Raw genomic sequence first — 144,179 nt, 5'->3', positions numbered from 1 at the left:
TGTGTGTTTTGTTTTGTTTTTTAGTACAGTTTTTAGCACTTGTTATCATTGGTGGATTTGTTTTTTGGTTTGGTTGCTCTGTTCTTTCTTTTTTTTTATTACTTGTTAATTTTCTTTTAATTTTTAATACTTATTTTTTATTATTTTAATAACTTTATTTTGTTTTATTTCCTTTCTTCCTTCCTCCCTCCCTCCCTCCTTCTCTCTCTCTCTCTTTCTCTCTCCCTTTCTTTCTTTCTTTCTTTCTTTCTTTCTTTCTTTCTTTCTTTCTTTCTTTCTTTCTTTTTCTTTCTTTCTTTCTTTCTTTCTTTCTTTCTTTTTCTTTCTCCCTTTATCCTGAGCTGTGTGTACGACAGGGTCTTGGTGCTCTGGCCAGGTGTAAGGCCTGTGCCTCTGAGGTGGGAGAGTTGAGTTCAGGACATTGGTCCACCAGAGACCTCCCAGCTCCACGTAATATCAAACAGCGAAAATCTCCCAGAGACCTCCATCTCAACGCCAAGACCCACCTCCACTCAACGACCAGCAAGCTACAGTACTGGACACCCGATGCCAAACAACTAGCAAGACAGGAACACAACCCCCCACTAGCAGAAAGGCTGCCTAAAATCATAATAAGGTCACAGACACCCCAAAACACACCACCGGACACGGACCTGCCCACCAGAAAGACAAGATCCAGCCTCATCCACCAGAACACAGGCACTAGTCCCCTCCATCAGGAAGTCTACACAACCCACTGAACCAACCTTACCCCTGGGGGCAGACACCAAAAACAACGAGAACTACGAACCTGCAGCCTGCGAAAAGGAGACCCAAAACACAGTAAGTGAAGCAACATGAGAAGACAGAGAAACACAGAGCAGATGAAGGAGCAAGGTAAAAACCCACCAGACCAAACAAATGAAGAGGAAATAGGCAGTCTACCTGAAAAAGAATTCAGAGTAATGATAGTAAAGGTATCCAAAATCTTGGAAATAGAATGGAGAAAACACAAGAAATGTTTAACAAGGACCTAGAAGAACTAAAGAGCAAACAAACAATGATGAACAACACAAAAAATGAAATTAAAAAATCTCTAGAAGAAATCAATAGCAGAATAACGGAGGCAGAAGAATGGATACGTGACCTGGAAGATAAAAGAGTGGAAATAACTACTGCAGAGCAGATAAAGAAAAAAGAATGAAAAGAATTGAGGACAGTCTCAGAGACCTCTGGGACAACATTAAACATACCAACATTCAAATTATAGGGGTCCGAGAAGAAGAAGAGAAAAAGAAAGGGACTGAGAAAATATTTGAAGAGATTATACTAAAAAAACTTCCCTAACATAGGAAAGGAAATAGTTAATCAAGTCCAGGCAGCACAGACAGTCCCATACAGGATAAATCCAAGGAGAAACACGCCAAGACACATATTACTCAAACTATCAAAAATTAAATACAAAGAAAAAATATTAAAAGCAGCAAGGGAAAAACAACAAATAACATACAAGGGAATCCCCATAAGGTTAACATCTGATATTTCATCAGAAACTCTGCAAACCAGAAGGGAGTGGCAGGACATATTTAAAGTGATGAAAGGCAAAAACTTACAACCAAGATTACTCTACCCAGCAAGGATCTCATTCAGATTCAACAGAGAAATTAAAACCTTTACAGACAAGCAAAAGCTAAGAGAATTCAGCACCACCAAACCAGCTTTACAACAAATGCTAAAGGAACTTCTCTAGGCAGGAAACACAAGAGCAGGAAAAGACCTACGACAACGAACCCAAAACAATTAAGAAAATAGTCATAGGGAGAGGGGAGAGAGCAGAAGGAAGAAGAACTACTATCCTGCAGCCTGTGAAACAAAAACCACATTCACAGAAAGACAGACAAGATGAAAAGGCAGAGGACTATGTACCAGATGAAGGAAAAAGATAAAACCCCAGAAAAACAACTAAAGGAAGTGGAGATAGGCAACCTTCCAGAAAAAGAATTCAGAATAATGATAGTGAAGATGAACCAGAACCTCGGAAAAAGAATGGAGGCAAAGATCGAGAAGATGCAAGAAATGTTTAACAAAGACCTAGAAGAATTAAAGGACAAACAAACAGAGATGAATAATACAATAACTGAAATGAAAACTACACTAGAAGGAATCAATAGCAGAATAACTGAGGCAGAAGAACAGATAAGTGACCTGGAAGACAGAATGGTGGAATTCACTGCTGCAGAACAGAATAAAGAAAAAAGAATGAAAAGAAATGAAGACAGCCTAAGAGACCTCTGGGACAACATTAAACGCAACAACATTCGCATTATAGGGGTCCCAGAAGGAGAAGAGAGAGAGAAAGGACCCGAGAAAATATTTGAAGAGATTATAGTCGAAAAATTCCCAAACATGGGACAGGAAATAGCCATCCAAGTCCAGGAAGCACAGAGAGTCCCATACAGGATAAACCCAAGGAGAAACACGCCAAGACACATAGTAATAAAATTGGCAAAAATTAAAGGCAAAGAAAAATTATTGAAAGCAGCAAGGGAAAAATGACAAATAACATACAAGGGAACTCCCATAAGGTTAACAGCTGATTACTCAGCAGAAACTCTACAAGCCAGAAGGGAGTGGCATGACATACTTAAAGTGATGAAAGGGAAGAAACTACAACCAAGATTACTCTACCCGGCAAGGATCTCATTCAGATTCGATGGAAAAATCAAAAGCTTTACACACAAGCAAAGGCTGAGAATTCAGCACCACCAAACCAGCTCTACAAAAAATGCTAAAGGAACTTCTCTAAGTGGGAAACACAAGAGAAGAAAAGGACCTACAAAAATAAACCCAAAACAATTAAGAATATGGTCATAGGAACATACATATCGATAATTACCTTAAATGTGAATGGATTAAATGCTCCAACCAAAAGACCCAGGCTTGTTGAATGGATACAAAAAGAAGACCCATATATATGCTGGCTACAAGAGACCCACTTCAGACCTAGGGACACATACAGACTGAAAGTGAGGGGATGGAAAAAGATATTCCATGCAAATGGAAATCAAAAGAAAGCTGGAGTAGCAATACTCATATCAGATAAAATCGACTTTAAAGAATGTTACAAGAGACAAGGAAGGACACTACATAATGATCAAAGGATCAATCGAGGAAGAAGATATAACAATTATAAATATATATGCACCCAACATAGGAGCACCTCAATACATAAGGTAACTGCTAACAGCTTTAAAAGAGGAAATCGACAGTAACACAATAATAGTGGGGGATTTTAACACCTCACTTACACCAATGGACAGATCATCCAAAATGAAAATAAATAAGGAAACAGAAGCTTTAAATGACACAACAGACCAGATAGATTTAATTGATATTTATAGGACATTCCATCCAAAAACAGCACATTACACTTTCTTCTCAAGTGCGCGCAAAACATTCTCCAGGATAGATCACATCTTGGATCACAAATCAAGCCTCAGTAAATTTAAGAAAACTGAAATCATATCAAGCATCTTTTCTGACCACAACGCTATAAGATTAGGTATGAATTACAGGGAAAAAAAATGTAAAAAACACAATCACATGGAGGCTAAACAATACGTTACTAAATAACCAAGAGCTCACTGAAGAAATCAAAGAGGAAATTAAAAAATACCTACAGACAAATGACAATGAAAACACAACGATCCAAAACGTATGCGATGCAGCAAAAGCAGTTGTAAGAGGGAAGTTTACAACTATACAAGCCTACCTCAAGAAACAAGAAACATCTCAAATAAACAATCTAACCTTACACCTAAAGGAACTAGAGAAAGAAGAAGAAACAAAACCCAAAGTTAGCAGAAGGAAAGAAATCATAAAGATCAGAGCAGAAATAAATGAAACAGAAACAAAGAAAACAATAGCAAAGATCAATAAAACTAAAAGCTGGTTCTTTGAGAAGATAAACAAAATTGAGAAACCATTAGCCAGACTCATCAAGAAAGAGGGAGAGGGCTCAAATCAATAAAATTAGAAATGAAAAAGGAGAAGTTACAACAGACACCGCAGAAATACAAAGCATCATGAGAGACTACTACAAGCAACTCTATGCCAATAAAATGGACAACCTGGAAGAAATGGACAAATTCTTAGAAAGGTATAACCTTCCAAGACTGAACCAGAAAGAAATAGAAAATATGAACAGACCAATCACAAGTAATGAAATTGAAACTGTGATTAAAAATCTTCCAACAAACAAAAGTCCAGGACCAGATGGCTTCACAGGTGAATTCTATCAAACATTTAGAGAAGAGCTAACACCCATCCTTCTCAAACTCTTCCAGAAAACTGCACAGGAAGGAACACTCCCAAACTCATTCTATGAGGCCACCATCACCCTGATACCAAAACCAGACAAAGATACTACAAAAAAAGAAAATTACACACCAATATCACTGATGAATATAGATGCAAAAATCCTCAACAAAATACTAGCAAACAGAATCCAACAACACATGAAAAGGATCATACACCACGATCAAGTGGGGTTTATCCCAGGGATGCAAGGATTCTTCAATATACGCAAATCAATCAATGTGATACACCATATTAACAAATTGAAGAAGAAAAACGATATGATCGTCTCAATAGATGCAGAAAAAGCTTCTGACAAAATTCAACACCCATTTATGATAAAAACTCTCCTGAAGGTGGGCATAGAGGGAACCTATCTCAACATGATAAAGGCCATATAAAACAAACCCACAGCAAACATCATTCTCAATGGCGAAAAACTTAAAGCATTTCCTCTAAGATCAGGAAAAAGACAAGGATGTCCACTCTCACCACTATTATTCAACATAGTTTTGGAAGTCCTAGCCACAGCAATCAGAGAAGAAAAAGAAATAAGAGGAATACAAATTAGAAAAGAAGAAGTAAAAATGTCACTGTTTGCAGATGACATGATACTATACATAGAGAATACTAAAGATGCCACCAGAAAACTACTAGAGCTAATCAATGAATTTGGCAAAGTGGCAGGATACAAAATTAATGCACAGAAATCTCTTGCATTCCTATACACTAATGATGAAAAATCTGAAAGAGAAATTCAGGAAACACTCCCATTTACCATTGCAACATAAAGAATAAAATACCTAGGAATAAACCTACCTAGGGAGACAAAAGACTTGTATGCAGAAAACTATAAGACATTGATGAAAGAAATTAAAGATGATACCAACAGATGGAGAGATATACCATGTCCTTGGGTTGGAAGAATCAATATTGTGAAAATGACTATACTACCCAAAGCAATCTACAGATTCAATGCAATCCCTATCAAATTACCAATGGCATTTTTTACGGAACTAGAACAAAAAATCTTAAAAACTGTATGGAGACACAAAAGACCCCCAATAGCCAAAGCAGTCTTGAGGGAAAAAAACGGAGCTGGAGGAATCAGACTCCCTGACTTCAGACTATACTACAAAGCTACAGTCATCACGACAGTTTGGTACTGGCACAAAAACAGAAATATAGATCAATGGAACAGGATAGAAAGCCCAGTGATAAACCCATGCACATATGCTCACCCTATTTTTGATAAAGGAGGCAAGAATATACAATGGAGAAAAGACAGCCTCTTTAATAAGCGGTGCTGGGAAAACTGGACAGCTACATGTAAAAGAATGAAATTAGAACACTCCCTAACACCATACACAAAAATAAACTGAAAATGGATTAAAGACCTAAAGGTAAGGCCAGACACTATCAAACTCTTAGAGGAAAACATAGGCAGAACACTCTATGACATAAATCACAGCAAGATCCTTTTTGACCCACCTCATAGAGAAATGGAAATAAAAACAAAAATAAACAAATGGTACCTAATGAAACTTAAAAGCTTTTGCACAGCAAAGGGCACCATAAACAAGACCAAAAGACAGCCCTCAGAATGGGAGAAAATATTTGCAAATGAAGCAACTGACAAAGGATTACTCTCCAAAATTTACAAGCAGCTCATGCAGCTCAATATCAAAAAAACAAACAACCCAATTCAAAAACGGGCAGAAGACCTAAATAGACATTTCTCCAAAGAAGATATACAGATTGCCAACAAACACGTGAAAGAATGCTCAACATCATTAATCATTAGAGAAATGCAAATCAAAACTACAATGAGGTATCACCTCACACCAGTCAGAATGGCCATCATCAAAAAATCTACAAACAATAAATGCTGGAGAGGGTGTGGAGAAAAGGGAACCCTCCTGCACTGTTGGTGGGAATGTAAATTGATACAGCCACTATGGAGAACAGTATGGAGGTTCCTTAAAAAAGTAAAACTAGAACTACCATACGACCCAGCAATCCCACTGCTGGGCATATACCCTGAGAAAACCATAATTCAAAAAGAGTCACGTACCACAATGTTCATTGCAGCTCTATTTACAATAGCCAGGACATGGAAGCAACCTAAGTGTCCACTGACAGATGAATGCATAAAGAAGATGTGGCACATATATACAATGGAATATTACTCGGCCATAAAAAGAAACGAAATTGAGTTATTTGTAGTGGGGTGGATGGACCTAGAGTCTGTCATACAGAGTGAAGTAAGTCAGAAAGAGAAAAACCATATACCGTATGCTAACATATATATGGAATCTTAAAAAAAAAAGGTTATGAAGAACCTAGGGGCAGGATGGGAATAAAGATGCAGACCTACTAGAGAATGGACTTGAGGACACGGGGAGGGGGAAGGGTAAGCTGGGACAAAGTGAGAGAGTGGCATGGACATATATACACTACCAAATGTAAAATAGACAGCTAGTGGGAAGCAGCCCCATAGCACAGGGAGATCAGCTCGGTGCTTTGTGACCACCTAGAGGGGTGGGATAGAGAGGGTGGGAGGGAGGGAGAGGCAAGAGGGAAGAGATATGGGCATATATGTATATGTATAGCTGATTCACTTGGTTATAAAGCAGAAACTGGGGGCTTCCCTGGTGGCGCAGTGGTTGAGAATCTGCCTGCCAATGAAGGGGACACAGGTTCGAGCCCTGGTCTGGGAAGATCCCACATGCCGCGGAGCAACTGGGCCCGTGAGCCACAACTACTGAGCCTGCGCGTCTGGAGCCTGTGCTCCGCAACAAGAGAGGCCGCGATAGTGAGAGGCCCGCGATAGTGAGAGGCCCGCGCACCGCGATGAAGAGTGGCCCCCGCTCTCCGCAACTAGAGAAAGCCCTCGCACAGAAACGAAGACCCAACACAGCTAAAAATAAATAAATAAAAAAATTAAAGCAGAAACTAACACACCATTGTAAAGCAATTATACTCCAATAAAGATGTCAAAAAACACAAAACAAAACAAACAAACAAAAAATAAGATGCAGTATATTTATACAATGGAATATTATTCAGCCATAAAAAAGAATAAAATAATGCCATTTGCAGCAACATGGATGGGCCTAGAGATTATCATACTAAGTGAAGTAAGACAGAGAAAGACAAATATCATATAATATTGCTTATATGTGGAATATATAAAAAAAAAGATATACATGAACTCATTTACAAAACAGAAAGAGACTCCCAGACATAGAAAACAAACTTACGGTTACCAAACGGGATACGGGGGAAGGGATAAATTAAGAGGCTAGGATTAACATATACACATTACTATATATAAAATATATAGCCAATGAGGACCTGAATCACTGTGCTGTACCCCTGAAAATAACATAACATTGTAAATCAACTCTACTTCAATAAAAAATTAATTAATTAAAAAATGCAAAAAAATAATAATAATAAGATGCAGCAGAACCTGCTGTTGAGGCCTCCCATGCTGGAAGAGCTAAAGCACAGCCATAAATAATTCTAGAACAGGCCCTTCTGAGGAGGGCAGAGATGTTTTACAGTGGAAGTGAGTTTTGAGGTGGGACTCAAAGATGGGAGGACTCCATACAGTGGGGCGGAAAAACAAGAGCATCCTCAGAGGCAGGGACTGAAGTGCAGCTTGTGACCAGATGGTGGTGGGTCCTTGAACTCCACACCTGGAAGTCTGAATGCTATTCCATAAGCAAAGGAAAGTCCGTGAAGTACGAGTGACACCCTCTGACGATGTTCTTGTGGCAATATGCAAAGTAGACTGAGTGAGATAGGGAACACCCAAGGTATGATTGCAGTCATCGAGCTGCAAAGGCGAGGCCAATGGACAGGATGGAGTTTTCTCTCAGAAGACACTTGCTGATTTGAGTGCAAGGAGGGGTCGAACACTCTGCCAAGACTATGCCACCTACAGAAATAAAAAGACAGAGAAAGAGCCCAGGTAGCCCCAAGAAATCATTCTAAAGAGAAAAAGAGCCGTCCCTATGCCGGTGGGAAAGTTCTATCAGCAGAGAAAAATGGGGGCCTGCAGTTCTCCTTTATTGCCTTCATATTCTCAGCTAAAGAACCATTAAACGCAGAAAAGAAAAAACATTAAATCCAAAATGAAGAAGAATGAGCTACTCCAGTGAGCTACTCTAGTATATGCATGTCGGTTTGGAGAACCAAAACCTACTCTAGTTTAACTCTTTTTTCAAACAGCAGACTGGATGGCTCTTCTTTGGTAGGACCATGCCTTTCCTTACAGCAAACTCTTTGCTAATCTTCTCTTGCTTCCTGCTTGGATTTTAATCATGGCAGTTCTTCATACGCACACTTACTGCCACACTGGTTTCCCTGCAACCCCACTGTCATTTAGCAGTAACCATGTCCTCATATTTTGATCAAATTATTTCCGTTGAAAAACGAGGCAGTTCAATAGGACCATAGTCAGGGTCTTTATTATGCCATTTCTTTACAAGAATCCTCCTGTCAGTGTTTGTTTACTGTTTAAAATCACTTATAAGGAGCCATGGGCACCAAGGGTGAAACCCATAGTGTGTCCCTGAGGGGCTGTAAGGGGAGCTGATGAGAGAAGAAAGGAAAAAAGTGCAATTCTGGGGGGCCCAGGAGTGTCGTCCCAGGTCAGAGTCAGCCATGCATGCACCCCTCCTCCCAGACTCTCTGCTTGTCACCCGAGGGCTGACTGTTCCAAGGCCATCACTCGCATTGACCCTTCAGTCCCAGGAAGAATCCCACAGAGTGAAAAGAGTGGTGGAGAGAAGTAGAGGAGGTCTCAGGAGCACGGAGGCCGGAGCAGATTGAGGTTGGGAGAGGGGACCGGGTGAGGAGGAAGGCTGGCCTGGGAATGTACACAGCAGGGGAGACCCAGGAAAGGCCCAAGATTAAAACCTGCCCTTGATACACCTTGACAAGGGGCCCCAGAGTTGATATCATGCACTCTAAGTGGTCAGGGACCTGCTTTTCTACCACAGAATGGTGCCCAGATCTCAGCTTCACCATTCACTGTGCACCATTCACACTGCCAGACGGGGCCTTTGGCCACATGGGATTCACCCCCAGCAGAAAGAATTGAACTTCAGTACATGAGCATCATTTATTCAGCCTGGTCAGGCAAACGTATCACTGGTGGTTCCAGAAGCTCATTAAAAACAGCGCTTCCATTTCAGCCTTGACAGATAACATTATCATGTATGTTAATATCACAGGTGAAAGTCCATAGAGAGTGCCTTTGTCTTTTTTTTTTAAAGAATCAATTTTCTTCATTTATTTATTTTTGGTTGCGGTGGGTCTTCATTGCTGCACACAGGCGTTCTCTAGTTGCGCTGAGCAGGCGCTACCCTTCATTGCGGTGCGCAGGCTTCTCATTGCAGTGGCTGCCCTTGTTGCAGAGCATGGGCTCTAGGCACCCTCCCATATCCTTGACCAGCCCTTGGCTGCAGGTGAGCAAGAAGGAGAAAGCAGACGACTCTACTGATTCATAGTTGTCTATTGGCAGAAGGTCAAGGGGAGAGGGATCAGATAGGACTGGAGTGACCCTGAAAAAACATTTACGAGAAGAGAGGCATGTTGCAATCTGTAATGGGAATTGCATTGTTTAATGGAAATTGGCAAGACTTATATTGCCAGACGTCCAAGTGTTCAGTTTTGAATTATGTTGAGATAGCTCTCCTTAAATCTTTGTTTAAAGGTTTCCTAATCTTGTACCCCCACCTCTCTTTCAACACAGTAGATAAATGCTAAATAGACAAGCTTCCCAGTTAGCCTCAGTAGACAGAGGAAAACAAAGCTGTCAGGTCATCTAAGATGCAGAGAGGAAACTGAAATGTCCACATGCACAGGCAGCACTCAGTGCCCACACAGTGCCCACGAGGGGCCCCGGGTTCCAGGGAACTCAGCAATACCGATGCTCTTCTCCTCCTCCAGGACTGGTAAGCACATCTTTGAGGACTATTTTCATGGAAACATCTTCTTCCACATTCTTCTTCTTGCAGCAATATTTGTTCCTTTATCTGTAAAACAGGGCCCAGGACCTTCAGGGGCTCAATGCCTCCAAAATTCTAGCTGATCTTGACCCTTCCTTCTTATTGAGCTGTCAGTCCCTAGCCATTTCTTCTGTGTCTTCCTAAGAACCCCACACCGCCCCAATGCAAAGCAAGAAACATTCAACTTAGTGGGAGAGCTATTAAGAGAGTTAAGGAGACCTATGTGGGAAAAAAGTAAGTAGACACTATCGGAAAGGGCATGCCAGGTGTCCAAGTGCTGGGTCTGGGCCTCTTCCTGGCTTCCAGATGGATGCCAAGCTGACCTCAGAGGCACAGACCTGGGACAGACAAAAGCAAGAATGAAAAAGAATGCCACCGTTTGACCATCTTCCCAGAGTCTTTCATCTCACCATAGTCTTAATAACCATCTGGTCCAAAATATTACCTTAAAAATGTGTTGAAAATATGCCACTTTTGGCACATATATACAATGGAATATTACTCAGCCATAAAAAGAAATGAAATGGAGGTATTTGTAATGAGGTGGATGGAGTTAGAGTCTGTCATACAGAGTGAAGTAAGTCAGAAAGAGAAAAACAAATACAGTATGCTAACACATATATATGGAATCTAAGGGGAAAAAAAAAGGCCATGAAGAACCTAGTGGCAAGACGGGAATAAAGACACAGACCTACTAGAGAATGGACTTCAGGATATGGGGAGGGGGAGGGGTGAGATGTGACAGGGTGAGAGAGTGTCATGGACATATATACACTACCAAATGTAAAATAGATAGCTAGTGGGAAGCAGCCGCATAGCACAGGGAGATCAGCTCGGTGCTTTGTGACCACCTAGAGGGGTGGGATGGGGAGGGTGGGAGGGAGGGAGATGCAAGAGGGAAGAGATATGGGAACATATGTATATGTATAACTGATTCACTTTGTTATAAAGCAGAAACTAACACACCATTGTAAAGCAATTATACTTCAATAAAGATGTTTAAAAAAAAATATGCCACTTTCAAAAAATCATGCAACTGCCACTGTGGAAAATAATATGCTGGTTCCTCAAAATATTGAACATAAAATTACCATATGATACAGCAATTCCACTCCTGCATATATACCCACAAGAATTGAAAGCAGGGACTCGAACAGATATTTTTACACCCATGTTCATAGCAGCATTATTTGAAACAGCCAAAAGGTAGAAATAACCCAAATGTCCATCGACAGATGAATGAATAAACAAATGAACGGAAAAACAAAATGTGGCATACACATACGATGGAATATTATTCAGCCTTAAAAGGGAAGTGATTTCTAATATATGTTATAACATGGATGAATCTTGAAGACATTATGCTAAGTGAAATAAGCCAAACACAAAAGGACAAATATGGTATGATTTCACTAATATGAGGTACCTAAATGTCTTAGTCCATTCAGGCTGCTATAACAAAAATACCACAGACTGGGTGGTTTATAAACAACAGAAACTTATTTCTTACAGTTCTGGAGGCTGGGAAGTCCAAGATTAAGATGCTGGTTAATTTGGTGTCTGGTGAGAGCTCGATTTCTGATTCACAGACTGCCTTCTTCCCACTGTGTTCCCACATGGCAGAAGGGGCAAGGGAGCTCTCTAGGGTCTCTTTTATAAGGGCACTAATTCCAATCATGAGAGCTGTACCCTCATGACCTAATCACCTCCCAAAAGTTCCACCTCCAAATACCATCACATTGGGGATTAGGTTTCAACATATGAATTTTTGCCGGGACACAAACATGGTGGTTGCCAGAGGCTGTGGGGAGGGAGGAATGGGGAGTAACTGTGTAATGGGGACAGAGTTTCAGTTTGGTAAGATGAAAAGAGTTCTGGAGATGGATGGTGGTAATGGTTGCACAACAATGTGAATGTACTTAATACCAGTGAACTGTACACTTAAAATGGTTAAGACGGTAAATTTTATGTTATGTGTATCTTACCACGATTAAAAATAGAAAATAAAAAAGAAACCCCTGATGACCCCCCATCTTCCTCCAGCTACCCCCATTCCCCAACTCTGCACAATTCCAATTCCTCTCTTTTGACATTGTGTCACATTTACATTTTACCCCACCATTTGACCAAAACCACTCTGATGACGTCAGTGGTGATGTCACTTTTCCGTCCTCATCTTGCTAGACTTAGCAGTATTTGATACAGGTAATTACCCTACTCCCTTCCACACTTTTCTTCAGGTCCTCTGGGTTTCTCCCTACCCCACTGGGCACTCCCTCTCAGCCTCCTGTGCTGTGTGTCTCCAACACAGCTATCCGTTGGCAGAGTCGAGCCCAGCTTCAGTCCTTGATCTCTGACTACACGCTATTTCTGTCTACACTCACTCCTGAGGAATCTCATCCACTCTTACAGTTTAAATGCCACTTATAAACTAATGATTCACAAAGTATATTCCTCTCACGTTGAGCTTCTCACCTCAACTCCATTCTCACGTTTCCAATACTCTACCAGACAGCTCCTCTCAAATGTTGGATCTTAAACTGGAAAATCAAAAAGCAAACTCCTGGAATATTATTCAGCCATAAAAAAAGAATGAAATCTTACCATTTGTGACAACATGGATGGACCTGGGGGTTACGACGCTAAGTGAAATAAATCAAACAGAGAAAGACAAATACCATATAATTTCACTTATACATGGAATCTAGAAAACAAAACAAATGAACAAACAAAACAAAACAGAAACGGACTCATAGATACAGAGAACAAACTGGTGGTTGCCAGAGGGGACAGGGGGAGGGCGCAAAATAGGTAAAAGGGATTAAGAGGTACAAACCTCCAGCTATAAAATAAATAAGTCACAGGGATGTAATGTACAGCAGAGGGAATATAGTCAATAATATTGCAATAACTCTGTATGGGGACAGACGGTAACTAAACTTGTCATGGTGATCACTTCATAATGTATAAAAATATCAAATCACTATTGTACACCTGACACTAATATAATATTGTATCTGTTATAATTCAATTTTTAAAAAGCAAATTTCTGATCCCTGCCCCCCCAAAAAAACCCAGTGCCCCCTGGATCTTCTTTTCCTCAGTGAAAATCAACTTCTTTCAGTTGCTTAGCCCAAATCTCATCTACCTTTGATGACCCTCTTCTCCTCCATTCCAAATCGATCTGTCAGCAAACCTTGTTGTACCTGCCTTTAAAGTAAATCCAGAATGTAGACACTTCTCATCACCTCCATCACTATCAGGCCAGTGCAAACCACCGCAAACTGCCACCCTCCCTCCCTGAATCATTACAGGAGCCTCTTCCCTCTTCTCTCCGCTTCTGCCCTTGCATTAGGTGCCCCTCCCCAAATCTAATCACAACATCACCGCCTGAATAATCGTTTTAAAGCTTAAATGAAATCACGTCACTCCTTTGTTTAAAATCCCTCGATGCCTTTCCCTCTCAAAACCCTTAAAATGACCCAAATACTTAGCACAGCCTTAAGTCTCTCACCACCTGCACCACCGCCACCCAGCCCGCGGCCTCCTCGGCCAGGAATCATCCCAGCTCCACCCACACTAGGTGTCCAGCTCCTGTCTCAGGAGGCCTTCACAGGCTGTCCCCTTGGCTTGGAATGTGCTCCCCCACGACTCCTGCTGGCTCCATCCCTCACCCCTTCAGACCTCTACTCAGGCTACCTTCACAGCCAGCTTTTCCTGACCACTTTGTGTAAGGCTGTCAGCTCCCTCCCTCCTCATTGCCCCACCTCCTTTCAGTCTTCTCTGCTCTGTGTGTGTTTCCAGGGCACTGATCACTTTCTCTCATTTGATACATTTTAACTTGTTTATTTGTTTATTTTCATTCCCCCACCCCTCACTGAACATAAGCTCCAAGCAAGCCAGGACGTTTTCCCTGTTTTATTCACTGCCTGATGCCCAATGCTGAGACCCAGAGGAGGGCCTCAACAGATATTTGTTCAACAAATGCATGAATACATCATGACTCTCTTCACTTTTTCTCTTTCTTTATATCTCTTCTTTCCTATAATTGCCATTGCTTTTTATTTTTGCTCTATCTATAAGGATGGCTCCAGTGTTACTTTCTCTGCCTCAGATTTTACAGTCCATTTGTCACTCATTACTTCTAGTGAGTTTTGTTTTAATTTGCCCCATTGTGGATTTTTTTATTTCCAAGAACACATCCTTGTTCTCCTACTGTTCCTTTTTCATAATTGCCTACACTTGTGCTTAATCAAAGCAATAGCTCCTAAACACCTTCTGAGACCACAGACAAGAATTGTGTAGAGGCGCTTCTGTTTTCTACATTAACTATTTGGGTCGGGGTCCTTTGATTACCTGGCTAGACCCCTCCTTATGCACTGCTGGCTCATAGAGCCACCCAGCGGTTCTTTGTGGCCCATCCACATTAGTGAACAGAGGCCTTGATTGATCACTTGAAGCCAGAAATCAGACATCAGGCTCCAAGTTCTTTCTCCCACTGGGAGCTTCCCCACTGGGGCCTCACTGCCCACCTGTCTGACGCTGGGGTAAAACAGATGGTCTTTTAACTCCCTTTCCAGATTCTGCAGTTGGTGAGTCCATGAGCAACATACTTAACAGCATCTGATAGCTACTGGATAATTTTCTTACCACCAAGGTAATTATCAAGGTAATTCCACTTCCTCATCATCACCATCACACAACATTTATAAGGGGCCTTGCCAAGCATGGTGTGGAAATCAGAGTTTCAAAAAATAAAAATGATGCTTATTGAGTGCCACTGCATCCAAAGTTTCAGGTTTGTTAAGAGATACAATCCTTGTTCCTATGAAGCTTAAATACTCATTGTGTAGTGTTCCAGTTACCCACATCTGTGGACCAAACAAATCAAAACTCAGTGGGTAAAAACAAAAACCACTTTATTATATCCCCCAGTTTCTTGGCTCAGAGATCTGGCAGTTTGGCTGGGTGATTCTTCTGTTCTACATGGAATAGCAGAGGTCACTTGGTGGTTTTCAGGTGGCAGGTGACTCTTGACAGGACCAAGCTGGTTTCACTCACACATCTAGCAACTTGGAAGAGATGGGGGAAAGCTCAGCTGGGACTGTCAGCCAGAGCTCCTTCACATGCCCTCTCCAGCATAGCTGTCTCACAGTAACTGGACTTCCCAAATGGTGCCTGAGGATTCCAGAGTGGGTGTTCTGGTAAACAAGGCAGAATGCATGGCCTTTTATGACCTAGTCTCAGAGTCACATAGCATCACTTCTGTCATATATTACTGTTCATAGCAGCCCACTCAGATTCAAGGAAAAGGGACACAGTCACCATCTCTCAATGAGAAGAATGTCAAAGAATTTACAGCTATCTTTTAAAATCTCCACAGGAAGCAATAATACACAGAAAGGAAACTCTTTAAAAGAACTATCTTAAAACGGAACTTCTTAAAGACAACTAGACCTATACAGGAATGTTTATAGCAGTTCTATTCATGTTCACTAACAACTGGAAATAATCCAATGTCCTTCAGTGGTTGAATGGATAAACAAACTGCGGTACACCCACAGGATGGAATACTACTTAGCACTAAAAGACACACATTACTGATACATACAACAACTTGGATGAATCTCAAAGGTAATACGCTGAGTAAAGAAAGCCAGTCTCAAAGTTTACGTACTCTGTGAATCCATTTATATGACATTCTCAAAATGATAAAATTTATAGTGACAGAGGACAGTTCATGGGTACCAGGAGCGAGGGTGAAGGGATGGTGTGCCTGTAAAGAACCAGCACCAGGGAGTTTCTGGAGTGATGAACGATTCTGCATCCTGATTGTGGTGAATGTATACATGTATTAAAACTCATAGAACTGTACACCGCCCAAAAAAGTCACATTTACTGTATGTTAATTTTTTAAATAAAATAAAATAACTTTGAGCCAAGTAACAATTAACTTGTTCTGGACTTAAAACGTTAACACCGAAGGAATTCTGAAAAGGAGACTGATCACTTGTGCAAGGAATGTGTGTGCTGGGGAAGGGGCGCAATCCTGTCTCATGCTCTCTGCCCCCTCACCAAGGGCTCACTCTAGTCATGCTGACCTGAGTCAGCCATGTCCTGCCATGTCCGACAGGCATAGAGGCAGAGGCACAGAAAGATTCAGGAACCTGCGGAAGTCATAGGCCAAGTCGGCAGCTCTGGTTGCCAGTAACCTCCTGCTTACCAGAGCCCCTCACCGCCACATGAGCACTAACAGCCAGCAGAGGGACACCAGCCAAAACTCCTCCACAACCCTCCCCAAGTTTCATTTTTCTGCAATTAAAACATTTGTCAAAGAGGATTTAATCCTGGTGTTGTAAAGTGCTATGTCAAACAGATTTGGTTCAATATTTTTAAACGTTCTGCAAAATGGCTATTCCCAATAGTAATTCAACTAAGTTACCATGGCTTTAAACAAAAACAGCAACTAAAAAGATCATATTTTGATGTACCAGGAAAAATCATTTTGAACCACAGTCATGAATTCCCTTGCAAAAAAAAAAAATTAAGTCCAACTGTAAAAGAGCTCCCTAAAATGAAGCCTCAGAAAATCTATAAGTCAGAGGAGGAACAAATGCAAAGGAAAGCAGATCTATGGTATTAATATGAAACTGTGGACAAGAGTGGTTTTTTGGGAAATCCTCAACTCGTTTCACCTCCATTTCTATCCACCACACTTTGCTTGTATTTCCCCTGTGGATAAGGAGTAGTCTGAAAAATAGTGCTTATGGTAAATTCAAACTGTAAAGTAGATAGGTAGTTCCACAAGTCAACATGTATGTGTAAGCAGGATAAGTTCATTGATGTGAAAGAGCATTTGCTAAATATTAGAACAAATTGTGGGCTGAGGAGGTGCAGGGAAGAGATGGGGAAGCAATGCGTAATGTTAGCGGGGAGCATGGGGGGCCGGGAGGAGAACATGGCGGCAGGGAAACATGGCAACAGGGAGAACGTGTCCGGTGCAGAACATGGCAGGAGGCCCCACAAACACGCAGGAAGCCACGTGCCATTTCCCTGACCCACTCAACCTGGTGGCCCAGACTCTTGGACATCATGCCCTGACTACACCCAGATGAGAAGATGTACATCTCCCACCAGCCACCAAAAATGGACCACTCCACCTTCGGTTTCCCCAAGGGCCACCCTTGCTACCTTCCCTCCCTGGGAGCTCCCCAAAGCACTCACATTACCACTGCATCTGTGAGGTGATAGGTTGGGCCTTTTCCTTGGCCTCGTTACCAAAGGTATAATTAAGAATCTCCTATAGGTTTTTTTGTTTACCCAATACATACAATGTAGCATTCAGGGGCGTGGGGGGTATGGGGAGACAGGAAAAGGCACCAAGAGGGTCATATTGTGATGATGGGAGGCACAATCAAGAAGAACATTTAGCCCTCACTGTGGTTCCAGGCCCAGATAACATAAGCCTACAGGTAAAATAACTCCTACAGGAATCAAAAGGATAAAACAGAACAAACCAGTGTCCTGAGAGGTTTTATCTTTTTCTTTTTGGCTGTGTAGCACAGCATGTGGGATCTTAGCTCCCCCACCCGGGATGGAACCCATGCCCCCTGCATTGGAAGCCGGAGTCTTACCCACTGGACTGCCAGGGAAGTCCCAGTTTGTCCATTTTTTCTGGGAGGTTTTAATGTATCTATTTTAATATACATTTTTAACAGATCAAATACATAAAAATGAAGATGAAAAGGATCAAAATAATGTATATAATCAGTCCTTGGTTCAGAAGCATTCACGTTACTTTTTGCCATCTATTTCAGAATAGTACTTTAGAGGAGCTAACAATTAGTCATGTTATCAATTCTAAATCTTCATAATAAAACTCACCTCTCTGCTCAGCCTGCCTATGACATCTCCTGGAGAGACACACAGCAATAGCTCAATAGTATCCAGTAAAATCTACACCGGGAGGCAATGAAGTACACAGACCCTAGGATGGAGCTGAATGCACCTGGGTCCAGCCCTGTCACTAACAGCGCGACCTTGGGCATCTCTCCCTACTTTAGTCCTATTTAAAATGTGGAAATGACAGTCTAAGCCTCAAAATGTTATGGAGCCAACTGAATGAAAGCTTATAGTAAGTGTGTTATTAAATACATACATAGAGTTTAAGTCTATCCACACTGGGAATAACTGAAATATTTACCCCCTTTGGGGACTATGTTATAGGTAAAAGCCAAACTTACTCCTTGTAAATTCATAAGTATGAAATGCTGTACACGTAAAATGTTTATGAGAGTGTCCAATAAATAGTATATGCACAGTAAATGTTAGCGAATAGTCACTAATGATCTGGGGCTTAAAAACACTACTAAAAAAGAAACAATTCAAAAGAAATGGTTAGTTTGCAAGATTTGTAACTTTAAGGTTATAAGTGAGGGGGCATCAAAAGGGAAGTAGAAGAAGTCTTAACACTCAGAAAATTACAGAGAATAATTCTTACTCTGTATCACTCGGGAGCTTTAGCATGCATGTAAGAGAAAGCTCACCTCAACTTGGCTCAAAAACAATTAAAACACATAACCGGAGGTCCAAGAGTTAAGACAGCTCCGGAACTGGTTGACCCAGGGACTCTCTGATGCCATGAAGTTCTAAGTTTCTATCTTTCTGCCACAGAGTTAGCTCCATCTCCTCCTCATGACTGCAGTCTGGTTGCCTGTAAAAACTAAAACTACAGGCTTCTTCATTCTCGCCTAAAGGAGGGCGCACTATTCCAACAAACACTTCTGGTCTCCTGCCCCAAAGAGCGTGGCCAAGCGAGAGCTAGCGTCAATCCACAGCAAGAACTGGAATGGGTCCTCAGCTTCACCCCAAGTGGTAGAAAACAGAAAAGGGGGAAAATTCAAGAGATAATGTGGGCAATAATAAATGCCGAATAGTTAACCACTGGGTCTGCTGTCTCCCTGAGTGGGTTTTTCAGGATGCAAACAATGGATAGCTAATTAACTGTGTCCATTACACACATCTGCTGATTCTTTGAGACACATTCACCACATCCAAGGGGACAAATTTTGCCCAGAGGATGGTCAGTGAGCTATTCTGTCAGAAACCATTTGTTGATCTATTTAAATATCCACAGAGATTAACTGGCTTCTCATGTGATCCCTTTTAGTCCAGTGTTTCTGTGCTGGGTACCATGAAAATCCAGTTTGATTGTTCCATTGGGCTCAAAATGGAGATATGGCCCAGAAGGCCATGGACTTGCTCTGCCTGAGACTGATATGGGGTCAGGAGGCCCAGTGCTGACCCAGGCCCGGGCTGCACTCCATCCTTTGTACTTCCTCAAATTAGCAGTCCTGATTTCATAAATTACACAGTTTTCTCAGTTCATCCAAAATTCTGACAAAACATTTTTTTTCCAAGCCTGGTTTATTTCCAAAGGTGAAAAAGTCTAAATTATAAAACACTGCCAACGTCTCAACAAAAGTAAACAAGGGAGAATTAGGTGAAAAATCATGGAAGTTTATAAAAACTCCTACACAGAATGAAGAATCCCCAAGGGCAATTTGTCTGGTTTAAATTAATAACTTATGCTATGATTAAAACACCATTTGTATGAATCCTTCAGTGACTCCACATAATGAGAAAGGTCAAAGCTTGACCGCATGCGTTGTATGGTTTGGGGCCCTGCTCACATTCTTTAATTTGGAACAAGAGGTCTCCTAACTTTGCCTGGATGCTGTGTGCTATCAGCACAGAAGCATGTACCTCCTGGATTCTCAGGAACCTCTAACTCCACTTCTAGCCTGGAGTGATAATAGCTATGGCCCCTGCACCTTTTTATTTAAAATTCACAAAAACAATATAAATATCTGCAAGATATAAAGAGCTGAAGATAGAGTGAGGTATTTCTTAAATGACAGGCAGAATCACTCAGATAATCAGGGCTTAGAGAAAACATTAATTTAAACCAAAAGCATTTACTACTCTCTTGGGAACAATGAAGGGTCATTGTCACATCTGTTTAGTGGCATCTGTTTACCTTTTCAATCACTGCACTCAGTGGCCCTCAGAGAAGAGTTTTACAGCTTCTCAAGATTGTGTTTTCTGGCATCCATCCAGGAGATCACAAGGTTACTTTGTTTCCACCTTAGTAACAGGGTGAATAATGTTAACAGATTTTTTCTGTTGTTGAGCTATCCTTGCATGCCTTCATCAGAATGCACTATTCTTTCTTTAAGAATATTGTTTGGGGACTTCCTTCGCAGTCCAGTGGTTAAAGACTTTGCCTTCCAGTGCAGGGGATGTGGGTTCAATCCCTGGTTGGGGAGCTAAGATCCCACATGCCTTGTAGCCAAAAAACCAAAACACAAAATGAAAGCAATATTGTAACAAGTTTGATAAAGACTTTAAAAATGGTCCATGTTATAAAAAAAAAAAACAACATTGTTTGATTTGTTAACATTTCAACTGAGATTTTGCATCTTTGTTTATGAGTGAGATTTTCCTTTTAATGCTGTTCTTTAGTCTACTGTAGGATCAGGATTATGTTCACTGTTTAGAAAAAGATGAGGACTGTTTCATTTTTTTTCTGTATTCTGGAACAGATTAAACTACAGAAATTATCCATCCCTTGAAAGATAGTGACTATTTTAGCAGTATATTTTGGAACACTTTTTCAATTTCTTCCATTATTTGGGGGGAATTTTTGGACCCTTCTTGAATCAAATTTAGAAATTTAGTTTCCCAGAATTTGTTCTTTTCATCTAGATTGTTTAAAAGCTTTTATAAAGGATTTCTTCTTTTTATTTTTTTTTATTATTATTTTTTCATTTTTTTTGGCCATGCCGCACGGCTTGCAGGAGAAGCACACAGTCCTAACCACTAAACCACCAAGGAATTCCCATGGATTTCTTCTTTTTAAAATACCTTAACTTGGGACTTCCCTGGTGGTCCAGTGGTTAAGACTCTGTCCTCCCAATGCCGGGGACCCGAGTTCAATCCCTAGTCAGGGAACTAGATCCCACATGCCACATGCCGCAACTAAGACCTGGAACAGCCAAATAAATAAATAAATAAATATTAAAATACCTCACCTTTCATGAATCACACTGAGTTTCTCATTCTTCAGTGCTAATATTATTGGTTTTCTCTTTTTCTCTTGACTACTGTCAAGAGGTTGGCCTATTTTGGTATTTTCAAAGAATCATCTTTTTTCTTTCATTTCTGAATCTTCATTAATTTGTGTGTTTTTGTTGCTTAATGAGTCCTTCCTACTACTGTATTTTGTTAAATTTGTTTTTTTTTATTTTATTTTACTTTATTTTTTTACCTCCTTGACTTTTCGCCTTATTTTTTCTTGTCTAATAAATACATTTAAAGGCAGGGGGACTTCCCTGGCAGTCTAGTGGTTAGGACTCCACACTTCCACTGCAGGGGGCATGGGTTCGATCCCTGGTCAGGGAACTAAGATCCCACATGCCGTGTAGCATGGCCAAAATAAATAAATACATACATACATTAATAAAAACTAAAAATAAAGGCAGGAACACTCTTCTGAGTTACATTTAGACACAACATGTCATGCTGTTGGTAGCTTTCACTTTTAAATACTCTGTACTTTCTAATTGATATTCTCTATAGTCAAGAGTTGTTTAGAGGTGTGGCCAGGATGGCAGAGTAGAAAAACCCTGAGTTCACCTCCTACAAGCACACTAAAAATCACAACTGTTTACAGAGCTACTATTTATGAGAACAATCTGAAGACTAGCAGAAAAGATTTTCCACAATTAAAGATATAAAGAAGGAATTACAACTAGAAGAGTAAAGGGGGCAGAGATGTGGTATAGTCAAGAATCATACCCCTGGGTGGGTGACCCACATACGGGAGGTAATCACAATTGCACAGGTTCTCCCCAAGTAGCAAAGAGTCTAAGCCTCACTTCAGGTTCCCCAAGCCTGGGGCTCCTGCACCAGCAATACGAGCCCCCAGAATGTCTGGATTTGAAGACCTGCAGGGCTTGTATATGAGAGAGCCAGAGTGCTATAGGAAACAGAGACTTTGCTCCCAAAGGGCACACACAAAAATCTCACACACCAAATCCCAGTGCAGAGGCAGTAATTTAAAAGGTGCCTGGGTCAGATCCACTTGCTGATCTTGGAGAGCCTCTCAGAGAGGCAGGAAACAACTGAGACACCCCCTGTGAATACATGGTGGCAGCCATTTGGGGGAACTTATTCTACCACAAGGATACTCGTGTTGACAAGGGCCATTTTGGAGTCTTCTCTCTAGCCTATTAGCACCAGAGGGCCAGCACCAGTCCCAGAATCCCCAGGCCAAGCAGCCAGCCTCTCAGGGACCTGGCCCCTTCTACCAGTGGGCCAGCACCAGCCCTGGGATCCCACAGCACTGCAGCTAGCCACCCCAAGACCTGGTCCCATTCACCAGCAGGCCAGCACTAGCCTGGGGCTCCCCAAGCCCCACAGCCAACCACCCTGGGACAAGGACCCTCCCACCAGTGGACCAGCATCAGCCCCAGGATCCCCCTGGCCCTGCAGCAAGCCACCCTGGGACCTAGCCCTGTCCATCAGTGGGCCAGCAGCCACCACATGAGACAAGGCCTGGCAAGCAACCGAGCCAGGGGCCAGCCCTGCCTACCAGTACACCAACAGTAGTTGGCCCCACCATAACAGAAGGGACACAGCCCACACAGGGGAACTGCTAGAGAATACGGCTCTGGTGACCAGACTGTAGTATGCTGCTGAGCCCCATAAGAAGTCTCCTAAATAAGGCCACTTCTCCAAGATCAGGAAATATAACCAACCCACCTAATATACAATAATAAACCCAGGGAATTAGGCAAAATGAGGCAACAGAGGAATATGCTCCAAAGGAAAGAACAAGATAAAACCTCAGAAGAAGAACTATGGGAAGTGGAGATAAGAAATCTACCCAAAAAGAGTTCAAGGTAATGATCATAAAGATGCCCAACAAACTTGGGAGAAGAGTGGATGAACACAGAGAGAAGTTTAACAAAGAGTTAGAAAATAGAAGGAAGATACATATATACAATGGAATACTACTCAGCCATAAAAAAGAATGGAATAATGCCATTTGCTGCAACATGGATGCAACTAGAGATTAGCATACTAAGTGAAGTAAGTCAGAAAGAGAAAGACAAATAGCATATGATATCACTTTATGTGGAATCTAAAATACGGCACAACAACTACTGAAGCCCGCGCACCTAGAGCCGCAACAAGAGAAGCCACCGCAATGAGAAGCCCACGCACCGCAACGAAGAGTAGCCCCTGCTCGCCGCAACTAGAGAAAGCCCGTGCGCAGCAACGAAGACCGAACGCAGCCAAAAATAAATAAATAAATTTGTTAAAAAATAATAAAATATGGCACAAATGAACTTATTTACAGAACAGAAACAGATTCATAGACACAGAGAACAGACTTGTGGTTGCCAAGGGGGAAGAAGGGAGGAAAGAGGGATGGACTCAGAGTTTGGGGTTGGAAGATGCAAACTACTACATTTAGAATGGATAAACAACAAGGTCCTAATGTACAGCACAGGGAACTATACTCAGTATCCTGTATCCTCAGTATCCATAAACCATAATGGAAAAGAATATAAAAAAGAACGTCTCTATGTGTATAACTGATTCACTTTGCTGTACAGTGGAGATTGGCACAACATTGTAAATCAACTATACTTCAATAAAAAAAAAGAAAGAAGAACCAAAGAGAGCTGATGAATATAATAACTGAAATCAAAAATACACAAGAAGGTATTAAGTAGGTTAGATGATACAGAGATCAGCAAACTGGAAAACAGAGTAGTGGAAATCACTCAAGCAGAACAGAAAAAAGAAAAAGGAATTTTAGAAAATGAAGATCATTTAGGAGACCTCTGGGACAACATCAAGCATACTAATATTCACATTATAGGGGTCCCAGAAGGAGAAGAGAGAGAGAAAGAGGCAGAGAACTTATCTGAAGAAATAATAGCTAAAAAATCCCAAAACCTGGGAAAGAGAACAGACAACCAGGTCCAGGAAACACAGAGAGTCCCAAACAAGGTGAACCCAAAGGGGTCCTCACCAACACACATTACAATTAAAATGGCAAAAATTAAAGATAAAGAGAGAAGCTTAAAAGTAGCAAGAGAAAAGCAACTAGTTACATACACAGGAATTCCCATAAAACTGTCCCCTGACTTTTCAGCAGAAACGTTGCAGGCCAGAAGGGAGTGCCACAATACATTCAAAGTGATGAAAGAAACAACCTACAACCAAGGATACTCTACCCAGCAAGGCTTTCATTCAGATTTGAAGGAGAAAGAAAGAGTTTTACAGACAAGAAGAAAACTAAAAGAGCTCAACACCACTAAAGCAGCTTAACAAGAAATGTTAAAGGGACTTCTCTAAGTGGAAAAGAGAAGCCCACAACTAAAAATATAAAAATTACAAAAGAACAAATTTTATTGGTAAAGGCAAACATAGGGTAACCTTAATAGTTAGTAGGAAGGTTAAAAGGCAAAGTAGTAAGATTATCTACATAATAATTAAGGGACATACAAAACCCAGAAATGAACCCATACTTATATGGTCAATTAATCTATGACACAGGAGCAAGAATATACAATGGGGAAAAGACAGCCTCTTCAATAAATGGTGTTGGGAAAACTGGACAGCCACATGCAGAAAAAACCGAAGTGGACTGCTTTCTCACACCATCTACAAAAATAAACTCAAAATGAATTAAAGACTCAAATGTAAGATCTGAAACCATAAAACTTCTAGAAGAAAACGTAGGTAGTACACTCTGTGACACTGGTCTTAGTAATATTTTTTTTTGGATATGTCTCCTCAGGTAAGGGAAACAAAAGGAAAAATAAACAAATTGGACCATATGAAACCTTTGAATAGCGACATTTTATCAACAACAAAATGTGCTGATAAAGAACATGGCACTGGAAAAGAACATGCGTGTATCTTGTTTATTAAATATTATAGTACCTCAATAATATTAATTATATTATTCAAACTATTTGATTTCTTACATATTTGTTGTCACTATTCTGGCAATTTTCTGAAAGATGTGCAAAAACACTCATGATTAATGCATCTTAATAGGTTTTTTAACTTTTGCCATGTGAACAATGGCCCCGATAATTATAAAAATGCAAAAAAAGTTAAGTAAGATGGATTTATAGATGGATAGTAGAAAGATGGATAAGTTTTAATAAAGCAAATACAGCAAAATGTTCATTGTAGACTCTAGATGGTTTATATACAGGTGTTCACTGTATAATTCTTTCAACTTTTCTGTTTGAACATTTTCATAATAAAATGTTCAAAAGAAACAAAATTTTAAAACCAACTTCACGAATGTGTGCTTTAAGAATGGCCACCAGCTAAAGTCCTCAAAGCAAGTTAACTTGTCTTCATCACCCACAGATATTACAGAATGAAATTGATGCAAGGAAATGTAACATCACTGTCTTGCATATAAACACTCAAATTTAAAATCTAGCTAGAATAATATCAGCAATTAACACTTATTTAATGTCTACTCTGTGCCAGAACATGTATTATCTCACTTTTATCTTCACTGTCGTGAGGTAATAACTAATATCACCATTTTATAGGTGAGAAAACTGAGGATCATAAAAGTGAAGGAGGTTTTCTAAGTCTGGACAGCCTATCAGTGGCAGAGCCAGGATTCACACTCAGATCCATGTGACTCTGTGACTAGCATCGTTCAGCCATAGACTCTGCAGACCTACTGTGTCAATACAGCAGCCACTAGCTACAAGCAGCTGCTGAGCACCAGAAATGGAGTAAGTCTGAATTGACATGTGCTCAGAGTATAAAAGACACACCAGCTTTCTAAGACTTGGAACAGAAAAAAGAAAATAAAATATTTCTGATCATTTTTAATGTTATGTGTTGAAATAATATTTTGTATATATTGGGTTAAACAAAACGTTATTTTTTATTTATTTATTTTTTTTTAGTAAATTTATTTTATTTATTTATTTTTGGCTGCATAGGATCTTCGTTGCTATGCGCGGGCTTTCTCTAGTTGCAGTGAGCGGGGGCTACTCTTCGCTGCAGTGCGCGGGCTTCTCATTGCAGTGGCTTAGGCACATGGGCTTCAGTAGTTGTGGTAGGTGGGCTCAGTAGTTGTGGCTCACAGGCTCTAGAGCGCAGGCTCAGTAGCTGTGGCACACGGGCTTAGTTGCTCCGCCGCACGTGGGATCTTCCCAGACCAGGGCTCGAACCCGTGTCCCCTGCATTGGCAGGAGGATTCATAACCACTGCACCACCAGGGAAGCCCCAAAAACATATATTTTAAATTAATTTTAACTACTAGAAATTTTTAATTGTATATGTAGCTCACATTAAATTTCTACTGGACAGTGCTAGTCTAGACCTATCTGACTCTGAAATGAATTGTTTTGTGTTCCTTTCCTCTAATTTAAGTCAATAGCCTCCTTGTGACAAAAATAATACAAAAGGAGGTAGTGAAAAGAATCACCTTCAGAGCACGTTGTGCCAGCCTGAACCCCAAGGAAGGGGGACAGTGTTGTCATATGAGGGACAGTGGAGGCAAGCATGTTTGGACTGGCAGGCAGATGACATGGAAGGACTTGTTTTACCTACAGGAGGGGTTCTCGTGTGAAGATCAAATAGACCAGCATACATGAGGCAGCTCCTACATTACAAAACATCATCCAGCGTGGAATTTGCTGGTTACTGAATGCCTGCTACATGCAAGCTTCTCTAATCTTGGCTGGATTCACAGAGGCTCACAGTTGTTTAGTAACATTGACTTTCCCTCCCTGCTCATCACCACCTCCACTGTACTGAAGTGTGAAAAGAGGAAAGAGTAGAACCCCAGAGCACATAAGATAAGGCAATGCCTCCATTGATACATCTGGCCCCTTGGCTCCGGAGCCCCAGCACACTGTGCCCCGTCTCAGAAATCTGAGCTCAGAAATCTGAGGCCAACACTGGAACAGAGGACACATGAAGGGAAGTAACAGCCTTAGGTATATTGGTGCCAGATTGTGAATTTCTTTGGAGTCGATCCTGAAGGAAATAGGAAACCACTGAAGGTGCAGCAATGAGAGGCAAATTAACATCGGATGGCAAGAGGGACAGCGTCATGGAATTTAATTGAAAAAGACTGAAAACTTTGTTAGTTTTCCAGGAGTGTGTGCCAAATGTGACACTTTAGCAAGACAAGAGACTGCTGCACACCACCAGAAAGGGCCTCCGGTGAGACTGCTAAATCCTTCCTCTAGATGTTGAATTTCACCATAACCCCATTTCTAACATCCTTTCCATTTCTAAAATTCCCTGGCCCTCTCATGCTGTAATGTCGTGGTTGTTTTCTGTTCATTTTTCCTCATGTTTCTGAAGAGGAACAAATGATAGAATATTTACTGATTATATGTAAGCCACAGAATATACACACAAGGTGAGTATATTTTAATTAAAATGACCATCTAAATGCACAACAAATATTTCTGTTCCAATTATCCAAACTACATCCTCTGTCATATAGAAAATAGCATTACTTCCATTCTATGTTTCAAATTAAATGAAATTGTCCAAGATATTGCGGCTGTCGCGGTTGTCATGCTAAACAAAATTGGGTATTTTTTAATCTCTTTTTTTTTAATTGAAGCACAGTTGCTTTACAATGCCATGTTAGTTTCAGGTGTGGAGCACAGTGATTCAGTTATTTTGGGTTGGCCAAAAAGTTCATTCGGGTTTTTCGGAAACATCTTATGGAAACATCTTACATACATATATATTCTCTTTCAGATTCTTTTCTGTTATAGGTTATTACAAAACATTGAGTATAGTTCCCTGTGCTATACAAAAACTAAGTTGGCTTTAATGAAATAAAACAGCTAAGACTGGAATGATGGTACATGTCACGTCCTCTAACCTAAGTCCTTGAAACCATCCCAATTAAGTTGCCAAAGTGGTTTTCCAGACTTGTAGATTGTCATCTTTATCACTAATTCCTCACCACCACATTCATGGTAGAAGGCATTCACGGGGTGTAAGGAGTTCTGCCGGGTGCCTTTCATAATGACTTTCCAACACAACTCTGAAAAGTGGGTCTTAATGGGCCCTCGTTGCACCGATAGGAAAACTCAAGTTCAGAGACTTCTGCCCCGCCTAAAATGGCATCTCTCCAGATCCCATGCCACCTCTTAAGACCTCCACATAGACACCCACATATCAAGAGTTTTCACACGCCCCTACCTCACCCTGAATTCTCTCAAGACTAAAAGCACTCTGCTCCTTCCACCGTTCCCCACGATTCTGAATCCTTTCTTGATCCCAGTCATCTTCCAGTGAGCTTTCCCCACTCACATCCCACCCTCCACACCAATTTCTACTATTCTTGATCTAACTGGCATCCACTCCATATCTTTACCCAATTTACTGACAAGAACAAGGAGCAGAACGCAAGGCAGCACAGCACGTGTACTCAGCTGTGCAGTGTGGAATTCCTAGGTTCCAGGGTCAGTTCTGCCACCTACTAACGCTGTGATTAGAATCACGTTACAGAAAACAGCCAGGCCTCAGTTTCCCCACTTGTAAAGTAGAAAATTCTCTGTGCTCCCTCCCAGAAAAGTGGGGATACAGGAAGGGTTCAACTAAGAAAAAAAGCCAAATAGGGCAGAGGCAAGAAGTGACCTTGTCTGGAGAGAAGACAAGTTCAAATTCCAGTGCACTACAGGAAAGGTAGTATAGTATAGTGTTAAAAACATAGACTCTCAAGCCAACACCCTGGGTTCAACACCTATGGCTGCCTTGGTTTCCTCTTCTGTTTAACAAGGAGAATAAGAGTATCCACCTCACTTAAAGAAGCTGTCTCATGGATCCTGACCAGGAGCCCCATTAAGACGATACCCAACATTTTGCAGATAATTTGTTAGCAGAGGAGGTACCTATAGTTCAAACACAAGCTTCAGTACTTGGGAAGGCTTGCTTCTTAAGGATTCATTTATCTATCACTCAAAAAATATGTGTTGAGCACCTGCAATGTGCCAGACATTATTCTAAGCCAATGCACAAAACATGCCTAAACTCATGCAGTTTACATCCCAGGAAGAATAAGCAGTAGATAACAAATATGCAAATCACACAGTGTGCCACACGGGATAAGTAAGTACTATAGTGTAAGAAACAGAGCAGCACAAAGGGAGTGGGGAGATAAGTTGAGTATTAAGGAGAGTCAAGCTAGACCTCATCGAAAAAATAACATCTGAGCTAAAGTTTGAAGGAGAACATCTGGGAAGGAATATTCCAGCCAGAGTTACCCTGCAGTGTGAATGTTCTCGATAGGTATGTGCCTGATGCCCCAGAGGAATAGCAAGGAGGCCATGGAGGACAGATTGGAACGAGGGAGGGATAGAAGGCCAGAGAGATACGGGTGCCAGACTGTGCAGGGACCTAAGGACAACTGGACGAATTTTAGCCTCTGCTCTCAGTGAGCTGAGAGGCACTGCAGGATTTTGAACAGAAGAGGGCCTTGAGCACTCTGACATTTTAAAAGGATCATTCCAGTTGCTCCATTGAGAGTAGGCTACAATACAGCAAGGGTGAAGGAGGGGAATCTGTTTAGAAGGTCTTAGAATAATCCTTAGGAATGACGTAGCAGTCAGTGTCTTGGACTAAGTGACAGCAGAGAAGGAGGTAAGTGGTTGGATTCTGGACTTTTGTTTTGCATTTTTTTTATTGTGGTAAAATACCATACCATAAAATTTACCATCTTAACCTTTTTAAGTGTACAGTTCAGTGGTATTAAAAACATTCAAATAAAATATTGTTGTGCAACTATCACCACCATCTATTCCCAAACTCTTTTCATCTTGCAAAACTGAAATTTGGACATCTTTTTAAAGTGAAGAGAACCAGACTTCCTGACAGATGGCAGATATTTGATCAGATATTATAAGCATATCTTTTTTGAACAGAACATGGCCCAGGAAGTCAACTACTGGGCTGTGGAAATTACTTTCGCTACATTGATCTGCTGAAGATGTTTCTACAGGGAACCCAGGGGCTGCAAGTTTAGTTTTTTTTACCTTTGTCTACATCCAACACCACCCCATTATCCAGAAGGTCATGAAAGATTTCCCTTACACATTGGTGGAAATCAGCTGGGAGTTTAAGCAGGGTTAGGATATCAACAGATGCTCAAATTGTCACCAAAGGAGTTTGAAAGGCTGGAAGCCTTCTGCTAGGTCCAGGGGTCATAGCTGGTGCATGGACAGATAGGGATACTGAAGCAAAAACGCATCTTTGCAACTAGGGCTGCAGTGACTGGGGCCAGGCCTGGGGCTGAGGGAAGATCACTTTTCCCCAAAGCACTGCACCCTCTGGATAGGGTGCTATGGCCTGGAATAGGCATCCATAACTACCAGCTCCCAGGGTTCTCAAGAACTCACCGTGCATCAGCAGCCCCTGGGTCTTCCACTCCATCCTGGCCCTAGCTCACCCTCTGCTTAGGTATGAATACCCCAAAATATCGTGATAGTTTGGAGCCAATGTAAGTCCCAAAGGACTAATCCAAGGGTTGGCAACACTTTTCTGTAAAGGGCCAGAGAGTAAATATTTTAGGCTTTGTGGCATCTGTCACAACTTCTCAGCTCTGCTGTTGTAGGTCAGAAGCAGCTAGAGTCAATATGTAAGCAAATGAGCATGGTTGTGTCCCAACAAAGTTTCATTTGTGGACACTGAAATTTTAATTTTGTATAGCTTTCATATGTCTCAAAATATTATTTTCTTTTGATTTTTCTTCCAACCATTTATAAATATAAAAACCATTCCTGCCTTTCTGGCCAAACAAAAACAGACAGTAGGTGGACTGGCCCACCAGCCATAGTTTGAGGACCTCTGGACTAAATCATGTGTCTTAGAAGAGCCCTCATGGCCACCAGGACAGTCCTGAGTGCCAGGCCTCACTGCCCAGTGCCCCAGCTGGCTGCAGTGGAAGGGAGGCCCCTGCCCCCTGCCCCCTCAGGAGCAGCCCAGCTGGGCACCAAGGTCTGAGGTCATGCTCAGCGTGGCCATCTTTCTGCAGTGGCACCAGCTCAGTCAGATGTGCCAAGGACAGGTCTGCTGCTAACTCAGAGACGCCGCACAAGTGACAACAAGGCACCTGCTCTTCATGACACTTCCCTGCCATCTGCTGGAAAACTGTTATAATGATAAACAGATCCACCCAGACTATGAATTAGAATAGTGCTCACTTGAAGTTTTGAAATGATCATTTGCTCAATTTAAGCAGTGGCCCTGGGTTTGGGAAATATAGAAGGGGAAGCAACTAACTCACAGGAGTCCCAGAGATGTCACACAAACAACAAAAAGATCTCTCTTCCACAACTTCCTAGAATTTGGGGGAGGGGAGGCGGAAGGAAGGAGGGAAGAAGGAGATCTCATCTCTGTTCTCATCCAGTCTCTGAAGGATTCACCTATGCTGAAGGTGTTCTACAAACAGAAAGCCTTTCTCAGGTAAATGGGAGTCCCACCAACTTGCCTCAAGAGACCCTGGAGAGACAGAGAGGGGAAGAGGTCATCAGCACCTGCCCACTCGAGCATGTGGCATGACAGCCCTTCTAAGCCACAGTCAGTCCACACAGCACTGTGGTTCTATTAATTCTGAAAGGACTCAGAGCTGCGAGCCAGAACTTGAGTGAGGCTCAGCTTTTCCACTATGACCTTGGGCCAACAACTGGTCTCCTCCTGCCTTGGTTTCTCTGTTCCTTTGATGAGAACACAAGATGTTGCTACGCCATAGAGGTTGTGTGACAGTGAAATGAACACCTTTTGCACAGCATTACAATTAGAATGTGCAATCCCCTGACCAAAAGGCTGGAGTGAGAACAGGAGGTGAAAGAAAAAGGGCTGGTTCTACTCATGTGAAGTATAATAGGAAAACCATGAAACACTAGAAGATAGTCGATAACACGGCTCCAGGCTTTCAGGACTTAGCAACAAATCCCCAGGTGTCAAAATGAAAAAGGAAAAGGGTCAGAGAATGAGATCATGGGATATTTGCAAAGACTGTAAGGTCCACCATCTCCAATTTAAAACCAAAACCTTTGCTATTTACCCTAGGGAAGCAGGGAAAAAAGAAACAGGGGGTGATCTGTTTCTCCCTGCCCCCAAGTCTCCCGACGTTTCCAGCACTCCCAGCCAGGTTGAGAATCCAGTTCACGAGTTCCCACAGCAAAACAGGTGTGGGCATGGCGAAGGCTTGGGAAGCCTAAGGTGCACGTCAGCTGGAACTCAGAGGACCTGGGACGCAAAGAGCCCCTTGTCAGGCTAGGAGTCGGGGTCGAGCATGAAGTGCAAACATCAGACCCAGATCTGGTTACGAAACTGTCCAAGGAAGAGCCAGCGGATCCCAGTGTTATGACAGCTGCACAGGGGCAGTTCAGCACCAGGACGCCTGTGCAGAAACAATGGGTCCTTTGTGGGCGCAAGGTGGGCGTGGGGAGTGCAGTGTGGGGGTCGGGGGGCTCTTCAGCACGCTCTAGGGCCCCCGGAGGGGAATGCTGCATGGGAAGGGCTGAGTATTATGGCTAACCCAACCCTGTGTCCCCCATGAACTGACAAGGTCCTCGATCAGCTTTAAAAACCAGTTTCCATCTTCTCATCTCATGACTAAACTTCCATGTGGAAGCTTCTAGCCGGGAACAAGAGGTATCTCTGGGAAGGCATGCTGTGGAGACTGCCTTCTTCAAGCACAGAAGGGCACCTGGCATAACACCTCTGGCACAGAAAACACAGGCCAATGTTCGAATCCATTCTGACCCAAATTAGGAAGGCAGGACCCCCCCCCCCGGCTCACCCACCAGCAATTTCTACAACTTCCTCAGAAGGCTCCAGAGCGGGACTCTCAGGCCCTCCTCCCCTTCCCTTCGCCACGCTCCCATCCTTCCCACAGGAGTCCCATGAGCGGGTCCACAAGGCACAGCGCCCTTGTCCTCCGTGCAGGCACGGCTCTCCTCAGGGAGTGGGCGCTGTGCCCGGTGCTGCTCACCGAAGCCACAGGCACAGAATCCTCTCCACCCCACGCCCCACCACAATCGGAGCTCAGACTGTAGCTTTTAGCGGAGGTTTCCTGAAGACCTGGGGGTGAACTAAGGGAAGTGTAACAGAGGATAATTTAGAAACAGGCCCCAGATCTGTCTTAAGAAGCCCCTAACTGACTAGCTGTTTACCTCACTGGAGACAAGCATGGCATAGCCAGAAGTGACCACCTACCAGTATTAGTAAGGCCTCCATCTGACACTTTTATGGAATATTTCTCAATTTGTTCAGAACTCAGATATTTGGGTTTTTATTTACTGAATCTGCTCAGAGACCCCAACACATCCCAAGTCCCACGTCCCACCCTAGGATCCACTATTTCTCAGAATGATTGACAACAAAGACCCATTCCCTTTAAGAGAAAGTCCCTCCACTCAAGAAGTGGTCAGGTCTTGGGGTCTTCACCTGACAACACCCCATGAGGCACAGAGGATGGAGTACAGATGTGGATGACGATGCTGGCCTGCCACCCCTCTTCTCTGCAGTGTTCCTTCTGGCCCGAGGCCCTTTCTCTTCCCCAGACAGGTAGGCACAGACTCACCCGATGCTTTGGGGAAAGGGAGTCACTGTGGAATCAGAAAATAAAGAAGATACATCTTTACTTTCTCATTTCAAAAAGTACCATCGGGGCTTCCCTGGTGGCACAGTGGTTGAGAATCTGCCTGCCAATGCAGGGGACACGGGTTCGAGCCCTGGTCTGGGAAGATCCCACATGCCGCGGAGCAACTGGGCCCGTGAGCCACAACTACTGAGCCTGCGCGTCTGGAGCCTGTGCTCTGCAACAAGAGAGGCCGCGATAATGAGAGGCCCGCGCACCGCGATGAAGAGTGGCCCCCGCATGCCGCAACTAGAGAAAGCCCTCGCACAGAAACGAAGACCCAACACAGCCAAAAATAAATAAATAAATAAATAAATAATAAAAATAAAGGAATTCCTTTAAAAAAAAAAAAAAAGTACCATCTAGGTGTGAGACCAAAGACTTTAAAGGTGATGAAATAGAAAAATACAGAGGTTTGTCATCCACCACCACTACCGTCCTCATTCACAACATACCAATATATGTGAAGTGAGAAGCTAATATATATCATCTAATGCATTTGTCAGTGTGTCTCTGTATGTGTGTCTCTGTGTGTCTGTGTGTGTAAGTGTGTGTGCACCCTCCAAGCTGGGTAGAGGAAGCAACTGTTGGGGGAGGAAGCATGGGGCTTAGGCCCAGCACCAAGGCCATGCTCCCTCCCCCTCCCTCCTCAGGCTGAGTACATTCAGGTTGGGGGATGGACAAACAGTGGACTCTACCTTGAAGTCTGAGAGTCTGATCTAGAATTGAGACCAGGCAACAACCTGGAACACACAGCAGCGAGCCTCTTTGAAAGGCCTGTGTCTCAGGGAGTAGTGGGTCTGGGTGTACCTAAGCACCAGAGGACCCATAACAGCCCCACCTGTCCCCCACCTGAAAGGCATGGGAGGGCATCCCTAAGTTCCCAACGGCCCAAGTGGGACCTGGAAGTTAAATAACCCAGGTGGATCTACTCCGTCTTGAAACTGGCATGTGGGAAACTGCATCAAAGGAAAACACTTGGACAGTCTCCAGTAAGGCCCTGCCTAGAGATTCTGCTACTATCTCAGCAGATCTCTGTCCCAGGGAGCCCAGGGATCACAGATGCCACTCCTGGAGCCCTCCCTGGTCCTTCTGCAGATGGCCCCAGAGGACATGAAACATACACTGGGAATAGGCAGAGGTCAGCAGAGGCCCAGGAAAGACTAAGGCCTTAGAAGGGGACAGTCGCCCCATGCTACCAGGTATGCAGTGGTATCCAGCCCTGTTCTCCCTACCTAGGATCAACCCAAGGGTGAGGTAAGCGGGAGCCAGCCAGTTTTAAACCTAAAATGGCTGAGCCATCACTAACTCAGCAGAATTAACCAAGAAGTGGTTGACTTATCTCTATCAGGCATAAAATGGAAAGAAATTAGACTGGAATTATGGAAAATATTGTTACATTTCTTTCCTACCCACATCTAACTGGGAGCTCTGAACCACTACAAAGGCATTTCCCTCAATCTGCGAGTCTGTTTAACCAACACCCTCAGTCTCCACCTAGGGTCTGCATCAGGTGGAATCCACCTCCCCTGCCGCTCCCCACCGCCCGACCCCACCTGCGGTCCGGTTGTCACACCAGTATGATGAAAGTCCAAAGGAAGGGGAGAAAACAAGCTCCACTGGTTCCACTTGATTGTAACATATGCTGTTGCATTTTAAAAGGATTCCTTCAGGATGGAATGATCCCGTTTGGAGTGGAAGTCAGTAAACTTCAGATTATAAACAAAGACCAAGCCTTCCAAACTTTTCAACGATTTTGCAGCGTAAAGCCCGGTGCAGTCAGGAAAGAGCGTGCCCGCACTGCCCCCTGCTGGAAGCTTCCAGCAGCGACGCGCCTCGGTCCGACGCGGGCGCTCATGCAGCGGTCAGCGAGCGCTCAGAGCCTGCCTGGCGTCCGCGCTTCCACTACTAACATATCTGTCTTCATAAAACACTCGCTAGGCAGCCTTGCAAGTCACATTGCTCGTAATTCTTGTAAATCACTGCGTGACAGACGCTGACTTGGGCGCAGCGAGCTCCCCTAGGACCCTCCACAGGGCCTACGGACCACGAGATGCCCAGAGGGCAGACCAACCCGCCAACTGTGGGCCCCAAATCTGAGCCCAGAGGCTGCTCAAGGAGGTGACGTGTGTCCCTATGTGGCGACACGTGGTCTACTGCTGCTGGGGTCTCCTGTGGCTGTCCCCTCTGCCATCCACTGGCATATGAGTAGAAGAGCCTTCCATGGCAGAGGAAGGTGTCCGATGTGGCTTCTGAGCCCCAGGAAGTCTTTGCGACCAGCTTACCGAGGGGATCCAAAATCTCTAAGTGGTCAGGAGTACCTCTGAGGGACCTCCGGAGGGGAGGGGCAGTAGCTGAAGTTGCCCAACAAAAGAGAATAGTGTAAAATTATCCTAATCAGGAAAAAAGTAAATAAATAAATGAAACCCTTTAGAACACCACGCACCATTAAATTTCAAATTTGAAACATCCTATATGTCCAACAGTGTGGGATTCGTTATGTTACAATTAATAATATCCATTTAACTGAGGGGACAATTTTTATTTACTATTATGACAACTTTGTGCCTTTAAAATGCATCCAAAAAACCCCAGAAATGTTCACGGTGATTTTCTCTGATAGAATTAGTAACAAATTCTTCCTCTTTTTATTTTTCTGTATTCTTATATTACAAGTTGTATTGTTCTTATCCCAAAACATCTTTTCTTTAAAAAAGAAAGAACATCTGGAAACAAGAGAGGATATATGAAAGAACAAGTTTCCCAAGAAGACAAGCAGTCTAGAGTGCTTGACCGTCTATCTGCTTCCAAAAGAAGTGTCAGGCGACCCCATGAGGGCTGCTTTGGCAGCAGTGGCACAGAAGTGCTAGGGGCTCAGACCTGATGTGATCACTTCCTCAAAACAGGACCGAATTCTGTCTGCTGTGGAAAGGGCTGTGCGTGAGAAGAGGATAGCAAATACCTGAAAGGAGAGCCTGAGAAGTGGCAGAGCCTGAAAGGGGATGTACAGGGGACAGGGAGTCTAGCGGTCAGAGGTATGAACCTGGGCCTGGACCATGGGGGCTGGTGGCTCCACTTCCTGCCTTTGGGGCCATAGACAAGCTCATCACCATGGCTCCCCTGACTAACCCCTCTCTCAGGAGGGTAATAACGGTTACCTCCCTCCTAAAGCTGTGGAGAGGATACACAAATCGACACTCATAGAGCACTTGGAAGAGGGTCCACACACAGAGCAAGCACCCAGAAAGTGTTAGATGACTGTGTTTATTTGCAGGCACCTCTGAGGAACTTTGGAACAAGCTGGGGGTGTGCCATTTAAGAAAAGCAGGGACTTCCCTGGTGGCACAGTGGTTAAGAATCCGCCTGCCAGGAAGATCCCACATGCCGCGCAGCAACTAAGCCCGTGTGCCACAACTACTGAGCCTGCACTCTAGAGGCTGCAAGCCACAACTACTGAGCTCGCGTGCCACAACTACTGAAGACCTCATGCCTAGAGCCCGTGCTCTGCAACAAAAGAAGCCACTGCAATGAGAAGCCCGTGCGCCGCAACAAAGAGTAGCCCCTGCTTGCTGCAACTAGAAAAAGCCCACGCGCAGCAACAAAGACCCAACGCAGCCAAAAAATAAATAAATAAATAAATTTATAAAAAAAAAAGAAAAGAAAAGCATTAGCCTCTGCTGTGTCCTTTAGGTGCATCACAGAAGTTGCGGCTTGCCTTTGCCTTCGCAACTTCTGTGATGGCAAATCTGTATACACTGGTAACGAAAAAAAAAAATTTTTTACTCTTTTTTGTTATTGCAGTAAAATATACATAACATAAAATTTACCATTTTAACCATTTTTAGATATACAGCTCAGTGGCATGAAATACATTCACACTGTTGTGCAACCATCAGCACTATCCGTCTCCAGAATTGTTTCATCATCCCAAACCAAAACTCTGTACCCATTGAACAATAACTTCCCACTCTCCCCTCCCTGCAGCTACTGGCAACCACCATTCAAATTTCTGTCTCTATGAATTTGACTACACCAGGTACCTCACGCAAGTGGAATCATACAATATTTATCCTTCTGTGACTGGCTATTTCACTTAGCATAATGTCTTCAAGGTTTTTATCTATGTTGCAGCAGGTATTAGAATTCCTTCCTGTTTAAGGCTGAATAATATTCCATTGCAGGTATATAAACATTTTGTTTATCCATTCATCTGTGGATGGACATTTGGGTTGTTTCTCCTTTTGGCAATCGTGAATAATGCTGCTATAAACATTGATATTCAAATGTCTGTTCAAGTCCATGCTTTGATTCTTTTGGGTATATACCCAGAGGTGGAACTGCTATATTGAATTTTTTGAGGAGCTGCCATACTGTTTCCACAGTGGCAGTGCCATTTTACATTCCCACCAACAGTGCACAAGGGTTCCAATTTCTCCACATCCTCACCAAAACACTTGAGATAAATATATATATAATGGCCATCCTATTGGATGTGAATTAATATCTCAATGTGGTTTTGATTTTAATTTCCCTAATGATTAGTGATGTGCACATCTTTTATGTGCTTATTGGCCATCTGTATACCATCTTCGGAGAAATGTCTATTCAAGTCCTTTGCCCATTTTAATAGAAATGTTTTATGAAGGCTAATTTATTAGTTTTTAATGATTAGTGGGTTTTGTGTCCTACATAAGAAAACTTTGCCTATTCCAAAATCACAAAAATAATCTCCTGTGTAATCTTCTAGAGGTTTATGGTCCTAGTTTGTATTTTTAGGGCTATGATTCATCTTAATTTTTGTGTATGTAGTAAGATAGGGGTTGAGTTTCTTTTTTTGCAGTATGATTAGTCAGTGTTTGAATGCTACTTGTTAGACCTTCTTTTCCAATTGGGTTGGTTTGGTACCTTTGTAGAAAACCAACTGACTGTGTGAGTCTGTTTCTTGACTCTCTATTCTGTCTCACTGGTTTGCCTATTCTTGTGCCAACAGCACTGTCCTTATTACTTAGTTTATAATAATTCTTGAAATCAGGTTAGGTAAGTTCTCTAACTTTGTTCCTCTTTTTAAAGATTGTTTTAGCTATTCTATATTCTTTGCCGTTCTCTATAAATTTTAGAATCAGCTGTCTATGTCTAAAAAAGTCTTGCTGGGACTTCCAATGAGTCTATAAATCCATTTCAGGAGAAATGCCACCTTAAATGAATCTTATAATCCATAAACATCATATACCTCTCCACTTATTTAGGTCTGCCTTAATTTTTCTGAGCAATATTTTGCAGCTTTTAGCATAGAGATCTTGTTTGTATTTTGTTAAATTTCTTCCTAGATACTTGATGTTTTTGACACTATTATGGAAAGTAATTTTATTTCATTTTCTAATTCTTCATTGCCATTATGTATGAATACAATTAATTATTTATTGACTGTGTCCTGTGACCATACAAAATTCAAGTATTTTTCTAGTGGTTTTATTTTTATATTCCATAGGATTTTCTACATACACAACCATGACAGTGACTAATGACAGTTTCACCACTTTTTTTCCAATCTGTATGCTTTGGCTACTCTGGGGGTTAGAATGAAGATGGGAGGCATTGGGATTACTGAACAAATATTCATGTATTCCCTTACTAAATATTCTTTGAGAATCTGCTACATGTATGACACTGCTCAGTAATAAGGAAGGTTCACAGATGCACTGGGTCAAGATCTTGCTCTCGTAGTCAAGAGGAGACATGTATATAACTATTGCTAATGCAGCATAGAAAGGTGTGAGGATCATAAACTGCATACTGACAGCGCTGTGGGAGGTCTAAGGGAGAGAGACTAGTTCTAGGACCACTGGGTAACATGAAACCCTTACACACACAGACAGTCTTATGTTTTCAAAAAGTGAAACGTTACTACCAGAATTAACCTTTGCAGCTCCACGGCATAGGCAAAATCGTTGTCATTATTTGAGTCATTTAAAGTGATCTCCCCAAAGTCGCAGAAGGATGGGTTTGTGCCAGGTGTGTGATTTTTATATTTGTACACTTTCCACCATGGGGCCAAAGATGGCCCTTGGAAGTTATTTAATGATAAAAAAAATCTTTAGGCTGGAAAGGAACTTTGACAAACGTCTTCTCTAATTTAGCGCTGCTATTCTGGAAGGACTGCTTGCCCTCTTGGGGCATGGACAAGTTAGGGGCCAGCTAATTCTGCCCTTCTGAGTTTCTGAAGCACTTTCAACACGAAGAAGAGAAGCGAAGTCCCTCACTCTCCAGTGCTCCTGGAGTGGATTTTAACAGCCACCTGAGCTAGCATCTTCTTCCTGTTCAGAAATCCATTATTCTTTTCCTGGAAACTATATGAATTTACCAATTCATGCTATAAAGTCCATGTCTTTTTCTTTTCCCATCAGGGCCCTAGGATCTTCATTTTGATGTTCCCTCCAAAACAAGGTGGGCAAACCCGAATCTCTTTGATCCCTTCCAAAACTAACACTTAAGCTTCAAGCAGGCTGGCTCCTCCTCCAGCCCACCCCCACCACCAACAACAACCACCCCCCCACCCCAGGACTGCTGCTAAAATAAACAGCCCAGAACTCATCCAGGACTTCCCAGGACAGAAAAGGGAAGGAAAAAGAAATTTTAAAGTTACTGTGCCCTCTGGTGGTCATAAGTGAAACCAAAGACACCAAAATATCTATTAAATTTCCCAAAAGTATTTGAGTTACAATTAATCATAATATTTGCTTATAATTTTACAAAATAAAGTATATCTTTGCCACACTCTCTTTTTTTAATTTATTTCTTTATTTGCCAAATGCTTTCTTAATTATAGTATTGTTTGTACATATTGATCTGTTTTTCTTGATCAGATTTTTTAGTGAGTTGTGTTTTTTGAGGTTTATAATTTTCAGCTTTTGTGTTTTCTAATTTATTTCTCCTTTTATTAATATTATTTTTGTCTTATACGTCTCTAAGTCACCCTTTCCAAGAAATGTAAATTGAATGGTTTTTTTTCTTTATTGATAAAACACTTTCTGTGAATTTTCTTTTGAGTATTGCTTTGATAAATATTACAGAATTTTATATGTAGTGTTGTCATTTAATAAATAGTATGTTGCTATATTCTTTAGTTTCCCACTTTAGCCAATTATTATTTAAGAAAGAATTGAGCAAGTTTTAAGTGGTACAATTTTGTGATAACTATAGAAACATTCATTGTTAGTAGTTTGGCTAAATTGGGAAAGGGGTTATTGCCTGTAAGACTTTATTTTTTATAATGTATTGATTCCCTTCATATCATAATGAATTATATTACTTTGTAAAGATTTCAAACTCTGGAAAGGCTCTAGGCTCTATCAATTAATTCTATTTTATTGTTTTGTAATCTATACCTACCTTTTGACAATATAAACTGATAATGGTAAATTCAAGTTCCTAAAGAGCATAGTTTGTCAAATATTCTTTAACTCTAAATGTTATGTCTTTATGTCAACTATAACAAAATTCATAGTTTTTTTTTTCAATTTATTTATTTATTTATGGCTGTGTTGGGTCTTCGTTTCTGTGCAAGGGCTTTCTCTAGTTGTGGCAAGCGGGGGCCACTCTTCATTGCAGTGCGCGGGCCTCTCACTATCGCGGCCTCTCTTATTGCGGAGCACAGGCTCCAGACGCGCAGGCTCAGTAATTGTGGCTCACGGGCCCAGTTGCTCCGCAGCACGTGGGATCTTCCCAGACCAGGGCTCGAACCCGTGTCCCCTGCATTGGCAGGCAGATTCTCAACCACTGCGCCACCAGGGAAGCCCCCATAGTTTTTAAAACAGTGTATTTAATATTGATAGTAATTTTTGTTAAATGCTGCATATATATATATATATATAGACACTTGTTGTTGACCAAAAAAGTGCTTTTTAATATTCATATTAATACCAGTGCCTCTGTTCATATTTGATAAAGCCTTTCCAGGTTAGTTTGTTCCAGGTGCAGTCAATGCACTCCCATGAAGACAGCCCAGTGAGTTGGAAGGAATAAGGGCGCTTGGAGTCAGACCTGGGCAGAATCCCAGATTGCCCACTTAATAGTTGTGAGACCCTGGGCATGAGACAGACACCTCTTTAAGGTGGAGGTAATGGCAATGCCTGCTACATCAGATTGTTGTTTGGATTAAATTTTATGTAATAAACATAAATGTCTGCACAAACACATCTATTCCTAAGAGCATCAGACTTGGAACTGTTCCCAAGTCCATTCTTGGGCACTTCTGTGTATTCACTATGATTTAGTATTTATCAGGTACCTAAAATGCACAATGAATTGTATTTTTTAGACAAACCAACATTTAGGAACCTATCCTGGAAATCCAGAAGAAGAAAAAAAACTCACATATTGTGGAATGATGGAGAGCGAAGAGTGGAGGAGGCAGAGTCATTAAATAGTTAGGAGTAAAACTAGGAGGGCAACTGTTTGACAGAACATGGGAGGGGAGAGGGAATTCTTCACCCTCAGAGGACACATACTGTAGACTCGGGCAATCCAAGCCCAACTTTTTATTCTTCCTTGTCTGTTTGTCTTTAGATGAGTGAATGTATGCCCATCTGCTTCCATCTTTTACTATGGTTAAGCAGGAAGACAACCCAGTTTTGATGCTATGGTTGTCATCCTAAAACAGTATTGGCCTCATTTTAAACGCATCTAAAACTAGCAATAAACACACCAAACTTTATTTGCTCTTTACGGAAGTGCTAAGACTTTAATGATTTGGGGCTTCTCTCAGCCCACTTTCCCATCCCTTCCTATTCTTTTACTACTCAGTCTGTGATCATAAATGCTGGTTTAAAATGATACTGTCTTCTCTCCCTGTGTGTGTGTGTGTGTGTGTGTGTGTGTGTGTGTTTGTGGTGTTGTATCCATTTCTCTTGGTCCATCAGATTTGTTAGTAATATATCCTCTCTCCTATTGGGGGTTACTGATTTCTTTTAATCCCACATTCCTTCAAGTAGTTTTGAAGAGTTTTTACCTCCCAATAAGACAGATGGTTCTGCTTCGCTGTTTTCTGTTGGGTTCCCCAGAAAGTACACCCCGAGACAAAGACTTGAGGGCAAGTCCTTTGGGAAGCACAATCAGGCAGTAGGAAAATGAACCAGAGACGGAAGGAAAAAATCAATCCAGTGTGCAGGAAAGGGTGGGTTACCACTGTGGGCAAGTGGGGCGCAAGGCCACTGGGGCCCTCTGAGAGAACATGGAACACACTTCAGAACTGCCCTGCTGAGAAGGGGGCAAGATGAGCTATTTCTCCATGAATTCCTATTCCTCACTGGTTGAGGTGGCTCCTGAAAGCATTAATCCCCTTGAGGCCTGCCACACTCAGAGGGCCAGGCAAATTCCTGTGGCCAAAGAAAGTCCTCAGGCAAGGAACTCAAGTTTTTGAGGTGACAGCCCTCCACAAATGGAAACATTGTCCACTGAAGCTTAAGCTGAGCTCAGGAGAGATGAGAGGGGCACCAATAGCATCTGCTAAACATGTTTATTTTATAAAGTCCCACAAAGAGCGTCAGGGGCTCTGCCAACTGAATGTATCTGAGAGTGACTGCATCACAGTGCTGCTTCACAGGCATCTTTGGAGCCTCTGCCATGAGAACCACTTCCCGTGAAGACCTCCAGGTATGTAAATACGAACGAGGTCCCAAAATTATAGCAACTTCTCCTTTAGTTGTAGAAAGATTACAGAAAAATATTGTGTCACTAATTTATCAGCAAGCACTTTTAAGTGGAAAATATTTTCCAATTAAATATTTTAAAGTTTTATCACTGAGGACAGTTCTAAAAATGTTATTCAGAAAAACATAGGAAAATAGTGCCCAGCAGCTTGTTTTATGGGTTAAAAACAACTCATTTCAGCTCCTAGTGCAATACATTTTATTTTTAAAGCATTCTAGTTAATAAACTGGTAGGTTCAAACTCAACTACTGGGAAAGTCATAAATAAAAGTTTACCAACATTTGAAATGCTAAGACTACAGTATTTTTTAAAAGTTGGAACTTTTAAACAGTTGGAAGGATTTCAGAAATAAAAAGGGCAAAAGCACAAAAAGTAATGTGTTAGTATGTGCCCACTGACATATTTGCATATATTTAAACTTTTAAAATGACAAATATGTTCCAAAATGCCATAACATAAATCATCTCCTCAGTTAAAGTCCATTTTCATAGTGCTCTGAAAACAGCAGTCTTTGAAAATGTGAAGCATCAGTTCAGCATTCACCCTATAATTTATCTTTTCTCTTTTTAAGTAAACATTGAGACTTCTGTCTTCAGAAACTTCATAACCATCAAGGTAAACTTGAGTGCCTGAAAAATACTCTGCACTTGGAGGTACCTGGTTCCCATAATGAAAAGACGCACTCAACTCAATTCTATTAGATTTGAATATTTGGAAAGATACTCTTGTTGCCAAACTATGTGCCACCATCCCCTCCACTGGAATTACATAAATGTACGTAGCACTAAGATGGAAATTTCTAAAAGAAAACAAGTCTACAAAGCTGTTCTTCAGTCCTGAGGAACTTAGATAGTGGCAAAACACACAAGACATTTTTTAAAGTTCCAGAGTCTAGACAGATACATGTGTGGCCTCCAATAAAAGGCTGCCACAGGTCATGATCAGAGTCTTTCAAGATAGTGGTTCTATGCTGGGTTTAATCTCCACTGTATTTAGAAGAACTCTAATATTTGTTATAAACCCTCATTAAAAGTGAGATAACTTCAGGTCTGAAACTGACCAGTTCTATTCTGTTGTATTCTCACAAATGAAACACACTGAAATATAAGGAAGGAAACTTTAGTTGAAATGTATCTGCTAAATATAAAATGACACTTTACTGGTAATAATCTCTTGTCTTGGGAGAAGAATTTTTTTTTTTTTTTTAATTTTTGGCTGCGTTGGGTCTTCGTTGCTGCACGCAGGTTTTCTCTAGTTGCGGCGAGTGGGGACCACTCTTCATTGTGGTGTGCGGGCTTCTCATTGCGGTGGCCTCTCCCGTTGCAGAGCACGGGCTCTAGGCACACAGGCCTCAGTAGTTGTGGCTCGCAGGCCCCAGAGCACAGGCTCAGCAGTTGTGGCGCACCAGCCCAGTTGCTCTGCAGCATGTGGGATCCTCCCGGACCAGGGCTCGAACCCGCATCCCCTGCATTGGCAGGAGGATTCTTACTTACTTACTTACTTACTTACTTATTTATTTTTGGCTGTGTTGGGTCTTCGTTTCTGTGTGAGGGCTTTCTCCAGTTGCGGCGAGCGGGGGCCACTCTGAATCGCGGTGCACGGGCCTCTCACTGTTGCGGCCTCTCCCGTTGCGGAGCACAGGCTCCAGACGCACAGGCTCAGTAGTTGTGGCTCATGGGCTTAGTTGCTCCACGGCATGTGGGCTCTTCCCAGACCAGGGCTCGAACCTGTGTCCCCTGCATTGGCAGGCAGATTCGTAACCACTGCGCCACCAGGGAAGCCCGGCAGGAGGATTCTTAACCACTGCGCCACCAGGGAAGCCCCGAGAAGAATGATTTTTATCTTCAAGTGCAAAGACTCATGGGTTTCAGATTCAGCTTTTAAGGTCATTGCAAATTAGGCCAATTGCAAAGCTGGGGGAATAGTCAACAAAACCACCCTCACTTCTGACATCAATTTCAAGTTTGGGGGTCTCCCCAAACCACCTTCAGCTTTGATAACTTGCTAGAAAGACTCACAGAACTCACTGAAAGCTGTTGTGCTCAGGGTTATGGTTTTTTACAGGGAAAGGATAGAGACTAAAATCAGCCACAGGAAGAAGCTCATAGGGCAGAGTTGGGGGAAAGCACCAAAAATGGAGCTTCTGGTTGTCCTCTCGCCATGGAGTCAGGTCAGCAATGCTTGCCAAATATTAATGTGTGATCATATGCACAGAGTATTGCCAACCAGGGAAGCTCCCTAGAGCCTTGGTGTCCAGAGTGTTTACTGGGCTCCATCACATAGACATGATTAATCACGCATGTGGCTGGACTTAGTCTCCAGTCTCCATCACCACTGGAGGTCGACTAGTAGATACCACATGACCCAAAGCCCCCACCCTACATCACACTGCTACTACCTGGAGTGTCACATCCCAACCTAAGACTATCTAACGTGGCAGCCTGCACCCTAAATCACATTTTTAGACTATCCAGTATGACCCAAGGCCCCGGATGAAGATACTCCTATCAAGCATGACATTCCAAGGGCCGAGAGATCACCTCCCAGAAACCAAAGACAAATGTCAGACCTCTTTTGGGCAAGGGTAAATGATTTACTACACACTAAAATCAGTTGTATGATTACTACAATTGTGTTTTTTATATTTCAAAAAATGTGTCTGACTAATCCAAAACACTTTTGAAGCTTGTAAGGCCTTTACAACCATCAACTGTATTTTTTACATACTTTAAAATAAAAATCATTACTCTTTTTTTTTACTTCAGTTATACCAAATAAAAATAAAGCTAATTTTTAAGTTTTGCTTGGAAAGGAAAATGAATAAGAAGGAAAAAAGACAGTGAGGCAGACAGTTTGTATGTCCCTACATTTATCTTACATTTTAATATTATCATTACCAACAGATTTTTTTTTTTTCTCTAAAATAAGGAAATGCCACAAATAGGAGGAATTTAAGGAGACACAACATCTATGTGTAATGTGGGATCCTGGACTGGATCCAGGAACAGAAAATGAACAGTAGGGGGAAAACTGATGAAATTCAAATAAGGTCAGTCACTTACTGTTAAGTTGTACCATTGCATATTACACCAGTGTTAATTTCCTGGTTTTGACTCTCATATTATAATTCTGTGAGCTGTTAGTATTGGAAAAGCTGAGTGAAAGATGAATGTGAAAACTGTCTGTCTAGTTTTTGCAGCTTTTCTGTAAGTCTAAAATTATTTCAAAATAAAAAGTTAGAAGAAAAAGGTTTAAAATGATCTATCTCTGCTTATTCAAGGATTCTCTAAAACAATCATTTTAATCTTTTTGGAGGTTGACCAACTCTTTAATGAAAAGTATGTACTATCTGCCCTAAAAAGCCTCCAAGTCCACTTTTGCCATTTTGCCTGTTCACAGACCCACATGGAGCCCATCCATGGGCCCCAGATGAAGAACCCTGGCTCCAAAGACCACAGCTCAGGACTTGGGTGTGGTAGTAAGTAACATCCAACAAATAACCTGAGCAGGAACAACTTCTAGCTCCCACCTGCAGTCACATTCATGCTTGGGACTTCCTACAAAATGGGAGGCCTTCCTACAAAATAGGCTGTGCTCCCCCATGACATTTCCTCAGAAGGTCATTATGAAAGGACAACACTCACCCACACAACAAAAGGCACCTCCTCTTTCTGGGCCAAGCAGCCCCTCCATATATCCTAAAGGGACCTTAAGGCAGCCCCACTAAATGATACCAAACAGAATAATCAGCTCTGGGCATGAGAAGCTCAGCAGGAAATGATGGCTGGGCCCATAGCCCTGGAAATAGAAGCAAATATATACTAAGTGCGGGGCATCAGTCCCCACCCCCCAAACTTTCCTTCCCATCTTCTGGTTTATAAGCAACTCCCTCAAGATGCTAAATGAAGAAAGGCACAGCTAGTTACATGGTAGAAATAAATGGCAAGAATTTAAAAATAGCTGAAGCCTGCATAAATAGATCCCTTAAGGATAAATAATTTATATTTGAATAGTTGAGGGAATTTTGAGGTTACAAAAGCTAAGACGCATACACTAGGCATTATTAAGCCCAAATTATTAGTATCCTGAATTTATAAATCAGGTAAGAATAGTGAGATCAAACACAAGACATAATTGTGCAAAGAGACAGAAATAGCTGCAGAGAACAGGACTGGCTTGTCCAAGGAGAGGCCAAGATGACTTCCAGCCCTGAGAAATAGCTGGCAAGTCAAGAGACACTTGTAGGCTCTAGCCGAGGGATCAACAACCTTTCCAGAGAATTGCACTAAAGCACAGACCCCTTTCTTTCTGGTAGGTCCAGCTACTCGAGCATGGCCACTGAGCAGGAGGGGCCTGAAAGAAAGCCAGCTTTCTCCCAAGCACTGGCCTCCATGTTGGACATAGTACAATGGTTTTGAGGGATGGGAAGACTGGTTAGTTCAGTGAATGTACAGAGTAGTGGGATGGGATGGGGGTTCATAAACACAGTTCTTAAGAGATGACTAAAGGGGCTTGCATTCTGATGGGAGGAGTAAACACAGACTTTCAGGCATAATGGAAATTATTCTGTCTTCCAGGAGGGCAGATCCTCATTCTACCCACTCTAGATCCAAAGACTCTGTTGAGATTATGGCAGAAAATGAAGCCCTTGAGCATCATGCCATCTCATGCAAGCTTCTGGGGCAGCCCCTCCCTTCAAAGGAACCAAGAGTCCTTTCCAAGTCAGTAATTCACTTTAGAATTTACTGCAGAATTCTGCAGCTTTCATTCCACATTTAGGATTCAGTTACCTCATTTTTTCTTTTCCTGAGGAAAAAAACTGTGGAAGTCAAATGTACATTTTTAGGACTTTTTGAAACATATTAGCAAATGTCTAATCAGAATGACTGTCTCAATTTACACATGGATGAAAACGTCCATTTCCCTAGTCCCCATTGCAATATTTTGCCATTCACTAGCTAGGGAAAAATTTTCTTTGTTTCAATTAGCACTTTTAAAAAATTAGTGAGTCTAAGCACTTTTCCTTAATTCTATTTTTTGTGTGTGTGAGTTGCTATCCTTTGCCAAATTTCCATTGAAATATTTTCCTTCTCTTATTGATTTGTATGATCTCTTTAAATATGACAAATATTAATATTTTCCTAGCTTGTCATGTGTTAACTTCATTTAACGGTGTTTTTGACACAGAATTATTGGATTTTAATGCAATCAAATCCAGCAATCTTATTCTTTATTGTTTCTGCCTTTGTTACCATGGTTAGGAAAACCTTTCCTAGGCCAAAATTATTAAACCATACATTCTTCTGGGCCTTTTATGGATCTGGGTTTTACCTTTTACATGTAATCCACCTGGAGGCTATCTTGGCATAAGAGTTAGGTAAACATTTACCTTTATTTTTTTGCCAAATGGTTCGCCTTTTGTCATAACAAGTTATTGAATTATCTATCCTTCTGTGATGTTCTGAAATGCATGTGAAGTAAAGTATTAGTTCTTTGGCAATTTTTCAAATTGACATTCCTGACACCCTCGCCCAGCTCCCCTCCTTCCTGCTGAGTGTGTGTTAAGATGCAGGCAGTGGTTGAGGACTGGGCCCCACGTGGGATCTGGGTAAAGACTGCTAAGTGTCTGTCAAGGGAGGGGTGGGTGGGTCTCATCTGGGTCTCATCAACTCCATTCCTAACCGCTTTCTCCTCCACTTTCCATTCAATGTGTCCACTTTCCATTCAATGTGTCCACTTTCCTGAAACACCTTAAGATTTGTGAAATAGGTGACAACATTCCCCCTTTACAGTTACCTTCTCCCACCAAAGCTTTGTCTTCTACTTTCACAATGGGATCTGAAACGTCCTAACAACCACAGCTGATCCTGACCCCAACAGAACTGATAGGACTTCTAGGCGCATGGTGTTGTTTATCAGCAGGGGAAATGACTTCGGGCCCTGGGGTGACACACTCAGCCTTACTGACACAGCCTTGGGAGAGAAGGGAGCAGAGGTACTCGTACAGCACCACCCAATCAGGTGCAAGGACTGGCCCTTGCTTGGTGCCACCTGGGCTTTGAAAATTGTCTGTGGCTACTGTAAAAGGAAAGAAAGAGCAGTGACTGTGCCCGTCCCTTAACGCCCTACCCCTTTCTCTTTCTGACTCTGGAACAAATAATGAAGGAGGCACCACAGGGAGCCCTGCATTTGTGCTGAGGGGCCTTTCAGGAGTGGGGCCTTCAGGGCAGTTTCCCCTGCACACTCAGGGACTTCTCTGTGAGACAGCTGTTGGCCCAGGTTTTGAGGAAGAGCGTTCATTTTGCCTTCTCAACTAGACTGTCAGCTCCCTTTCTAGGAGAAGAGAGTGTATCTTATTGACATTTGTGTCCCCAAAACCCAGCACAGTACCTGACATTTCAAATGGGCTCAGGACATAAAGGTTCAACAAACTTAAGTACTGATGTGTTGTTGGTAATAGTAATAACAGACACTTAGGAATCAACTTATAACTTACACTTTGTACACTGTGTGAAATTAAATGTTTTGTTTTGTTTTGTTTAACAGGTGGCTTTGGTGTAGAGGACAAGGACATAGCAAGCGGAAACATTCCTTGTGAAACTCCTCATTCAGTAGGATAGACTAGTCTCTAAGTGGGAGCTCTGGAGCAGGGAGCCTGGAGAGAAGTACATTGAGGAGAGCTCCAGGACGAAGGAAAACAAAGGTGATGCAAGGGGGAGGAAGCCCAAGAAGCCTAAGCCCCCAGGAACTTTAATGCCAGTCTTCCCTGACCAAATTCCCTGTCAGAGGCCAGGATCCTATAAAAATGCATTTGAAGGTGGCTTGAGGCATTTAGAGAGCCTTTAACTCATGGATGCTCTAAATCAACCTTTGTCCCCTCCCAGCATCATACAACAGGGCCAAGGATTTGACTGCCTGTGCTTCAGTGGCTCTTCAGAGAAGCCCCATGAAAAACAGCTCTTGCCCCCTGAATTGAGCGATTTTCAGGGCTTACAATTTCTCAATGCTTCAGACACACAGTCAGTTAAGAAAAAAATCTAATTTATTACCCTAGAAAATACTGTTTTCTCTGCATAATTCATGGAGTACATACAGAACGATTTTTTTCTGGGTTCACTCACATACCTGCCTTTGCTCTGAAGCAACAGGATAGCGGGGTGGCCTGGCCTGGACCCTGGCCCCTTCAAGAAGCCTTCACCTGGCCCCTGTAGCTGTCACCTGAGCCTATCCTGGGCTCTCCACCAGGTAAGAAGCCTGTCCAGAATCCTGTAGCTAGTCAAATTGCTTGTTGGCTCCAGCCTGTTGTGATGGAGCCAACAAGCAAATTCAGGACAATTCCAAACCTGATCTCTTACCCATTATTTAGGGTGCAAATTCTTACTGACGGGATCGGTAGGGCATAACTCTCCTCTCCAAGCTCTCGAAATTTTCCTGTGGTGTTCCAAGTCCTCTTTTCCCACAGACTTCGCTTGAAATATTTGCTTCTTGTCTCAGAACTCTAATTACAAATTTAGTCTCTGCTCATGCAGCGGCTCAACGCAAAACCCCTAAACACCCGCGGGTTTATCAACTCATTTCTTCCCAACACTTTGCTTCAGAAACCTGGATTCCCCATTTCCTGGCTCAGCGGACGGCTTCATCAACCTGCCATCCCACGCCTGGCTAATCTGAGTGGCCTTTTGGTGCTCTCGGCCCCCGCCCTACATCCGCTAACAAGTCGGCGTCTCTGGCTCGGGGCCAAACAGGAGGGACCCGAGCGCCCAGCGCGCACCGGGACCCGCAGAGCCCGAGCGGCCGGTCGCATCACCGAACTACGTCTCCCACAGTGCTCGGGGAAGCCGGGGCCGCCGAGGCGCGGCCCATCCCCCGCTCAGGCTCACGCGGAGCCTCCTGGGAGTTGTAGTCCGGGCCGCTCGCGCCGGCGCTGCTGAGGGCTCGTTGTCGGCCTTTGTCTGTCTGCGGGCGCGCGCCGCTGCGGTGAGTGAGGCCGCCGGCCGGGTCCGTACGCCCGGGCGAGGCGGGGCCCCGCCTGCAGGCCGCGGTCCCCGAGCCCCCTGCGGCCCTGAGCAGGCCTGGCCAGCTTGGACTCCCCAGGGCAGCCAGCTGAGAGGGGAGAGGTCTGCGGCCCGCAGGAAAAGGTCCAGCTGGACCAGAGAAAGGGGTGCTGAGGCCCAGCGCGCAGAGCCGGCCCGGGGGGGTTTGGGGGTGGGGGCAGACCTGAGGCGGGAAGGGAGAGTCTGTCGGGAGGAGCAGGGGTCCCTCCGCCGCAGAGCACGGCCGGGTGTGGGGCAAGGCCCTGCACCCCGAGACGCGGGAGGGGGAGACCACAGGCAGGTGTGCCCCGGGGCCCGCAGGGAGGGTTTCAGAAGATGGACAGGAGAAAAGTGCAGTCTCTCTGAGGTGGGTGAAAGGGAGAAAGGACAAACTTCGTTGGGTGGGAGAATAGGAAAGGACAAAGTGGATTCAGGTGTGCAGAGAAAATAATCACCCCTCCCCCAGAATCTCCTAATCCTGAACTATCCCTCAGAAAGCAACTATCCTAGTCCTCTGCTGAGGACCTCTCAACTTTAGGCCTTAAATCTGTAGGTCATGTCAGAGACCCTTCACATTGGTTCTTTTATTTCCCCCAAGAGCACTTGATAATACAGTGTTATCAGACTATTTAGTAAGTGAGGATATTAGGGTCAGGCTGTTTGGTTACTTGCCCAGTGCCATTTAAGGGGAGAGAGAGGGTAATCCAAGTCTCTCATGGCCTAATTCTGAGCTCTTTTCCACAGGATATAATGGCCTTTCTCATAGGAAAAGCAATATTTTCTACTATAAAGTGACTTTCTCCAAAACCTTCAGGAAATTGATTCCTCAGACTTATGGAATCTAGGAGCTGAGTCCTTCCAAATAAAGAGTTTTAAATGCCTCTCCAGTCATCACAACATGTAGCAGAAAGGGCAGTTGTCAAGAAGACCAGGTGTTTGGGTTAACAAAGGATTTGTAGTATCACACTATTTTCATTAAATCAGGAGGCCAGCATTTCATGGGACATAGTAGAGGGAAACAAAAGTTATACATTGAACCACTGCATAAATAAAGTTGTAAGTATTCAGTAATTAGGGTCCTGAAATAAGAAGGAATATCCTTCCCAAAATACAAAAGGATAATATGGAACAAGAGGATTCCTAGGATCTGGAAGAATAGTAAGGTACTGGGTCAAGCTCTCTTCCATCTATTTCATTTTATAAGAATTCTAACCAGCTTTTTAGTGATGATGGAAGTAGAGATTGGTCTGGACATAGGCTGTGGATCCAAAAAGTCTTGGATTTGAGCCTTTGCCTCACTTGACCTCCTTACTGGCTCTGGGAATAGGGGCAAGTTACTACCCCTAATTGGTGGTGCCTGGGCTTGGTTTTGGAGAGTCTGAAGTAGGTCTTTCTTTTTTTCCAGAATTGCAAGTATTTCTACTTCCTCAGAACTGGTATTCTCATACCTTGAAGAGTCTGGAGCCTCCTAAGAAGTGCCCAAAAGGACATATGAAATCTCTTGTTCTGTCCTAATAACCTAGGGGGGACTGGAGAGGAGAGCTGGAGCCATTTTCAATCATAGAAACCAATCATGAAGGCTGAAATTTTTTTATATTCTGAATCCCTTTGGAGGCTCTGGCGGCTATAAAATAGCAGGCTGTTAGGTGGGGAAGGAATAGTAGACGATTCCAATCACATGCTAAGGCTAAGCTAAGGTACAAATAGGACGGACCATTATCTGGCACTGGCAAGAAGATCGATACTTTGTTTGCTTTATGTCTTCCCTGCTTTCCCACCTCCTGCTTCCTCCTGGACTCATTATATAAGTGGTCATGGTACCCTTTTGGCTCATTTTGCAGTTACATTGTAGGTGACTGACATACATCAAGCAATCAAGATTCATCATTCACTCATACCCCAAACTGGAGCGCCTGTTGACTTTATTCTCCTCACTTATCAATTCTCCTGTCCTTTCCTGTTTGTTTTTTGTTGTTCTGTTTTGTTTTTGTTTGTTTGTTTTCCCTCCCCAGGTACTCAAGAACAGCCCATGGAAGAATCATATGGAGAGGTGGTGATTAAGGTCATACAGCAGGAGTGGACATGTTTGGATTTCCAACAGCTACTCTGCTGGACTGTCATGGAAGATATGCCCAGAATGTAGCATTTTTCAGTGAGTCAGTTGATTGCTGGCATGCCCTCAACTCACAATAATCAGTGTCCCTGTTCTCAGCACTAGTCAACAGGCTGAGGATGCAGAGAAGACGTTCCTTTGGTGGAGCTCACCGTTTCTAGGGATTACAGGGAAAGCCTACAAACTGGAGTTAGAAATAGTAGAAACAGAACAGAACAGTCTTGATATGGAGGTAGTCTCTGAGAGAATGAATGAGCAGTTTTAAATCTCAGCACAATCATTGAATAACAAGTTGAAATCTCCCTAGGATGACTCCAAGAAAACTATTATTAGTGATGAATGGACCCAAATTTAAAGTGCAGTAGAAGGCTCATATGCAGGGCAATACTGGACAGTACTGTCAATATCTGCATAGGAAGTGTGAGAATAACTTCCAAACCAAAATAGACTTCAGTTCCACCATAGCTTAGCAGATTGAAATAGCATGGATTTTAAAGGGAAAAATTCCTTGGATCAGATTCTGTGATAGCCCTGACTCGATCTGTGGTATCAGACAAGTTATTTAACTTTCTTGAGCTGCCAGCCTCTTCATCTGTAAAATGGGACAATAAGCTCTATCTTGCAGGATGCAGGGATTAGAATTAATAGATGTAAAGTACCAAGGATTCTGCTACATATATTCTGATATCATGGACCTTACTCCACTGTTAGGAGAGCAGACTAGAGCAGAAGTTGATTTTCTCATGAAACTAATGAAACAAAGTCAGGATCTTTCCCTTACACTGGTCTCTTCAAGGCCTTGTCCCTACTTTTATTACTGTTTCTTAATGGAATCCGTCCAAAATTTTAAAGCTTTAGGCCCTACCCACAACCTGGATCCACACCTGTTTTGGTGTCAGAACTTGGTATGGCACTAAATTTGATCGTAAATAGTTTTTCTTAATTTTTCTGAGCCTGTTTTCGTATCTGTAAAATGGAAATAAACCATGTCTATACTCAATACTATTTGGGAGGCTAAATTAAACTAAATTTAGAGGCAGTACATTGCTATGGAGCATGCCTGAATCCCAAGTCTATGCTTACCTAGCTGCACAATCTTTGACAACCTCCCTATACTTTCACTTCCTTAACTGTAAGCAATAGACTGTTTTTCAGGATTAAATTATCTATGCAAAGTTTATAGTATAATATCTGCACATTATAAGACACTCAAAGCAATTTGTTTCTTTTTTCCCTGTTCTTTCTCACTCAGCATATTGGTGCCTCTTACATGACTTCCCTCTCATTTTACCAGATGTGATGACAGAAGCCCACCCACAAATATGATCACTTGAGGCCACAGGATCCTCAAGCTGGGATTTCCAGAATTCTTTCAGAAGAGAGAAGCTGGAACAAAAATCCCCAGATTCTAAGACACTACAGGAAGATTCACCTGGAGTGAGACAGAGGGTCTATGAGTGCCAGGAATGTGGAAAATCCTTCAGGCAAAAGGGTAGTCTAACGTTACATGAGAGAATCCACACTGGTCAGAAGCCCTTTGAGTGTACTCACTGTGGAAAAAGCTTTAGGGCCAAAGGCAATCTTGTTACACATCAACGAATACACACAGGAGAGAAGCCCTATCAGTGCAAGGAGTGTGGGAAAAGCTTTAGTCAACGAGGTAGTCTGGCCGTTCACGAAAGACTCCACACTGGACAGAAACCCTATGAGTGTGCTATCTGTCAGAGAAGCTTCAGGAATCAAAGTAACCTCGCTGTTCACAGAAGAGTTCATAGTGGTGAGAAGCCCTATAGATGTGATCAGTGTGGAAAAGCCTTCAGTCAGAAAGGAAGCTTAATTGTTCATATCAGAGTCCACACAGGCCTGAAACCCTATGCCTGCACACAATGCAGGAAGAGTTTCCACACCAGAGGGAACTGTATTCTGCATGGCAAAATCCACACAGGAGAGACACCCTATCTGTGTGGCCAGTGTGGGAAAAGCTTCACTCAGAGAGGGAGTCTGGCTGTGCACCAGCGAAGCTGCTCACAAAGGCTCACCCTATAACCACTCTCATCAAAGGAAGTTCTCTTTATGAATTAACAGCATAAAATCCCCTGAGATTAAACAACCTATTCAATTTTACGGAATGAATGGAGACTCCTTCAGAAAGACCATCATTGGGTAGAGCAAACTGACTTTTCTCCCTTCCCCCAAATGAATATGAAAAATAAATGTCTTGTTTATTATCGTTATCACGTATGATTCATAATTTGTCCACTTATTTTGACCTAATTTCCCAAGGTACCTCCATTAATCTAGTACACAATTGGAGATTTATGTAGCAAATACAGATTTTAAATTTGCAATTGACACCATCAGCCTGTTTAAAAAAGTCAGCCCCTTACCAATCCCAAGATTATTTTCTTCTCTACATATTCAAATTAATCTTGTTTTGCATTCAAGGCCACTGGGCAGAATTCATGAGGCAAATCTAATAATCCTCATATTGAATATTATCTGAATGGTAGTCTCAACAGCATATTCTAACAAATCACGCATGTTCATAGCAGAGGCCCTAGCCTTTCCTTACAAAAATAGGATCTTTTCCAAGCCTGGACTGTGGTTTACTTTAGTCTTCCACTCCTAACTGGGATAGAGATAACTTGCCTATAGCCAAAGAGCAGACAACTATCTACAATAGTTGACACAATGACTCTCACTCCCTTTTGGCAACAGTAGCAATATCTCAGAGTTAGAGTCACCTAGTAAGGGCATAAGTGTCCTCATTACTGAGCTCAAATTTGTAGTCAATTATGAAGTTCCAGTCCTCCAACAACACAATCCTCTTCCTCCTACACAGACACATGCATGCACACACAGAAGAAATTTGGAAAGTAATTGTTTTTTACCTCTAGTAGATGAGATTTGAGGAATAGTGGAGAGGAGAAGTTGGTTTTGAGAGGGAATTTCCAATTTTTTTAACTTTAGCCATCTCTAAATTTTCATTCTTAGCTTTTATGTAATTAAAATGATGAATGATGTAGATAGAGTGGTTTTCTTGATAAGATACCATTCCATTCTTCCTTTACTCTATAAGCTGTAGGCTCCTATAGACTATAGGCTCCCTCTAGTAGATCCTATAGGCTGTAGGCTCCTTAATCCAAGAAGCTTAACAGAAAATCTTGAGAGAGAGGTAAATTTTACCAAAGATCTTTGGGCATAGAAACACTTTAGAAACACTATGAGTTTGAATATTAATACAGTAATACTCCTAAAGATACCCTGATAATATTTTTTTTATAAATTTATTTATTAGTTTGTTCTTTAGTTTTGGCTGAGTTGGGTCTTCAATGCTGCACCCGGGCTTCCTCTAGTTGCAGCAAGTGGGGGTACTCGTTGTTGTGATATGTGGGCTTCTCATTGTGGTGGCTTCTCTTGTTGCGGAGCACGGGCTCTAGGCACGTGAGCTCAGTAGTTGTGGTTTGTGGGCTCTAGAGCGCAGGCTCAGTAGTTGTGGCACACGGGCTTAGTTGCTCCGCAGCATGTGGGATCTTCCCCGACCAGGGATTGAACCCATGTCCCCTGCATTGGCAGGTGGATTCTTAACCACTGCACCACCAGGGAAGCCCTACCCTGATAATATTTGAAGATGCATACCAGAATGTTCATATCATCCTCATTTATAATAGTCATAAACTGGAAATAACCCAAATGTCCAATAACAGACAAGGTAATAAACTGTGGTAGAGTCATATAATAAAATACAACTCAGCAATAAAAAATAACAACTGATACATGCAATAACCTGGATGAATTTCAAGATTTGTGTTGAGTGAAATAACCCAAACACACACACACACACACACACACACAAATATAGTACATAATTCCATTTATGTAACTTCACAGAACAGGAAAAACCAATCTGCGGTAAATGACGTCAAACAGTGGTTGCCTCTATGGAAGAGGCGGGAGGGGACTGACTTGAAAGAAGCACAAGGAAACTTTACAGAGAGAAAAAATGTTCTCTTCCTTTCTTCAGGTGGTAGATGCATGGGTCTATACAACTGTCAAAACTGATTGAACTCAACACTTAAAATCTATGCTTGTTATATGTAAAGTACATTTTATATATAAAGTATAGTATATGCAAAGTTTAAATAACAATGAGGTAGTTTTAAAATATTGCCCACAAGTTCTTTGACACTCATCATGTGTTCTATGTCACCTCCCCTTGAATCTGGGTAGGCTTGTGTCTGCTTCAAACAATGAAACATGGTAGAAGTGATGCTACATGACTTCCAAGAATAGGTCTAAAAAACACTTTAAAAGTCTGAAAAGTTTCTTCATGATTCTCAGGACACTTGCCCTGGAGAAAACCAGCTGCCAAGTAAAAAATCCAACTATCTCAAGGCCACTCTGCTGGACAAACAGCATGTAAGTGCTCCAGTTGACAGGTTCACCTGAGCTCCCAACAGATAGCATCAACTCTCAGCCATATGAGTGAACCATTGTAGATGCATAGCCCAGTAGAACCTTCAGATAACTGTAGCCCCAGATGACATCTGATGAAAACTATGAGAAACCCACAAGTTAGAACTGCCTTCCCAAATTCCTAACACACAAAATCATGAGAAAAGTTAAAGGTTATGACTTTATACTATTAAATTTTCAGGTTGCTTGCTACACAACAGTATTAGTTAAAATATATATACGTTTTAAGGATAAGCTATTTTCAAAAATAAATGAAAAATCTGGGGAGCAACTTGATATTAACTCTGAATAAATAAAAACAGGAAATTAGGATTTATGGTTCACAAGAAAGCTTAAGGTATAAAAATAAACATTCCCTTTGACAAAATAGGAGGCAAGGTATAGATTAGTTAAGCCGGATGCAATCCAAGTTACAAAATACAGTAGATGTGGGTCTCCATCAGTCCTGGACTATGAGAAATGTGTGTGTGTGCGTGTGCGTGTGTGTGTGTGTGTGTGTGTGTGTGTATCTTAGAATCCTGGTTCTGCAGAAAAGAATCCGTAAATAAAGAACAAATAGATCAGAAAATATTAAAGTATCTTTAAAATATAATTCCTATTTTCTATATGTATATTATTAAATTCTTTAAAGATTGTTCGCTGCTTATATTAAAATAATAACAAAAGAGAGTTCTGGTTCCAGATGGCAAGTAGGAAGGTCTGAAAACTCACTTCCTCCCATGGACACACAGAATCTACATCTACATATAGAACAATTTCTTGGGGGGTGGTGGGGTACCTAAAAACTAGCTGAGCAACTCCTACACACTGGGCAAATGAAAAAAACAATAACCAAAAAAACACACTGAAGCAGGTAGAAGAGGCTGAGACACAATCTCACCATAAATCCCCTGCCAGCAAGGCAACCCGCAATTGGGAGTGAACTCAAAACCCGGAGCTTCTCCCTGAGGAGTGAAGGGCTTGAAACCCCACATCAGTCACCCCAACATTTACGACCTGCACCTGAGAGACAAACCCCCTAAAACTTTCTAGCTTTGAAAACCCAATAGGGCTTGCATTCATGAGACCCACGAGGCTATAAGAAATGAGAAATTAAAAAAAAAAAAAAAAAGAAATGAGAAATGGCTCTTAAACGGCTCACATGCTCAGATTGATTCACACCCAGGGTCCAGCACAGAAGCAGCCAACTGAGAGGTGCCCAGATTTATGTGAAAGAGGCATATTTGCTTATGTTAAAGTGTCACCCTAAGGAGCAGGCATCTAACTTAATACACATATAGGAGCCTACTGGGGTGCTCTCAGGGATGGAAGCTGGCAGGTGCCATCTTTGTGCTCTCCCTCTGCCATGCTCCAGCTCACCGGTAACTCCTGAAAAGGAACGTATACCCTCCTCTGGAACACCAATTCTTCCAGCTGAGGCCCATGGGACAAATCTAGGTTGCCTGGTTCTGGTGACAAATGGGGCTTGCACTTCAGGGTCCCACGGGTCTCCAACCAAAGGAGAAAGATTTCTTAAGCAGCTACCACCCCCAGAGCACAAGAGGCAACAGACCAACGGGTACCCCAGTCTTTCTATGAAAGAGGCATATTAGCTTATCTTCATAGCTGTGGGCCTGAGTGGCAAACTTCTAATCTAAACACACATGTAAGGGCAAACTTTAATCCTCTCCAGAGACCTCAGAGGTCAGTCATTATTTTTATGCTCTCCCTCTGCCATAATCCACAGTGCCAGTGTCTTCTGGAGAGAAGCTTATACATGTGTCTGATACCCCAATTTATGTGGGTGCTACCCAGGGGACATTCCTTGATCACCTTGCTCTGGTGGCCAGCAGGGCTTTGTTCATGGGTCCCAGGTGACTGTAACAAATGGAGAGACAATTATTGGCCAGCTACCATCCCCAAAGCACTGCACAGAAAGCAGACTAAAAAACACACCCCAGTCTTTCTGTGAAAGAGGCCGATATGCTTGAGCTTCAGCCTGAGGTGCAGGTTTCTGTTTGGCACACATTCAAGGATGGAGGCCAAAGGACGCCATGTTTGTGCTCTACCTCTGCCCTGCTATAGGTTGCTGTATCTCCCAGAAAGGAACTTGTACATTCATCTAGCACTCCAACTTTTGAGGACTGTGCAAAGGGGACAACTCTAAATTGCCTGGCTATAATGGGCAGGCAGGCAGTCCCAAAGACTGTATATAGTTGTATACTTTAAAAGCTGCTGTCTAAGAGTCTAAACTTCTAATCAGCTTGCATGTAGGAGCTAACGGAGATCCTCCCATTGGGGAAAAACGGAAAGGTAATGTCACAATCCTCTACTAATGAGAGCAACTAAAAGTAAAGTCTGCTTAGAGAATCACAAAAGTTGGAGAAAAAACCAATAGCTAAGGCAGGGTTGAACAATAAAATGCACCTACTACACAAGGCCTTCAAGACTGGGAGAGATAGCTGTTTTATCTAATACATAGAAAGTAACACAGACACTCAAAGAAGGAGAGGAATATGTTCCAAATGAAAAAAAAAAAGATAAAACTTCAGAAAAAGTCCTTAATGAAATGGAGACAAGGGATTTACCTGATTAAGAGCTCAAAATAATGGTCATAAGGATATAAAGATGTTCACTGAACTTGAAAGAAGAACGGATAAACACAGTGAGAATTTCAACAGAGAGGTAAAAAAAACATAAAGTATCAAATAGAAGTTACAGAGCTAACGAACATAGTAATTGAACTAAAAAATACACTAGAGGGGTTCAACAGCAGACTAAATGAAGCAGAAGAAAGGATCAGTGAACTTGAAGACAGGACAATGCAACTCATCCAATCAGAGCAGGAAAAAAAAAAAAGAAAGAATAAAAGGGAAGATAGCTTAAGGGACTTATGAGACAACATCAAGTGAGCCAACATTCACACTGTAGGAGTCCTAGAAGGAGAAGAGAGAAAGAAAGGGGCAGAAAAATTATTTGAAGATACAATGGCTGAACACATTCCTAACCTAAGGAAGGAACAGATAACCATATTCAGGAAGTCCAGAGAGTTCCAAATAAGATGAACCAAAACAGACACACACAAAGATACATTAAAATTTAAATGTCAAAAGTTAAAGACAGGGAGAGAATCTTAAAAGCAGCAAGAACAAAATGACTTGGTACATACAAAGGACCCCCCATAATACTATGAGCAGATTTTTCAGCAGAGACTTTGAAGGCAGAAAGGAATGGCATAATATATTTAAAGTCTGGAAAAGAAACTGCCAACTGAGGATACCCTAATTTGCAATGTTGTCTTTCAGAATTGAGGAGCGATAAAGAGTTTTCCAGACAAGCAAAAGCTAAAGGAGTGCGTAACCACTGAACTGGCCTTACAAGAAATGTTAAAGGGACTTCTTTAAGCTAAAAAGAAAGGGTGCTAATTAGTACAGGAAAACATATGAAAGTATAAATCTCAATGATAAAGGTAAATATATAGTAAAATGTAGAATAATCAAATGCTGTCCATTAATCACTTAGAAAGCTAGTATAAAGGTTAAAAGACAAAAATAGCAAAAATAACTATAACTACAACAATTAGTTAAGAAATATAAAGATTTAAAAATTTAAATATGACATCAAAAACAAAATGGGGCTGGGGAGAGTAAAAATGCAGAGCTTCAGAATGCATTCAAACATAAATTGTTATCAACTTAGAACAGACTGTTATAAATAAAAGTTGTTATATATAAGCCTCATGGTAACCATAAAACAAAAACCTATAGTAGTACACAAAAGATAAATGAAAGGAATCTAAACATACCACTAAAGAAAATAATCAGATCACAAAGGAAGAGAGAAAGAGAAGAAAGAAAAACAAATTACAAAACAGCCAGAAAATAATTAACAAAATGGCAGTAAGTACATACTTATCATTAATTACTTTAAACACAAATGGACTAAATTTGCCAATGAAAAGACACAGAATGACTAAATGGATTTTTTTTAAAAAGACCTATGATATACTGCCAACAAGAGACTCACATCACACTGAAGATCAAAGGATAGAAAAAGATATTCCATGCAAATGGAAACCAAAAGAAAGCTGGGGTAGCTATATTATATAACACAAAACAGACTTGACTGTAATAAGAGACAAAGAAGGGCATTACATAGTGGTAAAGGGATCAATTCACAAGGCAATATAACATCTGTAAATATTTATGTACCCAACATAGGAGCACCTAAAATATATAAAGCAAATATTAACTGATCTAAAAGGAGAAAGAAACAGCAGTACAATAAGAGTAGGAAGCTTTACTATCCCACCATCATCAATGGAGAGGTCATCCAGACAGAAAATCAATAAGGAAGCATCAGCCTTAAATGACACATTAGACCAAATGAACTTAACAGACATATATAGACATATATAGAACATGCCATCCAACAGCAGCGAAATACACATTCTTCTCAAACGCACATGAAACTCTCCAGGACAGATCACATGTTAGACCACAAAACAAGTCCTAATAAATTGTAAAAGACTGAAATGTCAAGCATCTTTTCCAATCACAATGGTATGGAACAAAAACAAACAAAAAACTCAGCTACAAAAATAAAACTGGAAAATTCACAAATATCTCTTGATTAAACAACATCTACTGAGTGAAATCAACATCATTAATCATATTAACAAATAAAACATAAAAATTATAGGATCATCTCAGATGCAGAAAAAGCATTTGACAAAATTCAACATCCTTTTATGATAAAAACTCTACAAAGTGGGTATAGAGGGAACAGAGTTCAGCATAATAAAGACCATATATGAAAGTCCACAGTTAACATCATACTCAATGGTGAAGAACTGAAAGCTTTTCCTCTAAGATCAAGAACAAGACAAGGGTGCTCACTCTCACCACCCTTATTTAACATACTGGAAGTCCTAGCCAGAGAAATTAGGCAAGAAAAATAAATAACAGGCATCTAAATGTGAAAGGAAGGAAGAAAACTGTAACTACTTACAGATGACATAATATTATATGTAGAAAACCCTAAACACTCCACCAAAAAACGTTAGAATTAATTTAAAAATTCAGTAAAGTTGCAGGATACAAAATCAATATACAAAAAATCTGTTGCACTTCTGTACACTAATAATAAACTATCAGAGAAATTAAGAAAATAACCCATTTACAATTGCATAAAAAAAATACCAAGGAATAAATTTCACCAAGGTGGTGAAAAAACTATACCATGAAAACTATAACACTCTGATGAAAGAAACTGAAGACAACACAAATAAATGAAAAAATACATCATGCTCATAGACTGAAAGAATTAATATTGGTAAAAGAGCCATGTTACCCCAAGCAATGTACAGATTCAATGCAATCCCTATCAAAATTCCAATGGCATTTTTCACAAAAATAGTACAAACAATCCTAAAATCTATATTGAACCACAAAAGACCCCAACTAGCCAAAGCAATCTTGAGAAGAACACCAAAGCTGGAGGCACCACATTCTCTGATTTCAAACTATATTTTAAAGCTATAGTAATCAATGATATAGATGAAAATACTATACAATAAAAACAGACACATCAATCAATGGAACAGAATAGAGAATCCAGAAATAAACCCACACATGTGGTCAACTAATTTATGACAAAGGAGCCAGGAATAACATACAATGGGGATAAGAAAGTCTATTCAATAAATGCTGCTGGCAAACTGGACAACCACATGCAAAACAATAATACTGGACCGCTAGATTATACCACTCACAAAAATTCAAAATAGATGAAAGAATTGAACTTAAGACCTGAAATTATAAAATTCCTAGAAGAAAACATAGGTGGTAAGCTCCTGACATTGGTCCTGGGGATGATTTTTTTTGGATCTGACACCAAAAACAAAGGCAACAAAAGCAAAAATAAACAAGTGGGACTACATCAAAATAAAAAGTTTCTGCACAGCAAAGGAAACCATCAACAAAGTGAAAAGTCAACCTACTGAACAGGAAAAGATATTTTCAAACTATATATCTGATAAGGAGTTAATATCCAAAATATATAAAGAACTCATACAACTCAACAGCAAAAAAAAAAAAAATCCAACTTAAAAATGGGCAAAGGATCTGAATAGACATTTTCCCAGAAGACATACAGATGGCCAACAGGAACATGAAAAGGTGTTCAACATCACTAATCATCAGGGAAATGCAAATCAAAACCACAATGAGATATCACTTCACGCCTCTTAGAATGGCTATTATCAAAAAGGCAGGAAATAACAAGTGTTGACAAGCATGTGGAGAAAAGGGAACCCTCATACACTGTTGGTGGGAATGTAAATTGGTGCAACCACTAAGGAAAACAGTATGGAGATTCCTCAAAAAAATAAGAATGGAACTACCATATGATCCAGCTATTTCACGTTTGGTTATTTATCCAAAGAACATGAAAACACTAATTCAAAAAGATATATGCACCCCTATGTTCATCACAGCATTATATTACAATAGCCAAGATATGGAAAAAACCTAAGTTCCATCAACAGATGAATGGATGAAGATATGGTATATATGAACAATGGAATACTATTCAGTCATTTAAAAAAAGATGAAATCTTGCAATTTGCAACATGGATGGACCTTGAGAGTATTATGCTAGGTGAAATAAGCCAGACGAAGTAAGGCAAATACTATATAATTTCACTCATATTATGGAATATAGAAAATGAACAAACAAAAAAAACAAAACAAAACAAACAAAAATAAACATATAGATGCCAAGAACAGAGTAGTGGTTATCAGAGGGGAAGGAATGGGAGGAGAGGGCTAAATGGGTAAGGGAGGGGCAACTTGATGATGAAGATGGAAACTAAATTTTTGGTGGTGAGCATGCTGCAATGTACACAGAAGTGGAAATGTAATGTTGTATACATGAAATATACAGTGTTATAAACCAATATTACCTAAAAGAAATAAAAATATTTTTTCTCGAGAAAATCAGGTAAACATGAGTAAGGACTGGGTACTAAAAGATGCCAAAGTGTAAAGAAAGTAGAAATAGAACTACCATACAACAAAGGAACTCCACTTCTGGATATTTATCCAAGAAAAACAAAACCACTTACTTGAAAAGATATATGCATTCCTATGTTCACTGCAGCAGTATTTAAAATAGCCAAAATATGGAAACAACTTAAATGTCCATTAATAGATGAATGGATAAAGAAGATGTGATACACACACACACACACATATACACAATGGAATATTATTCAGCCATAAAAAAGAATCACGACTTGACATTTGTGACAACATGGATGAACCTAAAGAATATTATGCTAAATATAACAAGTCAGATAGAAGAAAAAAATTACCAAATGATTTCACTTATATATGGCATCTAAAACACAAAATAAATGAACAAACAAAACAAAACAGAAACAAACAAAAAAAACCTGGTGGTTGCCAGAGGGGAGAAAATTGGGGAGTGAGCAAAATAGATGAAGGGGATTGAGGGGTACAAACTTCCAGTTATAAAATAAATAAGCCATGGGAATGTAATGTACAGCATAGGAAATATAGTCAATAATATTGTAAAAACTTGTATACCTACAGACGATAATTAGACTTATCGTGATGATCAATCAAAATGTTTCTAGACAACCAGGGCACCTACCAGGCGCTGGTGGGGGACCAGACACATAAGGGGACAGGAGGAACCCCCAAGTGATCACCTAGGACGTGGGAGGAGGAAGGGGGAAGGGGAAATGGAGGCCAGACAGGACGGGTGCCCTTGAGGGGCGGCTGGGGGAGAGGAGGGGTTCCCACGCTAGGGAGGGGCCCACCCATGGTGAGAAGATCAGCGGGAATGAAAAGAGACCCTCGGGGGATAGGAGGATCCAGAACGGGCCAGCATTTCCCCTCCCACTCGGGGCCCAGGAGCCTGCTGAGGCACCATCTGGCAGCACCAAGCCTAGGCCCTGCCCCCCGCCTAAGTCCCGCCCCCCACGGCCAAGGCCTCTTCTGCCTTTTATTTTTTTTTGCTGTTGTGGTTCAGTTTTACCTTATTTCATTTATATTTTTATTTTTTCTAATAAATATTTTATATTTCTAACTTTATTTTTTACTCTTTGTTATTCTTCTGCTTTTTTGTTTGTTCCCTCCCTTTTTTTTTTCACACCATGTGGCTTGCAGGATCTTGGCTCCCAGGCCGGGGTTCACGTCTGAGCTCCTGTGGTGGGAGTGTTGAGTCCAAACCGCTGGACTAACAGAGAATCTCAGACCCCAGGGAATATTAACCGGAGTGAGGTCTCCCAGAGGTCCTCATCTCAGCACCAAGACCCAGGTTTACCTAACTGCCTGCAAACTACAGTGCTGGATGCCTCAGGCCAAACAACCTCTAAGACAGGAACACAGACCCACCCATAAAAAAAAAAAATTAAGATGACAAAAAAATATGTTACAAATGAAGGCGCAAGGTAAAAACTTATAAGACCAAATAAATGAAGAGGAAATAGGCAACCTACCTGAAAACGAATTCAGAGTAATGATAGTAAAGATGATCCAAAATCTCAGAAATAAAATGGAGGCACGGAGGGAGAAAATACAAGAAATGTTTGAGAAAGACCTAGAAGAACTAAAGAACAAACAAACAGTAATGAACAACACAAAAACTGAAATGAAAAATATTCTAGAAGTAATCAATAACAGACTAACTGAGGCAGAAGAACGAATAAGTAAGCTGGAAGACAGAATGGTGGAAATAACTTCCAAGGAGCAGAATTAAGAAAAAAGAATGAAAAGAATTGAGGACAGTCCCAGAGACCTCTGGGACAACATTAAATGCACAAACATTCAAATTATAGGGGTCACAAAAGAAAAGAAAGAGAAAGGACCTGAAAAAATATTTGAAGAGATTATAGTCAAAAACTTCCCTATCATGGGAAAGGAAACAGCCCCCCAAGTCCAGGAATCGCAGAGAGTCCCATACAGGATAAACCCTAGGAGAAACACACCAAGACACATATTAATCAAACTAACAAATTTAAATTCAAAGGAAAAATATTAAAAGCAGCAAGGAAAAAGTGACAAATAAGATACAAGGGAATCCGCATAAGGTTATCAGCTGATTTTTCAGCAGAAACTCTGCAGGACAGAGGGAGTGGCAGGATATATTTAAAGTGATGAAAGGGAAAAACCTGCAACCAAGATTACTCTATCCACTAAGGATCTCATTCAGATTTGACAAAGAAATACAGACAAGCGAAAGCTAAGAGAATTCAGCACCACCAACTCAGCCTTATAACAAATGCTAAAGGAACTTCTCTAGGCAGGAAACACAAGAGAAGAAAAAGACCCAAAAAAACAAACCTAAAACAATTAAGAAAATGGTAACAGGAACATACATATCGATAATCACCTTGAAAGTAAACAGATTAAATGCTCCAGGCAAAAGACACAGACTGGCTGAATGGATACAAAAACAAGACCTATATATATGCTGTCTACAAGAGACCCACTTCAGACCTAGGGACACATACAGACTGAAAGTGAGGAGATGGAAAAAGATATTCCATACAAATGGAAATCAAAAGAAAGCTGGAGTGGCAATAAAATAGACTTTAAAATAAAGAATGTTACAAGAGACAAGGAAGGACACTACATAATGATCAAGGGATCAATCCAAAAAAGAAGATATAACAATTATAAATACTTATGCACCCAACATAGGAGTACCTCAATATATAAGGCAAATGCTAGCTGCCATAAAAGGGGAAATCAACATTAACACAATAATAGTGGGGGAGGGGTTAACACCCCACTTATATCAATGGACAGATCATCAAGACAGAAAATAAATAAGGAAATACAAGCTTTAAATGAGACAATAGGCCACATAGATTTAACTGATATTAATAGGACATTCCACCTGAAAGTTGCAGAATACACTTTCTTCTCAAGTGCACACAGAACTATCTCCAAGATAGATCACATTTTGGGTCACAAATCAAGCATCAGAAAATTTAAGAAACGTGAAACCATATCAACCATCTTTTCCGACCACAACGCTATGAGATTAGAAATCAATTACAGGGAAAAAAAAACCTGTAAAAACACAAACACATGGAGGCTAAACAGTGCTGTGCGAAATAACCAAGAGATCACTGAAGAAATCAGAGGAAATAAAAAATACATAGAAACAAATGACACTGAAAACATGACGACCCAAAACCTATGGGACACAGCAAAAGCAGTTCTAAGAGGGAAGTTTAGAGCAATTCAATCTCACCTCAAGAAACAAGAAAAATCTCAAATAAAACATCTAACCTCATACCTAAAGCAACTAGAGAAAGAAGAACAAAGAAACCCCAAAGTTAGTAGAAGGAAAGAAATCATAAAGATCAGGGCAGAAATAAATGAACTACAAACGAAGAAAACAATAGCAAAGATCAATAAAACTAAAAGTTGGTTCTTTGAGAAGATAAACAAAATTGACAAACCTTTAGCCAGACTCATCAAGAAAAAAAGGGGGGCTTTCCTGGTGGCGCAGTGGTTGGGAGTCTGCCTGCCAATGTAGGGACACGGGTTCAAGCCCTGGTCTGGGAAGATCCCACGTGCCGCGGAGCAACTAGGCGCGTGAGCCACAATTACTGAGCCTGCGCATCTGGAGCCTGTGTGTTCCACAACAAGAGAGGCCGCGATAATGAGAGGCCCGCGCACCATGATGAAGATGCTTGCCACAACTGGAGAAAGCCCTCACACAGAAACAAAGACCCAACACACCCATAAATAGATAAATAAATTTAAAAAAGGAAAAGAAAAAAAAAAGGGAGAGGACTGAAATCAGTAAAATTAGAAATGAAAAAGAGGAAATTACAACTGACACCGCAGAAATACAAAGCATTATAAGAGACTACTACAAGCAACTATATGCCAATAAAATGAACAACCTGGAAGAAATGGACAAATTCTTGCAAAGGTACAACCATCCAAGACTGAACCAGGAAGAAACAGAAAATATAAGCAGACCACTCACAAGCAATGAAATTGAAAATGAAATTAAAAATATTCCAACAAACAAAAGTCCGGGACCAGATGGCTTCAGAGGTGAATTCTTTTTTTTTTTTTAATTTATTTTATTTATTCATTTTTTTGGGCTGCGTTGGGTCTTCGTTGCTGCGCGCGGGCTTTCTCTAGTTGAGGCAAGCAGGAGCTACTCTTCATTGCGGTGCGCGGGCTTCTCACTGTGGTGGCTTCTCTTGTTGCGGAGCACAGGCTCTAGGCACGCGGGCTTCAGTAGTTGTAGCACGCAGGCTCAGTAGTTGTGGCTCGCAGGCTCTAGAGCACAGGGTCAGTAGTTGTGGCACATGGGCTTAGCTGCTCCGCGGCAAGTGGGATCTTCCCAGACCAGGGCTTGAACCCATTTTCCCTGCATTGGCAGGCAGACTCTTAACCATTGCACCACCAGGGAAGCCCCAGAGGCGAATTCTATCAAACATTTAGAGAAGAGCTAACACCCATCCTTCTCAAACTCTTCCAAAAAATTTCAGATGGTGGAACACTCCCAAACTCGTTCTATGAGGCCACCATCACCCTAATACCAAAACCAGACAAAGATATCACAAAAAAAAGAAAATTACTGACCATTATCACTGATGAACATAGACTCAAAAATCCTCAACAAAATACTAGCAAACAGAATCCAACACATGGATCATACACCATGATCATGTGGGATTGATCCCAGGGATGCAAGGATTCTTCAATATACGCAAATCAATCAATGTGATATACCATATTAACAAATTAAAAACTAAAAACCGGGACTTCCCTGGTGGTTCAGTGGTTAAGACTCCGCACTCCCAATGCAGGGGGCCCAGGTCTGATCCCTGGTCAGGGAACTAAACCCCATATGCCCCAACTAAAACCCCACACAGCCAAATAAAAAATAAAATAAAACATTTTTTAAAAAAATAAATATAAAAAATAAAAACCATATGATCATCTCAATAGATGCAGAAAAAGCTTTTGACAAAATTCAACACCCATTTATGATAAAAACTCTCCAGAAAGTGGGCATAGAGGGAACCTACCTCAACATAATAAAGGCCATATATGACAAACCCACAGCAAACATTACTCTCAATTCTCAGGGAAAAAGTTAAAGCATTTCTACTAAGATCAGGAATAAGACAAGGATGTCCACTCTTGCACTATTATTCAACGTAGTTTTGGAAGTCCTAGCCATGGCAATCAGAGAAGAAAAAGAAATAAAAAGAATACAAATTGGAAAAGAACAAGTAAAACTGTCACTGTTTGCAGATGACATGACACTATACATAGAAAATCCTAAAGATGACACCAAAAAACTACTAGAGCTAATCAATGAATTTGGTAAAGTTGCAGGGTACAAAATTAATACCCAGAAGTCTCTTGCATTGGGACCTCCCTGGGGGGTCCAGTGGTTAAGAATCCACCATCCGGGCTTCCTTGGTGGCACAGTGGTTGAGAATCTGCCTGCCAATGCAGGGGACACAGGTTCGAGCCCTGGTCTGGGAAGATTCCACATGCCACAGAGCAACTGGGCCCGTGAGCCACAATTACTGAGCCTCCGCGTCTGAAACCTGTGCTCTGCAACAAGAGAGGCCGCGATAGTGAGAGGCCCACACACCACGATGAAGAGTGGCCCCCACTTGCCGCAACTAGAGAAAGCCCTCACACAGAAACAAAGACCCAACTCAGCCATAACTAAAAATAAATAAATAAATTTTAAAAAAATAAAAATAAAAAAGTTTAAAAAACATAAGAATCCACCGTCCAATGCAGGGGACACGGGTTCAATCCCTGGTTGGAGAACTAAGATCCCACATGCCACAGGGCACCTAAGCCTGCACGCTGCAACTACTGAGCCAGCGTGCCTCAACTAGAGAGCCCGTGTGCTGCAAATTACTGAGCCCATGTGCTCTGGAGCCTGCGCACCAAAAGAGAGAAGCCTGCGCGCTGCAACAAAGAGCCCATGTGCCACAATAAAGAGCCTGCACACTGCAACTAAGACCCGACACAGCCAAAAATAAATAAATAAATATATATATATATTAAAAAAGAGAAATCTCTTCTGTTCCTACACACTAACAATGATAGATCAGAAACAGAAATTAAGGAAACAATCCCATTTTCCACTGCAACAAAAAGAATAAAATACCTAGGAATAAACCTACCTAAGGAGGCAAAAGACCTGTACATGGAAAACTATAAAACACTGATGAAAGAAATCAAAGATGACACAAACAGATTTAGAGATATACCATGTTCTTGGATTGGAATAGTCAATACTGTGAAAATGACTATACTACCCAAAGCAATCTACAGATTCAATGCAGTCCCTACCAAATTACCAATGGCATTTTTCACAAAATTAGAACAAAAAATTTTACAATTTGTATGGAAACACAAAAGACCCCGAATAGCCAAAGCAATCTTGAGAAAGAAAAATGGAGCTGGGGGAATCAGGCTCCCCAGCTTCGGACTATACCACAAAGCTACAGTAATCAAGACAGTATGGTTCTGACACAAAAAAGAAATATAGGTCAATGGTACAGGATAGAAAGCCCAGAGATAAACCCATGCACCTATGGTCAATGGAGAAAAGACAGTCTCTTCAATAAGTGGTGCTGGGAAAATTGGACAGCTACATGTAAAAGAATGAAATTAGAATACTACCTAACACCATACACAAAAATAAACTCAAAATGGATTAAAGACCTAAATGTAAGACCGGATACTATAAAACTCTTAGAGGAAAACATAGAAAGAAAGCTCTTTGACAGAAATCACAGCAACATCTTTTTTGACCCACCTCCTAGGGTAATGGAAATAAAAACAAAAATAAACAAATGGGACCTAATGAAACTTAAAAGCTTTTGCACAGCAAAGGAAACCATAAACAAGACAAAAAGACAACCCTCAGAATGGGAGAAAATATTTGCAAACAAAGCAATGGACATAGGATTAATCTCCAAAATATACAAGCAGCTCATGCAGCTCAATATCAAAAAAAACAAACAACCCAATCAAAAAATGGGTGGAAGACCTAAATAGACATTTCTCCAAAGGAGACACACAGATGGCCAACAAACACATGAAAAGATACTCAACATCACTAATTATAAGAAAACTGCAGATCAAAACTACAATGAGGTATCACCTCACACCAGTTAGAATGGGCTTCATCAGAAAATCTACAAACAACAAATGCTGGAGAGGGTGTGGAGAAAAGGGAACCCTCTTGCACTGTTGGTGGGAATGTAAACTGATACAGCCACTATGGAGAACAGTATGGAGGTTCCTTAAAAAACTAAAAATAGAATTACCATATGATCCAGCAATCCCACTACTGGGCATATACCCAGAGAAAAGTACAATTCAAAAAGACACATGCACCCCAATGTTCATTGCAGCACTATTTACAATAGCCAGGTCATGGAAGCAACCTAAATGCCCATTGACAGACAGACAAATGGATAAAGAAGATGTGGTACATATATACAATGGAATACTACTCAGCCATAAAAAGGAACGAAATTGGGTCATTTGTTGAGACGTGGATTAATCTAGAGACTGTCATACAGAGTGAAGTAAGTCAGAAAGAGAAAAACAAATATCGTGTATTAACGCATATATGTGGAACCTAGAAAAATGGTACAGATGAACCAGTTTGTGGGGCAGAAATTGAGACACAGATGTAGAGAACAAACGTATGGACACCAAGGGGGGAAAGCCTTGGGGGGTGCGGGTGGTGGTGGGATGAACTGGGTGATTGGGATTGACATGTATACACTGATGTGTATAAAACTGATGACTAATAAGAACCTGCTGTATAAAAAAAATAGAAAAAAAGTATTTATTAAAAAAAAGAATTGTAATTCAGGATCTGCAACCATGGCAAGCCATGTGGAAAAAAATATATATATATATATCAACTCTATAGTGAGGTATCTCAAGATTATATTTCTAATCAGGACATTTCCACTGAACTCCCATGACAGTCACCTCGTCTCTCCACCAATAATCCCTAGAAACTCCTGATCTGTTCTTCATTCCTATAGTTTGCTTTTTGAGAATGTCATATAAATGGAATCATGCAGTATATAACCTTTCCACAGTGGCTTCTTTCATCCAATATAATGCCTTCGAGATTCTCCCAAGCTGCTGTGTGGATCAACAGTTCCTTCCTTTTTATTTATTTTTTAATATTTATTTATTTGGTTGTGCCAGGTCTTAGTTGTGGCATGCAAACTCTTAGTTGCAGCATGCATGTGGGATCTAGTTCCCTGACCAGGGATCAAACCTAGGCCCCCTGCATTGGGAGTGGGAAGTCTCAACCACTGCACCAGCAGGGAAGTCCCCTAGTTTCTTCCTTTTTAATGTACTTTTATATTGCATGGATTTACCAGTTTATAATTCACCTGTTGAAGGACATTTGGATTGTTTCCAGTTTTTTTACTACCGTAAATAAAGCTGCTACTAATACTGTTGCACAGGTTTTTATGTAAGTATAAATTTCTTTTTTCTAAGGCAGATACATAGGACTGGGGTTGCCATGCTTAACTTTATAAGAAAATTTTTTATATGTTATATTTTTATTGGAGTACAGCTGCTTTACAATATTGTGTTAGTTTATACTGTACAGACAAGTCAATCAGCTATACGTATACATACATCCCCTCTTTTTTGGATTTCCTTCTCATTTAGGTCACCACAGAGCATTGACTAGAGTTCCCTATGCTATACAGTAAGTTCTCATTAGTTATCTATTTTATACATAGTATCAATAGTGTATATATGTCAATCCCAATCTCCCCATTCATCCCACCCCCTTTTTTCCCCCTTGGTATCCATACCTATGTTCTCTACGTCTGTGTCTCTATTTCTGCTTTGTAAATAAGATTGTCTATACCAAATTTTTCAGATTCCACATATATGTGTTAATATACAATATCTGTTTTTCTCTTTCTGACTAATTGACAAATCATTTTCCAGAGTGACCATATCATCCTGCATTCCTATCAGCACCATAAGAGAGTTTCGGTTTCCCTGTATTCTCATCAGCACTCGGTATCATTAGCATTTTTTTTATGTTGGTTGTTCTCCTAATTGTGTAGTGGTCTCGTTATTTTAATTTCCATTTCCCTAATGGCTAATAACATTGAACAACTTTTCATGTACATGCTTACCACCTTTATATTCTCTTTGGTGAAAACTCCTTTGTATGAATATCTTTTACCCATTTTTAAATTGGGTTGCTTGGGTTTCATTTTGTTTTGTTCAGTTTGGAGTTTTTTGTTTGTTTGGGGGGGTTTCTGTTTTGTTTTTGGTTTGGGTTTTTTTTTTTTGGCCATGCCACACAGCTTGTGGGATCTTAGTTCCCCGACCAGGAATTGAACCTGCGCTGTTTGGCAGTGAAAGCGCAGGGTCCTAACCACTGGACCCCCAGGGAATTCCCTTGTTTTCTTCAGTTTTAAAATTCATTTTATATTCTACATATAAGCCCTTTGGCAGATATGTGATTTTCTCCCATCTATAGGTTGTCTTCTCATTTTTCTTGTCTAGAGCAAAAGTTAATTTGGATGAAGTGCAATTTATAAAATTTTTTCTTGCATGGATTGTGCTTTTGGTGTCATGTCTAAGAATTCTTTACCTAACCCAAAATCATGAAGATTTTCTCCTATACTTCCAGAATTTTTATAGTTTTGTGCTTTACACTCAGATCCATAATCCTTTCTAATTTATGTTTAAGATGTGAGGTTTAGGTCAAGGATTTTTTTTTTTTAATGAAATGTCCAACGGTTCCAATATCAATTGTTGAAAGGGCTATGCTTTCTGTAATGAATTGCTTTTGCACCTTTGTAAAAAAGAAATTAATTGGCTGTATTTGTGTGGATCTATTTCTAGGTTCTCTACTCTGTTCCACTGATCTGTGTTTCTATGTCTTCACCACAGTCTTAATTACTGCATCTTTAGAGTAACTCTTAAGTTGTATAATGTAAGTACTCCAAGTTTCTTCTTCTTCTTTTTTTTTTTTGAAAACTGTTTTAACAATTCTTACTTTGCCCTTTCATATAAATTTTAGGATCAACTTATCTACATCTACAAAACAAGCCTGCTAGAACTTTTTTTTTTTGTATTTTGTTAAATCTATAGATCATTTTCTGAAGAACTGACATCTTGATTATGTTGACTGTTCCCATCCACGACCATTTATTTAGGTCTTTTTTTCATTTCTTTCATCAGCATTTTGTAGGTCTCAGTGTACAGACCCTGTACATCTTTCTTAGATTTATACTTAAGAATTTTTTATTAATTTTTATTGGAGTATGGTTGCTTTACAATGTCGGGTTAGCCTGCACTACACAACAAAATGAATCAGCCATACACGTACAGATATCCCCTCCCTATACTTAAAAATTGTTTTGGGCTTCCCTGGTGGCGCAGTGGTTGAGAATCTGCCTGCCAATGCAGGGGACACGGGTTCGAGCCCTGGTCTGGGAAGATCCCACATGCCGCGGAGCAACTGGGCCCGTGAGCCACAACTATTGAGCCTGCGCATCTGGAGCTTGTGCTCCACAACAAGAGAGACCACGACAGTGAGAGGCCCGCGCACCGCAATGAAGAGTGGCCCCCGCTCGCCGCAACTAGAGAAAGCCCTCGCATAGAAACGAAGACCCAACACAGCCAAAAATAAATAAATAAATAATTAATTAATTAAAAATAAAAAAATTTTTAAAAAAATTGTTTTAAGCTGTTGTAAATTGTATTTTAAGTTCAGCTTTCAACTATATATTGCTAGTATACAGAAATTGAGATGACCTTTGTGTGTTGACTTTGTATCCTATAACCTTGTTAAACTCACTTATTATTTCTAGCAATTGTTTTGGTTTTTTCTTTTGTTTTTGCAGATTCCTTAGGATATTCTACATATTCAATCATATCATCTGCAAATAGGGACAGTTACATTCCTTCCTTTCCAATTTCCTTTTCTTGCTTTGTTGGACTGGTTAAAACTGCCAGTACTATGTTGATTAACTGTGGTGACAGCAGACATCCTTACCTTGTTTCAATCGTAGAAGGAAAGAACTAATTCTTTCACCATGAAGTATATTGCCAACTCTAGGGGGTTTGTAGTTGCCCTTTATTACCTTGAGACAGTTCCCTTCTCTTCCTAGTTTTCTGAAAACTTTTGTTACGACTGGATGTTATATTGTCAAGTGCTTTTTCTGCATCAATTGGTATGATCACGTGGTTTTTCCTCTTCAACCTTTAATCTTCTTTAATGTAGATTACATTGTCTGATTTTCAAATCTGGAACCAGCCTTAAATTCTTCGGATAAACCCCACTTGGTCACAGTGTATCATTCTTTCTATATTCTTCTGGATTTGATTTGCTAATATTCTGTTGAGGATATTTTGCTTCTATGCTCATGAGAAATATTGGTCAGTTTTTTTTTATTGTCCTGTCTTGTCTTAATTTGGATAAATGCCACACTTTTAAAATAGAAAAATCTTTGAAAAATACAGAATTATTTTAAAAATCCAATAATTACTATTACCATTTTGTAAGATTTTATTATTTTTCATATGCTAAATTAGGTTACCTCAAGAAGATAAGCCAGTACCCAGGCTATGTTCATGGTGCTTGACCACTTGCTTCCACTGAACTGTGTACATGATGTAGGTAATGGTAGAGCATGCTCTTCTGAGACTTTTAACCAACTCAGTCAGATACATTTTATATATTCATATGTACACACGTTATACATACATATATCTATGTGTGAATATATGTATATACATATATATTTATATAAATAAATATATACACACACACACACACACACCCAAAAAAAAAAGGACAATAATTATCCCTAACATGGCACCAGTTAACATTTACCTTAGGCTTACTATGAACCTGGCATTCAGTTAAGCATTTTAAAAGTTTCTCCTTTAAGCTAAGCCAAGAAAGGTGTTTTGCTTTCTTTTGTTTTGTTTTACCTACACAAGGTAGATACTTTGATATGCTACATAACTTGAAATGGTCTTACAAAGTAAACAGAAGTGAGCTACATTTTGCACCCTGACTTCAAAGCTTATGTTCCTAATTGCTGTCACACAGCTTTTAGATACTATTCTGTAACCTACTTTTTTCACTCAACATATCTACTCCATCTTTTTTACTGGCTGTATCGTATTCCAGTGGTTAACTGTATTTTCCAATATGGGCACAACAATGTCTCTCTTCTAACGTGCTCTTCTTGCAATGTGATTGTAACACTCCTCCCATGACGAAGTGTGGTTTGTGTTCCCTCCCCCTTTGAATTTGGGTCAGTTTGACTACAGAGGAAGTAACAGTTATTTCAAGGTTAGTTCACAACAGATAATATTGATTCTCTGCCTGATTCCCTTGGAATACTCTCTTGGAATCTTGGCCATCATGCCGTGAGGAAGCTTAAGCAGCCACATGAAAAGACCATGTGTAGGCATTCCTGCAAACAGCCTTAGCTGAGATCCCAGCCAATAGCATCTACCACCAAATTTGTGAAAACGTCTTGGTATCACTATCAACCAATTAAAAATATTATGTGAACCCCAAATGTGGGTCACAGATGTAACTTTAAATTTTCTAGCAGCCACATTAAAATCAATTTAAATAATGTAAATATATTTAACCCAACATATCCAAAATATATATATTTATATAAATAAATTTGACATGTAATCAGTCATTTAAAAACTGAGATATTAGTTTCTCTTTGTCATACTAAGTCTTTGAAATCTGGTATATGTTTTACAGTTACAGCACTTCTCAATTCAGACTAGCCTCTTTTCAGCTGCTCAATAGCCACTTCAGGCTACTGTGCTGTGGCTGCTTCAGATTATTCCACCAACTGTCAATTCCAGCCTAGAGTTTTCGCAGCAGAGACACAATCATAGAGTTATAAAGTTGTTCCTGCTATACTCTTTCTGAATTCTTTCCCCCCCCCCTACACACACACACACCATGCAGAATGTGGGATCTTAATTCCCCAACCAGGGATAAAATCCTACATTGGAAGGCAGAGTCTTAATCACTGGACCGCTGGGAAATGCCCTTTCTGAGTTCTTGATCCACAAAATCTATGGGCCTAACAAAATGATAACTAAGTTTGGGGTTGTTTATTATGCATCAATAGTAACTAGGATACCAGGCTATGAAAATCCTATAAACATTTCCCTACTTGGATCTTGGATGTTTTTTCCATCTCTTTCCAGGATTTTATTACAAACAATGCTATGATGAGCAATACAATCTCTTTAAGCTAGTCTAATTATTTCCTTAAATAGTTTGAGAGTGGTTTTTCTGGGTCAATGGGAACATACATTTAGTAGACTTTCATTCATATTGTGAAACTGGTATCCAAAGATTAACCAGTTTTCACACTAACAATAATGCACATATGCCCAACTGTGCTTCTTCTGATTTATTCTGGCCTTTTTCTAGGTTCTTGAGTTGAATGCTTAGTTCCTTTCTTTTCTATTCCTCTATAATATTGCTTTATTTTATATTTTAAACTACCAGTGATGTATTTTTATTGTAAAAGATTCAAATAATGTATAAACTATATAAAAGGGGTACCATTATTGAATGATTTGGCTTTTTTTTTCCCCACTTAATGTCTTAGACATCTTTCCCTGTCAGTTCATAAAGTTTAACTCATTAAATGTTAATTGATTAATTAAATGACTGCATGACAGCCCAAAGAATGTATGGGCTGTATTTTAAACATTGCCCTGGTGATAGATATTGCAGTGACTTCAACTTTTCATTACTATAATTATCTAAAGACCATTTTACTATTTATACAATTTTAGAAATAGAAATGTGAGGTCAAAGAGTAAAAGCTTTTTAAAAGTTGGTGTATATAGTAAAATTTATGCTTCTCACCATCACACCATTAATTCAGAATTCTTTCAACATGTAAGTGTGCCTGTTTTCTTGCACCTTCAAAAGCACCAAAGGGACTTCCTTGGTGGAGAATCTGCCTTCCAATCTGGGTTCGATCTCTGGTTGGGAAACTGAGTCCACATGCCATGGGGTTACTGAGGCCATGCCTCAACTAGAGAGCCCACGTGCTGCAAATTAGAGAGCCCATGCACTCTGGAGCCCGTGGGCCACAACTAGAGAGAGAAAACCTGCACGCCACAACTAGAGAGAAGCCCACACGCCACAATGAAAGATCCCACATGCTGCAACAAAGACCCGACACAGCCAAAAAAATATTTTTTTTTAAAAGCACCAAATATCTTATTAATTTTTGCCCAATAGGAAAAAAAAATTGTGATCATTTTAATTCATCTCTCTCTAAAGCCGGTCATCTCTTTTTAAATTTGACCATTTGGGGGTTGTTTTTGACAACTGTACAATCATATCCCACACAACTTCTCCCCTGAGATTTTTATATTTTTCTTATGGAGTTTTAAGAACTCTTTAGATATTCTAAGTATTATTTGTTACATACAATGGTGGAAATATTGTCTCCAAGTCTGGTTCTTTGTATTTTAACACTGTGAAGCCACTGGTCATACAAAATTTTTTAATATTTATGTGTTTTTTATGGCTTCTGAAGTTTCTAATTTAGAAAGACAACTATGTTAAATGATAGAAGATACATGAATGTATGCTTCATTAAATATTTCAAAAAACACAGCCAAAGTCAAAATTTCACTTCATCAAATCAATATCACAGTTTTCTCAAAGATAACAACTGTTTTGGCCTTTATTCTTCCAGATCTCTTTCTATATATATATGTGTGTGTGTGTGTGTGCGCATGAGCACATGCATGTGCACACATGTATATATTAACAAAAAATAGCTTCATTTTTTAAAATATAAATAAGACCATAATATATAAAAGCAACTTGCTTTTTTTAAAGTTTACTTACAACGTTGTGTTAGTTTCAGGTGTACAACATGATTCAGTCATCATATAAATACATATTCTTCTTCAGATTCTTTTCCATTATAGGTTATTACAAGATATTGAATATAGTTCATTGTGCTGTACAGTAGGTCCTTGTTGTTTATCTATTTTATATATAGTAGTGTGTATCTGCTAATCCCAAATTCCCAATTTATCTCCCCCCCATCCCCGCCTCAGCTATCCCCTTTGGTAACCATAGGTTTGTTTTCTATGCCTGTGAGTCTGTTTCTGTTTTGTAAATAAGTTCATTTGTATCATTCTTTTAGATTCCACAAATAAGTGATATCATATGATATTTGTCCTTCTCTTACTTCACTAAATATGATAATCTCTAGGTCCATCCATGTTGCTGTAAATGGCATTATTTCATTCTTTTTTATGGCTAATATTCCATCATATATATGTGTATCTATATACCACCTCTTCTTTATCCATTCATCAGTCAGTGGACACTTAAGTGGCTTCCATGTCTTGGCTATTATAAATAATACTGCAATGAACATTAGGGTGCATGTATCTTTTTAAATTAGGGACTGCTGGATCATATGGTATCTATTTTTAGTTTTTAAGGAGCCTCCATACTGTTCTCCATAGTGACTGTATCAATTTACATTCCCACCAACAGTGTAGGAGGGTTCCCTTTTCTCCACACCCTCTCCAGCATTTATTGTTTGTAGACTTCTTGATCATGGCCATTCTGACTGGTGTGAGGAGATACCTCATTGCAGTTTTGATTTGCATTTCTCTAATAATTAGCAATCCTGAGCATCTTTTCATGTGCCTATTGGCCATCTGAATGTCTTCTCTGGAGAAATGTCTATTTAGGTTTTCTGCCCATTTTTTGATTGGGACTTCATTTTTATTCTTTTTAATTGAGCTGTATGAGCTGTTTGTATATTATGGAAATTAAGCCCTTCTCAGTCACACTGTTTGCAAATATTTTCTCCTGGTCCACAGGTTGTCTTTTTGTTTTGTTTATGGTTTCCTTTGCTGTGCAAAGTTTGATTAGGTCCCATTTGTTTGTTTTTGCTGTTATTTCATTTTCCTCAGGAGACTGACCTAAGAAAACATTGCTATGACTTATGTCAGAGAATGTTTTGCCTATGTTCTCTTCTAGGAGTTTTATGGTGTCCTACATTTAAGTCTTTAAGCCATTTTGAATTTATTTTTGTGTATGGTGTGAGGGCATGTTCTAACTTCATTGATTTATTACATGCAGCTGTCCAGCTTTCCCAACACCACTTGCTGAAGAGACTGTCTTTTCTCCATTGTATATTCTCACCTCCTTTGTCGAAGATTAATTGCTCATAGGTGTCTGGGTTTATTTCTGTGCTCTCTATTCTGTTCCATTGAGCCATGTGTCTGTTTTTGTGCCAATACAATGCTGTTTTGAGTACTGTAGCTTTGTAGCATTGTCTGAAGTCTGGGAGGGTTAGGCCTCTAGCTTTGTTCTTTTTTCTCAGGATTGCTTTCACAATTCTGGGTCTTTTGTGGTTCCATGTAAATTTTAGGATTATCTGTTCTAGTTCTGTGAAAAATGTCATGGGTAATTTGATAGAGATCACAATAAATCTGTAGATTGCTTTGGGTAGTATGGCCATTTTTACAATATTAATTCTTTGCAATTTGCTTTTTTAACTTATCCAGGTATCATGGAGATATATCTATGGTTGTATATAGAGCTCTACCTCATTCTTTTCACTTGCTACATAATAGCATTTAGGTTCTTGCTACATTTAAGTTCTTCAAATATTTCACTAGTACAAACCATACTACAATGAACATCCTCACAAGTGAGAAGTTTTCCAGGATACAGGCTCACAGAATATATTCATTAAGTGTATAATTTATTGAATGTCTCCTCCTTGATGGTAAAAAAGGAATAAACTATCTCTGCATGATTTACCAAACGAACTACATTTGATGGCTCTTTCTTTGTTATGAATTTTCTTATGTTGTTTGAGGCTTGAATTCTGAGGAAAAGCCTTCCCACATTCATTACATTCATAAGGTTTTTCTCCTGTATGGATTTTCTGATGTTCAGCAAGGCCAGAGCTATGCCTGAAGAATTTCCCACATTTCTTACAGCGATAGGGCTTTTCTCCAGTAAGAATTCTCTGATGTTCAATAAGGGCTGAGCTCTTCCTAAAGGCTTTCCCACAGTCATTACATTGATGTAATGGGGTTTATTGATGGGGTTTATTTCCACTATGAGTCTTCTGATGTCCAGCAAAGGATGAGCTATACCTGAAAGATTTTCCACATTTACTACAGAGATAAGGTTTCTCTCCTGAATGCATTCTTTGAAGACTAAGAAGACTTGAGGTTTTCCTAAAGCATTTTCCACATTCATTACACTGATCCAGTTTCTCACCAGTATGTATTCTCTGATGGTACAAGACAGCTGAGTTATCCCGGAAAGTTTTCCCACATTCATTACATTTAAATGGCTTCTCTCCACTATGTATTTTCACATAATGAGCAAGGCCTGAATTCTGAGCAAAGGCTTTCCCACAATCATTGTATCTGTAGGGTTTCTAACCAGTATGAATTCTATGGTGACTTAAAAGAATAGAGTTATTTCTGAAAGTTTTCGACATTCATTGCATTTATGGAGTTTCTCTCTAGAATGAATTTTCTGATGATTAACAAATGTTGAGTGCTTCTTGAGGAAATTTCCCACATTTAACACATCTGAAACATTTCTTGCCTATGTAAATTTCATGATGACTTAAAAGGGATGAGCTGCTCATAAAGGCTATCCCACATTCTTTACATTTATGGGGTTTCTCACCAGTATGATTTCTCTGGTGGCTAATAAAGGAGGAATTATATTTGAAGACTTTCCCACATTCCTCGCATTTATAGTGTGCCTTCTCTATGCAACTTCTGCCTTCCCAATCCAGGCTTCTTTCCATCATGACACTTTTTGTTTGTTCTCCCAAATCAGATCTCTCAGAAGTATTTTGCTGTAGGGCTGACATCTTTGTTTCAAATATGTACTCCTGAACTGAAAAAAAATTTTTAAATTCAGATGTTCTCTATGTTGAAACACTGAAAATGAGAGCTGCACATGGATAAGAATAACGTTCTATTCTATACAACTAAAGGTTATGTAAAATTAATTCATCCCACTTGTGATTCTTGCTAAGAAAAGATGGCAAGACTAAAGATGGGAGAAGTAAATAGGATCTAAGGAAACAGAAGTTATAAATATTGTGTTTAAAGAATGCAAGGAGCATCTAAGAAGTTGGTAAGTTAGGAAGGTAGCACAGGAAACACCAAAAAAGAAAAAAAGATAAAAATTTGAGGATAAACACAACTTTGGGGAGAAAACCAAGTATCACAAAGCAAGCCAGGATTACTAGGACAGACTCCTATAAGGAGGTACATTTGAGAACATTGTAATATAACACTGTACATCTCCAAGAATTTGAGAATAACATTCCTCTGTGAGAATTTAGCAGAGAACCAACATTTAATGGCTCAGAGATAAAGATATACACACACACACACACACATATATTTATATTTTTATTTTTATATACATTTACATTTATTAGCCTGAAGAGAAATTCCATTCATCAGATACTAGAGCTAAAACTTATTTTTTTAATGCAAAATTGGAGGTGAAGTCTGCTAATAAACAGCCCAGACCCTTCAAATGGCCTTTGATGGGATATGTATTTAATGTGTAATGATTAAGCTAGAGAAAATGTCAAGATTCTGATTGTAAAGGTAAGTGGAGGCAAATCAGTCATATGAAGAGAAAGGCACTCATGGATTCATGTTCTGTGACAAAGGTGACTTTGCAGAGCAGCGGTGAAAAGGAGACTACATTGGCATATTGGGGGGAGGGAGGAGTAAACATGCACCCTATCTCATACCATGCACAAAAATCAATTCTAACAGGATGGCAAATCTAAATGTAAAAGACAAGCAATAAAATTTCTAAAAGTTAACACAGAAGAGTACCTTTATAAACTTGAGGAAAGGAAAGATTTATTAAACAGTACACAAAACACAATGACAAGAAAGGAGAAGATTAATAAAATAGAGCTCATTAAAATTAAAACCTCCTATTCATCAAAAGGCCACTATTAGTGAAAAGCAAACCACAGAGAGAAGGGCAATACCACATATATAATCAACAAAGAGTTTTTTTTTAATAGACACTCCATAAAAGATGACATATAATGGCCAATAAACATTTGAAATATCCTCCACCTCATTAGATATCAGGGATATGGATATTAAGACAAAATGAGGGACTTCCCTGGTGGCACAGTGGTTAAGAATCTGCCTGCCAACGCAGGGGACACGGGTTCAAGCCCGGGTCTGGGAAGATCCCACATGCTGTGAAGCAACTAAGCCCATGCACCACAACTACTGAGCCAGTGCTCTACAGCCCATGGGCCACAACTACTGAAGCCCGTGTGCCTAGAGCCCATGCTCTGCAACAAGAGAAGCCACCGCAATGAGAAGCCCGCACACCGCAACAAAGAGTAGCCCCAGCTCTCCGCAACTAGAGAAAGCCCGTGCGCAGCAACAAAGACCCAACACAGCCAGAAATAAATAAATAAATAAATAAATAAATAAAAGTAAAATAAAATTCTAAAAAAAAAAAAGACACTATGAGATACACGATACACCTAAAGAACAATTAACTTCAAAGGACTGATGATATTAAGTGTTGACAAGGATATGGAACAATGAGTACTCTCACACACTGATGATGGAAATATAAATAGGTACAAAACTTTGAAAAACTATTTGGCATTATGTACTAAAGTTGAATATATGCATATCCTATAAACTAGAAATCCCACCCCAAAAGAAATGTATCCACATATGAACCAAGCAATAACATATATGAAATGTTCATACCATTTGTAATTCTCAAAAGCTAGAAACATCCCAAATATCCATCCAAAATATGAGATAATGAAATACTCTATGGCAGTAGTTTTAAGAGCCTGGTCTCCAGATCAGTAACAACAGCATCAGCATCACCTAAGAACTTGTAGAGATTTTCAATCCACATTTCAGACCTAATGAATAAAAAGTGCCGAGGGTGGGGCCTAGCAATTATGTTTAAACATGCATTCTAATGATCCACAGGAAGGACAATGATGAAAATGAATGAATCTCACAAAATGTTACGCATAAAAAGCCACATCAAAAAAATATATAGTTCCATTCATATAAAGTTAAAAAAACAGGCCAAAATTAAATTACAGTGTTAGTTCAGGGGGAGGAGGAGAGTGTGGCTAATGATTGGAAGGGATCAGGTATGATTTAGTAGAGTACTGCCAGTGTTCTCTTTCTTGAGCTGAGTGCTGGTTACATGAATATTCATTTCAAAAATATCAATTTAGACCATATATACATAAAATCGACTCTTCTATATATGTGTTAAATTTTAAAAAGGTTTTAAGAAAGAAAAAGGAAGGTTAGCTTATGACTCTCTTAATACTTTGATCAGAGAAATCAAAATGCAAATTGCAAAATATCTAAAAAATAATGACAATAAAAACTACAATATAACCAAAACACTGCACAAACAGAAGTTTACAGCTTTAAACATTTATGTTACATAAATAAGAAGAAAAATCAATGAATTAATTAATGAATCAACTATAAAAGTTTAGAAAAAGTAAATAAACCTAAGGGGAAAAAAAGAAAAAGGAGTTAAAGATTAAAAAATAGAAAACAGTAACACTAGTAAATACATCTAAGAGTCTATAAAAAGTAAAACAGAGCTAATGAAGGGGGGAAAATGGGGAAAAAACAAATAAATAATGTAAGAAATCATAAGAAAGTAACCATGAATATACAGGATATATGTAGAATCATAAAAGTCTACTTTGTTCAATACTATGCAGATAAATTTGAGAACTTTATTACTGGATATTTTTTAGGAAAATGTAAATTACCAAAACTGTTTCAAGAGAGAGCAAAAATCTAGTTGGCCAAGTTACTATACAAGAGAGAATACTGCTAAAGAATTACCCCCCAATTCCTCTCCCCTGCTCCCTACCACAAAAAACAAGCTTTAAAAAAAACAAAAACAAACAAAAAAAACCCCAAACCTTCAGGGAACCAGTTATCATGTGAATTAAATTTTAACAAAGAATGAAAATAGGAAGGATCAAAAATTTTCACAAAAATTATTACAAAATTTAAATCAAAACTCAATGAAAATGGCCCAATGAAAAAGAAAAATATAAACAAATTTCTTGTAAGTATCAATGCAAAAACTTACATAAAACATTAGCAAAGAGTATCATCTACTGACATGTTAAAAGAATAATGTAATATGCCATGACCAAGTGGGGTTCTACTAAGAATGCCAAGTCATTAAGATAATTAAGAATAAAATTTACCATATTAACAACCAAAAGGGAAAAGACAGATGTCATCTCCATATATGTTGAAAAGGTATTTGATAAAATTCAATATCTATGCTGAATTTAAAAGAACAAAAATTTCTTAATAAAAGACGTGGATTAAATACTTCCTTGTATAATAACGTATATCTATCCCAACCCAGTACCAAAATTCAAACAGAAAGAATAAAGAATAAGAAAGACTGAGTTACTACTGCTACTCTATAAATCTACACAAGCATTTAGGGGGGAAATGTTCAACATAGTGAAAACAAATGGAATTACTGAAAAGCATTAAAACACACACACACACACACACACACACAAAATTCCAGTTATAAAATAAGTCATGGCAATGTAATGTACAGCATGGCAACTCTAGTTAATAACACTGTAGTGCATATTTGTAAGTTGCTAAGAGAGTAAACCTTACAACTTCTCATCACAAGAAAAAAAATTTTTGTAATTATGTATGGTGACAGATGTTAACTAGACATATTATGGTGATCATTTCCCAATATATACAAATATTAAACCATTACATTGTACACCTGAAACTAATATAATGTTATATGTCTATTATATTTCAATTTTAAAAAAGAATAGTTTAGAGGTCTAAAGGAAAAAAAAAAACAGTTTAAGCAAGATTATGCATCACTGGTATTTTCCATGAAACACAATTATAAAAGTTTCCCTGAAGATGATATAGGAAAAATGACAATTCACGTTTTAAAAGAAGGATACACATTTTAGGTGAGAGAAATATCCATGTTTAAAGATTTAGAAGTGAACGATGACATGGAGAAAGTGACATACATAAATTTATGCAAAGTATACACAGAAAAAAATGAGAGACAAGAGCAAATGATAAAATAGAAAAGAAATAAAAGAAGACCCGAGGGAAAGGGAAGAAAGTGCTTCCCTATCAGTTTCTTTGCCAAAAATAGTAATCACCTGATAGTCAGGAACATATGCTTATAACTGGAATCTGCCACTGCCCCACTGTATGATCAGGGATATGGATATTAAAACTAGAAAGGGGGGCTTCCCTGGCAGTGCAGTGATTGAGAATCTGCCTGCCAATGCAGGGGACACGGGTTTGAGCCCTGGTCTGGGAAGATCCCACGTGCCGCGGAGCAACTAGGCCCGTGAGCCACAACTACTGAGCCTGCGCGTCTGGAGCCTGTGCTCCACAACAAGAGAGGCCGCGATAGTGAGAGGCCCGCGCACTGCGACAAAGAGTGGCCCCCGCCTGCCGCAACTAGAGAAAGCCCTCGCACAGAAACGAAGACCCAACACAGCCAAAAATAAAAAAAAAAAAAATTTAATTAATTAATTCAAAAAAAAAAAACTAGGAAGGGTTAAACAGCCATTCGTCTAGCTAACCACAGGAGAATTTGGAAGACATTGAGAATGGACAGAAGGTAGAAACAAAGTGTAGCCTGACAAGTGCCTGAAAATGGGGAGGGAAACAACACATAAAGAGACTGATTTCAGGGTGAGAAGTCAGAGGCCTGAGGCCCTTGTGAAAGGAGCAAGAGTAGAAAGAATGACAAAAATGGCAAGCCATTTGACATGAGGATGACGTCAAAAAGAGGCAACTAGTGTCAACTGCCACAGCCCTTCTGCATGGACATGGACTCTCTAAGATGAGCCTTCTGAGCAAGAACTCCCTCCTCACTGTTCTGTGTGCTGAGCTCCAGGCTCACTCACCTGCATAGGTACCTGATGGAACCTCTTGTACTTCCATCCATGGCTCTTCCATCCAACTGGGTTATTAGCTTGGGTTTGGAAGAGAGAAGCCCTGTTCACAGAGAAAGAAAAGGAACATGACTGTGGTTATGAGCACAAGGAGTTATCCCAAATCTCAGTCTCAACTTGGGGGTCTACAAGGAGCATGGATATGTCAGGAAGGCCTAGAGGGTGATATCAAGGACATCCAAATCACAGTCATAGAAATGTAGGAGTGGAAGTCAGTTAGAAAACCAGGCCTCTTTGAGGACAGGAAACTCCTACTGTTGGTGGCAGATGAATGGTGACATGCAAAATTTAGAGAACTGGGCTAGACTGCACACAAAGCTGCCCATCTTAAACTCTGTATGGCTCTGACCTTTCTGAGTGAAAGGCGCATGAACTCCAGCCTCTAAGCCCATGGTAAAAACAAACAAACAAACAAAAACCTCCCATTTTAAGAGTTTAAGTACCCCCAAATCATTAACCCTGTGAAAATGCACAATTGCCCAGCAGATCAATTTTGAGTTAAAGAGAAAAAAATCCTTACCCACAAACACCAGATTGCCATAGTCCTCCAGGATCACATCCCTGTACAGGGCCCACTGAGCAGCACCCAGGTGTCTCCCTTCAATCTGGGTAAAGGCGACAGCCACATCCCCAAACGTCAGTGATCCCTGCAAAATCAAACCCAATTCCATTCACCCAGGAACCGTTGACTCCCTTGCCCCTGAGGTAGGGAGCCAGGAAGGTCTCACTGGAGAAGGAAGGCAAGACATTCAAAGTCAGCTTTTGATAGCTCAGATTGTTTATGAAGAGAAAAGTGGGACACAGTTAACGAAAGGACCAACGAGGAACGTATATGACATCCTCGGAAAGCAGACTTGCTTCAGAGGAACGAAATATTAAAAGATGAGAGGCTGGAAAGTGAAGTGATTCGTGACCCCTCACTTCAATCACACTGCCCTCCTCGTGTTCTTCCAATACGCCTATCATGCTCGTTCCTCCGGGCCTGGTGTTTGCTCATCCCTCACTTAGTAGGGATGAAGTGAAATTGCTTAAATGTCACTTCGTCAGAAAGTTCTTCTTTTCTCTTCTCCCATCTTCTACTACTTTCTATCCCATGACCCACTTTATTTTTTTTTCACAGGGTTTCTCACTGCCAGGCAGGAGAGGTTTAGATTTATGGTCAGTACACTCTATAATGAGAGCTCCAGGAGGTCAGGGACCACTTGGGTCACTGCTGTCTCCCCAGCCTAAAACACTGCTTGACACATGGGCATGTTCAAGGATGTGTCATTCAACAAATGAATAGAAACGCTGAAAGACATGCAAAATGATACTGGCTTTATCCTAGAATTTACAGTGATAAATATGTATTTGTTAATTGCCATTCATAGCAATAACAACCTAGTATGTACCAGGCACAGTGCTGAGCCCTAAGACATACAACATCTCTCTGTATTTCCACCAGAAATGTATAAAGTAAATCTATTTTACAGCTAAGAATACTAAGGCTCAGAGAGTTGAAAGAACTTGCTCAAGGTCACAGGCTGGTTGAGTATACAATATTAAAAAGGAGCTATAAAAAGTGGTAATGAGACTATGGAGCAAACTAGAAGAAATGGCTAGGGCATATTAAAAGGAAAAAATGGGTGAGCCTAAAAAATACACATGCAAAGGTGTTTCAAATGAAATAATTTGATTCGCTAGTGTGATAAGAATACGGGTAATCTTTAATTTTTAAAAATTTTTGTTACTCTTAGTTTGCATAATAAATACTCAACTATTTACTACTTCCTTCAAAATGTTCATTACCTCCTGTCAACTTCTCAAAGTCCTTCAAAACCCCGTTTTCTCCAGGATTAAGGCAAATTCCAACCTGGCATTCTAGACACTGAACGTTTCCAACTTTCTCTGGGGCTAGCTCATTCATGGTTCAGATGTAACGGCTTCACTCATGTTGCAGCGCCTTCCCCTAGTCACCCCAAACTCTCCAAATATGCAAATTTCATTTATTCTTCAGTAAGAACCATAATGATCACCACCACTACCACCTCCCCACCCTAAAGACTCCTCTGACTCCTGAAGGTCAAGAGAGCACTACCATGGCTGTGTCATGTGTATCATTCATGATTAACGTAAAGCCTGTTACATCTTTTTATGCTATGTGTCTGTTTTTCCATTTTCTGAGTTCGCAATGTCTTTGAGGCAACAGCTGTACCTTATTACAAAGTATGTTTCACTTTCTAGCACTCTAGAAAGCATGGGTACCAATAATCTATTTGGTGAATGATTCTGTAATGGGTAGAGAGGACATGAAGGGATGACAGTGGGGAGAGGGGCCCCTTCTCTGTAGAGCTACACCACTCCAGGAATGGCTCAGGCAGCTTGGTCCATACACTGGGCAGAGCATTTTCCAAGCAAGAGGCATAAACCCAACTTCACTTTGAAACAACAGCGATTTCTCAGGAAAAGGAAAAATCAAACTTGCCTGGATGTGGGTTCTTGGTAGTCTTGGGGCCGTCTGTCCCCTGAACTGTTCTCCCAGGCAAGGACAAAGAATCTTGACTAAGCCAACCTGGGAAGAAGAAAGGAAATGTGAGGAAGTCCCTCCATGTTCGGTACTAGCTAGAACTCGCTCTCTGCACGCTGAACGAGAACAGTCCGCCACACTCCCTACTCCCCACAAAGGTCGAGAGGTGAAGGTGGTTAAGGGCAGGAAGAAAGGGCACGGAACGCCTGCCTGGAGTCCGGCCTTGCAGCAAGCTCCAGGCCAAGCTCTGACCGTGAGTCAGTCAGGCACCTTCTCCAACACATGTGGAAAGTCTCGTCGGAGATTCAATCCCTGGGCCTCAGTGCAAGCCTTTAAACCTTCTGGGACAGCACGGCTCCTGGGGTTGGGGCCCCGCTCACATCTGCCCGCCCCTCCTAGCCCGCTCTTTCCTCAACCTGCCCCTCGGGGAAAGGAGGAGCGCACCAGGTCTTTGTGCCCCCGTCCGGCGGCAGCCGTTCCCGACCAAGCTGGGAGGGTTGGGCCAGAAAGCTGCGCGCGCTGAAGAGCCGTGACCACCCTCACTGTATTTACAGCCGAGACACAGGTGCAAGCCGGGCATGCCGGAGCCGCGCTCTACTCAAACGGAGGCGGGCAGGGCCGGAAACGGAAGTGACCGCGGAGGCCTCTGGGAAATGTAGTCTGGGATACAGTCCGGCGTCTCAGTTTCTTCATCCTGCATGCGCACGTTGGCATCACCTGGGGAGCTTGAAAAATTAATTGCGCCTTGGTCCCAACTCCACAGATTTTGCGTTAATGCTCTGGGTGTGGTCTTGGCATCGGGATTTTTTAAGCTCCCAAACGATTTTAATATTCAGCCAAGATTGGCACCCAGAAACTGATTGCTAGAATGATTTGGATCTGAAAAACATGTTTTAGGTTACTTTGGGGGACCTATTTATGGTTTGTTCATTTGTTTGTTTCCAAGTAATCCTGTTTTAATTTCAGACAAAGAAAAAGCATGTTAGAAAAGTATAGCACCCAGAACATTAAAAATTAGTTTCTCACCATTAACTGACACAGAAGATGGAACAAGATTGAATCAGTTTTAACAAATGTATTATTAAAATATTCTACTTATAAAATCCAGCAATTTGACAGCTTAGGAAGGAAAAATATATCTTTCATTCAATTAGGACTTTTTATTTAAAAGAAAATTCCTCTGAACGGAGCATTCATTCACCAACCTAACAATGATTAACCAATGCCCCAGTATGTGCCACTCACTGTTCTAGATGCTAAGGATAAAGCAGTTGTCAAGGACTCCCTCCTTCACCAAACTTTAGTCAGGATCCTGTGAATCCTCTTCTCCTCTAGACCTTGTCTTTGGCCTGGTGAATCCAATTTTAGTAAAGAATCCTGCTAAGCCAGTTCATCAGGAATTCCCGGGCTTCCCTGGTGGCGCAGTGGTTGAGAATCTGCCTGCTAATGCAGGGACACGGGTTCGAGCCCTGGTCTGGGAAGATCCCACATGCCGCGGAGCAACTAGGCCCGTGAGCCACAACTACTGAGCCTGCGCGTCTGGAGCCTGTGCTCTGCAAAAAGAGAGGCCGCGATAGTGAGAGGCCCGCGCACCGCGATGAAGAGTGGCCCCCGTTTGCCACAACTAGAGAAAGCCCTCGCACAGAAACGAAGACCCAACACAGCCAAAAATAAATAAATTAATTAAAAATAAAATAAAATAAAATAACAAATGTTCAAGTACAATTGGTGTCTAAAAAAAAAAAAGAATTCCCCCACCATTGGTATCTAATCAAGTTCCTTTCTACCTCCCCTTGATACCTAACCGATTTCTTAGTAATTTTCCATTTACTCCCTCACCCTGCCAGTTGGCTATAAATCCCCACTTGTCCCTGTTGTACTGGGGGTAAGTTCAAGCTCTCTCCCTATTGCAGTAGGCTTGAATAAAGTCTTCTTTGCAGGTTTCAACGAGTGTCAGAATAATTTCTCTTTAACACAGTGAAAAAATAATGTTCCTCCCCTCAAAGACCTTACATTCAAATAGGGGGCAGGAAGACAGAGATTAAACAAACGCAAGGTAAGGAGTTGGGAGGAGGATTCTTATCCAATACAGAGCTGTATGAACTGCCCTCTTTGATAAGAGATCATACAAGCAGAGTCCGAAGGAAGTAAGGTAACAAGAAGGAGTGTATCTGTGGGAAGTCTGGTCCAGGCAGAGGAAACAGCAGATGCAAAGCCACTACAGAGAGAGCGTACTTGGTTTATTTGAGGAAGAAAAACATGTCAATGAGGTTGGAATTCTAAAGACATAAGAAAAGACCAGATCATGTTTGTGATGACTAATTTCATGTGTCACCTTGACTGAGCTAAGGGATGCCCAGATAGCTTATAAAATATTATTTCTGGGCCCACCTATGAGGGTGTTTCCAGAAGAGATTAATATACGAATGGTGAACTGAGTAAAGCAGACTGCTCTCCTCAATGTGGGTGGGCAACATCCAATCTATTGAGAGTCTGAATAGAATTTAAAAAGCGGAGGAAGGGAGATTGGTCTCTCCACTTGAGCTAAGACATCCATCTTCTCCTGCCCTCAGACCTTCAGATGCTGGGACTTACGTCAACATACCATTCCTCCCTTCTCAGGCCTTCAACCTCCAACTGGGAGTTACGCCATTGGCTCCCCTAATTCTCAGGCCATCAGATACAGACTGAACTACACCACTGGCTTTCCTAGTTCTCCAGCTTGCAGACATCAGATCATTGGACTTCTAAGTCTCCATAACTACAGGAGCCAATTAATTAATTAAATACACTATTGGTTCTGTTTCTCTAGAGAACTCTGCTTAATACAATGTTGGTCCTTTCAGTCCACTATAAAGACACTGGCTCTTATTTCAACTGAAATAAGAAGCCATCAGAATGTGGAGAAATCAGAATTCTCATTGGTTGTTAGTAGGATCATAAAATACTGCAGCCACTTTGGAAAATGCCTGGCAGTTCCTCGAAATGATAAATATGGAGTTACCATATCACTCCATGATTCCATTCCTAGATACCTAACAAAGAACAATGAAAATATACATCCACACAAAAATTTGTATATAAGTGTACATAGCAGTGTTATTCATTAGAGCTAAAACTGGAAACAACACAAATGTACAACAACCGGTGAATGGATAAACAAAATATGGTATATCCAAACAATGGAATAATATTTGGCAATAAAGTTAATGAAGTACCGATACATGCTACATAATCAATGAACTTTGAAAATATAATCCTAAGTGAAAGAAGACAGTCACAAAATATAACACACTGTATGATTCCACTTATCTGAAATGTCCAAAATGTCAAATTCTATAGAGACAAAAATAGATAAATGGTTGCTAGCAGATGGAGGAAAGGAGGAATGGAGAGACACTATTGATGGGTATGGAGCTTCTTTTGGGAGTAATGAAATGTTGTAAAATTAGATAGTAATTATATTAGTTTCCTAGGGCTGCTGTAACAAAGTGCCACAAACTTAAACAATAGAAATTAATTTTGTCACACTTTTGGAGGCCAGAAGTACAAAACCAAGGTGTCAGCAGGGTTGGTTCCTCCTCAGACTTTGGGTAGAATCCTTCCTTGACTCTTCCTAGGTTCTGGCGGTTGCCATCAATCCTTGCCTTACATTCTCCCTGTGTGTCTCTGTCTTTATGTGGTACTTCCTCTTATAAGGACAGCTACTTATATTGGATTAGAGCCCAACCTAACAACCTCATCTTAACTTGATTACATCTGCAACAACCCGATTTCCAAATAAGGTCACATTTTGGAGTACTGGGGGTTAGAACGTCAACGTATGAAGGCGGGTGGGAACACAATTCAACTCATGAAATTTAGTTTTGTGTTTTGTTCCTTAATGTTTTGCTTTTAATACTCTGTAATGTATTCTTTACAGTTCACATCTTATGAGATAGGATCTAAGTTTGTCTCAAATGAATAGATAACTTTTCAGCACCATTCATTGAAAAGTCTTCTTGTTCCTCCACTAAATTGAAATGCCATCATTATCTTATGTCACACTATACAGTCTCCTAAACAAAAGTTGTGGGGATTTCTTAACCTGTGCTGTTTTCCAGAAGCAAAGGGCTCAGATAAAGTTCAACACTCTTGCTATTAATAAGGAGTGGTTAAATATATTATAGTAAATCCATATGACAAAATACTAGGCAACCATTAAAAATATCAACATAGATATAGACATATGTTACATAAATGTGCTGACAAAATATTGTTGAGTGAAAAAATCAGTTTCCAAGACAGCCTGTATAGTTTAATCCCACATACTACCTCACATAATAATGAGAAATGCCAGAAAAGTACTCAGCAAAGATCTCCTGCAAGATATGACTCAACCTATGCCAAGTCCTGTGATAAACCTTCTGTTTGAATTATCTCTTTTAATCCTCAAAGCAACCCTATGAGGTAGGTACTATTACTATCCTCAAGAGCAAAAACTTTTTGTTATAGAAATTTCAAATTATACACAACATAGAATAATACAATGAGCCACTATGTATCCATAACCCAGATTCAATAAATATCAAGATCGTGCCCATTTTCTTTTATCTATCAATCTCCCCTCCCTTTTGGTATTCTGGGAAAACTGGACAGCTACATGTAAAAGGATGAAATTAGAACACTCCCTAATACCTTATACAAAAATAAACTCAAAATGGATTAAAGACCTAAATGTAAGGCCAGACACTATAAACTCTTAGAGGAAACCATAGGCAGAACACTCTTTGACATAAATCACAGCAACATCTTTTTGACCCACCTCTCAGAGTAATGAAAATAAAAACAAAAATAAACAAATGGGACCTAATGAAACTTGAAAGCTTTTGCACAGCAAAGGAAACCATAAACAAGACGAAAAGACAACCCTCAGAATGGGAGAAAATATTTGCAAGTGAAACAACTGACAAAGGATCAATCTCCAAAATACACAGCAGCTCATACAGCTCATATCAAAAACAAATAAACAACCCAATCAAAAAATCGGCAGAAGACCTAAACAGACATTTCTCCAAAGAAGACATACAGATGGCCAACAAACACATGAAAAGATGCTCGACATCACTAATCATTAGAGAAATGCAAATCAAAACTACAATAAGGTATCACCTCACACTGGTCAGAATGGCCATCATCAAAAAATCTACAAACAATAAATGCTGGAGAGGGTGTGGAGAAAAGGGAACCCTCCTGCACTGTTGGTGGGAAGGTAAATTGATACAGTCACTATGGGAAACAGTATGGAGGTTCCTTAAAAAACTAAAAATACAACTACCATATGACCCAACAATCCCACTACTGGGCATATACCCAGAGAAAACCATAATTCAAAAAAACACATGCACCCCAATATTCATAGCAACACTATTTATAATAGCCAGGACATGGAAGCAACCTAAATGTCCGTCAGCAGAGGAATGGATAAAGATGTGGTACATATATACAATGGAATATTACTCAGCCATAAAAAGGAATGAAATTGGGTCATTTGTAAAGACATGGATGGACCTAGAGAGTATCATACAGACTGAAGTCAGAAAGAGAAAAGCAAATATCGTATAATAACGCATATACTGGACTCTAGAAAAATGGTATAGATGATCTTATTTGCAAAGCAGAAATACAGACACAGACATAGAGAACAAATGTATGGATACCAAGGGGAAAGGGGTGGGGCAGGAGGAATTGGGAGACTGGGATTGACACATATACATTATTGATACTATGTATAAAATAGACAACTGATGGGAACATACTGTATAGCACAGGGAACTCTACCTAATGCACTGTGGTAACCTAAATGGAAGGCAAGTCCAAAAGGGAGGGGATTTCTGTATGTGTATGGCTGATTCATTTTGTTGTGCAGTGGAGGCTAACACAACATTGTAAAGCAACCATACTCCAATAGAAATTAATTTTTAAAAGTTTAAAATTTTTTTAATTAAAAATTAAATAAAATTAAATAAAAATAAATTTCAAAATATACACAACATAGAATAATACCACAAGCTTCTATGTATCCATAACCCAGATTCAACAAATATCAAGATTGTGCCCATTTTCTTTTTTTTTAATTTTCTTAAAATTTTATTTATTTTATTTTTGGCTGCGTTGGGTCTTTGTTGCTGCGCACGGGCTTCCTCTAGTTGCAGCTAGCGGGGTTTACTCTTTGTTGTGGTGTGCGGGCTTCTCATTGCAGCAGCTTCTCTTGTTGCAGAACACGGCTCTAGGTGCATGGGCTTCAGCAGTTGTGGCATGCGGGCTCAGTAGTTGTGGCTCACAGGCTCTAGAGTGCAGGCTCAGTAGTTGTGGCACACGGGCTTAGTTGATCCACAGCATTTGGGATCTTCCCAGACCAGGGATGGAACCCGTGTCCCCTGCATTGGCAGGCGGATTCTTAACCACTGATCCACCAGGGAAGTCCCGTGCCCATTTTCCTTTATCTATCAATCTCCCCTCCCTTTTGGTATTCTGGATTTTTTTTGGGGGGGGCCATGCCACGTAGCACATGGGATCTTAGTTCCCCAACTAGGGATCGAAGCCGCACCCCCTGCAATGGAAGCGCAGAGTCTTAACCACTGGACCGCTGGTGAAGTCCTAGTTCTCTGGCTTATTTAATAATGAGGTATATACCTGACTCAGGGCATTTTATTTTATTTTTTACATTGTACCATTGTCACGCTGTAAAAAAATAAATACTTTGAGAGACTGAATATGTAAACGGACAATAGCAAGACCACGTAAAAAAACAATCTGCAGCAACCAGCCCAGCAAACCAACCCATTACCTACAGTAACTAGCCCAGGAAACCAGCCTGCTGTAAGTCAGACTTGTAAGAAGTCAGATCACCATCTCCAGCACAATCAGTCCAGGAAGCCAAACTATCAATCACCCCCAAAATGTCTGGTCTTGATTAATAACTGTCAGTATCCCTAATTTTTGTGCCCACTTCCAACTTAGGACCAACCAGAGAAAACCAAATATACTCCCCTAACCAATCACATAAGATGCCCTCTTGTAGTCAGCCCCCTCTAGTTTCCTTTCGCCAACAACCTGCAAACAGGGTGTACCTGAAGCCATTTCCCTCTTTTCCACTCTAAAGCCTTCCGACTCAGCTGCCTGCCTTTGAGTCTCTGCCAAAATGCAAATCATGGTGGCTGACTCCCTTTCCATTAGCTCCCTTGCCATTAGCAAGCTCTGAATAAATAGCCTTTGTTTATTCTCATTTGGTTGGTCATGCTCCCCACAAATTCTTTAATATCTAATATCCAGCCCATATTCAAATCTCCCTAAGTGCCTCACACATTTTTCTACCTGGTTTGTTTGAATCAGATAGGGGAGCACTTCAGGTTGGCCCTGGGTCCTTATGACATGATAGTAGTCATCTTTGGCACTTCCTCACTCTCTGGAAGACAAGTTGTCTCAGGATAACGCTATACTTTGCCATGAAACAGCCATTTCTCCAGAGAGCCCTGGCTTCTGCAGTTTCCTGCAGTTTTGTGGATTCGTCCACAAACTGGAGCTTGTGGAGGAGCTTGTGGAACCTTAGCTTCTTGCTGATGATTCCACTCAGAATGGGAAGCTAGGCTATTTGTTGGCAGTTTTGAGGTTCTGGGTTCCACGACTCTCACTATCTCAGCACAGCTGCTGAAACCTAGTGGTGGTTTGACCTGACCCATTCTGGAATTTGAGGGGAGACCCTGACTCTGGTTTTGTTAAAGATATTGTCCAGTGGGATGTTCTCTGCTATCCTGGTGACTCAGCCCATTTTTATGAGTGACTTGAGGAGATTCAAAAAACTCTGCTGCCAGCAATATGGATGAACCCAGAGATTATCATACTAGGTGAAGTAAGTCAGAAAGAGAAAGACAAATACCACAGGATATCACTTACATGTGGAATCTAAAATATAACACAAATGAACATATCTACAAAGCAAAAACAGACTCACAGACATAGAGAACAGATTCGTGTTTGCCAAGGGGGATGCAGGGTTGGGGAGGGATGGATTGGGAGTTTGGGATTAGCAGATGCAAACTATATAGAATGGAAAAACAACAAGGTCCTATTGTATAGCACAGGGAACTATACTCAGTATCCTGTGATAAACCATAATGGAAAAGAATATGAAAAAGAATGTGTATATATATATGTTTACATATGTATAACTGAATCACTTTGCTGTACAGCAGAAATTAACAAAACTTTGTAAATTAACTATACTTCAATAAAATAAATTTTTAAAAAACTCTGCTGCCATAAGGATCTTTCCCTACTCCCCATTTTTGTTGTTGTTGTTTTTGTTTGTTTGTTTGTTTTAGCAGAGGAAGGTTTAGAGAGGCTAAAAAATGTAGCCTCAGTTTGCTCACGTGCAAAACAGTTAATAATCTCGGCTTGCCTACTTCCCAGGGCTGTTGTGAGAATTAACCGAGATAACGGAAATGAAAAGTCAGAGATTCAAGGAGGGGGACGCCGCAGACAGCAAGCGCAAGGGCAGACACACCTGGAGCAGGTGCAAAACATCCTCCGTGGTGCCTCGGTCTCCAAGGGCATGCCCCTAATGACCGCTGCCACCCGAACGTCAATAATGAGAATGGTACAGCTAACTTATACTGCCCAGCACAGTGATAAGCACCATTCACACATTATTTTATGCAGTCCTCACCACAGCCTGAAAGGGGAGAGTATCGTAAGCCTCATTTTATGGAGGAGGAAATCAGGGCTTAGTGACTGATAAACTTGTTCACAATGGTGCAGTTTTCTGTTGGCAGAACCTGTATTTAAACCCAGACTGTCTCATCCACAGCCCCTGCCTTTAGCTGCTCTGCTTTGGCTTCTGAAATGGAGAAGGTGTGAGTTTTCACTGAAGACGAAGGAAAGACAGAGGACAGAGGACAGGATGAGCCAGCAGGGGCTGGTTAGGACTCTCCCTGTTGAAGGGTTTTGGGCAGCTAGCTGCAGAGCCTCTTTCTCTGTGGCAGGTGACTGAGTTGAAGGCAGGGCTTAGCACATCTTTTGTGTTAGCCTACAAGAGATCAATTACCCACTTAGAGTCTTTCAAGTAGTTCTTGGAAGCATATCCCTCCTCTAGGGTTGCCAGATAAAATACAGCATGCCCAGTAACATCTGAATTACAGAAAAACATTGCAGGGGACACATTTTCTTAAAAACTATTCATTGTTTATCTGAAATTCAAATTTAGCTGGGCATACTGTATTTTCATTTGCTCAATCTGGCAACCCAACCCTCTTCACTCCATACAGATCTTTGTTTTTAAACATCTCTATTATCCTAATACAACATCTAAAAAGCCACAGTTTTTTGGTTTAAAGATTTCTAGATCTTTAGGGATACCCTACGATACATTTAACCTTGGATTGAGGGGACAATCTTTAAGTTGTTATCTACTCATTAGAGTCCTTAGTTGGCTATACCCAACATCTTTCAGAAAATCAACATGTGGAGTGTGAATAAAGGTGAGAAGCGCAGCAACAGCACACAATAAGGGAGAAGAGGATGGGGGAGAAGAGAGGATTCATAACACTGAAAACCACTGAACCCTCCTCATCCCCAGTGCTAGTGGAGCCCTGCAGAGAAACATCATTTCATGTGACAAGGTAGAAAGAATATACTCACTGAGTGCTTTTGAATGAGTAAGTGCAGGAATGATGCTGAGTTGCTTCTAGCAGCATGTGAACTATAATGATGAGTTTCTACAGCCCTGAGGCCATCTTCCCTGAACCCCGAGCAGAGCAGCACCAAGAGCCCTTCATTACTGGGCAAGATTAACTTCCCTCCTCCCTCCCCTCTTGCTTGCCTGGGTGCACCTGAACAATTCTCTTCTTTTCTCTGGGCCTCAATTCTCAGTCTGAAAAGTGAAGAGAGCTGGATGAGATCCTGCTTATCACCCTCTCCATTTCCATGGCTTTTGAGGACATTTTGGCAACAGTATGGGTAATAGAGCTGGAGACATTCTTAGAACTCACAGAGATCTGGAAGGAGGGAGCTCTGTGTGCCCCTGCTCCAGTCAGAAGCCAGCCTGGTTGGGGAAAGGGATCAAATCTACATAGGAGCCCTGGACTACCTTTTCCAGCTCCAACTGTGGTTTCTCCAGCTTTCCTAGAAGTCCACTACGGCCAGAATTGCATCTGCCACCAACCAGCTTGGTCAGGTGCATTTCTGTGTCAGAGTGATCCCTAGTAGGCTGGACTGGGAGGCAGGGCCCAAGGGGGCCAACAGAAACTCCTTTCCTCATCTCTAACCTGACCTGTTCCAATTGTGATGCCTTGAAAAGATGAGGTGACAGATGTGCTACAGTGAAACTGACCCCAGTTCAATACCCAAGGTGCTGAGTTTGGACCCTGGCTCTGCCATTTACCAGAAGCAGGATCTTAGGCAAGTCACTGCCTCTCTCTCTCATCCTCTGTGACTTCATTTTAAGAATAGTGAGGAAGAACCCTACTCCGCAGTGCTGTTCATAGGCAAGGATGAACTTTGGGCCATGAGCCCAGAGCAGGTCACCCAGGAGGAAATGGAAGTGCCTCCACCTTTCTTTCTGTGTGTCTCCCAAGGGCTCCCCAGGTAAGACCTAAAGACTCAGGTGCTCCCTGACTAATGTGCCACCAGATCCCAAGACCTTAACATGTAGAAAGATGTAGGCCCCAAACGAAGACCTCCCAAGTTTTTATAGAATGAAAATGATATACAAAAGAGGAGATGGGAATGCCCTGATGTGTGAGAAAGGGGATAAGATTCAGGGTACAACTGGAGAGTTTTCTTAAATAGAAACTGGGCTGTTCATTCAGAATAGAAAGTAGTGCATACAGACTCCATTGGAGAGAGGTGGGCAGATGTGCTCGTGTAAAGGTATAAAAGCTCTCTTTCTCATAGAGAGCAAAAGTCATCAGCTGTGAGTGAGAGGAAGGAGTTGTTGAGGCTTGAAGAAATAGGAGAAACTGTGAGACAGTCATTTAGGAGAATGGATGGACTAAGAACATGTCATGGATAGTTGGGCAGCATTAAGGGCCCACTTGACCTTAGCAGTCATAAATTGAAAGTGAGACCACTCATCAGAGCATGTGTTTTTCTCACGGCCACATCTGCTACACAGGTACAGGTGTGGAACAGGCAGGGAGTTGGATTCAACTAGATTTGGTGTGTGATCAGGAGAATAAACCAAGTAAGTTCGGGTCCAAGAGGACCTGATCATGATAGGCCATTACCTCTAAACTGGGTGAGGCTGGAAAGTGAGAACATGAAGGGTGAGAGTCAGAGCAAGTAGTAGAATCAATGGATAGAGAAGCAGTAGGTCCTGGCGAGATAGTTTGTGTTCCCCAGACAAAAGGCAGAGGATGCCTCAGGAATATATTTTGGTCTTAGGGCCCCCAAAGGTGTCTCATGTCCCAATCCCCAGAAACTGTGAATGTTACCTTATAGGGCAAAAGGAATTTTGCAAATGTGATTAAAATAAAGGTCGCGATTGTTGAGAGATTATCTTGGATTAACAGGTGGGCCTGATGTAATCACATTAGTCATTAAAAGAGGGACACAGGAAGAGTCAGTGCCAGAAAAGGTAATGTGATGAGGGAAGCAGAGATTGAAGTCATGGGCTTTGAAGATGGAGGAAGAGACCACAAGCCAAGGAAATACAGGTTGTGAACGTACCTTGGAAAAGGCAAGGAAACAGATCCTCCTCTAGAGCCTCAAAAAAGGAACCAGCAGTGCCCACATCTTGACTTTAGCCCAGTGCAACTGATTTCAGACTTCTGATCTCCAGAACTGTAAGAGAATAAATTTGTGTTTGTTTGTATGTCACTAAGTTTGTGGTAATTTATTACAGTAGCAGTTGGAAACTAATACATTAAGAAGGGGAAAGATACAGAGGAGAGGTCTAGGTAACAGCTTCTTTCACCCCCAGGATAAATCTGCAGGGAAAGTATTCTGGAAAGACCTAGTGGCCCTCTGTCACTCCGTGAAGGGTTGAATGGAAAGCCAACTGGGGAGAATTTTGGTGCCACTCCCTTAAAGGCATTAGCAACTAAAAGGGTCTCAGCGAGCAAGGTTTTCTGTGTAACTCAGTGAGACACAGTACTATCAAATTTTTAAAAAGCAAACTGCAGGCCTGTATACACACGGCATGACCCCCATTTTTGTTTAAAAAAGGCATCTGTTTGTATAAATAGTTATGTCTGTGTACGTTTAGGAAACAGTCTGACTGCTGAGTGTCACATGACTGATTCCCTCATCTCCTCAGTCTTTGTTTCAATATCCCTGTTTAAAATTGCAAAGCAACGACTTCCCCTCGTGGCGCAGTGGTTAAGAATCCACCTGCCAATGCAGGGGACACGGGATCGAGTCCTGGTCCAGGAAGATCCCACATGCTGCGAGCAACTAAGCCCATGCGCCACAACTACTGAGCCTGCGCTCTAGAGCCAGCGAGCCACAACTACTGAGCCCGCGTGCCACAACTACTGAAGCCCACGTGCCTAGAGCCCGTGCTCTGCAACAAGAGAAGCCACCGCAATGAGAAGCCCACGCACCAAACAAAGAGTAGCCCCTGCTCGCTGCAACTACAGAAGCCCGCGGGCAGCAATGAAGACCCAACACAGACAAAAGAAAAATAAAATAAAAAATAAAATGCAAAAGCATATCCCAACGAACACCCCAGCACCATCACCCTCAATGCCCCGACTCAACTCCACTTTTTCCATAACATATATAACCTTATAACACATTATACCTTTTATCATAATTACGTATTGCTCTAGTGGGAAATGCCACTAGAATTTAACATCCACAGTGATTTTTTTTAAGTGTCTTGAACAGTTCCTGGAACATGGCAGGACCTCAAATAATGTTTGCCAAATGAACTTCAGAGGTGAGAAGGGGACACTCATTCAGAATATTTTTAAGGTAAAGCGAAATTACGGGTGATATTTACGTTCTTTTCCCCCAGTAGCGCTTTACCAAAACGAAAAACATTTTAATGGGCATTCCTAATATAATCTACGCGTTTGCAATAAAAACCAGGAGAACCACCTGAAGGACCTAGCCGCAGGCCTCATAAACTGTGGAAAAGCACTCCGCGTTGGACGGAACCCTACCCTTGGGCGAAGCGCCTCGCGAAGCCTAAGGGTCGACGCCGGAAGTGGGCGAGGCCCACCCGCTGCTTTCTGGGACTTGTAGTTCGGGTCTGTAGGCGCTGGAGCGGGGGCCGTATAGCGAATCCTGTGCTTCCAGGTGTCGGATTCCACGTGGGAGGTGAGAGCGGTATGGCCGCCCGCGCAATCCGTACGGGCCTGCAGAGAGGCGTCTGGCGGTTCGGAGTTGTGGGAGCGCTGTGGGGGAGGCGCTGGGCCACAGGGCCCGGAAGCCTGGCGGGCGGACGTGGGAGGGCGCGCGTCCTGGCGGAGGTGCGAGCACGGGCCGCACGTGTGTCCGCTCGCCGCGGCCGCCGCTGCGTTCCCCGGTCCTAGCCGCGGTCACCTGAGACCAGGCGGCCCCTAGCGCTAAGCCGGCCGCGGCTCCGAGAGGCTTTTCTCTCGCCTGGCCTGAGCTCCGGCCTTGGCCGGCCTGGGAGCTTCGCAGTTGGCCACACCGGCTTTTCCGCGCCGGTGACTGGCCATATTCGAAGGAGGATTTCAGTGGACGTTAGGGGACCGAGAGGGGCTCCTGTGAGAGACCGAAGTTTCCGTCCCACAGCCCTGTCCGTGATGAAAAGAGATTGCGTCAGAGCCCCTGCACCCCAGAAACGAGTCAGGCCTTCAGGCGTCTCGGGCAGCCGAAATCTCTGCCGAGAGACGACACATCCGACCGGAGAGCTGCTACTGCTCTAACTAGAACGTATAGGGCAAAAATCGCAAAGCCTGGGGAAACGGGCACATCTTAGAGCTGCTGGGGCCAGTGGGATTTTCTACCCTCATGGGTTTGCGGGGGAGGCTTGGCCTGTTTGGTCCAAAGCCTAGTGGAGAGAGGCGAGGAGGTGCAGCTTGGAGAGACAGGAAGGCACCCCAGGAGAGGGTGTGTGAAAGGTAGCAGGAGCTGATTAACTTTTTTCCTGCAGTCTTGCTGGACTGCTGCTTAGTCTATGTCCTGCAAGGTGGACTTGATTTTCATGGTTTTTTCGCTTTCCCTAACTCTACTTTTCCAGGCATCTGTCCTTCTTGAGAGGAGGAAATGACCAAGTTCCAGGTAAGTTGGGGTTTCTCTTCTCTGAGAATGGAAATAACCTTTCTTCTTGGAAGGACATAAGCATTAATTGAGTGCGTTATCTGGTGTCAGGTCCTGTCTTGGTTGTGTGGTTTTTTATTTATTGTCCGACTTCAGTGTGAGACATACAGTATTCTATAAATATGGGTGTAGGAACATTAAGATACTAAGAGCATGTAGCTATCAAATGATGTCACCAGAGTCTGCACAGACCAATCTGCTGACTTTAAATTCCACCTCAGTTTTCAGTGAACTACTCTGCCTCCATGAATTTGGCCCACTCCCCAGAGCACTGGGCTATGCTCTTTTATTGAAAGACTCCACACAGCATCTTTGTCTGGTCCCTGTCTCTCAAAGCATGCCTTTTCCTGCCAAGCATTCCACGCACATTGAAAGTCATTCAGAGCTGTTACATGCTCAGTCCAGTGCTAAGTGGTCTTAGGAAAAACAAATAGAATTATAAAACTACGGTGCTTTTCTTCATGAGCAGGTGATGTATATGAAAAAAAGTATGCACATTACCAGTAATCATTTATTAAACCTGAATGCGTTTAAAGGACCTGAGAAAATTTGTTACATAACAACACCGTAATTACCATATCACTCCCAAAAATGCTCCTCAACCAGGCTGTGCATCAGAATTATCTGTGGTGTTCTTTTAAGAATTAAAGGTTCCTAGGCACCATTCCCCTAGACCTACTAAAAGGAGAATTTCACTTTTTTATCCCTTTGATCTTTTGTACATCCAAAGATTTTATTGCATTTACTGTGAAATACTTCTCTACATACTGATATGAACATCACTAAAGTAGATAAGATGGGTTGCTCATCTTGTGTGCTCTGGTTGTTTTGTTCTCTTTACCAACATATCCACATGTTTAATTGGTACAGTAAACTGTTGAATTACTTTTAAAAAGTAGCACTTTTTTAAAAACAATTTCTCATTGTCTCCACAAAACCATTTCTAGAAAGTTACGTCAAGACTGACACTTAGTATTATAGAATGTTGGAAAAGGAAGGGTCAGCCAGCCCCTTCTCTGCCTTGGTGCCATCCTCTTATAGAGGAGAGCCCTAATTCTGAGGGAGCTGAGGGGAAGCACCATTTCTCTTATTGCAGAGAGCAGCAAAGTCAGAAGTAAACCCCATGTTTTCTAACTCCATGCTGTTTCTTCTCTGTAACTAAACAGGTCATCACACCAGAAGTGATTTGAATAAATATCAGGCTGGATTTTTTTTTATAGTTAGATGACATTATTTTTTTTTAAGTGAAGTATAGTTGATTTACCATGTTTCAGGTGTACAGGCTGGATTTTAAGGAAAAAAAAATTAGTTCTTAACACCACCACCAGTAAGACCATCTTTTTGCTTGGCAAAAACAATCCTCACATCCATAGGAAGACAGCATGAGCTCTTATAAAAATTGGTTTGTTTAGAGGACAGTAAGCTACTTCAGGGTACTGAAAGCATGACATCTCTGTGCCTTGAAAATAATTGAGAACGTCAGCGAAGATTGACATAAGTAAGACCCTGTGCTCTTTTTATTTTCCTTCTCTTCTGTCTCTCCCCTAATGAAGATTATTCACAGTGATGAAGTTGGGGATTGCTAGTATAGTGAAATTTTGAGATTCTGGCATATGTTAATAATTTTTGAATTTAAAGAAAGGACTTCATTCCACCAGTACTTACTGTTTTCTGTTGTACCAGGCGTTGTCTTTGAGTCTGCTGAAAGGCAGGAGTCCCATTTAAACCCCCTCTCCCTCTGTGATCTTGGATAAGTCACTTCACAGTATGAACCTTAGTTTTCTCATCTTTAAAATGAGAGTGCTGAGTTTGATGATCTCAAGGTTTCTCTTATTTCATTATTTAAATTGAATGTGAATTTATAAATATTTACCATTTAGATTTTGAGTCAGTTGTGCTAGTTGCTGAGGATTTAAAGATTAGTTGAGTGTGGGTCCCTATCCCTGAGAATCTTATAGCCAATTGGGAGACAAATTTAATAGCTATAGTAAAGGTATATGCAAGATACTGTGAGATCTTTGAGAAGGAGACATTTAACATACCCTTATGCTTCAGAAAGGAGGTTGTTGATGGTCCTGAAGCTGAAGTGGATGGGAGGATGGGAGAAATATGTCAGGGCAGGAGCAACGTGTAAAGGCTCTTCTAGACTAGAGCATGACATTCGGATGACTACAGGTAATCCAGGGTGAGGACAGCTTCTTCCCATCACTGCCTTCTGCATCACTGTTTCTTGCCCCTAAGTAAATTGTTGGATCTAGCAGGGGTGGGCTCTAGAAAGGAAGTGGTAAGTTATGTGATATATGTAGTTTCGAGGAGTTTGACATTTACATTAGTAAGAAACTACTGTCTTGTAGCCTTATACTTTGGTTGGCCTTCAGGATACTGAGTCCATTTCTCCCACAGGAAGCACAAGTTCCACCTTGGGGTGGACTGAATAGCTCCACTGGTACCTGGGGAGATTATTCATTATTCAGATTCTTTCATTTTCCAACTTTGTCTTGCTTTAGCAAGACCACTGTTTCCTCTTTTTCCTTTCCCCTGACACACTGAGTCCTCTAATTTGGTCCTCTGTCATACCATTTCTCATCTTGGAATTTTCAGCTTACTACAAAGTTGGTAGTCCATCAACATATCCTTTCTGTTTTCAGCATGGAATTCTCCCTACCACTTTATCTGTGGGATCTTAAAAAATTAATAACTCTTGACTGTCCGATCCTTGGATTGAAACATGACAAAACTTGTATTTTGAAGATCTGGTAAAGAGTTATTGTGGCCTAGCTAAGAAATGAGGGCCTTTCCTAGAATAGTAGGAGCAGAAATAAGAAGTAACATGCTGGAGGGAGATTTAGGAGATAGAATTGACAAGAAGTGGTTTGATTATGGTTAAGGTAGGAAAGGAGTCTTAGATATCTCAGATGACAAGGTGGAAGATGGATTTAAAAAAAAGAGAAGAAAGATCATTGATGGACTTGAATCTCAGAAGGGAAGAAAGGATTCCATCTAGAATGCGCAAGGAGAGGTTAGCCATGGACAGAAAGAAACCTTTTGTCTCTGAAAAGAAAAAGTCCAAAAGAGGAGTAGCTAATCTGACTGCTGATACTCCCCCAGCCCTGTTTTCCTAACAGCCGTGTTTATGCCTCTAAGGCCACAGCCTCTGCTTCTGCTTCTTCTTTGTCCCACCTTTGCACAGGGCCTTGCAGCTTCTCTAGTCCAACCTCATCCCTCTCCTCAGACACAGTGGAGACTGTGACCTTAGAGGAGAGCCTGGAGGAAACAGCTGCTGCTGCTTTGGTGACTAGTGGGGTAGAGTCACTCCTGCCGGGGCACCTGGTTGTCCTCAGTTTCCTGAGGAGGGTGGTGTGGTGGTGCCCCTTCAGGCTGAGGCCTATGGTGTCAGCACTTCTGAAGGTTACTGGGTACTCCCCTGGCCCCAAGTTGAACCGCTGCTTTGGACTTCACTGGCTCTCAGTTGTTTTATGTATATTCCATTCTCTGCTTTTCAGGTGTGGCCTGCAGACTGGTGCCAGCCCACAAACTGCTTGTTACCAGTCTATAAAGATATAAGGACAGAAATTGAGAGTTTTTTTAAATTTTATATCGTTGAATCTCATTTTAAAATTGGCATTGGTATTTTATATGTCTGCATTCTTATTTTCTAGTAACTTTTTAAAATTGTATTTTAAAAAATACGTCTGTGACATGTTAGAAAAATCTTAAAAGAAACTGGTCCTTCACCAGAGGTAGTTCAAGAAGTGTTGCTCCATCAGTAGAACCTTGGAGGGAACCAGACTCACTGTGAGGTTAACTAAATAAGTACTTGGACTCTTTTTACATGCCAGGCCCTGCTGGAGGCCTTGGGGATGCAGCCATGAACAAATCAGGCAGCCTCTGTTCTTGGGGAACTTAGTAGGGAGAGACAGACTGTAAATAAGAAAGAAAATGTATAAATTAGAAAATGAGATAAGGCATAAGTACAAAGATAATAAAACAGGGAGCAGTGATGGTTACTGGACGCTCCCATGGATTAGGCAGTCAAGGAAATGCTTCTCTGAGGTGGGCGGCGGTTCAGCTGAGATCTGAATGATGTAGAGAAAGAAACATTCTGGGCAGAGGGGATAGCCAGTGCCAAAGACCATAAGTGGGATGAGTTTGATGTGGTCACAGGGCCAGGTGACTTGTGAGGGAGGAGGGACTCAGGCTGAGTTTGGAGAAGTGACAGGACCCCAGTCTGTAAGACCTTGCAGGCCAAGATGAAGAGCCTGGATTTTACTCGTTGTCCATGGAAACGCCCTTGGAGAGTTTCATGCCTTGAGTGGTATGTGTTTGAAGATCACCCAGGCTGCTGTGTGGAAAAATCCGTCACGTGGGGGAGCAAGAGATACAAATTTAGGAGGTTAGTGCAGGTGGAGAGTTAATGAAGGCTAGGACTTGTAATGATAACAGTGCGAGGTTGAAAAGAAATGGGTAGCTTCAGATATGTTTTAGAGGCAGAGTTGAGAGGACTTGGTGATGGATAAAATATGAGGAAGTGAGAAGAGAATCAAAATGACTTCCAGAATTTTGGCTTGAGCAATTGGGTGCATCGTTGTGGCTCTTTACTAAAATGGGGACAACAAGGGAAGACCAGATACTGATGGAGATTATTGGAGCAAGAATTCTGTTTGGGGCTTGTTGAGTCTTAAGTGCCTTTTAGACATCCAAGTGTAGATGTAGGTGGGAAATTGGAGGACTGGAGTTGAGGAGGAAAGGTTAGGGCTAGAGGTATATGGGAATACCTAAGGAGAATATTTTTTGGTTGTGTGTAAATGTGCTATTTTTATTTCTTCCAGGAATGGTCAACTACTTAGTTTAGAAGAAGAAAGGACATATGATTTATATGACTAGGGAAAAAATTGAGATCAGAAGTGTACTTTGGCTGAGAGGAAAAAAGAGGAAGGATCAAAGGATGGTGATCTTGATAAAGCAGATGTCATGGAGGAGGAAGAGGAGAAAAAATAGGAAGATGTTTTTAAGGTGTGAATTTTGAGATATTAATATTTCAAAAGAACAGTGGTCCAAATAGTGAAATGGCCCTAATTATGGTTGTTGAGGCAGAGATCATTGGCAATTAAAGAGATTAAGAGGGATTCCCTGGTGGCACCGTGGTTAAGAATCCGCCTGCCAGTGCAGGGGACACGGGTTCGAGCCCTGGTCCGGGAAGATCCCACATGCCGCGGAGAAACTAAGCCCGTACGCCACAAACTACTGAGCCTGCGCTCTAGAGTCTGCGAGCCACAACTACTGAAGCCTGCACGCCTAGAGCCCATGCTCTGCAACAAGGGAAGCCACCACAATGAGAAGCCCGCACACTGCAATGAAGAGTAGCCCCCGCTCGCTGCAACTAGAGAAAGCCTGCCTGCAGCAACAAAGACCCAACGCAGCCCAAAAAAAAAAGAGAGAGAGATTAAGAAAGTGAGGTTAGCGTGTTGGGTAATTTGTTCTCATGAGTGTTGAGGTTGTCAGGATAACAGTAGGAATGGGGCGGAAAAGGACAACTCATCAGTGACCATGAGATGACACTGATAAGGAGAGATTCAGTAGTTGGATAGCTTGAGCTTGGGTGAGTTGTGGGGCAGGAGGGGAAGTATTGGGAAGGAAGTAGCAAAGGAGATGAGAAAGGAAAGGTTTTCCATCCAAACTTGACTTGGATCACCCGATCCTTGAACTGCACAGTTCCTCTGTACCCTTCTCCCCTCTTCCAGCGCTCCCAACCTCACCTTCCTTCTGGGGCCCTTTGTGCAGATGGTTGTCAGTTGAGGAGGAATGTGCTTCATCTTTTAGGAACCAGTAACCTTCAAGGATGTCTCTGCGGATTTCACAAGGAGGAGTGGGGTTGCTGGACCCTGCTCAGAGGAAGCTGCACACAGCTGTGATGCTGGAAAACTACAGTCACTTGGTCTCAGTGGGTAAGAACATGACCTGGACACCAGTGCACTGGAGTCTCTGTTTCTCTTCAATTTTAAATATCATTTGGGCTTGGGCCCCGGAAGCTGTAGTTCAGGAATCAGTTTCCTAATTTCTTTTCGGCAGAAAGGATGTTTCTGATTATTCTAAGCAGCTAAACAACTTTACTTGGTAAGAATTAGAGAATGGTAACCTTACTGAGTTGTCCAAGAAACCATACCTGGTCCATCACTTACAAGCCAGAGTTTGGGACTGAATTTTTTTTTTTTTCCCCCCACACAGTCACCCCAATCCCTGTGTGTTTCTCAGATGTGCTCTCTCAGTTGGAGCAAGTTGAAGATCATTATATTAATGGAGATTCTCCATGCCCATTACCTTTAGTTCCTGGTGTAAAGCCTCTAAACTCCCCACCTGGCTTTCGAGGCCCTTCATGCCCTACTTTTACCTATAGAGCATTATTCTCTGCTGCCCCAATGTCACCCTCCTTTCCAGCTAAGCCTGTTTCCCTGAGGTCCTCCATGCTTCCTTGTTCTGGGACCTTTGATTACCATGCTCTGGTTTCTGGTTAATTTTGTCCGTTAAGATTTTATTTGAACTCCATTACCTGTGTGAAATCTTTGACTACCCTTCCCTTTCAACCTCCTTCTTTTCTCAGAACTTTCAATTTATATCTCACGCAGGCTCAGACCTGATTACATATTATTTTATATGCTTTTATTTTAACCATTGGATCTGCAAAGTCTGATTTATTTTCTTGTTTCCAGCCAGGTTTCTGGAGGGAAAGCAATGTATCTAATACTTCCGCTACTATATGTACATAGTCAAGATTTAAAAATTGACTGCGCGGTAGAGTTTAGCAGCAAAGCAAGAATATGTCTTACAGTCTTGTAAAAGAGACATTATGGTAAACACAGTATGTTACTATAAATAAATTCAGTAAGTCCTATGAAGGACATTGAATTGTGCTCTGAGAGAATGAAGGCATGGGATGGGACAAGGGTGAAGTATGTATTGTTGAGAGTTTCAAGGAAAGCTTCTGAAGTGACATTTAAACTGAGTTCCAAAGGATTAATGGGCATTAAACAGGTGACTGGGTAGGGGAAGAATATTCCAGGCAAGAGAATAGTGCGAGGGAAAACCCAAAGACCTAAAGAAGGAGTTTGGCTAGATACAGGGAGCATCTGGAAGATAGAGTGGGGCCTGGCACCTTCATGGCATTAAGGCATGGGTTAAAAATGTGAATTTGTGTTGAGTTCAGTGAGAGCCATTAGAACAATGAAATGGTATGAACTGATTTACCCAGGATCACTGGGACTGCTTATAGCCTGGTTTGCAGAGAGGCAAAAGTGAGGTAGGATATATGCTTACAGTTTCAAGCTCTGCCTCTAGGTTTTCCTTTTTCTTGATATAAATGAACATAGTTTTCCAACTTTTTTATGCAAGTAAGATATAAAAATCACAAAATTCCAAGAACACAGATGAGATTATGAAGTAAAATCACTAATAATAGCTTGTGTATCCGTTTTTTCTGTGTTCTCCATGTATGCATTTTACAAATACATGTTAAAATTTTATGAGGTTATACTGTATGTATTTTTCAACTGGATGTTTTACATCAATGTCTTAGAGATCTTTGTTATGTCATATTAACTCCCTGTAAAAGGACCCCTTTTCTCATTACGTCAGCATTTTCTTCTGCTATTACATACTCATTCTTGATAATATTTAAATATTTTTAAAAAACAGTTATCACAAGATTTCACTACTGCTTATAAAACCTACCATTAATACAGTTCCTCCTCCACTGATTTTCATAGACCTGTCATTTCTGCAGCCGTTCCCAAGTATTGTACAGCAAGGATGTTGAAGCAGTGTCCTTTGACCATTTAATAACTTCAGCCCACCTCCTGGTTTAACTGCTCCAAACTGCACAGCTTTTCTCAGTGTTATTTTTTCCTTTTTCTTTTGCCACGATTTTTTAAACTTTGCAAACTTTGCACAAAAAGTAAAACATTCACCTAGGTAAAACAAATCGTATTGAAAGGCTTATAATACAAACCAGTCTTCCTGCTCTGCTGCTCTTCATGCCACAGAGTGGCTTCTCAAAGCCCTCAGTTTGAATCCTTTCACTTGTTCCTTATGGTGTTTGCCTTCATATTTACAAATATGCTCATGCAGTTACTTATTTTCCTTTTTTTAAAGAACAAATGCACTCACATGGTTAAGAAAAGAAGCATTAAAATATGCACAATGTTACTTGCAGTTACGCCTAAAAAAGCCGGGAAAAAATGTACACTGAGGATTTTGGACAAGCTGGAGAAGGGCAGAAAACAAATTATACATGAGTAGCAAAGAAAAGATTTGCAAATGTACTAAATGTTTTTAAATGATTAAAGTTATACTATAAAAATTAAAACAAATTAAAAGGTGCACAGTGAGAACTTTGTTTCATGTCCCTAACTCCACTCTACCCAGGTTCTGGTCATCTGCTGTCACAAACCTGTCTACAGTGACTAAATCTTGAGCAAGCATCCACTTCACAACTGTGCCAGGAAATCTGAAGAATAAAACCCCCAAGCTGGACTGCTGAGTGCATGCATTTGTGATTTTGATACATAATTGTTAAAATGTCCTTCTGGGAGGGGGGGTGATACCAATTTACATTACAAGCGGTGTCACCATGCTTTGGGTTTTTTGCCAGTGTTAACAGGTAGAAAAATGGCACCACATTATAGTTTTTAATTTGAATTTATTATATTATGGTATATACTGCAATTTTTTCAGTTTATCAATATTTGATATTTTGTATTACTTCTTACATCATAGGTGAGGATTTAGCTCTTTTACATTATTCTCCCAACATGCCTATCTTTCCAAGAATTTGTCAGTCGCATCAGTGGTTAATGCTTAGTTGCTTTGACTTCATAATTCTTGTTCCTGCAGAGTCAAATAGTATACTATGATTACAGTTCCTTTCTTGTTTGTTTTTTCCCTTTCCTAAAACTAATACTTGGTTTTTCAAAATATATTTTATTTGGGGTTTTTTTCCTTTCCATTCTGTTTCACAGAGTTTTGGTTGATTTGGTTAATTATTGTTTTCTTTTATATATCAACGATTGATTCAGCTTGTCTGTTTTATTGACTTCTTTGCTCACTGCTATTTATTGTATATCATCTTATTCTTAAAGTAATTTAAAAATTTTTTGCTACAGTACATTGCTGAATAATTGTTTCAGTAATTGTTTAAATCCTTTCTTATCTGACAAAGTGTCTATTCCTCCCACTGAAATGTTTGATTGGCTGGGTATAGAATGGAATGCTAATTTCACAATCACTTTACCCTCCAAAATTAGAAGATACTGCTCAGTTAACTTCAGGTATACAATATTGCTGTATAGTAGTTCATTGTCAATATAATTCTCATTTATATTTGCACATAACCTGGCTTTTCTGTCTGGATGCTTTTAGCATTTCTGGGTTTGTTTGGGTTTTTTTTTTCCTTGACGTCCTGAGGTTTCAAATGTAGGACCTCTGAATCTTGAATTCTAGGAAACATTTTTTCCTGTTAGTTCTTTGATCATTTCTTTTCCTTCATCTCACCTCCACTATATTCATCGAACTCCTACAAGATGGGCTTTTTAACTTTACCTTTGCATCTGTCCTACACTTTACTCTTCATTCCAGGAGTACCCCTCAATCTTCCCACCTTAGCCGGAATGGTTCGTTTTTGCTCTTCAACCCATCTAGATTGCAGGCCTTCGAATCAGACTGCCTGACACCTGGGAGCTATGACACAAGTTACTTGATCATTTCAACCTTGGTTCTTCTGTGTAGAATGGGTGTCCTAATAGTTCCTCTCACATAAGATCATGCAACCAGTGTCTGAGTGCTTCAGATGAGCATAGTAGATCTTAAATATTATGATTAACATCTTTTTCAGTCCTTTCATTAATTTAGAAGAATTCTGATTATTCTTCATAGCAATGTGTTTTATATTTATTATTAGAGTGTCCCATTTTTTAGATGTGATATCCCCTCAGATTTCTCTGGGATTTTAATTATGAACCTTTTTAAATTCTGTTTCCTCTGTTTACTGTTTCTTGAGTTTGTGTCTCTCTTTATTGATGTTAGTTTTCTACATTTTTTTTTGTCTCCTTATGTTTTCTCAATTGTCTCTCTTCCCCCCCCCCTCAAAAGTCTTATGTTCACAGTGATACTGGAGTGTACATCCTCAGCTGATGCTCATCCCTTTTTGGTGCATGTGTGTTCTACTTACAGGGGACACCTCTGCTGACTGGGCTTTGGGATGGATCTAATAAGAATCCAGATGGTGAGTGATGTAGACCCTTTTTTTTGAGGTTACCTCTTCAGGCCAGTAAGTTATCCGGGACATGCCCTGCTTCAGTCTCCAGCTCTGGGGTGTCTTCCTTGTCAGAAATTCCACTTCACAGGTTTTCTTGAGGCGTTTATCCTGGGTACATGTGGAGTCAGTTGCTTCTTTTTTGTACCCTCAATCCTGTCATTGTACAGGATTGGCATTACCTCAGCTTCTGCTTCCCTCTTCAGCCCAAATAATACTATTAGGAGTCCTTCTTTGGCGGACAATTTATTTTGTTTTTGAAGCTTTATATGAGGCTGCTACCCTTAGCCTCCCAGTATTTCATTTTTTGTGGGGAAGAGGGTCGTTGGGGAGAGTGGGTGCTGCAGCAACTAGTTGAGCCATTAGAAATGCCTAACGTGATTTGATAACCTCCTTCCAGAATAAATCTCTCTTACTTCATAAGTGTTGATTCTGAGCTTGGAATTTCTAGGACTTCTTGAGAATTTCTCCTACTTCTTTAGGAGGCTTTTTTTGTACATAATTTGAGCTGTGCATTTGTTTTTTGTTTTTAGTTTCTCCATTAGACCTCGTCCATACTGCTCTTTATCACTAGGAATTCCCCAGCATTCTAGTGATGACAACCTTTCTTTTTTTTCCAAGACTATTGTGTTTTTGTTTTTTGTTTTTTTGTCATTTCAGTGTAATATGAGGATCTTCACGCTAATTGTTTTGATTAACATACATACCGCAGATCTTCCTTGACTTACAATGGGGTTACATTCCCATAATCCCATTGTAAATTGCAAATAGTGTTAAGTCATAATGCATTTTATACATCTATTCTAACCGAACACCATAGCTTAGCCTAACTACCTTAATCATGCTCAGAAACACTTAATTAGCCTACAGTTGGGCAAAATCATCTAACACAAAGCCTATTTTATAATAGTGTTGAATATCTCCTGAAGTTTATTGCATACTATACTGAAAATGAAAACAGAATGGTTATAGGCATATGCTTGGAGCTGTGGCTGCTGCCGTTTGCCCAGCATCATGAGAGAGTGTTGTCCAGCATACTGGCTAGCCCAGGAAAAGATCAAAATTCAAAGTACTGTTTCTACTAAATGCACATCGCTTTCACACACCACCATAAAGTTGAAAAATCGTAAGTCAAAGCCATCGTAATTCAGGGACCGTCTATAGTAAGTCTAAAATCTGTATTCCTAGCACAGTTCTCTCCCAGGAGTTCCAGACCCATGTATCTCACTGCTTACTGAACAGTGCAAGAATGTTTCCACCAAACAGCACAAATTAATCAAGTCAGATTCTGAGTTTGTTATCTGTCACCCTTCCCACTCCAGCCTTGGAGATTGATTCCCTATGTTATGGTATAGGTACCCCCATACCTAAGTCACTCAAGGAACTTGAGGAGCATGCTTGGTGCCTCCTTTCCCTTTGAGTTAGTCAGTCATCATGTGATTTTAGAGGTGAATCTCTCCCTTTCTCTCTCCGTAACTATCCTCACTTATCACTTTCTTCTGATTCACTACAGCAGCTCTCTCTCTCTACCTTAAAGCTTCTTGCTCATTTCTGATGGTGTTTATAATCAAGTCAGTCATTTCATTCCCAGTTGAATCCTTTAATAGCTTACATCTCTGAGGGGATCTCTGAGTACACACCAAGCCCTTTGAACTATGTCATATTTTCTCTCTCCACATTTCACTTTTTTTTTTTCCTTACATTTGCTCCCAGAAATCTTCCCCAAGGTTTGAGCTGAATGCCCCTACTCTGTGCTCCCATGACTGGCTGCGCATGCATCTATAGTAGCACTTACATGGTATTGTTGACCTATTTGTCCTTCTTCCAGTAGACTCTAGTGTGTCAAGCAAAAGGATTTCTATTTTCTTCTTTGTATCCCCAGCACCTATTAGATTACCAATTAAATGCAAATTTAATTAAAATGAAGTAAAGTGAAATGAAATGTGGCAAGGATGTGGGATCCATAGCCTTCTGCAGGGCTAGGGTACGAATACTTTTATTGGCTTTACTTAAAAGCAGAGACAAGATTTCTGTCTTGTGTACCCAAGCCTTCTCCCTTCCTGACATTAACCCAAAGGACATGACTATAAGGACAAGACTGAACTTTTTGCTAGTTACCTTAGGCACTCCAGTTCTGAAATCTTGAAATCTACCCTTTGTTTGTTATCATTGAATTCTCTTTGTTCCCTAGGAGACTTGAATGAAAATTCTGTGGAGAATCAACAGAAAGGACTTAGGTTATCTCTTACCTGAATAGCTTTCCTCCTGGCAAATTTTGGAAGAGGTGGCCAGTACAATAACTGGGAGTCAGGATTAAATTGTGAATCTTCAGTGTACAGGAACCCTGAACTAGATCTTCCCACTTGTCAAAAGTGGGGAGAAGCATCTTCTCATATTTCCAAAAACAAAAGCAGTTTGGTGACTCTTCAGAGTGATGATTTAAAAAACATGGAAAGTGAAGAATATTTGTCTTTGAAAGTCCCAAGCCGAATGGCCACACAGGACTCCTCAGTGACGTTCTGTAAGAATGAGCCCCAAGATCCTCAGGAAAACAAAAGTCTGTTTGTAACTGAAGAAAGCACTGAGAGGAAAATCTCAGAGGGGAAAAGTCCTCCCATCGGCCATTGTTCAGAGAAACTTCAAAATAAACTTGTGTCTGATGTAAAAGAAGTGGTCTCGCCCTCATTCAGAGGTGAGACAATATGCCAGATTGGCCAGTCAAAAGAATCCTTGGATCCCTTTGACTGTAACCACAAGGACATTTGTGGTTGGAAATCATGGGTGATCAGTCGTAGTCATCAGAGAGCTCATACAGAGGAGAAGCCCTGTACCCATTATGACTGTGGGAAAATACGTACCACCAGCCCAGCTGGTCACCCAGGTGAGAAAATCCACACTGCCGAGAAACTATACAGATGTAGTCAGTGTGGTAGGGACTTCAGTGAGCGCTCAGAGCTAGTCCTTCATCAGAGGGACCACACAGAAGAAAAGCCCTACAGATGTGATCAGTGCGGGAAGGGCTTCACGAGAAGCTCAAGTCTCCTCATCCACCGCGAAGTCCACGCAGATGAGAAGCCTTATAAGTGCGACAAGTGTGGGAAGGGCTTCACGAGGAGTTCAAGTCTGCTCATTCATCACTCAGTCCACACAGGCGAGAAGCCTTACAAATGTGACAAGTGCGGGAAGGGCTTTACCCAGAGCTCCAAACTGCATATCCACCAGCGAGTGCACACTGGAGAGAAGCCCTATGAGTGCGGGGAGTGTGGTATGAGCTTCAGTCAGCGCTCCAACCTGCACATCCACCAGCGCATCCATACAGGGGAGAGGCCCTACAAGTGTGGAGAGTGTGGGAAGGGCTTCAGTCAGAGTTCAAACCTTCACATCCACCGGTGCTCACACACGGGGGAGAAGCCTTACCAGTGCTATGAGTGCGGGAAGGGCTTCAGCCAGAGCTCAGACCTCCGCATCCACCTCAGAGTCCACACTGGAGAGAAGCCCTATCACTGCGGCAAGTGCGGGAAGGGATTCAGCCAGAGCTCCAAACTCCTTATCCACCAGAGAGTCCACACTGGAGAGAAGCCCTACGAGTGCAGCAAGTGTGGGAAGGGCTTCAGCCAGAGCTCCAACCTCCACATCCACCAGCGGGTCCACAGGAAAGATCCCCATTAAATGAGGTCTTCAATCGCATGCTTGTACACTAAAGACTTATTTTTAACATCACTCTTACTTTTATATTCTCAGGATATAGTAAGAGTTATTCAGATAAGTTCCCTCACTGGAAAATCATTCATTTGAAGTATTTAAGTACCAAGCACTTTATTATGCTACACAGTGAATTGATTGATTGCCCTTGTTCCTCAGATGGGTAGAGTGAAAACGTCTGTACTTTGCTGTTCAGCCAGTGTTACTAGAACTACGTATCCTACCCAGCATTTTTAAGTGCAAGAACCTTATATTTTTCCAAGCAGAACATGTTTCCTTTGTTCACATTCTCTGAGAAATTGGAACTTTGGCTTCTCTTCAAATCATGTGCCTTGTGTTTTCCTATTTCCTTCCAGCCCTGAGTAGCCCTCTCTAAATTCTGGTTATACAATATGTTAGTTTTAGGTTGAGGGGGTGGTTGAGATATAATGGGCATGGAAATCTGTTACTGCACACACGTACTACAGACCTGTGGCCTCACAAGACGTGGAGAAGAGCTACTCGTGCAGTACACCACCCCACACCTACAGGATGTGGGACCCCTCCCCCTCCTCCCACAAGGCAAACTGCTCAAGAACATAAGTAGTTCTTTTCCTGGGTGAGCTAGTCTGTGGGGTGCTTCCAGGTCTTGCCACCTCAGATGACACCCCCACCAAATTAAAGCCAAGTAGGGTACCTACACCATGTTGAAACATGTTAATGAAGTTGAAATATATTTAAATGTATTTAATTTGTCTCTCAACACTGAACCTCTCTTATTTCCCTTAACTTCTTCACCACCCATGTTCGGAACCAAACGAGTCAGGAGAGAGAGTCTGATATTTTCCTCTTCAGACTTAACTCGTTTTAATATTTGATATACCCCCAAAAAGTCATTTGTTTTTGCAGCATTGTTACTGAACCAGACTTCGGTCTGCTTGCCCATGCACAATAAAGCCAATCTACTGACACTGGGTTGTGAAGGAAGTGCACCATTTATTGCAGGGCACCAAACAAGGGGTCCAAGCAGCTAGTGCTCAAAAGGCCTAAACTCCCTGATGGCTTTCAGGGAAAGATTTTAAAAGACAGGGTGAGGAAGGGGGGACTGTGGGGTGCATGATCAGCTCGTGGACATTCTTCTGATTGGTTGGTGGTGAGTTGAGAGTCAACATCGTCAACCTTCTGTTTCCATCCTGTCTGGGGTCTAATTGCTTGTGGGCAGCATACAGTTAACTTCTTCCACCTGGTGGCAGATTCAGTATCTGCAAAACAGCTCAAAGGACATTGCTCAGATATCATCTATAGCCCTTCAGGAGGAACTATATAGGTCCTTGACTTTATTTAATGGCTAAACTATTGTTATTTTGTCTTGCTTCACTGTTTTCCTTTCTTTCTGCATTTTCTCACTTCTCTGATTAAATTTACTCTTTGGAACTCTGGGAAGGCTTGGAGAGTATGTTTGGGATGACCAGGCTTAAAATATGCGCATATAATTCACTTGGGGTGTGGAGCTAGGACACCTCAAAGGGTTAAGCTAAAACAAGAAGTTAAAACAAGAAGCTTGTGCAACAGTTGAGAGAAACGTGATTGGAAATACATAACTAGAGTGGAAGTTACTATACAATGAACTCCTGATCGCAGCCCTGATTTTCTAAACAATGACTGATGATTCCCCAAGCAGTGCTCAGGAGGCTGCCCAGTCACCTATATTTCAGTTATCCACCAATGACTAATATCCATACATGAAAAATGGGGGGGGGGATATGGATGCAATATTTATTACCTTGAGAAGGTGGGGTTGTAACTCGTATATCCTGATCAAAGGTAACCTGAAGCAGTTAACTGGACATAGATAACAGGGAAGTGACATGTCAACTTAGGGGAAACGTAGTTAATCTCAAAGAAGGAATGGAGGAGGGCCACAGATTGAGACTTGCCTTCCTTCAAGAGATAGTCCCAGAATATTTGACTCCAACTCAGAGCAGCCCACATGGAATGGTTAGGGTGGTGACCCAGCATCTGCCCTTCGGCATTGCATAATACACTCGTTTGGATACCATAAGATGGCATCACAAGTGATGTGATTCTGCTTCAGTGACCTCTAGAATGATGAATGCCTCCCAGTTTCTCCTGCCCTCATAAGATTATATCTGAGCATCTGTTCTGGATTTGACTCGTTTATCATATATGTCTTCTAATTGGCTGATGTATATAATCTATTTGGGACTTGGAGTCAAATAAGATCACAAGAATCCATGTGCACTGAGACCAGAGGGTAGATTTGAAGTCCAAGTCTCAAATGCGTATAAATTAGCCTGTTTTTCCAAGTCTCCTTTTATACATACCTTATCAATGTTTTTAATTATGGTTAGCTTTTACTGTTCTCTTTTAAGCATTACCTTCCTTAATACAACTGAAATGTGATCAGAGTCCTTAGGAAGCATTTCACTGATTATAGTAAGAAAGTCTGGGGGAAAAAATTAGTTAGAAAAAGAGACTTTTGCATGAAAATGCAGGAAGAACAACAGGGGATGTGTCACATTTCATCAGATCTTAAAGATGCCAATGGATTGAGAACGAGAAAACACTTTGTTACACACCCCAGGTTCAGAGATGTGAAAATGAAAAAAAAAAAAAAGATATGTTGCAAAATGGTTCCTTTTCAGAATTCAAGGGTTGCCCTAGGATTGATCCTTTACCAGTACTTGACTTGAACAAAGAGCTTTGGAATTCAATAATTGTATTCAATTGATAATTCTAACACTAACTTAGCAAAGAATCTAGGTTACAGATTACTTGTTGAGTACTTAAGATTTTACAATTCTTAAAATTCTTACCTATTCGGTAGGTGCTATTTACTTTCTGTGTGGATCATTTAAGATCTTAAGGTCAAAATACTGGTGAATATGTGATCACTACTTGTAGTCACACTTCTAAATTATAACCTTTTAAATTCTTCCTTTCTCATCCCCCACCCTGATAGCCAGAGTTAGGGGATAAAAAGAAATATGGACGTTCACTTTTGCAGCTCCATGACCTTTCTCATTGTACTTTCATTGAAGAGAAAGGCACATAACTGAGCATGAAGGGCAAGGCTGAACCCGTAGGTAATGAGGACCAGGGAAAGTCCAAAGCAACATGCCCGAAGTAGTTGCGAGAGTAAAACTGACATTGGGTTGGTACAGGTGATACCAACAAGTAGGAGAGCAGGTGATACCAACAAGTAGGTTCAAGAGGTAGAGCTGGGAAAAGCTAAGACATAGGGAGTGTGTGGCAACTGATCGGCAGGGGCTACAAAAATCATTCAGGGTTTGGTCAGCTAAGCAAAATGCTTAAGGGGAAAGGACTAGAAAGTGTGCTTTTGTTAAACATCTCTCTGGACAGCATTAAAATCCTTGAAAGTTTTTACATTTATAATACCACAGCAATAAAGAGAACAAATGAAAAACCACCAGTAAATAGGAGGTCTCAATAAAAATTTGAAATATGGAAGGAGGACAGCTATTGTATCAGAGCAGAAGCAGACACCATTTATACTACTTGCATTAAGGACAAAAAGGAACCAGCTTGGCTCCAGACTCAGAAATGCTTAATACTGTGGAGGACAGGAGTGAGACATGAAGGGAAAGCAGTGAAATTAGTGGCCAGTCGTTTACGGGACATTCCCCTCAATCCATACACACTTGCCCTCCTCTGCAACCCCTGTGCATTGTCAACCAGGGACTTACCCTCCAGCAGGAGATGGGAAATTTCTTCTCTGTAGAAATTGAATGGCCCCTAGAGACAGACCTGTATTTTGACTTTTGTGAATCCAACAGCAAAGCAGTTATCTTCTAGCTCCAATACATTTATAACAGGGCTTCAAAATTCATGAAATAAAAACATGAAATAGCTGTAGACAATTTATCAATTATAGTTAGATATTTCAACACTCTCAGGTAATTGATAGCACAAGTGGACAGAAAATGAGTATCAACTAACTCAACATTTATAGAATACTCCAACAACGGCATAATACACATTCTTTTCAAGTGCACATAATACGGGCTATAAAACAAGTTTCAAACGATTTAAAAGAATGGAAATCATACAATGTATATCTAGCACCAGAACAGAATTAAATTAGAAATTGCTAACAGAAAGATATCTGAAGAGTCACCAAACATTTGGAAATTAATGGCTCCTGAATGTGCCATGGGGTAAAGAGGAGGTAACAGTGAAAATCTGAAAATATTTTGAACTGAATGAATATATAAAAATTTGTGGGATGCAGCTAAAGCAGCATGGAATTTTATTAATAATTATCCCAATAAATTCAGCAACTTAGTTGAAATAGAAAAAGTCCTTGAAAGGTACAAACTACCCAAGGTCACTCAAGAAGAAAGAGAAAACCTGAATAGCCCTATTAAAAGATTTGTAGCTGACAACCTTCCCACAATAAAAAGTACAGGCCAGACGGCACAAGTGAATTCTACCATTTACAGAAGACATATTAACAACTGTACACCAACTCTTCTAGGAATAAACATTTTCCAACTTATTTTACGAGTCAACATTACCTACATACCAAAGCCAGACAAAGACATCACAAGAAAAGAAAATCATAGATCAATAACTTTATGAACATAGATGCAAAAATTCTTTTAAAAAATAGCAAATTGAAACTTCTAATCTATAAAAGATGGTAATGCATCGTGCCCAAGTAGGATTATCCTAGAAATGCAAGGTTTGCCGTAGCATTCAAATCAATGTATTTCATCATATTAACATACTAAAAAAGAAAAACCATATCTTTATAATGTAGAAAAAGCATTTGAAGAAATTCAACACGTTCATGATTTAAAACTCTCAATTAATTAGGAATTAAAGGAATCATCCTTAATCCAATAAAGGGCATTTATGAAGAACATATATCTGACATCATATTTTATGGTGAAATAAAGAGCGGTTTCCTCCTAAGACTGGGAAACAAGGCAAAGATGTCTACTCACCACTTGTAGTCAACGTTGTCCCAGATGTTTAGCCTGTGCAACAAGGCAATAAAAAGAAAGATCCCCGCCCTCCGCACACCTCGTGCTGCCATCCCAGTGTTACCAAATCAGGTCTGGATGCTTGCTGCTCAGAAATCAATACTCAAGAGAGACAAATGTTGGTAGAAAGGAAAGTTGCTTTTAATCAGAATGCTGGGGAGATGGTGGACTCCCCAAAAACCACCTCCCAAGATTCTGCTCAGCCATGAGAAGTTCTTAAAGGGAAAAGGTAAGTAATCTCAGTTAATCCTTGAGATAGGAGGTCAGAGGCATCGCCATCCCCCACTGCATGCAGGCTTGTCATGCAGGCTTGTTGACTTCTTGTGATCTTTCTTTCAATACTGTCTTGTTCACACAGTTCGTTCGCAAGATTACTGAAGGGGAAGCTAGGGAAGAGATCGGGTCATCTGTTAATTACTTATTCTTCATTTCTACTTCTTTGATCTATGGAAAGAACCAACAGATTAGGCAAGGTATTATGTGATCAAAAGATTTGAAAGTGTGCTAGGGTCAGAGATGAGTAGAGCATGGGGGCACCTGGTTTAAGGTTAGTGACAAGATAAAAGGGGCCTCCGGCAGAGAGCTCTTTCCTGCAAAGAGCTTTTTCCTGCCAAAAGCTGCTTACAAATCCCCACTTGTCAGAACATCATTCTATTTTTATTGGATTATGGTCGAAGGTCTGTCTTCTGTAACTTCATGCTGACATAGGGCACCATATCCTTAGAGTGGAAGATGTCGACGTGGGTTCTGTAGTATCTCTTTGCTGACAATTGTAGTTGCTCATTTACATATACGGGCAGAACAAGCTACAATTATTTTGATGCCCACAAAGATATAGATTATTATGAGCAACAGTGTTAATCCCGTTCTCTTAAGGCCAAGTTCTTGAAATTGTGCTAGCCATAGATCTAGTACTTTTATATAAACAAGAGGCAGGGGATATGGAGGGGCCTTTGTACTTGGCAGGGGGTGGTGGTGGGGGTGGATGCAGGGTTCTGCTCAGTTCCACCAGTGCGTGCTGCGCGCCGGCAGGAGCTAGGTGAGGTTCTGGGCAAGCAGACAGTTAAGGGCCATGGCCTTGCTGGCTCCAAAAGAGGCACAGAGACCTAGACACAGGAAGGGAGAATGCATGTGTCAGTGGAGACAGAGATTGGAGTTATGCAGCTGTAAGCCAAGGAACACCAAGGATGGAGAGCCACCACCAGAAGCTGAGAGAAAGGCATGGAAGAGATTCTCCCCGATAGCCTTCAGAGACTGCATGGCCCTGCTGACATCTTGATTTCAGACTTCTAGCCACCAGAACTGGAAGAATAATTCCTATTATTTTAAGCCACCCAGTTCGTGGTACTTTGTTACTGCAGCCCTGGGAAACGAATATACAGACCTTCAAAAGTGGCCCTGAGACAACTGACTTTTCCATTTGCAAAAAAAAATGAAAGTAGATCACTAATTTATACCATTAAAAAAAAAATTCCAGACAGATTTAAAAATATCAACATGAAAAGCAGAACTTCAGTCTTTTGGAAGAATATCTTTGTAACCTCAGTCTAGAAAAGAATTTCTTAAACAAAGAGCAAAAAGACCTAAGAAAAGATTGTTATATTTGCATCAAAACTTAAAACTTCTATACAGTATAATATAGCATAAATAAAATTAAAAGATAAGCCACAGTCTAGGAGAAAGTATTTGTAACCTAATGTAGTCAACAAATAAATATACAAGTTATATAAACAAATCCTGGAAATGAAAGAACAGATGATCCAATTAAATACATATATATCTCCAAGCTCATGGTATTGTTGCCTATATTTCAATTATCTGAATGCTGCAGCATATGTTATTTTTCTATCTCTAAGATATAGAGACTCTTTTGAAAAACATAATTATAATGCCGGAGAAACTAATAACCCCTGAATATCATGAAATATCTGTGGTCGTAGATACCACAGTCAACAGATGCCACAGCCAATGGTGGATACATAAACCTAGACATGTGATAAAATTGCACAGAACTAAATATACCTACACATAAGTGAGTACAAATAAAACTGAGAAATTCTGAACTAATTGGTGGATTATATCAATAATGTCATTATCCTGGCTGATATTTGTACTATAGTTTTACAAGATGTTACCACTGGGGGAAACTGGGTACAGGGTACCTGAGGTCTCTCTGTACTACTTCTTACAACTGCATCTTACAATCTACCATTATCTCAATAAAAATTTCAGTTAAAACCAAAAATTACATAGGTATTAAGTATGGGACAACTTATACATTTCATATTCATATTAAAATTATGAAATAAAAACTTTGAGTTATTAAGCAAATATATATATATATATACTTCCTACTACAATGCTGCATTCTAATAAGCAAACGTATCATGAAAAGTTTCTCTACATAGCATACTTATATATATTCTGCAAAAGAAAAGGCCTCCTTTTTAAACTTTTTTTGACACTGTAACATCTTCAAAATATTAATAAAGTTATCAAATATTAATTATTTGCTACTCAATGAAATGTCACTTCTAGGCAAAAGATTTCTCATATATATTGGGTCCCTCACCTCAGCCCCAGGTTGTTTCTGCTATGCAATGAGTCCAACAAGAGGGTGAAGGTTTCAGGATGTTGACAGGGGTTTCTTCTTAGTACTGTTTCTCTGCTGTTTACTGAAATCGAGATGCTGGTGAAAGGTTCCATTACACCTGTAGTGTTTCTCCCTAGTGTGTTCTCTGATGTGTTGTGAGGAGTGACTCTGATAGAAGGTTTTCCCACATTGGTTACATTCATGGGGTCTCTTCCCTGTGTGGGTTCTCTCATGTACTGTGAGGGATGACTTATGGTAGAAAGTTTTCCCACACTCATTACATTTATAAGGCTTCTCTCCTGTGTGTGTTCTCTGATGTTCCCTCAGTTTCGACTTCACAGAGAAGGATTTTCCACATTTGTGACATCCATAGGTTTTCTCTCCTGTGAGTTCTCTGGTGATTAATGAAGTTTGGCTTCTGGGAGAAAGTTTTCCCACATTCCTTACATTCATAGGGTTTCTCCCCACTATGTATTCCCTTATGTACTGTGAGAGCTGACCTAGCACTGAAGGCTTTCTGACATTCATTACATTCATAGGGTTTCTCCCCTCTGTGTGTTCGCTGATGTACACAGGGATCTGACTTCTCACAGAAATTTTTTCCACATTCATTACATTCATAGGGTTTCTCCCCTGTGTGTGTTCTCTGATGTACTGTGAGGCCTGACCTATACCCAAAGGTTTTCCCACATTTGGTGCACTCATAGCGTTTCTCCCCTCTGTGTATCCTCTGATGTAGGATGAGAGATGACTTATGGCTGAAGGTTTTCCCACATTCCCTACATTCATAGAGTTTTTCTCTTATATCTGTTTTCTGATATGTAGGAAGCTTTGGCTTCTTGTAAAATGCAGTAGCACACTGATTAATTTTATAGACTTCTTTCCCTATATGTGTTTCTTGATGCTGAATGAAATTTGGCTTCTTGCAGAATACTTCCCAATCTTCAAAACAGTTAAAGGTTTCCTCTCCTTTATAAATTCGCTGAAGGAGTGACTTCTTTCTGAAACTATTCACTTTCAATACACTCATAGTATCTCTTCTCCATGATAACTCCATGGTGCTTACTTAAATTTGACTTCTCACAAACAGACCACCTCCCACAGTCATTCAATTCATAGTGATTCTCCCTTGTATGAGTTCCCTGATGAACAGTGAATGTTGGTCTATCAGAAAAGGCTTTGACATGTTCATTACATCCATAGGGCTTCTCCCATGAGCTTGCTCTCTTATGGGTAATGAAAGTCGCCCCCTCATTGAAGGCTTTCCCACATTCATTATATTCAGAAGAAAGCTTCAGAATTTGAGTATCTTGATGCTGAAATATGTCATTTGGACTAATGGCTTTTCCAGTTCTATCATATTCTAAAGATTTCTCTCTAGAATGAGAATTCCTGTGCTTTGTACAGAGGAGTAATTTCCCATGTGTATTAAACTCATCAAGCTGCCTTACAAAGGAGTGTCTATTACTAATGATTAATTCTGAAAGAGAATCCAAATTCATTCCATATGAGTCATATTTACCAGGTATTTTTCTTGATAAAATAGAGTTTGTATCCAGAGAAAATGTTTTCCCTAATACACTATTTCTCTCTTTAGTCGGTGTTTTGTTGTTGACAATATCAACTTTCCACCAATGCTGGACTTCCTTTTCCTGGCTCTTCTCCATCAGGTCAACTATGCAGAAGTATAGAAATGAAAATAATTTACCATAGTTTATACATGTTAATATATTTCTTATGAAGAGAAGACATATTCATATGTCTTATTCTAGCCCAGTCATTTGCTATGAAAGTAATCTCAGGGGCATACTGCCTCGCTCCTCTAGGTTTGAAAAATAAATAAATAACTTGCAGTAGTGAAAAATGGGGAATCTGGCAACAAAACGCAATAATTTGACACTTCAAAAATGTTTATTGTGGTGATCATTTTGCAATATATACAAATATCAACTCATTACATTGTACACCTGACACTAAAATGTGTATGCCAGTTATACCTCAATTTTTTTTAAATGTGACATTCAAAATAGATAGAGAATTTGAAATAAACACAAACAATAAATTTAAAATGTTTGAATGACTGCTTAATCTTGGGGTAGGGAACTGCACAGGTAATAGAATCAGCCCAACAACTCAACAAATATTAAGTAGAATCACAAGGAAAATTAATAGACAATGATAGTAAGGGGAGATATCAAAGGAACATTAGACTTGGAACAATTAAATCAGGGCTAGTCGTTATCGAAGCAAGAGCCTCACTAATATACATGCTTACAACCTCATCCTCCTCTTTTCTATTCCACATAACACCACCAAATTGAATTTCAGAAAGTACTCATTTTCATTAGAGTTAAAAGGAAATTGTATTGCCTAGGCTATATTTGCATTCTTATGGGGATTCACAATGAATAGTAGTGCCTAAATGAAATATACATTTAGGCTATTCTTACAACAGGATCAGAGGCACATCTTTATTCATCTAGCATATCATCACCTAAAACTTACAGTCTGGGGACTTCCCTGGTGGCGTAGTGGGTAAGAATCTGCCCGCCAATGCAGGGGACACAGGTTTGAGCCCTGGTCCAGGAAGATCGCACGTGCTGTGGAGCAACTAAGCCCGTGTGCCACAACTACTGAGCCTATGCTCTAGAGCCTGCAAGCCACAACTACTGAAGCCTGCGTGCCACAACTACTGAAGCCCACACGCCTAGAGCCTGTGCTCCGCAACAAGAGAAGCCACCGCAATGAGAAGGCTGTGTGCCGCAACGAAGAGTAGCCCCCACTCGCCGCACCGAGAGAAAGCCCGCGTGCAGCAACGAAGACCCAACGCAGCCAAAAATAAATTAAATAAATAAATAAAATTTATTTTTAAAAAAACAAAACTTACAGTCAGAATTTCACTTATACAATCAATTATCCATTGTTATTAGAGTCTAGAGTGCTTCTCCCTATCTCTTTATACTCATCTTCTGATTTGTCTAATAATTATGGAAAGTCTTATGTCAATTTTCTGCCCTTTGCAATTAAAGGCAGAAAATAAAAATTCTAAATTCTCAACTATATTCAATGAAAGCTAAAGCAGGAAAGAAACAACAAATAAGGGGGACTTCCCTGGCGGCGCAGCGGTTAAGAATCCACCTGCCAATGCAGGGGACACGGGTTTGATCCCTCGTCCAGGAAGATCCCACGTGCCACGGAGCAGCTAAGCCCGTGCGCCACAACTACTGAGCCTGCACTCTAGAGCCCGTGAGCCACAACTACTGAGCCCACGAGCCACAACTACTGAAGCCTGCATGCCTAGAGCCTGTGCTCTGCAACAAGAGAAGCCCGAGCACTGCAATCAAGAGTAGCCCCTGCTAGCTGCGACTAGAGAAAGCCCACACGAAGCAGCGAAGACCCAACGCAGCCAAAAAAATAAATAAATAAAAAATTTAAAAGAAAAGAAACAACAAATAAGGTCTCCAGACTTCTTTCATCCCTTCATTACAGTTGATGCAATACTTCAGAGAACTCAATAAGAAAACTGAAGGATGATATAATGGTGAGGATTTACTTCACTATTGCATTATCCTTCCAAGAAATTCCATCATCTATTTTCTTATATTTTAGTGTATTTTAGCACTATTGGACATAACTGATGAGTAATGTTGGAATAATTGCTAGGGGGATGAAGTAGCAAAACATTTCAAAATACATTAAAATAAGATCACAACAATCCCATATTTCTTAGATTTATAAATGGGACCAAGTCACCCATGTGGAAACTACAAGATAAAATGAGTTTTATTCCATTTTAAAATATAAGTAAATTTTCTCTTTGTTCATTCAAGTTAAAATTATATTTTAATTTATAAGAAATTATGAAAGTCATAAAACAACAACCCTTGCAAATAATTAGAACTGCTTCAAAAAGAAATTCAAAAACAAAAATTGGGTGGCGCAGTGGTTAAGAATCTGCCTGCCAATGCAGGGGACACGGATTCGAGCCCTGGTCTGGAAGATCCCACATGTCGCATAGCAGCTGGGCCCGTGAGCCACAATTACTGAGCCTGTGCGTCTGGAGCCTGTGCTCCGCAACAAGAGAGGTCGCAATAGTGAGAGGCCCGCTCACCGCGATGAAGAGTGGCCCCCACTTGCCACAACTAGAGAAAGCCCTCGCACAGAAACGAAGACCCAGCACAGCCATAAATCAATCAATCAATCAATCAATCAATCAATAAAATTAAAAAAAAAAAACAAAACAAAAATTGGGTACACTGGATCCCTGATGGTATACCAAGGGTTAATATTCTATTTTGTTTAATATTTGAAGTATATCACTATTCCTTTCTACATTCCAATAATGGAATACAGTCTATTATTTCTTTTTATATTTCATATGTACTTTTCAAACACCATATACCTATATTTGTAAAAAATCCAAATTGACAATATCTGTCTTTTAACAAGAGGGTTTAGTCCTTTTGAATGTATTGTAATTACTAAAATATCTAGGATGGTTTCCTTCATTTCACTTACAGTTTCCACTTATTCTAATTTTTACTTGCTTTTCCCCTCTCTTTCATTGTTCTTTTTTGGTCTGATCTAACATATATATATTTTTTCTTTTCTATTTTCTTCCCTTCAGAAGTTTAGAAGTTATACATTACTTTCTTCTAGCATTTACTCATTAAATTTTACCATTCATATTTAACTCAACAACACTTCTAAAAAATAAAAGGATTTTAGAACACCAGTCTGGTCAACTGATAAATTACTTACATGCTATTGTTTTTCAATATTTTATTTTTGTTGTTTTTATACTCAACAGAATAAACATTGCTACTACAGATCTTCCTTGCCTTACAATGAGGTTAAGTCCCCATAAACCTATTGTAACTTGGCAATATCAAAAGTCGAAAATGCATATAATACCCCTAATCTACTGAACATCATAGCTTAGAATAGCCTATCTTAAACGTTTACATTAGCCTAGAGTTGGGCAAAATCATCTAATGCAAAGCCTATTTTATAATAGTGTTGAATATCTCATGCAGTTCACTGAATACTGTACTAACAGTTTTATGGGTACAAGATGGTTGTAAGGTTGTTTACCCTCGTGGTCATGTGGCTGACTGGGAGCTACGGCTCACTGCCGCTACCCAGCATCACAAGAGAGTATCCTACCACACATCGCTGGCCCAGGGAAAAGATCAAAATTCAAAGTACAATTTCCAGTGAATGGGTATTGCTTTTGCACCAGTGAAGTCAAAAAATCATGAGTTGAATCACTGTAATTTGGGGATCATCTGTATTTTTTACAGATAATATTTGTATAAACTTCCCATATCTTTACTTGTTTCCTCCCAGAACTGCTTCTCCTCAAGTTCCCCTGTCTGAGTTAAAGGTACTACCAGGTGTCTAGTGCCTCAGGAAAAAAAACCTTTCAGTTTTTCTCTTGATTATTCTTTTTCTTGTACCCATAATCCAATCTAACAGGAAATCCTGTTTTGGCTACAACTTCAAAATACATCAAGAACCCAATCATGTCACTTTACTTTCTATTTCCAAGCCGGTATAAGGCACCACAATCCCTCACATGGAGAACTGCTAACTGCTCTCCTTGACTTTACTCGTCCCTCCTCCCCACCCCCTCTGTCAACACTTCCACTGTAGAGCAGCCAGGGGTATACATGAAGCAAATCAGAACATGTGCTCCTTTGCTCAAAACCTTCCAATGACTCCAACTCAATTAGAATTAAGGAGCTTTCGGGACTTGCTTAGTGGTCCAGTGGTAAAGAATCCGCCTTCCAATGCAGGGGATGCGGGTTCAATCCCTGGTCAGGGAACTAAGATCCCACATGCCGCGGGGCAACATGCCACAACGTGCCCGCGTGCCACAACTACTGAGCTCATGCGCCTCAACTAGAGCCTGCGTGCTGCAAACTACAGAGCCCATGCACTCTGGAACCTGCACGCCACAACTACAGAGCCCACGCGTCCTGGAGCCTGCAAGCCACAACTAGAGAAGAGTAAACCTGCTGCCACAACTAGAGAGAGGCCTGTGCACAACAACAAAGAGCCCACACACCACAATGAAAGATCCCACGTGCCTCAACAAAGATCCTGCGTGCCACAACGAAGACCTGATGCAGCAAAAAACAAATTAAATAAATAAATAAATAATAAATAAATCTTAAAAAAAAAAGAATTAAGGAGCTTTCAATAGCCAGTAAAGCCAAATAACCTGGCACCAACTACCTCTCTGACATCATCTCTAACTCTCTGATCTCTATTCATCCTGGCAAACGCTATCCTGTTCTGCAGACACTAAACACTCCGGCCTCAAGTTCATGGCACAGGGTATACCATCTGGCTGGAGTATTCAAAATCCACTGGCCCCCTCCATTCAGATCTGTGTTATAATAACACAGATATATATTATTATTAATAACACAGATATAATTATATATTATAATTATAATATTGACCTTAAAGAGGCTCTTTCCTGATCACTTTCATAAACAGCACCACATTTCATTCTCTTTTGCCACTAAAATGCAGTCATTATATTGTTAGCAGTTGCAACCCCAGCACACAGACAAACCTGGCATATGGTAGATGTCAAATTAATACTTAGTGAATTAATACATAATATATGATTAAAAGACGACAAATGAAATTGATGTAGAAAGAATAACAAATATCTAAAATGAGAGAGGCAAGGATTGGATTTTTGGAAGAAAACCTAAAAAGAAACCATTTAGCTCTTATCTGCCAGGGTGATATATGCATCTGAGGCATGAAGGCCAATTATTCTTGGTCACTTCCAAAGTTCTATTAACTCTAAAAAAAATTTCCTAAAAAATCTCAAACATGCCAACATCTGAACTAACTCCCTGGGATCCAGTTTCTCCCAGGTTACAGTAACGTCTATGCCCACTAACTCACCTGGGTGGCTCTGACTTTGGGACTCTTCCTCTAACATCCATGGCTCTTCTCCTTGCTCCAATTTGAAAATCACCTCTGGTTTGGTAACACAATACCCTGTGAATGGAAAATGACACAGGACTTGGACCAGGTGCCCTGAGGTTCAGGACCTTTAAAGGAGGACAAAGTTAGCCTGCATGAAAATAAATCCACTGGGGAAGAGAACCCAAGTGTTCTTTGTAGTGCCCAAAAGGGATCACCTTTGACTCCTGAATTTCAAATCTATAAATTATTAATCTCTACAAAGAAACCACCTATATCAGCAGCTAAAAAGGAAACAAATATTGTTTGGAGTTACAAATTATACAATCCCTACCCACTGAGATGAGGTGGCTATAGTTCTCCAGCATCACGTCCCTGTACAGGGTCCTCTGAGCAGGGTCCAGGTGCTGCCACTCCTCCTGGGTGAAGCCCATAGTCACATCCTCAAATGACACTGGCCCCTGAAACAGCACATCTGTGTTCTATCTACAGTGACCAGAACTGGAGAGCATGCAATATGTTGGGGATCTAACACCTGGTCATGTTCACAATTAATAGTTGAAGAGAAAATGCAATGTAGGATCCCTTCTATCAGTACTATATGTTGTGGGAAAATGAGGAATCATGGTATAAGGACTTGCCAGTGTATTAATTTCTTAATTCATAGAAAAAGTATAGGAGTTCCTGCCAGTGTTCCAGGAACTGTCCCAATTTCTGGGAATACAAAGAAAAATAAAAGATTAATCCTGCTCTCAAGGAGTTTATAATCAGGTCAGAAAACATATTTAAACATAAATATCTGCAACAAATTTTATAGAAGCAATGCTAAAAAGTCTCTGAAAGGTAAATGGGTAGTTGCAAAGGGGGAAGAAACGTTAAGTTCTATTTTGTATTATCAGGTTGAATTTTATTGAGGAGTAAAGTATTAAGTCTTGACACATGAATCACATATTCTTTATAAATATGGGCCAACGACATAAAAAAGGCATGGAAGCATTAAAAAATACTTGATAAGTTAATGGAACTATACAGCAGGAGAAAAGGGTTTGAGATGTATTAAGATAAAGCCTCACAGACATAATTAAGAGCACGATTGTAAGCAAGATTACAAGTAATTGTGGATATGTCCTCCAGTCTAAGGGTTTCAAAACATTTGGTCATTTACCCCTTAATTAAAGTTTGAGCACTCATCCAGCATTGCTATTTATATCTTTATATGTACATGAAATCTCATTCTTATTTTTAAAGCACAAATATCTGAACATCGATATGCTAATAATTCCTTCCCACATTCCAATAGCTTTTCTTGGGTACTCCCTGGGGCAGTGTTCTCAAAGTGTGGTCCATAAGTCAACAACATCAGCATCAGCTGGGAACTTGTTAGAAATGCAAAATTCTCGAGCCCCATTCCAGCCCCTATCCAGACACTTGGATAGCCAGTGTCCAAGATGATCATCACCTCCTCCCCCAGTGCCCTTGTACAATCCTCTCCCACATTAAATAGGGCTGACCTTTGTAACCAATAGAATGTTGCAGAAATAACAGAGTATGACCAATGAGGCCAAGTCACAGAAGAACACTGGTGCTTCCACTTTGTTCCTTCATGGATCACTTTCTCTGGGTAAAGCCAGCTGCCATCTCATAAGGACACTCAAGCAGCCCTATGGTGAAGTCTACATGGGGAGGAAATGAGGCCTCCTGCCAAACATCAATACTAATTTGCTAGCCATGTGAGTGAGCCATCACAGAAGCAAATCCTCCAGCCCCATTCAAGCCTTCAGATGGCTGCAGCCTCATGAGACCCCTACATGAGGCAATAAATGTTTCTTGTTGCCTTTAAGCTGCTAAATATTGGGGTGCTTCCTTATGCAGCATTAGATTAAGGCATCTACAGAAACAGATACTCTGGGCATGGGACTTAGTGAACAGTGTTTTAATAAGCCCTCCAGGTATGAGACACCAAAGCTGAAAAACTAGTGATCTAGGGAAGTCAAAAACAAGGACACTAAAGGAATTTGAAGGCTCTGGCACCTACAGCTACAACAAACATTAAACACAGCCCAACTCCTAGCCAGAGTAACACAAATCCTCACACTAAAAATTTATTTACCTTAGTTCTATTACCAGATACAGGTCCAGCTCTCAAAAAACAATTGCAAGACATACCAAAAAGTAATAAAAAACACACAGAGAAGAGACAAAGTAATAATCAGAACCAGACTCAGATACAACACAAATGTTGGAATTATCAGACAGGGAGTTTAAAATAACTATAATTAACATGTTAAAGAGTTGAATGGAAAAAATTAGACAACATTCAACTATAAATGAGTCATATAAGCAGAAAAATAGAAATTCTAGAAAAAAATCAAAAGTAAATGCTCAAAGTCAAAACCACAGTAATAGAAACGAGGAATGCCTCTGATGGACTCATCATACAACAAGCCAAGGAAAGAACCAGTGAACTTGAAAAGAGGTCAACAAAAACTTCACAGACTGAAATGTGAAAAGAAAAAGAATGAAAAAAACAGAACATCCAAGAACTGTGGCACAACATTAAAAGGCATAATATATGCATAATTAGAATACCAGAAGAAGAAGGAACAGAGCAGAAGAAATATCTGAAGTAGTAATAACCAAACATTCCAAAATTAATGACAAATCCAGGAAACTCAGAGAATACCAAGCAAGATAAATGCCCCCAAAACCACATCTCATCCTGTCATACTCAAACTGCAGAAAACCAAATACAAAAGATCTTGAAAAAAGCAAAGAAGGGGTGGGGGTGGTGTTGCGCCCCAGGGGTTGGTGGAATGTGAACCTTACCTACAAAGGAACAACGATAAGAATTACAACCGACTTCTCAGAATCCATGCAAGCAAGGAGAGAATGGAGTGAAATACCTAAAGTGTTGAAGGAAAAAAACCACCAACACAGAATTAATGAAAAGACACACTGAGGCATACATTTATATAATTCTGAATGACAAGGATAAACTCTTAAGAGCTTCTAGATGAAAGAACAGCTGACTCACAAAGTAAAGAAAAGCATCCTAGCTTCGGACTTCTCCTCTGCAGTGGTGAAAGCAAAAAGACAATGAGATTATGAGAAAAGAATTTCAATCCAGGAATATTATACATAAATAAATTGTCTTTCATATGACAGGCCCAAAACCAGATGTGTTCAAATGAGCAGGGCCTCGAGGAACAAATCACCCCTGTAATCTCTGCAGAGAAAACACTAAGGAGGTACTAATGAGCTACCAAGCAAGTCTCAAGCAAGGGGAAGGAATGAGAAACAATAGAGCTTGTTACTGAAACATGGTTACAACTAGATGGATAATATTAACATGATTTGAAATGTATAACATAATATTAAAGAAGACCTCCTGAAACAGAAGAGACTCTCCATAAGAACAGAGCCAGTAATATACTGATAAATTATTAAAATGGAGCCTGGGTGTGGGGAGGAGTAATGGGTGGATTAAAACTTTCGAAGGTCATCTAAGAGGGGCTGGAGGAAGAGAAGTAGCAATCACTACACCATGGAGCAGCAGAAGAGCAACAAAGTAATCTGATATGCTAGTAGATATGGCTCAGTTATAATATTTAGGTGTGGGTTGGTAGCTATGAGAACTGAAAATCAGAAAACTACCAAATTAACAGAGAAGAAAAATGAAACAATGACAAATTTGAATATACCAGAAAAAGTAAAGATTCTAAAGAAGTATAATTAATAGTATAAATTATGATATATATTGCATTATGTTATACTCAAAAATAATATGTAGTAAACTAAGACAGATATATAAAACCAAATATATGAATTATCACAGAAAATGGGAATGGATATATTTCTTATGCAAGACTAACATGCCATATTAGTCTTAAAAAAAACCCCAAATGTTGCCATTTGTTGTTTACAAAAAATAAACCTAAAACAAAGTGATAAAGAATGGTTAAAAAAAAAGGAATGGACAAAATACTACCAGAAAAAGCAAATAAAAGGGAAGCAAGCATGGTCTTATTTATATCAGATTTAGGAGAATTTGCAGCCTTAAACTTCAATGGGGCAAAGGCAGATACCATGTAATGATAAATGGTAAAAATTAATCAAGGTTTAAGTCAAATCTGTATATATCCAAATAGATAAAAGAAAAACTGCTACAGTTACAAGATAAATTGGTTAAAGAAAACAAACCACAATCACGGTAAGAGGCAATATATATCAACAAGAAAGGACTATCAAATGGAGTTTGTTAAACTCACGTGTTCAGGTAATTACTAATGATAGTTAAAATTCAGTTATTTAGAAAAATGTCTTTCATAGAATATTTTAAATACATACTATCTCATACTCAGGACAAACCTATAACATAGATACTATTTTTCCCATTTAACAGATAAGAAAATTGAGGCAGAAAGAGGTTACCCAACTTCCCAAGGTTACCCTAAATTGGAACTAGGTCATCTGAAAATAAAGCACCACTTATAATCGTTATGTTATGCTGTGCTTTCAGAGACAATATTGCTAAACCCTACAAATCAGAGGTTTTACAAGCTACTTTGTCTGATTATGACCTATAAAACCAAAAATTTTAAAACTCACTAAAAAGTCATTAACTCATAAAATAAGACATTCTCCAAATTAAAAACTTTAGATCAAAGAAAAGTAACCAACATCCAAATTACTACTGTCCTGGAAAGAAACAAAGGGGGAAATTCATTACATGAAAACTTAAGACCTAAAACTAAAGCTGTCACAGAGAAAAATTGTCTTTATTTTTTAAATAAAGACTGAAAATAATTATGAACTTTATGTTTAGCTAAAAGAAATATGAAAAATAAAAAACAGATCAAAAAAGCATGAAAAAATAAGGATAAAATCTTAAGTGAATAAAATTAAAATAAAGCCAAAATAAATGAAGAAGACTAAATTAAACCCAAAGCTTTTTTTTTCAGTATGTCCCATACATAAAATGGGCAAAATTGGTTGGGGGGGGGGGGGGAAGAAAACTAACATAAAACTTTAAGACAATTTAATTTAGCAAACAATTTTTTTGGTTGTTGTGCTTAAAAATTTTTACAGGAGGGGGAGGAAATATACCAGATATAATGTTTTTAATTCAAAAGGGGAAAAAGCTATGTTCAAAATAAAAACTGTAAAGGGATATTACTTTTTATTACAAAGCTCCTCTAATCAAAACAAAAATACATCAGTGACAAGAAAAAGTCCCAGAATTGAGTCAAATATACGTACAGTGCCTACTTGTAAAAAAAAAAATTACACCTCACACTATATAAAAATATGTATTTGAATGAATAAGTATAAAACACAAAACAAAAGACAAGGAAGCACCCAAGTAATAACATATTAAGTCTGTTACAAAAAAGTAGAAAATCTTAGATTGGATTAAAAAGATTGAGCTACATGGTGCTTACAAAGGAGACACCTAAAACAAAACGGCACATGAAAGTTCATTCATTCATTCACTTAGCGACTTTTCAATACTTATTATGCACTTAGACTACAACAGTGAAAAACAATGATGTCCCCCTCCAGTCTTCAGGAGAGTTATATTCATTCAGGAAGGGAAAAACAGACAATAAACAACATAGTAATAATGAAACTGTAGTGTCGGATGAGAAGAAGTGTTTTGGAAGAGTGTGTTGGAGAAGTGCCTTAATACACAATACATAGTGTATTAAGGTAAGGGGGATGGGAACACTGGGGGTTAGTGTAGCAATTTTAAGGTGGAAGTTTGTGTAGAGCAAAGCAAAATGTGAGAAACCCTTGGTGTGATTGTGCTTTGCCCTGGGACAAAAAGCACCTGCTCCCAGCTGGGGATAACAAATGACAAACTGGGAAGAAGCAACTACAACTTACATCATGTTCTAAAAAATAATTTCCCTAATATAAAAGAATTAAATCTATAATTTAAAACTTTCCATAAAGAAAATCCAGGCCCTATATAAATTCACTGGTGAATTTTTACAAACCACTAAGTAATAAATAACACCAATCTTCAACAAACACTTCCAGAGAATAGACAATGAGGAAATACTTAACATGTTTCTTTGAGGCCATATACAATTGATACAAAACATGACAAAAACATTATAAAAAAGGAAAATAAAAGTCTCTCTCATGAAGAAAGACAAAAATCCTAAACAACTTATCATGAAATACATTCAAAGATGACAGAATATCAAAGCCAAGTGGGAATTTTTCCTGGAAAAATAGTCTGGTTTAACACTTGAAAATCAAAACATTAATAGAATTATATCAATCAGTATGTTAATATCAATCCATTAAAAGAATAAAGGAGAAAACCATACAATCAACTCAATAATTAAATTCAACAACATTGGATGATAAAAACTTTCAGCAAACCAGGAGAATGAAACTTTCCCAAGAACGTCTACCAAAAATGTTACAGCAAGTATCATCCTAAATGATAAAATATCAAAAAGCTTCCCTTGAGACTGGAATGAAAACAAGTACATACTATTCTATTCCATGGTAGCTCCTAGCCACAGCAATAAAGAAAAAGAAATTAAAGTTTTAAATGGGACAAAAAGTAAGAAATATCCATATAACATAATTGTGTGGAAGGAAACTCCAAAATAATCTACAGATAAAATATTAGAGTTAATAAATGGTAAGGTCACTGAAAACAAGTTCAGTATACAAAAATTGACTATATATACTAGCAACGTCAAAATAGGGAGAAAATTTTTCAACTACCTAAGAATAAATCTAACAAAAGAAGTAAAAGATGTACACATGGAAATTATCAAACGTTCCTGAGAAAAATTAAAGGAGACCTAAGTAAATGAAGAGAAATGCCACGTTCATGAGTTGAAAATTCAAGCCAGTATTAATATAACCTAACTCCCAAATCAATCTATAGATCCAGTGCAATACCAAATTCCAGCAGATTCCCAGGGCAGGGTGTTGACAAGATGATTTTAAAGTTTATACAGAAATACAAAGGACTGGAACTTCCCTGGGGAGTCAGTGGGTAAGACTCTGCACTCCCAATGCCGGGGGCCTGGGTTCAATCCCTGGTCAGGGAACTAGATCCCACATGCACGCCGCAACTAAGAGTTCGCATGCCACAACTAAGGAGACCGTGTGCCACAATTAAGGAGGTGGCGAGCCGCAACTAAGGAGCCCTGGAGCCGCAACTAAGGAGGCTGCCTGCTGCAACTAAGGAGCTCGCGTGCCGCAACTAAGGAGATGGCGAGCCGCAACTAAGGAGCTCGCCTGCCGCAACTAAGACCCAGCACAACCAAATTAATTAATTAATTAATTTTTTTAAAAAAAGAAATACAAAGGACTTAAAGTAGTTACGGTAAATCTTGAAGAACAAAAGTGGACAACTTATATCCACAGATATGAATACTTTTTATAACGCTAAATAATAAGGCAGGGCAGTACTGGCATAGGGTAGACAAAGAGGCAACTGTAACAGAAATAAGAATCCAAAAAGAGATACACACATATGGTCACCTGATTTCTAACAGACACCACTGCAGTTCTGTGGGGAAAGGAAGGTCTTTTCAATAAGTGGTACTGTGGGAACTGACTAGCCATAGCTCAAAAAAAGATATATACATGTTTATGTATATGTATCTAATAATTCAAAATAGATCATAGACATAAATGTGAAAGCTAAAACAATTCAAATTTTTAGATGAGAATATAAGAGAATTCCTTTATGACTTTGGGATGGGCAAAAATGTTTTTAAACAGGACACAAAGCACTAACCATTAAAGAAAACATTGATAAACTGGACTTAATTAAAATTCAGAACAAGTCTCAAACTTAAAGAAGATATCTGTAGTACACATATCTGACAAAGGACTCATATCTAGAACATATAAACATCCAAGTTAATACAGCACAGAAAAACTATCAATTTTTTTAACAAACAAAACGAATACATGCTTTAAAGAAAAAGACATCAAAATGGTTAGAAAACATGAAAAGATCCTCAGCATGATCAGCAATCTGAGAAATGCAAATTAAAACCACAGTGAGATACCACTACACTCACCCACCAAATACTAAAAAAGAAAAAAGAAAAAGAAAACCTCACAAACAATACCAAATGCTAACAAGGCGATGGCACAAAAGAACCTCTCACATACCGCTGGCGGGAGTGTCAAGCAGTACAACTACTTTGTAAAGTCCGTTTGGCTGAATCTATCAAAGTTAAACATATGTATGTGTGCTATGAGCCATCAGTTCCACTCCTAGGTTTCTATCCCTCAGATTCAAGTGCACATGTGTACAAAAGCCAGAATTGTAAACAACCCAAATATCCTTTCAGAGCACAACAGATAAACTGGTATATTCATACCATGGGGAAAATACCAAACTACTACTTCACATGGATGACCTCAAACATAATGTTGAGTAAAAGAAGTCAGACATAACAGATTATATATTACATGATTCTATTTGAAGTTTAAAATGAGACAAAACTAATATATGATAACAGAAGTCAAAATAATAATTACCTTTGACTGAGTCGGCAAGTACAGTCTTGGAAAGAACAGAAGCCTTCTGCGGTACAGAAAATGCCCTTTATCTTGAGCTGGGTGATAGCTATCCAGCTGCAGCGCGTATGAAAAATTCATCAAGTTGTACCCCAAGGATTTGTGTGCACTTTATTTCAATTTCAAAAAAAGAAAGAAATATTAACAACTTGAATGTAACAAGATTTGATCACTGACTGGATGTGTGGGTAGCAGGTAAAGGACAGCACTTAGAAATAGATACTGGGTTTTTCACCCGGATGATGGGTTTGCTGGTGATAACATTTGATGGGAAATAAAGGAGAAAGTGGGGGGAGCTGTTAATAACAACTTTCCTTTTGGATTGTAGAGTTTGATGGGCCTTTAGAAGAGCTACACAGAGATGTCCAGCAGAGAGTTGGCCATTTGGGTCTAAGGTAGGGGAGAGGTCTGGGCTGGAGAGCCAGAAAAGCATCCCAGCAAATGATGCATCCCCAGACAGGAAAAGAGATCACTCAGAAAGACCAGGAGAGTGAGGACAATAGGGGACCAATAATGGACACCTTGGGAGAAGCAGTAATAAGAGGCAAGAAGAGGAAGAAGACTCCATGGAGAAAATAGAAAAGAAATAATCACAGAGGAAGAGACCAGAAACCAATCAACATTTTCTAGGAGGGACTGAATATGAGTGTCAACAGGATAGAATGCTCAATTAAGGCAAATACTATAGGATCAATGACATTTGTCATAATAAGGTCACCGGTGTCCCTTACCAGACAGATCCAACAAGTGATGCAGTTTGAAACGTAAAAGGGCACTGGGGAAGTGTGTGCCAGAAAATACAACTTTAACCTATCTGCTGCACAATCTATACATAATATTAGAGAAGATTATCTGAAGGTGACATAATCCATTCTTTCTTGCAGATATCCCTGGTTCTATGCCCAGATCAAGGGGACCATGAGAAAGAGGTCTACAAGACCACGGTGAGCAGCCCCTGGAAACCTCAACTGACTGAGTTCTCCTTTGGCACAAAGTGTCCTGCTTCCCCTGAGGAGCAATTACAGGCAGCTGGCTGCACCCATTTCCCATAGTCACTGAAAGATTATTTACTATGATACCTACAGGAAGATTAGGAAAGGAACATCTTCTTTAGAATTCTTAATGCCTCATGAGGAATTCACATGATGATTTCTTTAAAGGCCAATGCAAATCATGTAACAAAGAACATCTGCATTTTTGCTATGACTATCAGAAAAATCAGACAAATTTGGTCAACGATGGCACAGAATAGTCTAGTAATAGCATAGAACTTGCATATATCTGCATAGTACTTCATCCTGATACTGATGTGTTCCTGCATATTATCCCTGAAGTTGACTTTCATCTATTTCTATATTTCCATTCTAATCTACTAACCCTAAAAAGTCTCATGTAAGACACTGTCAACAAAGGAGGGAAAAAATAAACAAACCACCTGAGATCTGTTCATTTTCTGTGGATCGAGGAAACACGTAGAGAACTACAAAGTTGGGCTGGAGGAAGAAAGAATAGAACACAAGAGATCTGATCTGCCTTGCATCTCCTGGATTCTCCTGCCTATAAGCTCCACACACTAGCGGGATAAAATGTCCTCCTGTAGAACATCTTTTGGTCCTGAACTACTTTGGCAGTAGTTTCTCAGTCTTTTAATAGAAACTGGGTTTGACTTAACTATGTCGGAAAATCTGACTATTGGCTAGGTTGCT

The 144,179-nt window shown here is 40.4% G+C and overlaps 3 protein-coding genes across 14 annotated transcripts; 2 read left to right on the top strand and 1 right to left on the bottom strand.

Moving 5' to 3' along the window:
• The first annotated feature begins 51,709 nt into the window (after positions 1 to 51,709).
• ZNF32 (zinc finger protein 32) lies at positions 51,710 to 56,183 on the top strand. Its single transcript, XM_036828413.1, is given in 3 exon segments — positions 51,710 to 51,780; positions 53,849 to 53,988; positions 55,244 to 56,183. Coding segments are annotated over 2 exon segments (822 nt in total). The 5' UTR covers positions 51,710 to 51,780; positions 53,849 to 53,918; the 3' UTR covers positions 55,996 to 56,183.
• Positions 56,184 to 82,267: 26,084 nt separating this feature from the next.
• ZNF485 (zinc finger protein 485) lies at positions 82,268 to 142,673 on the bottom strand. The gene is given in 19 exon segments (XM_036828072.1): positions 82,268 to 83,016; positions 83,019 to 83,094; positions 83,096 to 83,430; positions 88,523 to 88,572; positions 88,574 to 88,613; positions 89,091 to 89,217; positions 91,035 to 91,121; positions 91,497 to 91,670; positions 104,222 to 104,416; positions 104,716 to 104,907; positions 108,563 to 108,732; positions 111,104 to 111,229; positions 113,762 to 113,847; positions 127,001 to 127,339; positions 127,341 to 127,923; positions 127,970 to 128,434; positions 133,885 to 133,980; positions 134,240 to 134,366; positions 142,435 to 142,673. Coding segments are annotated over 19 exon segments (4,137 nt in total). The 5' UTR covers positions 142,555 to 142,673.
• ZNF239 (zinc finger protein 239) lies at positions 104,316 to 119,368 on the top strand. 12 transcript variants are annotated; one of them, XM_036828403.1, is made up of 6 exons: positions 104,321 to 104,378; positions 105,268 to 105,308; positions 110,177 to 110,360; positions 111,089 to 111,292; positions 115,488 to 115,620; positions 117,842 to 119,368. In XM_036828403.1, exon 6 carries the CDS (start codon positions 118,099 to 118,101, stop codon positions 119,317 to 119,319), a length of 1,221 nt encoding a protein of 406 aa, XP_036684298.1. In that variant the 5' UTR covers positions 104,321 to 104,378; positions 105,268 to 105,308; positions 110,177 to 110,360; positions 111,089 to 111,292; positions 115,488 to 115,620; positions 117,842 to 118,098; the 3' UTR covers positions 119,320 to 119,368. The 12 variants fall into 12 exon arrangements, with proteins under 12 accessions (XP_036684297.1, XP_036684307.1, XP_036684298.1 ...); XM_036828402.1 differs by lacking the exon at positions 110,177 to 110,360 and having other exon boundaries at positions 104,316 to 104,378; positions 111,168 to 111,292; XM_036828405.1 differs by lacking the exon at positions 110,177 to 110,360 and having other exon boundaries at positions 104,332 to 104,378.
• Positions 142,674 to 144,179: the final 1,506 nt, after the last annotated feature.

The sequence above is a fragment of the Balaenoptera musculus genome, chromosome 16 (assembly GCF_009873245.2).
Source record: "Balaenoptera musculus isolate JJ_BM4_2016_0621 chromosome 16, mBalMus1.pri.v3, whole genome shotgun sequence".
Classification (NCBI taxonomy): domain Eukaryota; kingdom Metazoa; phylum Chordata; class Mammalia; order Artiodactyla; family Balaenopteridae; genus Balaenoptera; species Balaenoptera musculus.
This window is presented reverse-complemented; position numbering and strand designations above follow the sequence as displayed.

What these genes read in the sequence shown, in the direction of transcription:
- ZNF239 (XM_036828412.1), top strand. Translation starts at nt 118,099, where the DNA reads ATGGAAAGTGAAGAATATTTGTCTTTGAAAGTCCCAAGCCGAATGGCC.